General features: G+C 46.3%; 12 protein-coding genes and 1 long non-coding RNA gene across 26 annotated transcripts in view; 6 read left to right on the top strand and 7 right to left on the bottom strand.

Moving 5' to 3' along the window:
* The window catches only part of LOC1278253 (nucleolar protein 9), a 2,196-nt gene extending 1,372 nt beyond the window's left edge, over nt 1–824 (top strand). Inside the window, exon 1 of the mRNA XM_061658400.1 lies at nt 1–824. This exon is cut by the window's left edge and continues 1,372 nt beyond it. Within this exon, the coding sequence (XP_061514384.1) occupies nt 1–729 (729 nt within the window). The 3' untranslated portion in view covers nt 730–824.
* A 1,714-nt stretch (nt 825–2,538) lies between these two features.
* On the top strand, nt 2,539–15,832 carry LOC1278252 (dynein axonemal heavy chain 12). The gene is made up of 8 exons (XM_317863.4): nt 2,539–2,883; nt 2,990–4,420; nt 4,488–4,897; nt 4,970–5,150; nt 5,527–8,763; nt 8,836–9,063; nt 9,131–15,112; nt 15,185–15,832. Exons 1-8 carry the CDS (start codon nt 2,731–2,733, stop codon nt 15,377–15,379), a joined length of 11,817 nt encoding a protein of 3,938 aa, XP_317863.4. The 5' UTR covers nt 2,539–2,730; the 3' UTR covers nt 15,380–15,832.
* A 140-nt stretch (nt 15,833–15,972) lies between these two features.
* LOC1278251 (retinoid-inducible serine carboxypeptidase) lies at nt 15,973–19,581 on the top strand. Its single transcript, XM_317861.4, has 3 exons — nt 15,973–16,133; nt 18,155–18,949; nt 19,031–19,581. The coding sequence occupies exons 1-3, from the start codon at nt 16,085–16,087 to the stop codon at nt 19,507–19,509; spliced, it is 1,323 nt and encodes a 440-aa protein (XP_317861.5). The 5' UTR covers nt 15,973–16,084; the 3' UTR covers nt 19,510–19,581.
* A 145-nt stretch (nt 19,582–19,726) lies between these two features.
* On the top strand, nt 19,727–23,051 carry LOC3291333 (retinoid-inducible serine carboxypeptidase). The gene is made up of 4 exons (XM_554775.4): nt 19,727–20,003; nt 20,078–20,304; nt 20,377–20,950; nt 22,457–23,051. The coding sequence occupies exons 1-4, from the start codon at nt 19,940–19,942 to the stop codon at nt 22,960–22,962; spliced, it is 1,371 nt and encodes a 456-aa protein (XP_554775.3). The 5' UTR covers nt 19,727–19,939; the 3' UTR covers nt 22,963–23,051.
* On the bottom strand, nt 23,017–24,436 carry LOC133393630 (uncharacterized). Its single transcript, XM_061659307.1, has one exon. It carries the CDS (start codon nt 23,553–23,555, stop codon nt 23,148–23,150), a length of 408 nt encoding a protein of 135 aa, XP_061515291.1. The 5' UTR covers nt 23,556–24,436; the 3' UTR covers nt 23,017–23,147.
* Nucleotides 24,437–24,595: 159 nt separating this feature from the next.
* LOC1268428 (proteasome subunit beta type-4) lies at nt 24,596–25,976 on the top strand. 2 transcript variants are annotated; one of them, XM_306986.4, is made up of 4 exons: nt 24,596–24,775; nt 24,854–25,029; nt 25,116–25,322; nt 25,411–25,976. In XM_306986.4, the coding sequence occupies exons 2-4, from the start codon at nt 24,875–24,877 to the stop codon at nt 25,862–25,864; spliced, it is 816 nt and encodes a 271-aa protein (XP_306986.4). In that variant the 5' UTR covers nt 24,596–24,775; nt 24,854–24,874; the 3' UTR covers nt 25,865–25,976. The 2 variants fall into 2 exon arrangements, with proteins under 2 accessions (XP_306986.4, XP_061515290.1); XM_061659306.1 differs by having other exon boundaries at nt 24,683–24,775; nt 24,859–25,029.
* Nucleotides 25,977–26,059: 83 nt separating this feature from the next.
* On the bottom strand, nt 26,060–27,157 carry LOC3291335 (transmembrane protein 14A). The gene is made up of 2 exons (XM_554773.4): nt 26,952–27,157; nt 26,060–26,870 (listed from the first exon to the last, which is right to left on the bottom strand). The coding sequence occupies exons 1-2, from the start codon at nt 27,022–27,024 to the stop codon at nt 26,557–26,559; spliced, it is 387 nt and encodes a 128-aa protein (XP_554773.2). The 5' UTR covers nt 27,025–27,157; the 3' UTR covers nt 26,060–26,556.
* A 6,337-nt stretch (nt 27,158–33,494) lies between these two features.
* LOC1278248 (far upstream element-binding protein 2) lies at nt 33,495–41,638 on the bottom strand. 9 transcript variants are annotated; one of them, XM_061654716.1, is made up of 6 exons: nt 39,974–41,638; nt 36,407–37,510; nt 35,818–36,308; nt 35,664–35,743; nt 34,482–34,648; nt 33,495–33,872 (listed from the first exon to the last, which is right to left on the bottom strand). In XM_061654716.1, the coding sequence occupies exons 1-6, from the start codon at nt 40,052–40,054 to the stop codon at nt 33,552–33,554; spliced, it is 2,244 nt and encodes a 747-aa protein (XP_061510700.1). In that variant the 5' UTR covers nt 40,055–41,638; the 3' UTR covers nt 33,495–33,551. The 9 variants fall into 9 exon arrangements, with proteins under 9 accessions (XP_061510700.1, XP_061510699.1, XP_061510698.1 ...); XM_061654715.1 differs by having other exon boundaries at nt 33,495–33,887; XM_061654714.1 differs by having other exon boundaries at nt 33,495–33,887; nt 34,482–34,675.
* A 1,696-nt stretch (nt 41,639–43,334) lies between these two features.
* LOC1278247 (protein DEK) lies at nt 43,335–49,913 on the bottom strand. 4 transcript variants are annotated; one of them, XM_061654670.1, is made up of 9 exons: nt 49,768–49,913; nt 48,433–48,616; nt 47,572–48,354; nt 47,201–47,289; nt 46,960–47,112; nt 46,605–46,878; nt 45,357–45,577; nt 44,902–45,054; nt 43,335–44,821 (listed from the first exon to the last, which is right to left on the bottom strand). In XM_061654670.1, exons 1-9 carry the CDS (start codon nt 49,810–49,812, stop codon nt 44,807–44,809), a joined length of 1,917 nt encoding a protein of 638 aa, XP_061510654.1. In that variant the 5' UTR covers nt 49,813–49,913; the 3' UTR covers nt 43,335–44,806. The 4 variants fall into 4 exon arrangements, with proteins under 4 accessions (XP_061510654.1, XP_061510653.1, XP_061510656.1 ...); XM_061654669.1 differs by having other exon boundaries at nt 47,201–47,307; XM_061654672.1 differs by having other exon boundaries at nt 49,656–49,776.
* Nucleotides 49,914–50,179: 266 nt separating this feature from the next.
* LOC1278246 (flap endonuclease 1) lies at nt 50,180–51,673 on the top strand. The gene is made up of 2 exons (XM_317855.3): nt 50,180–50,390; nt 50,461–51,673. Exons 1-2 carry the CDS (start codon nt 50,309–50,311, stop codon nt 51,528–51,530), a joined length of 1,152 nt encoding a protein of 383 aa, XP_317855.2. The 5' UTR covers nt 50,180–50,308; the 3' UTR covers nt 51,531–51,673.
* LOC1278245 (integrator complex subunit 8) lies at nt 51,633–56,672 on the bottom strand. The gene is made up of 6 exons (XM_061654668.1): nt 56,458–56,672; nt 55,966–56,392; nt 54,917–55,905; nt 53,966–54,845; nt 53,402–53,864; nt 51,633–51,819 (listed from the first exon to the last, which is right to left on the bottom strand). The coding sequence occupies exons 1-6, from the start codon at nt 56,567–56,569 to the stop codon at nt 51,700–51,702; spliced, it is 2,991 nt and encodes a 996-aa protein (XP_061510652.1). The 5' UTR covers nt 56,570–56,672; the 3' UTR covers nt 51,633–51,699.
* A 212-nt stretch (nt 56,673–56,884) lies between these two features.
* Nucleotides 56,885–57,650, bottom strand: LOC133393090 (uncharacterized). Its single transcript, XR_009766000.1, has 3 exons — nt 57,490–57,650; nt 57,318–57,407; nt 56,885–57,250 (listed from the first exon to the last, which is right to left on the bottom strand). It is a non-coding gene; the product is annotated as an uncharacterized LOC133393090 (long non-coding RNA).
* Nucleotides 57,651–59,845: 2,195 nt separating this feature from the next.
* LOC1278243 (MOXD1 homolog 1) lies at nt 59,846–119,144 on the bottom strand. 2 transcript variants are annotated; one of them, XM_061658202.1, is made up of 7 exons: nt 118,976–119,144; nt 115,457–116,766; nt 66,897–67,049; nt 63,364–63,656; nt 61,072–61,750; nt 60,289–60,819; nt 59,846–60,201 (listed from the first exon to the last, which is right to left on the bottom strand). In XM_061658202.1, exons 2-7 carry the CDS (start codon nt 115,862–115,864, stop codon nt 60,013–60,015), a joined length of 2,253 nt encoding a protein of 750 aa, XP_061514186.1. In that variant the 5' UTR covers nt 115,865–116,766; nt 118,976–119,144; the 3' UTR covers nt 59,846–60,012. The 2 variants fall into 2 exon arrangements, with proteins under 2 accessions (XP_061514186.1, XP_061514187.1); XM_061658203.1 differs by having other exon boundaries at nt 119,027–119,126.
* Nucleotides 119,145–125,672: the final 6,528 nt, after the last annotated feature.

A 125,672-nucleotide genomic window follows, 5' to 3' on the forward strand; every position in this document is an offset into this window, starting at 1 on the left:
GACATGATGGATATGGTTTTTGCCGAGCTCGAGGACAGCATGGAGGATCTGCTGCAGACCGGCCACACCGGCGTGGTGCTAGCGCTGGCCAAAGCCTGCGCCCGGCTCGCCTGCCAGCAGGGAAAGTTTGTGAAAAATCTTCTCGACGCACTGCACTGCGTCGAGGTGGCACCGACCAAAATGATCAACGCCGTCCTGCACCTTCTCCCGGCCAATGTAACGCCCTCGACGGCGCCCAAAATCCACCTGCACGGCTCACTCATTCTGCAGGCCATACTGGACTTTAACAAACCGATCAAGTTCGTCACCGCGCTGCTCGAAATGCCGAACGATCGGCTGGCGGAGATACTGAGCGAACCGGCGGGCTCGTTCGTCGCGAATGCATTCGTGACCGGGCGGTTCGTGGGAGAAAAGTCACGCGAAAAGCTGGTCCGCCATCTCGAGGGCCAGTACGCGCAGCTTACGCTTTCCGTGCATGGGTCGCGCGTGGTCGAGATCATGTACGAGGCGGGCAATCCGGCGCAGCGGGAAAACATTGTGCGCGAGCTGGCCGAACAGTGCGAACGGCTGAACGGCAAACCGTGGAGCGCGAAGGTGAACAAGCGGCTGCTGGTCGATCTGTACAAGCGCAATCCGGCCCGGTGGAAGGTGGCGATCAAGAACGATGCCAAGGTGGAGAAGATGTTCGACAAGCTGGTGGGTGGGAAGAAGCGGAAAGCGGAGAGTTAGGAAGCAAATGCCACTGTTTGCATTCGAAGGAACGAGCGTTACAAGTGTTATTGTAATAAATATAATAAATAATACAATACTAGTATTTGTTGCAGTAGTTGAGTTCTGTTTTATTCCATAATTTAGTCTATTAATTACAGGTTTAAATTTGGTCTTCTAGCCTGGTTACCCTTTGCTGCAGAGTGTGTCGATAACTCTAGGTCAGCGATCGACAAAATACGGCGACTCTAAACAGTTCGTATATTTCATAAAACTTTCACATATTTTAGCTCCTGGTTTAACAATTTGGCTCTTCACGTGAAACTCTACAAACATTTTTGTAGAATTTGGCTTCTCGATCGTAAAGTTTGCCGACCGCCGCTCAGGAAGTGTATAAAGTATAAAACTAAGTCAGAATTGGAGTGACGATTAATTCGAAGAAGTCTAGAAAAAACTGGAATAACAAAGCGAGTACAATGTCGAGAGTAGTAATGGGTAATGTTGGCAAAAATCCGGAGTCTACTCCGATCCGACTCCGATAAATTCGGAATCGACTCCGGATGGTAGGTCCGCGCTGCAATATCCGGAGTCGTTCGGAATCGTCCGAATATGCCCAGAGTCGTCCGAAGTCGTCCGCAGTCGGAGTCGCCCGGAGTCGTCCAGTGTCATCCGGAGTCGTCTGGAGCCGCCCGGAGTCATTCGGAGTCACATGGAGTCCGACTTCGGGCGACTCCGAAAGACTCCGAACGACTCCGGACGACTCCGGGCAACTCCGGGCAACTCCAGACGACTCCGGACGACTCCAGACGACTCCGGGCGAATCTAGTGGTTCCATTTTACGGAGTCGCATGAAGATCATTGCATATTTGTTAGATGACCGACTCTTCTTCTATGAAACTTATAACAAAAAGCCTGCCACGTTTGTGAGCCGACATCCCAGTTATTGTATGGTAAAGTTGGCAAAACCCGGAGTCGATCCGATTATGCAGATTTTTGAACCGATGTTCGTAGGATAGTCCAGCATTACACGGAGTAATCAGGAATCGTCCGTAGTCAGAATCAGCTGGTGTCGTAGTCTTCTCGAGTCGGAGTTGGAGTCGTCCGGAGTCGGAGTCAGTCGGTATTGAAATCTTCAGGAATCATCAGAAGTCAGGAGTTGGAGTCGCTCCAAGTCGAAGTCATCAGGAGTCGGTCAGAAGTTGGAGAAGTTATGACTCGGCCGGAGTCGGAGAAAGTTGTAGTGGAGCCAGTTGACCTAGAATCAAGATCAAGATTCAGTGCCGGGCTGAGTCGGAGTCGTCTGGTGTCTGAGTCGTCAGTCTGTCTGATTCGAAGTCGACCGGAATCGGAGTCAGCCGTAATAACAATAGCAGAAATTTCCATCATGATTTTTTTCTGATGATGATGTTTTGCTTACCTATTTCACCAATGCAAGAGTTTTGATCTCGCCTTGCTTAAGGTCCAATCTCTAACGCCCTCAAGAAGCGGAATTTTTACGCCCATTAAACCACCTAGGTTCTAGGAGAGCCTCAATATAATTCAAATCAAACTGCGTCAATATGCTTTACAATCAACAGGTAAACTCCAAACCCCTATTCAAAAAGTATACAGGTTACAGGTTCATTAAACCCTTGCCAATAAAGAGGTGAAGGTTAGTGTGCCGGGATTTCTGCCCCTTCTGCTATCATTCCCACCCACGCACAACATTCCCATAGTAACGAACGAAAAAGCGTGTCTAGACAGCGGGGAGACACGCATCGCAGCAATCCCTGGCAACGGAATACCGAAAGAGAGGGAGCCCGCCAGTATGCTGGCAATCCTAGGCACCTAGGCAATCCGGCAGCGTTGTTTAACTTTCATCAACAACGCAACGGTCGTCGGTGTGGAGCTGTAGACACTGATTCGTTCCACTGTGCCATTTTCCGGCCATTTGTCGAGAAGAAGTGAGCCAAGGAGGACGTACATTACTGCGTCCGTTAGTGAGTGAATTTCAACCAAAACTGTGAACAATCCGAGGCAAAAATGAGTAAACGATTAGCGAAACTTCATAAGCCCTGCGATAAGCTGGACAAGTATGACAACGAACCGTACATGCAGAATCCGCTGCTGAAACTGTTCCTGTCCGAGGTGAAGGAGCGCCGCCATTACAGCTTCATACGTAGAAAAGCGGCTCAGGTAAGTTGTTTGAAACTGGTTTCCACATCTCCCTGGTAACCGGGCAAATGCTCCCCCGTTTTGTTTTGGACGCCACATCGCATGGCGCATGGGTCGTGTTTTGTAGGAAAAAATCAAAATTTGCCGAAGCACAACGGTCGACTTTGAGGATGTGATTCCCCGGCCCCAGTCGTACTACGCGAAGAAGCTACGTGAGCATGCACGCCGTGCACCGGTTCCGAAAATGCTCAACAAAACGGAGGAGAAGATTCTGTCGTACGTTCCCAAGCGTTTGCGCGCGCAGTATCCCGCCGTACTGTCGGCCTATATGACCGATGTGCACGCCGAGTTCGATAAGGTAATGAAGGCGTACAGCTGCCAGAAGGTGCTCAAACCTGGGCCCGACGATTACGTGCCCGAGCGGGAAAAGTTTGAATTTAAGCGCGTCGGTCGAACGGACAACTTTCGCAACTATCTCCGCAGCAAGGCGTACATCCAGAAGAATCTGTTGCTGCCGAACCCCTTCGTGCGGTGCATCGTTCATTATGCGTACACGGATTTGCCGGAGTATCTGAACGACTATGCGCGGTATCGCACCGGGGAAGAGATCACTCTGAACGAGTTGCGCGATCTGATCAAGAAGGATCTGCAAGCCGTTGGAGGGTTGATCGCCGGCCAGTGGTACCCGAAGATTGTGGCAATCTTGAAGAAGCATTACGAACGACGCACCCTTCCCAAGTCCATGTGGCCGAAGGTGCTGAACTGTGCCGGCGGGTTGATCAATCGGCAGCTGAACGAGGCGAAGCTGCGCACCATTCGGCATCTGCGCGAAACGCTGCTGAACGTGCGCCAGATCCCGCAGATGAAGATACTGGCGATCTGCGACGATGGAATCGACCTGTTTCCCAGCCTGAACGACATCTACAGCGTGTATCAGAATGCGATCGACGATGTGATGGCGGTCGCCAACCGGCTGGACTGTCTGGAAACGCTGGTCGATCCGGCCAGCTTTGAGCCGAAAAGTTCACCCTACTTGCGCGTAGGCATTGCAGAACGCTGTGTCCAGGAGGCGCACGAACAGATACAACAGGCTCTATTGATAGCCTTTCAACCTTTGGCAGAGTATCTGAGCGGGTTTCAGGCCGAGTTTGCGGGGCTGCTCTGTCCATCCACGAAAGAGGAAATGGATGAGTTTCTGTCCGAGCCGAGATCTTTCGATGACTATATAGCGAAGATTGAGGAGTTCCAGCTGTATAAGGAGAAAATCCGTGCCATGGTACAGAAGGAGTACTTCCCGATGGCGATCGTCAATCAGTCGGATGCGATCGGAAGCTTGCGCAAGATTGTTGAGCGGTATATCGATCGGATTGCGAACCATATCGCGATAGAGCATCGGCGCGAGATTCAGCGTATTTGCAAAGAGTTTGAAGAGATCAAGGAGAAGGCACTGGAGATACCAACCTCGACCGAGCAGCTGATGACGAACGGGGAGTACATGACGCGTGTCAAGACGGAAATCATTGACGAGCTGCGTGATAAAATTCAGATTACCATGCGCGTAAGGAAATCGAGGGGAAGGGGGGTGAAGTTTTCACATACCTTAACAGTCTAGCTCTTCATTTTAGATCAATGCTTATCTGGTGGAGCTTATGGAACTGCCGGCGGATCAGATTGAACTGCAGGTGGAAAGCGTCAACTGGTACTTCCGCATACAGTCCGTGTTCGAGATCAACTCGACCAACTTCGAGCAGTACAAGTTTTCGTTCGAGGAGAAGCTGCAGGAAGTTACCAAGCAGCTGAACGAAAAGATGGAAGACATGATACCGCACATTGCCATCATTAACGATATGACGGAGACGGAAAAGTTCCGCGACTACATCGTCGTGCTGCACGGGTACATCGATCAAATCTTCGTGTTCGAGGACTACGTCAAATGGATCAACAAGGAGGAGGTGCTGTTTAAGTTCCCAAAATCGCAGTATGCGGTGCTGGAAGCGATCAAATCATTTGTTGTACCGTTCTACAAGCTGATCCGGTATGATGACACAAGAGGTCATGGTTGATTGGAAGAATACCCATAGTAAACCTTTCTTTTTTTCTATTTAAGCCTATGTATGCGGTGGCTACGGTACTACAATGTATGGATGGACGGTCCGTTCGAGTACCTGGAACCTCATTTTGTCGAGTCGAAAACGGACGAATTTTTAAAGGAGTTTCAAAAAACCCAGAAGTACTACCGGAATCGCATCAAGGCGGATATGCTAGAGAATACATTGTGCAAGTTTAAGGTAAGCGCGCATCTAATGCTTTGCATTGTTATTTCATGGTTCTTGTGTAATGTTTTATGCATGAAATGAATCCCAAAAAATTGTTGGGTCTATTTTTGACCATAAAATGACATAAAACCAAACATTTTACATACTGTAATGTTAAGAAGAATGAAGAAAGTATAAAAACTGTATTAATTAACAGGATCTGTTAAGGATTATAAATTTATAATCATTCTTTATCTTTTGAAGATTCGTGATTTCTAGGAGATTCGTGATTCCTAGATCACTCACAAATATTTCATAATAAATCATGAATCTGTCCAGGCTTCAATGACTTCAGAATCCTTCATCTGAAGCTGATTTACCCAACCGCAAATGTTTTGCTTCTTCCCAGGGTCAAACGGAGGATCCTGATCCGGAGAAGCACCCCTGCCCGCTTAAACTGTGCGCCCGTATGTCGCAGTCGATCAAGGATTTCCATCTCGGAGTGTACGTGGTAAAGATCATGTGCAATCCAGCACTGAAAGACCGTCACTGGGATGAAATGTCCGAGATAGCTGGATTTGATCTGACGCCCGACGCGGGCACCACACTGCGCAAGATCATCGACTACAAGCTGGACAAGGATCTGGACAAGTTCGAGATCATCAGCATCGGTGCGAACAAGGAGCTGGCGCTGCAGCAAAGTTTGCAGGCGATGATTGCCGAATGGGAAGAGATCATGTTTAAGCTGAACCCGTTCAAGGATACGGGCATCAACATTCTAACCGGGTTGGACGAGATACAGGCCGTGCTGGACGATCACATCATGAAAACGTTGGCCATGCGTGGTTCGGCGTTCGTCAAACCGTGCGAAAAGGAGGTGAAGGAGTGGTACCAAACGCTAACGCGCGTCAACCGTACCATCGAGCAGTGGGGCAAGGTGCAGGGCAGCTGGCTCTACCTGCTGCCCATCTTTTCCTCCAAAGACATCGTCGCGCAAATGCCCAACGAGGGGCGAATGTTTCAGCAGGTCGACAAGACGTACCGCATGTACATGAAGACGGTCGAGTCGAACCGGTCCGTGATAGGGGTGGCCGCGGCCAAGGGCGTCCAGGAAGCGATGGAACAGTCGAACGAGCTGCTGGAGGAGATCACCAACGGCGTGAACGAGTACCTCGAGAAGAAGCGGCTGTTCTTTCCGCGCTTTTTCTTCCTGTCCAACGACGAGATGCTGGAGATACTGTCCGAAACGAAGGACCCGCTGCGCGTGCAGCCCCACCTAAGCAAGTGCTTCGAGGGTATCAATCGGCTGGAGTTTGACGACCGGCTGGACATTCGGTCGATGTTCAGCATCGAGAAGGAGCAGGTGCAGTTCGTCGAGCCGGTGTCGACGCTGGAGGCGCGCGGCAGCGTCGAGAAGTGGCTGTCCTGGGTGGAGGCCTCGATGCTGGAAGCGGTGCGGTCCCAAATTAGCGCCTCGTACCGGGCGTACCCGGAGAAAACCCGCTGCAAGTGGGCCCTCGACTGGCCCGGTATGGTGGTGCTGTGCGTGTCCCAGATCTATTGGGCCGCCAGCATCCACCAGTGCTTCCGGAAGCGCAACAACACGCTGATACTGGACCTGTTCGATCGCCTGCAGGTGGAGCTGATGGACGTGGTGGCGCTGATGCGCTCGAAAGACCTGTCCAATCTGCAGCGCATCACCGTCAAGGCACTGATCGTGATCGATGTGCACGCGAAGGACGTCGTGCAGGAGCTGATCAGAAATCGCGTCAGTTCGGAGAATGATTTTCAATGGTTGGCCCAGCTGCGCTACTACTGGGAGGAGGGCGGTGACGGTGAGTCGGCGGCGGCGGCCGTGACGGTGAAGATCATTAACGCGGCGGTACAGTTCGCCTGCGAGTATCTGGGCAATTCTGACCGGCTTGTTATCACTCCGCTGACCGATCGCTGCTATCGCACGCTCATGGGCGCCTACCAGCTTCACCTGAACGGGGCACCGGAAGGTCCGGCCGGCACAGGCAAGACGGAAACGACGAAAGATCTCGCCAAAGCGCTGGCCGTCCAGTGCAAGGTGTTCAACTGCTCGGACGGGCTCGACTACAAGGCGATGGGTAAGTTTTTCAAGGGTCTGGCGTCATCGGGCGCTTGGGCCTGCTTCGACGAGTTCAACCGGATCGAGCTGGAGGTGCTGTCCGTGGTCGCCCAACAGATCCTCTGCATCGTACAGGCCGTCCGCGGTGGAGTGCAAAAGTTCAACTTTGAAGGCACAGAGCTAACGCTCAACCCAGCCTGTTACGTGTGCATCACGATGAACCCGGGCTATGCGGGACGATCCGAGTTGCCGGACAACTTGAAGGTGCTGTTCCGCACCGTCGCCATGATGGTACCGGACTACGCGATGATCGGCGAGATATCGCTCTACTCTTTTGGGTTCATCAACGCACGCACACTGGCCGTCAAGATCGTCACTACGTACCGGCTCTGTTCGGAGCAGCTCTCGTCGCAAAACCACTACGACTACGGTATGCGGGCGGTCAAAACGGTGCTGCAGGCGTGCGGTAATCTCAAGAAAGCCTTCCCCGACGATGATGAGGAGATCATCCTGTTGCGCTCCCTGCTGGACGTTAATCTGCCCAAGTTTCTCGCCAAGGACATCCCGCTGTTCGAGGGCATTATATCGGATCTGTTCCCCGGCGTCGAGCTGCCTCGCGCGGACTACGCCGCACTCGAGCGAACCTTCCGTGAGGTGTGCAGTGAGTGGAACCTCCAGCCGAAAGATACCTTCCTTACGAAAGTGATCCAAACGTACGAAATGATGATCGTACGCCACGGATTCATGATGGTTGGCAAACCATTCTCCGCCAAATCGATGACACTGCGCGTACTAGCTGCCTGTCTGTCGAAGCTGAAGACTGCCCGCACTGGGAACCCTTACTTCCAGCGCGTTCAGCTCGAGGTAGTCAATCCGAAGGCAATTACGATGGGCCAGCTGTACGGTGCCTTCGATCCGATCTCCTACGAATGGACAGACGGTATCGCTTCGACGATATTCCGTGGGCACGCGATGGACACCAGTGCCGATCGGAAGTGGCTCGTGTTTGACGGCCCGGTCGATGCGGTGTGGATCGAAAACATGAACACCGTGCTGGATGACAACAAGAAGCTGTGCCTAACGTCGGGCGAGGTCATCACGATGTCTAGCGACATGTCGATGATTTTCGAGGTGATGGACCTGGAGCAGGCATCGCCCGCGACCGTATCGCGCTGTGGTATGATTTTCATGGAACCGTCCGTCATTGGGTGGGAATCGTTCGTCGAGTCGTGGATTGAGCGGTGCAACAACAGCTGGACCCATGACTGGCACGATCTGCTGATGGAGCTGTTCCGCTGGATCATACCGGACTGTTTGGAGTTCATTCGATGCCACGGTCATCAGTACCTGCATCCGGGCGACGTTAATCTGCTGATGGCGACGATGCACATCTTCGAGATGGTGATCGACGAGGCGTGCCACGAAAGTCCGGACGAGTACGGCAAGTATCTGTTTACCTGGTTCCAGGCCGCCATGATGTACGCGGTCGTGTGGGGCCTGGGCGGAGTGCTTGACATGGAGTCGAAGGTTAAGTTTGATGAGTTCTATCGAGAGGTAAGATGTAGATGGTTGGATCTGTTTACAATTTATGCTACACATTTTTGGTTCCTTCGTGTGCGAAATTAGATTTGGAAAGGAGAGCAACATCCCGTGCCGGAAGCGGTCGGTAAGATCGATGTATCAATGCCGGGCGAGGGCATGATCATCGACTACGTGTATCACTTCAAGCAGAAAGGCTCGTGGCGCTACTATCCCGACATGGTGCGGCAGATGAAGAATGAGGTCGGCTTTACCTTACTCGTGCCGACGCTCGACTCTGTGCGCTATATGCACATTCTGGACATACATGTCAAGGTAACAATGTAGTGATCACTTCAAGTTTTGTCACATCTCACACACACACCTTTGCCCTATTCTACAGAACAAAAAGCCGCTGCTGCTGGTTGGTCCAACCGGTACCGGCAAAACCTACTACATTCAAAACTACATGATGAGCAAGATGGAGCAGGAAAAGTTTCTGCCAACGTTCATCACCTTCACGACGCAGATCAGCGCGAACCAAACGCAGGACCTGATCATCTCCAAGCTGGTGAAGAAAAAGCGTGGCATCTACGGGCCGCCGGCCGGCAAGACGTGCGTCCTGTTCATCGACGACATGAACATGCCGGTGAAGGAGGTGTACGGTGCGCAGCCACCGATCGAGCTGATGCGCCAGTACTTCGACCAGGCGCACTGGTACGACCTCAAGGACACGTCGAAGGTGTACCTGAAGGACATACTGGTGATGGCGGCGTGCGGGCTGGTCGGCGGCAGCCGGCAGGACGTGTACGAGCGGTTCCTCTGCCACTTTAACATCTTCGCGATCAGCAACTTCAACGACGAAACGATGTTCAAGATCTTCTCCGCCATCCTGCTGGACGGGTACAAGAAGGGCGGCCACGCCTCGGACGTCATCAACATGGTGAACATGATCGTGAATGCAACGCTCGATACGTACCAGTTCGCCTGTGCCAAGCTGCTGCCGACGCCGGCCAAATCGCACTACATTTTCAACCTGCGCGATGTGCTGCGCGTTATTAGCGGCTGCTCGATGCTGAAGCGCGAGTCGGTCGAGAGCAAGAAGATCTTCCCGAAGCTGTGGCTGCACGAGTCGATGCGCATTTTCTACGACCGGCTGGTGAACGATGCCGACCGGATGTTTGTGTTCGACAAGCTGCTGCAGAACATGAAGACGTTCTTCAAGGAGAAACCGGAAGCACTGATGCCGGAGCTGTTCGACGAGGTCACCGGGCAGGTGCTGATGAACAGCTTGAACAACCTGATGTTTGGCAGCTACTTCGATGCGGACGCGGAGACGGAAGATCGGAAGTACGAGGAAACGCAAAACGTGGAACAGTTCCGCGATCTGGCCGGGAAGGCGCTGGTCGAGTATAATAGCTCGCAAAAGTCCAAGATGGACATTGTGCTGTTCCAGTACGCGCTGCAGCACCTGAACAAGGTGTGCCGCGTCATCTCGATGGCGGGCGGCAGCTCGCTGCTGATCGGGATGGGCGGTTCGGGACGGCAGTCGCTCACCAAGCTGGCGGCCCAGCTGTGCGGTCAATCGCTCTTTCAGCCCGAGATTACCAAGTTTTATGGCATCAATGAGTGGCGCGAAGATTTGAAGAAAGTGCTGAAGGAAGCGGGCGGTCTCGGGCATGACACGGTGTTCCTGCTGACGGAAGCACAGCTGCAGGAGGAAGCGTTCCTGCAGGATATTGACTGTCTGCTGAACTTGGGCGAGGTGCCGAACATCTTTGCGATTGACGAGAAGCAGGAAATACTGGAGATGGTACGGCTGGCGGCGCAGGGCGGCAATCGGAACCTTGACATATCGCCGCTCGAGGTGTTCCAGTTCTTTGTGAATCGCTGCAAACAGAAGCTACACATTGTGATCTGCTTCAGCCCGATCGGGGGAGCGCTGCGGACGCGCATCCGTATGTACCCGTCGCTGGTGAACTGTTGCACGATCGATTGGTTCGATGCGTGGCCAGAAGATGCACTGGAGAAGGTGGCCGACAAGTACATGAAGGAGCTGAACGTGTCGTCCGAGGTGAAGAAGTCGATCGTTGTGCTGTGCAAACATTTCCACGTCATTGCGCGGGACGTGTCGGCCCAGTTTACGACCGAGACGGGGCGCGTAACGTACATTACCTCTGCGTCTTACCTGGAGCTGATTAAATCGTTCCGCAATCTCACCCAGAAACATCAGACGGACATCATGAACAACAAGCTGCGGTATCTGGGCGGGTTGGATCGGCTCAGTGCGGCGTCCGATGCCGTGTCGAAGATGCAGATCGAGCTGAACGCACTGCAACCGACGCTGATCGTGATGGCGGAAAACTCGCGCAAGATGACGGAGGAGATCGAGAAGGAGTCGCTCGAAGCGACGGCCGCCACGGAGCAGGTGAAGAAGGACGAGGTGGTCGCGAACGTGCAGGCGGCCGAGGCGCAGATCCTCAAGGCGGACTGTGAGAAGGATCTGGCCGGTGCGATACCGATCCTGGAGGAGGCAATACAGGCGCTGAACACCCTCAAGCCGACCGACATTACGCTGGTGAAGTCGATGAAAAACCCGCCGGAAGTGGTGAAGCTCGTAATGGCCGCCGTCTGCGTGATGAAGGGCATCACGCCGGACAAGGTGGCCGATCCGGCGACGGGCAAAAAGATGCTCGACTACTGGGGCCCCAGCAAGCGGCTGCTCGGGGATCTGGCGTTCCTGCAGACGCTCAAGGACTACGACAAGGACAACATCAACCCGGACACGATGCGCAAAATTCGGAAGGACTTCATCCCGCACAAAGACTTCCAGCCGCACATCGTGGCGAAGGCGTCGAGCGCGGCCGAGGGTTTGTGCAAGTGGATCATCGCGATGGACCTGTACGACGCGGTGGCCAAGATCGTGGCGCCCAAGAAGGAGAAGCTGAAGCAGGCGGAAAAGGAGTACGCGGAGACGATGGCAATACTGAACGAGAAGCGGCTGCTGGCGGCGAACCTGGAGCGCCGGGTGGCGGAGCTGAACGACAATCTGGAGATTGCGAACCGCAAGAAGCAGGAGGTGGAGGACGAGGTGCAGCTGTGCAAGGACAAGCTGCAGCGGGCGGAAACGCTGATCGGTGGGCTGGGCGGCGAGAAGACGCGCTGGATCGCGTCGGCCGAGAACTTGCAGCGGCTGTACGACAGTCTGGCGGGCGACATACTGGTGTCCAGCGGGGTGATCGCTTACCTTGCCCCGCTGACGGCGTCGTACAGGGGCCGGTGCATCGGCGAGTGGCACGACCTGTGCGTCGCCAACAGCATTCCCTGCTCGCCCGAGTACAGCCTGCTGGAGGTGCTCGGTTCGCGCATCAAGATCCAGAACTGGAACATTGCCGGCCTGCCGACGGATGCGTTCTCCACCGAGAATGCGATCATTATGGATTGCTCGTCGCGGTACAGCTTGTTCATCGATCCGCAGCTGCAGGCGAACAAGTGGATCCGCAACATGGAGCGCAACAACCATCTGGTGGTGGTGAAGTTTTCCCAGTCCGACTACATGAAGAAGATCGAGAGCTGCATCGAGCAGGGCTACCCGGTGCTGGTGGAGAATGTGTTTGAGGAGCTGGAGGCACCGCTCGATCCGATACTGAACCGGAACACCTTCGTGCAGGGTGGCGTAGAGTACATGACGCTGGGGGAGAATGTGATCCCACTGTCGCCGAAATTCCGCCTCTATCTCACGTCGAGCCTGCGCAATCCGCACTACCTGCCGGAGGTGTACAACAAGGTGACGGTGATTAATTTTGCCCTCACGATTCAGGGTCTGGAGGATCAGCTGCTAGGGATTGTGGTGGCGAAAGAGCGACCCGATTTGCAGGAACTGCGCCAGAGCTTGATTCTGCAGGGCGCTAAAAACGTCGCCATGCTGAAGGACGTAGAGGACAAGATCCTGAAAACGCTGTCGGAGTGCAAGGGTGATATACTGGAGGACGAAAGTGCGATCAAGATTCTGGACGACTCGAAGCGCATCTCGAGCGACATTGTCAAGAAGCAGGAAGATTCGCGGGAAATTGAGCAAAAGATTGAAGCCTTCCGGCAGAGTTATCGCCCGGTCGCGGTTCATTCGTCCACCCTGTACTACTGCATCACCGAGCTGCCGAACGTGGACCCGATGTACCAGTTTTCGCTGGCCTGGTTCGTGAATCTGTACATCTACTCGATCGAGAATGCGAACCGCACGAAGGAGCTGTACCGGCGGCTCAAGTACCTGATGGATGCGGTAACGCTCAACCTCTACAACAACGTGTGCCGGTCACTGTTCGAGAAGGATAAGCTGCTGTTTTCCTTCATCCTCACCACCAAGATCATGATCTCGTGCAATCAGATCGATCCGGTCGAGTTTCGGTATCTGCTGAGCGGCGGGGAGAAGGTCGACGCCAAGCTGCCCAACCCAGACGAAAGCTGGATCACGCCAAAACTGTGGGAGGACGTGTGTCGGCTCGAGCAGCTGTCCGACTTTGCCGGATTTGTCGAAAGCTTTGCCGCCAACAGGCCAGAATGGCGTGCGTACTACGATGCGGAGGAGCCGCAGCTACTCAAACTACCTGCACCGTGGGACGAGAAGACGAATCGCTTCGAGAAGCTGATTGTGCTGAAAACGGTACGACCGGACAAGTTTGTCCTTGCCATTACGGAGTTCGTAGCGTCGGAAATGGGTCCACCGTACGTTGCGCCGCCCCCGTTCGATATAGCCCGCTCGTACGAAGATTCCAACTGTCTAACGCCGCTCATCTTCATCCTATCACCCGGGGCAGACCCGATGAATGCGCTCCTTCTGTACGCGGAAAAGATGGGCTTCGATGAGACGTTCCAGTCGATATCGCTCGGACAGGGACAGGGCCCAATAGCGCAGCGTATTATCGAGCGTGCACAGGAGGAAGGAAGCTGGGTGTGCCTGCAAAACTGTCACCTGGCCGCCTCGTGGATGCCCACGCTCGAGTATCTGTGGGAGAACATGGATCACTACAACACTACGACCTCGTTCCGGCTGTGGCTTACCAGCTACCCGTCGGAGCAGTTCCCCGCGAGCATTCTGCAGAACGGCATCAAGATGACGAACGAACCACCGACGGGATTGCAGCAGAATCTGCTCCGCTCCTACCACTCGGAGCCGATGAATGACGACGCATTCTATACGGGCTGCCCGGGCAAGGATCGAGCCTTCTCGAAGCTCCTGTTCGGTGTGTGCTTCTTCCACGCCGTCGTCCAGGAGCGGCGCAAGTTTGGCCCGCTCGGCTGGAACATTTCGTACGGGTTCAACGAGTCGGACTTCCAGATCTCGGTGCTGCAGCTGCAGCTGTTCATCAACCAGTACGAGGAGATCCCGTACGAAGCGATCACCTACCTGACCGGCGAGTGTAACTACGGTGGCCGCGTGACGGACGCATGGGATCGCCGAGCAATCGTGACGATACTGGAGGACTACGTCAACGACCGGGTGGTGAGCGATCCGAACTATCGCCTTTCCCCGCTGGCTGACTGTTACGGCATACCGCTGCGGAACGAGCACCGCGAGTACCTGGCCCACATCGCCAACAACATTCCCAACTTCCCGAGCCCGCTCGTGTACGGGCTGCACCCGAACGCGGGCATTACGCGCGACCTGACCGCAGCGCGCACCCTGATCGACTCGATGATCCTTACGCAGGGTGGCACTTCCGGGGGCAGTGACAGTGAAGTGGAGAAGCAGGTGCTAGCAACGGTGGACGAAATCTACGCCCAGCTGCCGGCCGATTTCGATCTCGAGGCGGCCAAACGGCGCTACCCGGTCGACTACAGTGAGTCGATGAACACGGTGCTGGTGCAGGAGATGGAACGGTTCAACGGGCTGTTGCGCGAGATCCGTTCGAGCTGCGTGAATCTGAAGAAGGGCATCGCGGGGCTGATCGCACTGACGCCCCTGCTGGAGGCGGTCTTTGCGGCCATCCAGCACCGGCGCATACCGGGCTCGTGGATGAAGAAGTCCTACCCCAGCCTGAAGCCGGTCGGTGCGTACGTGGTGGATTTCTGCGCCCGGCTCGCCTTTCTGCAGCGCTGGTACGACGTGGGCAAGCCGGACGTGTTCTGGCTGTCCGGGTTCTTCTTTACGCAGGCGTTCCTGACGGCCGCCATGCAGAACTATGCGCGCCGGCATCGCATCCCGATCGATATGCTGACGTACGATTTCGGCGTGCTCAGGGAGAGGAACGTCGGCAAGGCGCCGGAGGATGGTGTGCTGGTGGATGGGCTGTTTCTGGAGGGCGCCCGGTGGGATGTGCCCAACAGTCGGCTGGAGGAGCAGCTGCCCAAGATGCTGGTTGATACGATGCCCATCATGCATCTGGTTGTACGTATTTAGGGAGGATTCGTTTCCGCACTAACGTAACATTACTAATGGGGTCCTTTCGTCGTCTTCTAGCCCGCGAAAATTGTCGAACTTCAGGAAGGTTCCCGCTACAAATGTCCCGTATACAAGACGGCCGAACGGAAGGGCACACTGTCGACTACGGGACACTCAACCAACTACGTACTGCCCGTACTGCTCGGTACCAAGCTGCCCGCCAACCACTGGGTCAAACGGAGCGTGGCCCTGCTCTGTCAAACGTCCGAATAAGTCGGGGCGCATCTTACGAATTTAATACAAATTTTTAGTGTAGTGTTTCTGAACAACTTTTTTAGGATTTTTTTGGCTCCACCCAAACAACTGAAGCGAGAGACATGTAAACGGTAATTAGCGAAAGCATTTGTGAAAGTGTTTGCACCAATAAGCGCACACCCAACTAAGAGCCTTTTTATGCAAATCTTGACCCACTGCGCTGATGGTGGTTACCTGGTGCGGTGTCGTCTCAATTCCACTACCAGCAACAAACAGATAAGAGGACGGGCTGCTGCTGCTGCTGCCACCGATATTAAATTCACTCCCGCGGTAAACTCTTCCAGCAATGCCACCATGCGCCGTGTGCTCAACAATCCCTAACGTAACTGCACATGCTGCTGTGCGCCACTGATAAACGCCTCCACCTTAGAGTGACTCAAAACATCACATCAAACTAAGCCAACTTCATTTCAATAGTCCTCCCAATCGGTGCGAGATATCGGTGGAGAAGAAGCTCGCAATACACCGTGTGCGGGCACAGAGGGGCAGCCTCTATGCTCAGCTGATATGGAGGAGGTTCCCGATCTCGCCGCATGTGGCTCGTGCCGCATATAAAAGCAACCGTCAGCCGGGGTGTGTACCTGTTAGTCTCTTGCTGGCTGTATAGCGCGGGAGTATCGTGTTCCTCCGCCGTCCGGGGAATTCCAATTGCGAGTGTGCGAAATGAAGTATTCTATTGTGTTGGCGTTGGCGGTGGCCATGGTCGGAGCAGGTGAGTCAATTGTGAGAGAGAAAGAGAAAAAGATAGGGGAGGAGATTCTCCGTTCCGTTGGTGTAATTAATTAACGACCCCAGAATACCATTGGGGCAATGAAATGTGCTAATACTGCGAAGCTTAAACGGCAAAACGAAAGCTGATCCTCAAGAGACGAACTGTGCCCCTCGGTGTACAATAAGTGAAAGTGTACAAGTGTGAAACGGCTGGGTGGCGGATTGTCGTTTCAGTGTAAAATTATTATTGTGGAATTTAGTAATAAGAAAAAGTACACAAACACTTGTACGAAATGGGTAAAAACGATTGGTTAAAGTGGTCACGTGGTGGGCCGGGCCGCAAGGAATAACCACATTTCAAACACTTTAGGTTGAATTTATGTGTGTGTTTTTTTGTTGTAATGTGCAACGACTAAAGTGGGATAAGATTTCTTTTTTCACTAGTAATTGACGATGTGTAATCAGCTACTGTGACAAGCGCGCACTTGCAATAAAAGATAGCGGTGATAACGGAGAGCTACTAAACGCGATCCATTAAAGTGGAGTGCTCCACAAGATAAGGATTAAGTTCCAACAAATCAATCGACAGTTCAATGGCGATCCCCTGATGGGTCCGGCTACTGATTTTGTGATGTTGGAGCATCTTATCGAACTTATCAATAGGATTTGCGAAATGACAACGTCACACCCAAACAATGGAACCGAATGCCAAAGGGGTCATAGAGCCGAGATATTGTTTTGTTTATTCAATGCACAATGATTGAATGTTATTGCATAATTAAAGCGCAAACAGATGATAAAAAAGAAAATGGTAGTTTGAAATGCCTAGTCTAGATGTCTATAGATTAAATATAATTTATTGGAGATACTAAACACCGCATTTCACTTTCTCCTCAGAGGAAGTACAGCCAGAGGAGTCACTTTCTTCACTCTCCCCGTAACGGTCGACGTCCTCCATTCATTGCAAACGTTTTGAATAATTACTTCTACGTCTTGGCAGTAATCCACAGCCCAACTGTAGCCTAACGATAGACGAGATTGCATTCTTCACGATGCCACTTGCCATAGTTGGCTCAAGTATGCCTTTTCTCTATTCACTTCAAACGTTACTGATTCATAAAATCCTTGAAAAGCTTACTAATAGAGACGGAAAACTGGCTGGTTAAATGTACTGGGAAGTCTACTTTAGGTTGAGTTCTTGAGCCTTACTGCTAGCATATTGATCCCTTCGTTACAGGGGTATTCAGCGGTTCTTTTGGCACACCTACTCAACTCTTTGATTCTGACTATAAGCATATTATATAAAATCACATCATCAGAACACACAAACTCGGTATCAAGCGGCTCGGTGGTCCACACTTCAGAGATACGACGACTCCTATAAGGCCGGACAGAATCGAATCTCAACAGAAACATCCCTTCGTAGCAAGGACTGACATGGTACTGATAAGCCTTAGAAGCCGTATACACTGCCACGGCATGATTCCTGAGAAAAGCTCCAAGAATATTTATGCTAATCTACGGTATCATACTTAGTTCATTTTGTCCATCTTTTGGATCTGAACTACGTTTGGCAGAGGCTGTCTGTCGCACTTTTATTCATCTTGAGGTTATCCAATATTGGCAAACAACACAGAAAGCCAAAAACACAGCCATTAATCTTCCAAAATATCACTTAATTTAATGATTATCTGTACGGATAAAAGGACACTTATTTGTGTTAGACACATCCCGGTATTTGAAGACAAAAAAGGCGCAACTCGTAATGGGGAAAACAGCTGTTCTAACAACCTTATCTTTGACCACGTGACATGGCATATGGTTTAATTATAATGCACATAATTGAAACGATGAGTTTGGTTTAATGGTAAAGCGATAGTGTTTGTAAAGGTCGAATGTAGTTCGATCCCCATTAAAACCAAGAAAAAGGAACAATCAGAATTTAACACAGCAACATTTCTTAGTTACATCATATAAATACCACACTTTTCCCATCTTTCTTTTCAATTCCTCCCACCGCAGTCCCCCGCGAAGGCTTCGGTCCAGGCATGCAGGACTGGGGCTTTGCCGAGGTTCGGCCCGGTGCGCACATGTTCTGGTGGCTGTACTACACAACCGCCGACGTGCCGAATCATGCCGACCGGCCGCTCGTCATCTGGCTGCAGGGTGGTCCCGGTGCATCGTCCATGTACGGCAATTTCGAAGAGCTGGGCCCACTCACGCTCGAGCTGGAGGAGCGTAACCACACCTGGGTGCGGGACTACAACGTCCTGTTCATCGACAACCCGGTCGGTACCGGTTTCAGCTATGTGGAGGATTTCTCGCTGCTCACCAAAACGAACGGCGAAATTGCGGACGATCTGGTGGAGCTGATGAAGCAGTTCTACGACGCGCAGCCCGAGTTCCGCAACACCCCGCTGCACATCTACGCCGAAAGCTACGGAGGCAAGATGGCCCCGGAGTTTGCGTACGTGCTGGACAAGGCGATCAAGAACGGTGAGATCGAGTGCAATCTGCAGTCGGTCGGCATTGTGGCCCCGTGGGTGTCGCCCATCGATTCCGTGCTGTCTTGGGCCGAGTTCCTGCTCAACATGGGCTACGTCGATACGAAGGGTTACAATGCCATCCAGGCGTCGGCCATCGAAACGGAGCACGTGCTGAACCAGGGCCAGTGGGAGCAGGCCACCAACCTGTGGGGCATGACGGAGAACGTTATTCTGCGCGAGACGCACGGGATCGATTTCTACAACGTGCTGTTCAAGCAGGACTTTGCCGGGACGCGCTCGCAGCTGGAGCAGTTTTCGCGCGATATGCGAAGTAAGTGATGAGGAGTTGGGAGGGGTTTGACGATGTTTGAAGATATAAGTAATGTATCAATCTTGGTCCTATCTCCATCAGGTGCTATTGCATCCCGTGCCACCCGCTTGGCATCGGAGGATCGCGACCAGATCCTGCAAGATCTGATGCGCTTCGAGGTGGCGCCCGCCCTAAGCCTACCCGCCGAATCGGTCTACGGTGCGCAGAGTGGTCGCGTGTTCAACACGCTGGCCGGTGACTTTATGAAGCCCGCCATCGACGTGATGGAGCTGCTGCTGAACAACACCAGCCTCGATGTGGTGATCATTACCGGCCAGCTCGACCTAATCGTTGCCACCCCGGGCAATGTGCGGTGGATCGAGAAGATTCAGTGGAGCGGCCGCAACAACTACCTGCAATCGCCCCGCAATGCCGTCGGCCAGCACGGTGTGCTGGAGGGGTACGAGAAGAGCTACGGCAAGCTGGCTGTGTACTGGGCGCTGCGTGCCGGGCACATGGTACCCGCTGATAATCCCATCCTGATGGACCTCATCCTACAAAAGCATGTGCCGGTGCAGTGAGTCATCGAGCTGACTCACCCGGTGGACTGACACACGATCATACAATAAAGTTTTGATATTTGTATTACACAACTCATGCTCCAGAAGCACGTGTGCCTTTAATAACCCTCCAGAACGAGCCACGTGTTGTGTGAGACGAAGGTGTCTCCATAAAGGCGGTGGTGATGGTGGGGATAGATAACCTTTGCATCGGAAGTGCAGAATAATTAATCGATCGAAAGCAGATGGCGCGCAAAGATCATCATCATCTGCTGCTGCTGTCTGCGGTGACTGACATCATCTCGTGTTTGTCCGATCAGCTGAGAGATGCAGAAGGGTCGTCTGATCGATGTTATAAAGTGGCGCACCAACAAGGTTGATCATCGTAGTGTGCCTCAAATTCTTGTGTCGCTTGGTGAACATCTTCTTGTGTGCTTTGATTGTGCGTAAAATGGGTAGAGCTGTTACATGGATTGTTTGGATCACAGTAGGCAGTGAATTTCTTGCTTCCGTTGGTTAGTGACGTCTAAAAGCGTATTGTGAATGTTGTTTACTGTCTTGCTATAAACATTTCTTTGCATATTTTAAGTCGCAAACAATGGATTTGGTCGTGGGAAACAACACTGGGGCTACAGTGAGGTACGTCCGCGGGCGTACATCTTCTGGTGGCTACATCAGGCGCATACTCAACGACCCGAGACAAGACCGCTCATCATATGGCTGCAGGGTGGCCCGGGAGCATCATCAAGCGGCTACGGGAACTTTGAAGAAATTGGACCACTCGATCGAACGCTCAAGCCACGTGAAAATTCCTGGGTAGAGCACGAAAACCTTTGCCCGATTCACCTGTCAAAGTCTTTCTAAAACCGTATTTTCACGCACTTCTAGGTGAAAGATTACAACGTCCTCTTTGTCGACAGTCCCGTAGGCAGCGGGTTTAGTTACGTCGAGGATCGCTCCCTGTTGGCACGTAACACCACCACGGTGGTGAGTGATTTGGTCGCTTTTCTGAAACACTTCTATCACACCATGAGCGCCATTACGATGGCCGATTGGGAGGGAAGCGTTCCACTGTACATCGCTTCGGAAAGCTACGGCGGCCGGATTGCGGTTGAGTTTGCGTACGCATTGGCGCATGCGGTGCAAGGTGGCACGATACGCTGCAAGCTGCGAGGGCTTTTCCTGGGCAGTGCGTGGCTCTCGCCCGTGGATAGTATTGCCGCGTGGCCACAATATTTAGCCGGCCTGGGATTTGTGGATGAAGGTGGTCGTGAGCGTATCGAGCGGAAGGTAGCTGCTGTGCGCGATACAGTGAGACAGTCTGAGCGACCTGGGCTGTCGATGGAAGGGTGGCACGGATTGCAGCAGACCATCGTGCAGGAGACGGGCGGAATCAACTGCTACAATGTGCTAAAGCCAAGCAGGAAGGAGATTCAGCCGCAGGATGTTGAAAGTGATGAAGGTTGGTGAAGGATTTGGGGTTAAGAAATTTTTATATTTCTGGAGTTTTGCGTGCAACACACTCCTTCATCCATCTAACATGCTTCTTTTACCACAAATATCTTCTCTTCTTCTCTATAAAAAAAATCTATCAAGAGGTAACGCGAATTAGTTTTGTTACTTTCTGGGTATTTGTAAGGCTCTATTCGTAATCTCAATGTTTCAAAAAACTGCCTCAAGGAACGGTTCATTCCCCATCGTGGTAGACGAATCGGTTACTGCATCGGAGTATGTCCTGTATCATTTCCTGAACCGAGACTGGTCCGAAAACCATCCATTCATTAAGAAAGGTCCAGGAACTTGAATTGCAATAAGTTCATTATCAGTTCTAGGACCGATATGGATTCCGAATTGAATCTAGCACCAATAATAGTTCAATATCAGTTCCAGTACCGGTAGGGGTTCAGTATCATTTCGAAGACCGGTATTAGTTGAGGATTTCTACTAATGGTGCGAGGTTGGGATCAATTACAGGACCGATTCCAGTATCAGTTTGAAGTCAGGATATGTTCCAAGATCAGGTCAGGATATATTGGGGATCTCTATCAGGATATGAAATGGTTCGGGGACAGTTCTGGTGTAGGCTTCAGTGTCAGTTATGTTCCAGGACCTGTAGGGGTTCATAACCGGTATGGATTCTCTATAAGTTCCAGAACCAGAAAGGGTTCACTATCAGTTCCAGGGCTAATATCGATTCAAGATCAGTTCAAGACCGGGATTGGTCAGGATCTATTTCAAGCTCGGTATGGTTTCATAATCTGAGCAAGCGCTACTATCGGTTTAGAACCAGTTCCAGGGACGTGGTTTCAGGAACAGATCCAATTCCGTTATGGTATCAGAATCGATGCCAGGAACGTTATAAATTCAGGATCAGTTTTACGATACATATAAGTTTAGGATCAGTCCTAAGAACTGCTCTGAATCTGATCTTGTAAGGGTTTGTGATCAGTTCTAAAACCTGTTTGAATTCTAAATCATTTTGTCTTAATGTATCCTTTGAATTTAAGAAGCAACTGCCAATTCCGTTGTTTACACAAAAAACCTTTACTTGCTCCCTGGAGTTGTTACATACCTTCAAAATTATTTTAGGGAGCCCTGTAACCGAGCCAAAACTAACTAGTAACAGTAGATTGTAGTTCCAAAACTCTTCTACAGCAACAGCGATTGCTTTATGGCGTATGCACACGCAACACCAGCTTCGCTTGAAGCCAGCCTGCTATGATTCAAATTATCTCTGATTTATTCAGCAACCTCCCAAAACACCCCACCCCATTGGGAGGGGGGTGCTGGTTAACCCAATTTCATTCTCATTTCCAATCCCTTCGAAAGGTAATTCATTAGCACCCCCGCTCAAAACCCCCCAATACCGAACTGCGTGGAGAGCGTGATTTCATTAAACATTAAATATTCCGATTTCGATTTCTACCAACACACACACACACATACATTCGGTTTTCCTTCTCGCCAGTTCTAGTATACGGTGAAACGCTCTGGTGGTACAGTGACACCGGTCCACCGCCCCCCGAATCGCACACCAGCAGCAGCCCGCTGGAGCAGCTCATGCGTGGTCCCGTGTCGCACACGCTCGGCATCGCAGCGACGAAACGACCGCCCTGGGGCACCCAACGGACAGCCGTTTTCGATGCCCTCGGCGACGATTTTCTGCAATCGAGCGTCGGCACCGTGCAGCGGCTGCTGAACGAAACCGACCTCGAGCTGGTAGTGTACAGCGGTCAGCTCGACCTTATCGCCTGCCTGCCGGGGACACGCGGCTGGATGGATCGATTGTTCGCACACTCGCCGGCCCGCGAGCCTTTCACGACCGAGCCGAGCGGCATCATCGAGGGGTACCGGTCGCGGTACTCGGATCGCTTCACGCACTACACGGTTCTGCGGGCCGGGCACATGGTACCGGCCGACAATCCTTCCGCCATGCTACACATTCTGCACCGTCACGTTGTGGCGGACCGGTAGAGTAAAGCGCGTTAAATTTGCGTTTCGGAACGATGCAGTAAAATGCAAGCAGGATTCCAAAGGTGTGTGGCGCGCCACCAAAGCGTGAACGTGTGTACGCGTATTTATTTAAGAAACTCCTAAGAACGGAAAGAAACGTATGTACCAACGGTTAGAATATTCCTCTGCCGCATCCCCCTTATGCCCTATCCTAGCACAATCTTCCGGAGCTGGGCCCCGATCTGGTCCAGCGTGGCCTTGTCGATCCGCCGCAGCCCGAGCGTGATGACGATCTCGTCGCTCTGCTGCAGGAAGCTCATCAGATAGCGGATGGCCGCTTCCGCCTCGTCCGAGCTGGCGCCGAACGTGTGCTTGATGGTGTAGATGCGGTTCGAACCGTCGGCGCCGGCAGCTCCGCCCGGCCCGTCCCCGCTCAGATCGTTGTGGGCGTGACTGCGCACCGTGTACACGTTGGCCACCTTCTGGTGCTGGGTGATGATGAGGAAGAGCTTGTTGGCAAACCGATGGTACACGATGTCGGTCGGCTGACCCTCGATGACAATCGTCTCGATGTGATCGAATGCCGCCGGTTCGGTCGTGCTGGTGGCGGTCATGGCGATGCTGCTGCTGCTGCTGCTGCTCCTGCTGCTTGGTGTGTATGTGTGTGAGGCACTGGGTGAAGTGAAGACGACCCGGATGTAATTCGCTGATATTTCCTTTTTTGCCTTTTGTCCCCGCCCGTGGGTTGGGCCGCGGCTAATGATGTTTGTCTAAAATAAAACACAAACCCCACCACAAACCGGTAAGGTGTACACAGGCCAACGATCGATTGTTTTAGTACGACACACACACCGGTGCGCATACATAGACACACGCCCCGCTTTAGCTTGGTGCGCTGTGCCCCGGGAAATGTGTCTATCACTGTCGTTTTGGGGAGGTGGGAAATTTGAAACCGATTGGTGGGAGGGGGTTGGGCTATCGTCGCACCGCACCGGATAAACACTTCATTCCGTCGCCGCGGATACGACGAAAGGACGAAAGGACGAAACACCACCGTCCACCCGCCGGACCTTTGCAGACTCCTCCGCCTGCGGGTGTAGATTTGATAATAGCCCCGCACCGCTTCCCGGTTCGTTTTTCACGCGTACAACCGCAAAACGATGCTCCGCTCCTTCAACCGGCGTGTTTTGGAGGTCCGTTTTTCCCTGATTCCTTGAAGCGACACTCGGTTGGAATTTTCCTATTGCCACCGTGTTTGCCTTCCGACTCACAGAACCAATGCAACGAGAAAGCTTTTCCACTTTTCCTCCGTCTCACGATGACGGTGTTCGTTGCCAGTTTTTCGTAAATTCACAATGAAGTGTGGTGTGTCGGTTTTTTTTGTTGCTCGTTTTTGCCTCCTTCAGCCCCACAAACAAGCACAAACATTGCGTCGCTTCCGATGAAAACATCTGATTTGCCGGCAAGGTTAGACCACGCGCGGGCAAAAGCGCGGCTTTTCGATTTCCCGGCATATTGTCGCATAATTAGGAGTTAGTCGATGAATGTAGTTATTTTTACATACCTTATACAAATTTTGCTGCAGTGTTTGAGTGTTTTTGTAAAACTTATCACATCCTAAACAAAATAATGGATGGAATTTTCCACAGAATCACGCACTAATGTCAAGAGCGCTTCTCTCTGTGCCAAGGTGCTTAGCGACACAGCAGCGGCCCGTCCCACCTTCTCTTGTAGATATTTTGAGCGAACAATGACAGTCACGATTTCGGCTGTCATTCTTGCCGTGACAAACAAAATTCAGACTCATTCCGCGTTTGCTGTTTTTAATAAGTTGGTGAGTTGTTTTTACGTGCGAAACAATTCTATTCAAGTAAAATTAGACTTTGTGTAATAAATTTCAACCCTCCCGCAGCATAGCTAGTGCCCGTACAAGATGTATCCGATGGGAGGTAACTCGATGGCCGGGCCGTTCTGGAGCAATGGCCCCGCTCCGGGCGCGTTCTACAACTTCCCCGGCAGCACGGCCGCTGGCGGTGCGATGCAGGCGCGATCGGACACTCCCGGCGAGTTTGGCACACAGCGGTCCTAGTAAGCGTTGGACAGTGCGGAAGGTGGCTCAATACGCTCAACCCACTAACCTCAAACTACGGATTCGTTCCATTTCGCTTTTGCAGCTACCCCGTCACCACCGGCACCTCCGTCGTCGGGCTGATGTTCAAGGATGGTGTGATCATTGCGGCCGATAAGCTGATCTCGTACGGGTCGCTTGCCCGGTTCCACGACGTCGACCGGGTGTATCGCATCAACGACAAGACGGTGCTCGGTATCGGGGGCGACTTTGCCGACTTCCAGTACATCAAGCGTCACATCGACCAGAAGGTGTAAGTGTGGATGCAATCGTGTTTTTTTGTGCAACTGTTCATTTTGATTTTATGATGAATTTTGAATGCCATTTACCGCCGTCACCAGCATCGACGATCAGTGCCTGGACGATAAGAACGAGATGAAGCCACGCTCGTTCTACAACTGGCTCACGCGGGTCATGTACAACCGGCGGTCGGAATTCCAGCCGCTCTATCTCGATCTCGTCATCGGCGGCATGCAGGACGGCGAACCGTTCCTGGGGCACGTGAATCTGCGCGGCCGCTCGTACACGAGCAACGTGGTGGCGACGGGGTACGGTACCCATCTGGCGCTGCCGCTGTTGCGCGAGTGGTCGGAGAATCCGACCGCCTACCAGACCCTCGGCCAGCCGGAAGCGAACGATCTGATGAAGCGCGTGATGGAGGTGCTGTGGTACCGGGACTGCCGCAGCGACCCGAAGTACTCGCAGGCGGTCTGCACGGCGGACGGCGTCAAGGTCGATGCCGACTGTTTCGTCGCCCAGAACTGGGAGCTGGCCCACACGATCAAGGGCTACTAAGCCGGGTGTGTGTGTGTGTGTGTGGTGAAGCAGAGGGGGTTTGGAGTATAATTTACGGAAACATCTTCTAATAAAAGCAAGCGGTAAAAGGCTTTGATGCGTATTAAAATTAGTTCGATTGTTGAATGGTACTTCGTCACTTGAATGATTATTCCTAAACTTTTAACGCAAAATAACACATTCTAACACACGACATTGATATTAAACATTTATGTCAGTTTATTTGTACGATTAAAGAATAATTCAATCAAAATGGTGCCTTTACTGCACCAAAACCATCGTGCTTCGCTCAGCAATCAACTGCAGAATTAGGCTCGTGGCGCTAATAACCGTCTGTCTGATCTGTCTGTCTGAACTTTTGTTGGCAATATAATATACAATTGTTCGTACACGAATACAAAAATCAGTTCCCTGAGATTCCGATTGTACCGTTTTCAAGAATTTGGCTCCCATTAATTACAGTCTACAACGTGTGTCTCCTTAATGGCGCAATATGTGCATAACAATAAACGGCTCCACGGCGCATTATCCTGACTTTCGTTGAGGCCCAAATCAGAATAGTATGCTTTGTAGAAAAATGAATGATTTTAGAAGATGCTATTCTGCAGCAAATGCACTGGGGTCTCATTTTGATTCCAACAATCCTTCCCTACAGATGCCAGCTGGAATGATGCTTCACAGCGCTCTCTCGGTCACTCCAGCTTACGGCCATCGGTTGCAACGCTGATCGTCCCATTTACCGGTATTGGCTTCTCGTTCGACCCCGAGATGAAGCTGTCGCCGTACATAAAGATCGTCCAGACCAGGACGCACAGCGACAGCAACAGTATCAGCCCCGGTGGCATAAATGCTCTTGTTTTGTAGAACCGTATCATCATGACGACGATGAGCAGAAACAGAACTACGAACTGTACGTACGGGAACGGTTGCTGTAACGAATTGCACCATGCGCCCGCTCCGATGGCCACTCCGAACACGAGCCCGGCATAGAGGGAAGCGGTAGAGCCTGGATAGAGATAGAGAGGGAGGGAAAAAACGGGAAGAATGTATTCCGACCATATCTGTACGGAAAGCGAATCGTTCTTACCGGCACGCTTGTAGCCCACGATACCACCGATGGCGACCAATAGCGCAAACACTATTCCGACAAAATCAATCATCTTGGAATGGCACAATCGCTCGTCGTTTGGGGAAAATGCTGCCGCTTTCAAGTGGCTGTGCGTAGTTTTGTATTTTTTCCTTTTTTCTAGCAACACATTATGACAGAACTGGTCTAAATGTCGGACAGCAGTGACAGTGCGTGTATTTTGTAAACAAAAAGCAGTGCTGCCAGATACAGGAAGCTCTATGCTGCGTTACGCTAGCGTTACGCGTAACGCTTGTAGATATACTTGGCTACTCGATCGTTTTTTGTTCGCGTTTACTAGTAAAATATTTTATGATTGTGATATTTAGAGAATGGTGATGAAAAGTGATTTTAAAAATTTAAAAAAATATCCATCATAGTTCAGCATTTAGTTCGAGAGTTGCCCAGGTATGTTAAACCGTTTCATGGATAACGAATTTCTAGCACATATACTTGCCTATTCACTTTCTTAAACATACTTGAATGATAATTCTCATGGTCATCATGGGAGATATTTTTTTCCTTAGTAAATTAAAACCGACACAAAAGTTTAATTTTGTTAACGTTTATTTGTTCTTCTTGTTAGACCATACCAATTCATTCACTCACTAAAACGCACTTTTTCTCGATATATATCTACTATTTCCCTTTTGCACTTTTATTTCGATAACATTAACCAACACTTGTATTGAAGAAAACCACACACACACACACAAACACACATTTATTCCTGGTTGTAGAGTCGATGCGTTTGCTGGACAAAACAAAACTCCGCTAAAATGGTAAACACTCACCAAATGATCCAGTAGTAGCAGTAGTAAGAGCAGCAGTGTGCGGCAGGATACCACCAACAACATTTCGCATAAACTATGTATGTACTTTGCAGCGCCACTAACAACACTAACAAATAGCTCAGCTATCGATTACTTTTCGAACGAATCACACCAAATACTACCCCCAAATACCATTTTTAAGAAGATTGAGCAAATGTTTGAATGAAGAAGTACGAAGAAGCATATTTGTTCATGTAATAAATGCATAATGAAAATGTTGAGCTAGCTTACTTAAATGTTGTACATTCGTTAAATTGTTAGTTAGAAATGGTTGATGATATTGAGATTTGAAGACAGTATTGGAGTTTCATATTTGCAATAAAGATAATATGTACACAGCATAGAAATACATAATACAAAAATAGCATGTAATGGGTTTTTAAATATCGATTATTTAATATAAAAATATCCTCAGATGACAAAAATATTAATTGAATTATAATAAAATATGAAATAAAACCAGTAGAGAAGAAAAATTAAAAAAAAAAAGATAAGAAACAGGAATCATCTCCAGACCAAATCCAGTGTGTTCGATGGCTTCCTCCCATTTGGCGTCCGCCTCAGCAACAGAGTTCGTGCCTCGAAGATAACGACAAAACCCATGAATATAAAAAAGAGCAGCAAACTATTAATGGCGAATTAAAACATGAACTTTAAATAAAGAAATTTTAGGAAATGCAGCACTATAATCATACACAATTCCCCGGAGTACAAAATTTCGAACATTAGTACATCAAATAAAACTACACGGTACAAACACCATAAACTTACTTCCTTGCTTGTTTGTTTCATTAATTATACGTGTGTATGTGTCCTCTGTTAACATTACATCTAGGTTTTGTTATGTGGTTCGCGGACTATTGCGTGTGTGTTGCGATGATTCTTTTTTGTTTCACTTTTCCTTCGAGCTGCTTTTCGTTGCCACCATGCACCACCGTAGGAGTTGTAAAGATTTTTTTTATGTCGATTTTTTCTGTTTCCCTCCAAAGAAAGTAACACAACTATCGGTAAGTGTAAAAAACACGTTACGCACTACTAACGGCGCGGAGTAACGGTAACGCGTAACGTACGATATCGAAAGCTCAGAAAAGCTGTTCACGATGATCCCGTGCTACTTGGATCATCCACTTGGGAACGGGATTCATCAACACAAGTTCTTTTGTTTGCAATTGGGAGTAAACCAACGACGCTGGAGTACACACCACACCGGGTCGCTCGTCCCGTGACACCGGAATGGACCGGTAACGGAAGTGTTGGAACTGCTCCCCCCCCTCTCTCGATTCACATCGACGACGACACACACTTTCGCTGCACTGCACAGCAACACTATTGTATCCTGCCGATTGGAAGAGTGTGTGATTCTATCTAAGTTTGATAGAGCCTAATGTATTTCGCATTCTAGGCGACATACCACGCTAGCTATTATAATGAAACAATAGTAGTTCTTTACACGTGCTACTCAGAGGCAAAGGAAAAATAGTGCGCTACGTACAATAACTGCACACACAAACATACACACATTGGCAAAAGCAGGAACTGTACAGATCGGCAAAGCGTAAAGGAGGCCCTCTGGCTGGAGCGCGTGGCCACCACATGTTCGCATTTCTGTACGCAGAGGCCGCGCTCAACCATCCTTGGGGGAGGGTGGATGAATTGCTCACGGTATGTTCTTTACTCCACACGTGGCGGCTCCGCGGCCCCTAGAACTCTCCGCGGCTCCCGGTCCAGGAACTTCTAGAGCCTGTGCGCGACCGCGCGCGCGCACACACAGCACCGGTTAAAGAGTGAGGATTATTTTTTCTTTTCTTTTATTTTATTTGAATAAGTGCGTTTACTGCTCTCCCTTACTGCTTCTGCTTCTTCTCCTTTCTCTTCTTCTTTTTTCTTTACTTCGTTATGCGTTCTCTCGCTATGTTTGGCCGTTAATCGGTTCCATTATTATATTGCTACTAACGCTACACCACAAAGTAAACGTGTGTTTCTTCTGTTACCGTTTCACCGGTACAAGAGCCCTAAAACTATGCTGTGTGAGAGTGTGTTGGTGTGTTTTATTTAAATGTGGATCGTGGATTAATCATAATAATATTACTTCAAACTTCATTTTATTTCTCTTGTTGTTGTTGTTGTTGTGTGTTTTGTTGCTGTTGTTGCTGTTGTTGCTGCTGTTGGGTTGCGCTCTATATGATGCGTAATAATGCTCAGCCGCAGCGTTATCCATGCGTCTCTCCTCCCACACACACACAACACACACTAAACGTTGCCAGTAGTCCGCACAACACACAGTGGTTGTTGGTAGAGAGAGAGTGAGAGTAGAGAGAAACTGTACACACATTCACACGGCACACGCTTGTAGAATGAAGGAGCTAGTAGTAGAGCTAGATTTGTTTTTATAGGAGCTGCAATAAATGTTTCGAAAAGAGAAAAAGAAAAAAACGGATATTTTCATATAAACGGTGGTGAGAGAAGAAGTGCATGGGGGAGGGGGGGGGGGGTTTGTTGTTTGGTAGAGGGGGTTGTGGCGAACGGCGAACAAAGACAAGACAAGAGGAAGGGTCTTGTTAGCAAGTAGAAGAACACGCGAGAAAGGTAGTGAGAAGATCGCGCACTAACGGGGTGGAGAGAATTGGACAAAATGGTACAAATCAACCGATGAAAGTAAAATTTATTCAAACCAATAACTAATACGTCGTCTCTGTGTATCAATTGTATACGGTGTTAGGGTAAAATAATCATTAAAAGAAAAAAAGGAAAGTATATGTAAGTTACAGAACAAAAAGCTGATAAAATCAAATCCCACAATCGTACCCCTTCAAAAACAACGAAACACAACGTAAATATTTAGTCCAACACAGCAAATGCGTTTCGTTTTGCGCTGAAAGAATGAATATGAGAAGAAATGTCATAAACGATCATCAAAAAACTGGTATATATAAGCGAATAATAATGAAATTTTAAATGCAAAAGGAAAGGATAATATGATAAAATAAAGGGTAAAAAAGTAAATAATTTCAAATGTAGGTTCGTAATTCGTAATCATTGTCCTAAAATAGCAGCGGGGTATCAGCGGCAACTAATGCGCTAATTAAGATCGCTAGGTAAGTCAATTATATAAACTAACATATAATATATATGAGTTCATGTATGTAGCAATTTATTGGTTTTGGTAGTAAAATGTTTGGTGTTTGTTTGGTGGTGGTAACAGTATGACATTTAATAATTATTCGTAGCATAAACTACATTAGCATCACATGTGGTAATAAATCGGTGCAAATGTGAAAACATTACAATAAAAATGCATCTACGATCAATTTGATTTAAATATATATTGCACATTTATACTTAGTAAAAGGTATTGTGGGGTAAATCATTCATATAAAACAATGCTATAAAAAATCGTCGATGAAATGTATTATATCTAAAGCATTTTGTAGCACAATATCATCATCATCATCATCATCATACTCATCTGTGATCGGTGAACTTAAATTGCGATCAACAGATACATCTATTAAAAAAATATAGGACAACTCACTTCATCCCGCTAAATAGCCACCACCTAATGTGAAATAAATCAGTTCTAATGGGTTCGATATAAGAATATATATTATATGCGAGAATGGTTCGTAAATCTAATTTAGTTAAATTGCCAAATAAATATAAATATAAATATGCTTGCATTTCTACGGGTGCAAAAATTGTAGAAGTTTTTAAATACTATTGTTATAATATTATAAAAATTTATATATTACATATAAATATAATAGCACGGTATTCAATATCAAAATTGTAAAATATTATCAAAACATTTCATATTCAATCAAATCAGTCAATCAATGCTCATGTGTACAGGCGTAAATAAATAATGGGTACATACATATTGGAACGCATATTTCATATAAATAGCATGTATATAGAGTTTGATAGCAGTCAAAATTTGATCAATATTATATATTATACCCCATATTTCATAAAAGTAATAAATATAAATGCATTTTATGGATGTATCGGTACCGGTTAAACAGGTTAGTACTTTCATTCTTAAACAGTCTAAGAACAACAAGAAAAACGATGTATATATATAAATCGAATAATCAATTCATTATAAATTGGCAAACCATATAAATATATATATGTAATACGAAATATATAATACGCATTTATAGAACCATAGATATATGTATATACGAATAGAAATGTATATAATATAATAAAAAAGGCAATGGTGGTTGGCTTATGGGCGACACCGAAGTATGTAAATATTATATGTATAATAAATGGTTAATAGTCATTTAGATAAAAAGGGGTGGAAACATATTTCGCGCATAAAAGGAAAAAGGTATACATCATTAATTTACCGTGGTGTGAATATCACAATACTACGCCTTAAAAAATCATTCACTAATATCAATGAAGAGCATCATATAGTGGTGGTGAAGGGCAGGATGCTAAATGCCTCACTTCTGCAATGAGTCACAGAGAGCATAGGGTTAGAGACACATAATACATGACACAATATTGTTTAACACACCAATTGGAATAATCGGTCCGCTACCACCACGTGTGAATTGTTAATCGAATATAGAGAGATTCATCATCATAAAATCATATAGGATTTGATACTAAATGTTACCTTTTCGTGAGCTGTATTGTATTTTGGTTTAAGTAATTAGCAGTAATATGTAAGAATGCACCCAAAATTTTAAACCTGCATTTAACACTGATGTGTGTTCGCTAGCTGTGTTGCGAAGTTCGTCGAACTGTGCACTAAACTTTAGCTAAGAAAGATCTCCCAAACAATTTTAAAAAATGTCTAAAAAACACCATATGGACAAGTGTACATAGTTCATGAAACAGGAATCATTTGCCAGCAGCACATTTGCCTAACGTTCGTACCAGATAGACGAAAAGAACAAACATTTTAAATGATTGCTACACAACAAAAGAACAATGAGATGTGTACATGATGTAAAACACACGCTGATGGAACAGCAAAACAGGCGAGATATGATGTGTGTGTATCGATGGTTTAGCAAGTAACACGATGTTTTTTGTAGTGAAAGAGTATACTGCGTCGTTGTGCACCGTAAAACACAAACATGGGGAGAGAGAAATAATGTTTAGAAAATAATAACAGAAAAGAAAAGGAAAACAAAGTCTCGACTAATAAAACCAACAAAGGGATGAGCACAAATAGGAGTGGGGTGGTGGTGTAAAAGAGGAGAAAAGAATGCGAAAACCGACAACGGGGTGTGTGCTTGGCCTGGAGAAGGTTTTGCACAAGCCGCGCTTGTCCTTTCGTATCTCCCTCTCTCTCTCTCTCTCTCTCTTTGGGGGTTGTGAAGGGTGTGGTGAGGAGAAAAACTTACCCGATTCATCAAACACGATAACACCGTACTCCCATATAAATGCCGAAATTGCTGCGGCGGCTGCTGCTGCTGCTGTCGGCCATACTGGCATACTCCGTCCGTCCGTCGCGTGTGGATCCTCTCCTTTGTCTTTCGTAGTTGGATGTGTGGTGGTGTAGAGATCGCATGGTAATGTACAGAGGAGTGTATATGGAAGAGTGGGGGGCTTGGGCTGGTTGGCTGGCTGGTGGGTGGTTGTATCGGTTGTCGAGCGTTGGGGGGCAACAAGTGCGGTGAATTACACAATCTCGCATTGCTTCCTCCTATCCTTTGCTTACTTAACAGCGCGCACACACACACACACGTACACAAGCGCATCCTCTCTAATTCTTGTCCTGATTGGATGCATTCGATTGGTTCGGAGCACCGCCCGGGCCCGGATAGCCACCGCCGTACGGATAACCGGCGTATCCCGGTTGTCCACCGCCGCCACCGCCGCCGCCGCCCCCTCCCCCACCACCGCCTCCGCCGCCACCGTAGTACTGCTGGTACTGCTGGCCTCCGTAGCCGCCCGGTCCGGGCTGCTGTGGGCCACCGGCTCCGGGGCCGCCCCCGCCGCCGTACGGTCCGCCACCGGCACCAACCGGACCGCCTGGCTGGTTGGCACCGCCGGCCGCCGCTGCTGCTGCCGCTGCCGCAACGGCCTGTGCTTGCAAGACCTAATTAGTGGTGGTGTCGCATTGCAATTTGAAGATGTCGGCATCGCGCGTAGCAAATTGCCGTGAGGAAGAGAGAGAAGGAAATGGTGCGAGGGGAGGGTGTTAGGGAGGGGGGGGAGGGCAATTAGGTGGACGATTTGGGGGAACATTAACATAAAATGAAAAAAGGGCGGGAGATGAAGTGAAGAGGAAAATGAAAACAAACGGTGATTCGAGAATGGAAAATATATAGAAAATTGATTTTGCAAACCGAAAAAAAGAAAAAAATAGATTCATCGAATAGAACAGAAGGGGAAGGAAAGGGTGCGCGGCGATCAGAGACGTGAAACAGAAGAAAAATAAATTCAAAAAAAGAAGCCATTAATAAAGCGCGTCCTCTTGTAAGAATCAGTCTTAAAAACGTTCACGCAAGACGGTGGGTGAGAAGAAAAGAGACGACTCATTCTCACGATCGGCAATAATTGAGAGTTTGTGGAATGTGAGTTGATGAGAGGTGCGAATGATTTTTTTTTGTTTTGGGAAAACTTGATAGACAAACAGAGAGAGGAGCGGCAGGGAGAGTTCGTGTTTCGTTCAACAATTACAAAACATTACCTTGTTGGCCGCAATCTGCTTCTCGATCGCTTCCGCTTCCTCGATCTTGCCGATCCGCCTGTAGTACTCGGCCCACTCGGCACTGTAGTCTGCCTGGCCGCCGACCTGCTGCTGCTGCTGCGGCTGCGCCTGTTGCTGAGGTGCACCGGCTCCCGCGGCTGCCATCACTGTTTGACCTTGCACAGTTTGATTAGCTTTTTTGTTTTACAACATAATATACGATAAATAAATTCAGGGAAGGGAGGTGGAGGGGGAGTGAAATAAGGGAAATAATACAAGGGAAATGGAACGTTAAGGGGGCACAACGGAAAAATGTAACACGCGCACAGTAATCGCGCAAAACATAATTTAAAAAGTATGACAAAAAACACCAAAGAAGCAATGCACAATAAACCAAGAATTGAAGAAATGATTTCAAAACAATAGAAACCAAAAGAAGTAAAGGAAAAGTTGACAAAGTGAACAAAATATAAGGTAATAATATTGTTGCCAACGATCAGATGGAGAAGAGAAGAAATTGGTAAACAAAGTCTCGTTAATACATATAACCTTGCTTAGTAGCATCGTGTATCAGTGGTGGTGTTGGGTAAATCTGATGCAGATTCATGAATCTGAGTGAATTCAAGATTCTCGACAAATTGATGAATTTGTCTTAAAAGAGTACCATAGAGTCCAATTTCCATCGTATGACGTTCCATCGTAGTTAATTTCCCGTAAGAGGGAGTCAAGGAAGGAAATCCTGTATCTTCTTCTTGGCGTAACAACCAGCAGCCTTTTTGGCAAGTACCACGCTGCCGGTTAGTGTGTTTTGCAAAGGGAGAGATCCAATGCGAGGCTCGAACCCAAGGCGAACATGTTGTTAAATCATACTTAAGATTGATCTAAAGATTCAAGAATCCTTGGAGATGTATGAATATTTGGAGAGTTTTGAATTATTGTAGATTTATGGATCTTAACAGATTCATGAATTCTTCGAAATTAACGAATCTTTGGAGATTCAATTCGAGATTCGTATCACTCATTGCTGAAGATTCATATGAATGAATCTCAACGAAAGGTTCATGAAACTTGAAACTAGTCAGAGGGGTTTAAAGGACATTGTGCTTAGTACCTTCAGTGACAAATGTTATCGCTGGGGTGGAATGAGGAGGTGGGTGGAAATCGATTGGGAAATGAAATTACCTGCCATCGTTCCTTGAGCTGCCTGCCGTGCCTTAACCTGCTGTTCAATGATTTCCGCCTCTCGGTGCATTCCCATTTGCCTAAAAAAACGCACACACAAAGAAGCGTTAGATACGCTTCGGGCCCCATCGTAGTCTCTCCCCGTTCTACATACTTGTAATACTCGATCCACTGTTGCGAGTAATCTGCCTGCGGCTGCTGCTGCTGCTGCTGCTGTTGCTGAGCGGCCGCCGCTGCAGCCGCCGCGGCCACCGAGACCGCATTCACCTGGGCCGATTGCTGCTGCTCCCAGCCACCCTGCGACTGGTAGCCGCCCCAGCCGCCCTGCTGGTAAGGGCCACCGCCGCCGCCGCCTCCGCCACCACCTCCACCGCCTCCGCCGCCGCCACCGCCACCACCACCAGCGCCATTGTTCTGGTACTGGTTGACGGGCACGGACGAGGACCCGACGAACACCATGTTTATCTCCATGTTGATCTTGTCCTGTATCAACCGCTTCGCCTCGTCCACCTGGTGCTGCTCGCCCTTGCACGTGAACGTTTTCTCCGTCGTCTGGTTCAGCGACGCCTTGCGGTCCATCTCCGTGTGCGCGCCGGACTGCTGGTTGATCTGCTTGATCGTATCACCACCGCGTCCGATAATGATCTACAATCACACAAAGGCCACACATCCATAAAGGTTCGAACGCTGCTTTCATGGCGCGACAATGTCCTTCCCCACCCACTTCTTCTTCTTCTACTTACACCACATTTCGACACGGGCACGGTGAACGTGTACTCCAGCCGCGTCACCTGCGGGCCGTTGTAGTTGTTGTAGTTGTTATCCTGGTTCGGATTGCCGCCCATGCCACCCCGCCCGTGGCCACCACCGTCGCCACCGCCTCCGCCTCCACCTCCGCCGCGGCCACCGCCACCGCCGCCCTGCTGCTCCCGGCGCAGCACGCTGTCGATCAGGTCCTCCACCATGCGCTTGCCCTCCTCGACCTGCGCCTTCGAGCCCTGCACGATGCAGCGCCGATCGCCGGCACCGTCCCCGCGCCCCTGTATGAACTGCAGCTTGCAGCCCGACTCGCCCTGAATCTTCTTGATCATCTCGCCCCCCTTGCCGATCACCACGCCGACCGCCGCCTTCGGCACGAACACCTCCGCCTGCTCGCCCCCGTTCATGTTCTGCCGCTGCGAGTACGCGTCCTTCTCCTGGATCAGCTCGTACACCAGCTGCTTCGCCTGCTCGACCTTCGCCGGGTCGCCCGAGATGCGCAGCGGCTTCTCCATCTCCTGCCCCGGCCCGTCCTGGATGATCACCATCTTGGCGCCCGTCTTCTCCTGCAGCTGCTTGATCGTTTCGCCGCCCTTGCCAATGATCAGCCCGACCTTCGAGCCGGGTATCATCATCTCCTGGTAGGTGCCGAATCCGCCTCCGCCACCGCCACCACCGCCACCACCACCACCGCCGCCACGGCCACCGCCACCACCACCACCACCCTGACCCGGATGATTGCCGTTGTCCATGGGGCCGTGGTTTACCATCTTGCTGATCAGTTCGCGCACGCGCTGGTTCGGGTCCTGCGGTCCACCGGCACCGGGCGGAGCGTTCGGGGAGTTGTAGCTGTTCTGGTTGTTGCTGCTGTTGTTCTGCGACAGACGGGCGGCTACTGCTGCAGCTTGGGCGGCGGCTTGCATCGCAGCCTGACTCATGCCAGTGGGCGAGCTAGCATTATTGTAATCAGACTGTCCACCGAACTTTTTCAATTCTGGGCCGGAGTCGTGATCGTCGTGTGGTCTCTTCACTGGTTGGTGCGGCTGCTGCTGCTGCTGGTGACCACCCGGGTGTATCTTAGCGGCAATCTGAAACGGACGAACAAACAGAACATTATAAAGAAATGCTCTCCGTTGATTTTGTTCTGCAATCAATTCGTAGCGCTTTTTTGTGGTCCAATCTCCTATCACAACTTGCCCAAAATATCCAAAAATCCCTTTTAGCGGAACCTTGCCCCGTCGTAGTGGGTTGATGGCCACCACAGCAGCAGGGTGAGAGAGTTTTGCCCGGTTTGCCGGTATAAAATAGCAATTAACACCCTTCTGCTGGCGCGACATAATTCGTGCTCCCTATCTCTCCCTTTGGACACGCATTCTCTCTCTCTCTCTCGCTCTCGTTTATAGAAGATATGCTAATTTCGGGCAGCATTAAAACCACCAACGGCGACGGCGCGCCGTTTTCCCACCTTTCGCACATGCAATACACATCACACACACACACAAACACAGGGCGATGAGCATGTGCATGTGTGTGTCTGTGCTCTCGGTCGTCAAATGACAGACGCGTCAGACTGCTAGACAAACCGAGGGGGGGGGGGGGGGAATTGTTTCCCTCGGCGAGACCACTAACACACTGCTACAAACGGAAACCCAGCGGCAGTTGCACCACCACCATCCCCTAGTGACAGGAGGGCGGCGGACGGGCACAGTGATATAAGATAAAAAGGCCAGCGCACTGGTGTAGTAGAATTGTTTCATTGAAAATGAAGAAACATTAAAACACATCTTCAATAAAACGGACACAAAAGAGGAAAAACAAAACGGAGTTCGATACGCACGTGACAGAGTGTGCCGGGGGGATTACTATCACGCTTGCACGTCTGCCAAATAAGGGCCTACAAATTCACCGGGAAAATGTCGCCCAACACACACACGCACGCACACATACACGCTGTACAGCCGTGTGCCCCCACCTTGCCCGTCCTCAAGCTTTCACCATTTCGCTTGGTGCCATTTTATCGAGAGCACGTGCACAGGAAGGAAAATGTTTAAAATCGCTTACTGCAGCATACCCACCAAAGGGGAATAATTATTAAAAGCACCACAAGACATAATGATTGGTTTGTTTTACCCCACACTCCTTTGGCACTCCCCTTCGGCGTGTGCATGTCCCTCCTCTCTCAAGCCATGTGGCCCGGGGATTTTTTAAAGGACTTCTTGTGTTCTCTTGCGGTCATACACACTGCGCCAATCACACATCCGGCGGCGATCGAGGGGTGTGCACTCGTACTTACAAAAAAACGGGCTTTTTTTATTCTACCAATACTACAAAACCATTCCACTCACACGCAAACACACACTGAAGGGAAAATCCCCACTTATCCACCAATTTTTATTCTACTTTTTTTAGCGAATCGAATGAAATTGATCTATTTACAAAAGATTTGCAGCCTTTTTAGATATTTTTCGTTAGTATGTTGGTTCACGAAAAGCTGTGAAACTGTGTACATGAGCAAAAACGAGGAAAAGGTCGGAAAAACCGGAACAACATCGCGTGTGGATGTGTGTGCGATTTTCATGTGCCCCCTCGGCTTTCTCCTTGCCGGATGATGAAAAACACACACACACACACACACACACACACACACACACACACACACACACACACACACACACACGCACTCGCACATACCCGTCGGTGCAAAAAGAGAGAGACAGAGAGTGGCGTAAAGAGCGATTGACGCGTGTGCGTAAGAAAGAAACAGCACACTTTTCTCCCTTCCTCATGTACGGCGGTGGGACGGGGATTGGGTTGGGAAAAGCTGTTCTTTTATCGATTTTTCCACCTTCCACCTACCGTGCGCCCTCACCACCGACACCCCAAGCGGCTTCGTTGCTGCTGCTTACCCACCCGGCTTGCAAAAGAAGAATATCCACAAACAGCGGCAACAACCACAGCAGCCACCGCCAGCACACCACTAGGCACACGACTCACACACACCGAGAGCGTGAAACGTACTGGGTTCGCGCACGCACACCAACGGAACAAGGGTCGAAACGCACAGCAGCAGCAGCAGTGCATGCACACACACACGAGCGCGCGCAAAAGCGGTGCGCGCGTTGCGATGACTGTGTGCGTGCGTTCGCTGTAGCCGCCATTTTCAGACGGGGTGTGTGAAACCCGGGGTGTGCATGCGAAAAAAAGAAAAGGGTTTCTTCAAAAGAGCAAAAAGGATGCGCGACGTTCGATCAATTTGTTCAAACGTGATACATGATCTCTTACGCTATCTTACTACCGGGGGTGATTAATACTGGCTGTGCCACTACCCATTAACACATCGAAATAACAGTGTACAACACTTGGGACATTTTCCCATTTTTTCCCCCCCGAATGTGTGGTTCCCACGCGCGCACCACCGGAGCCCCCTCTTTCGGCCGGGCGTCACCTGTGCGTTTAAGTGTCGTTTTCCTTTTTTTTTATTAATCCTTCCCACCAGCAAAACTACACTTTCTTTTCCATCACCACACACACACACACACATGGCTACTCACTTGTTTGGCTCTCTGTAAAGCGGCTGCAAATGCTGACGATTGACTAAAATTTTGCGAGTTCTGGTTGGAATAATCACTCATTATTAAAAGAAATGAACCGATAAAGTAAAAACGCGCTCTCCGTCACACCGCTGCTCCTGCTGTCCGGGGGCCGGGAAGTCGACGGCAGCGGGACAACCCAGTTGGAGCGCACAATACACTACGAAACAACCCCCGGCAGGGACGACGACTGCACTGGAACCTCGCGTGCGCGCTTCACACACAAGAACGCCTCGACGCGACTACGACGACGACGGTCTTCTTCTGCTTCTGCTGCTGCTGCTGCTGCCGCCTACTGCCTACTGCACACCACAAAGGAGCTGCCGTGACGCAGGTGAGGGGAGAGCGAGCGAGAGAGAGAGAGAGTATGACGACGCGGTGTGCGTGAGCGGAGAAGGTCCTGCTTCCTCTTGCAATGCCGTTGCCCGTTCGTCGCTCCTTGCTGCTGCTCCACCTCTACACAGTTGTACTGGACCCCTTTCCGACCAAGCAGTATCCAGCATCCAGCGAAGCTTCCAACACAAATGCTTCACCCCGGCCGCGTATGCGTACGAGTGTGTGTGAGTGAGTGTATTGGTTTGACTGGCGTTGCGTTGCGTCGGTCTGCAGCCCCGTAGCTTCTCCTTCTGCGTGGATGCGTGTGTGCGTGTGTGCGTTTAGGTACGTTTGCGGTACTTGTTTCGCTGGCACTTTTCCTAACTACCGGTGGGAACTGATGCCGTTGCTTCTTCGCTGATATGAACGATTCGCTGAATTCGCTCTGTAATCTTTTAACTTTACTCAACAAACAACACACGCTTCATATCTTCACCAACATGCCTTTTTTTTCTTCTATGCCCCGGGATTAGCAGTTCGTTCTGTTCTGTTCTTGACCGCTTGCTTACGCGCAAACACACACACACAATGACACTCTCTGTCTGTTTCGTTCACTCTTTCCAAAGCAATCCAGCCTATTGTTGCTCGCTCCGTCAAATTTCCTTTTCCTCCACGGAAATTATTCTTCTTCCTTTTCTTCGCTCTCTTCGCGCAGCGGGGTGATGAGGGTTGGAGTATGGGTGGGAGGGTGGTTAACGCACAATCACGGCTGCACGGCTAGGCTGCTATTTTCCAAAAATCCGGACACCAATTTGGTACGGCGGCGCTCATCATCAGGCGATTTTTCCACCAACACACAAGCCAGCATTAGTGGGATTGGGGAGTGGTGGGGGCGGGGGAAACAGAAGTGGGCATCAACTTGGCCAGAACGGGTCCGGCGTGCACGCACACACAAACACTCACATACATACACACACACACAGGCACGCGCAAGTACGTGCCCACCACCGTTCGGTTTTCGGTGGGGCCTTTGCTTTGCTTCAATTTAACAGCACACCCCCGCACGCAGTTTCTGTGTGTGTGTTCTTCTCTCCTTCCCTCTCTGTCTCTCGCTCTTTCGTTGTACGCTTTATTGCACGCTCTCCTCCCGGTTTCCCCCAAAATGTGGCGACCAAAAATTATAAAACTAAAGAAAAAGGATCTATGATGCTACTAGGCACGGTTGGAAAGCTTTTTCCGCACATCACACAAGAGCGCACACACGTCCTCTTTCGCACGAGATCAAACGTCAAATCGCTGCGTGCTGGGTGTCGGTCGGCCAACGGGACGGTACACAGCCGGTCCCAGGTAGCAAACGCGGCGTCCCGTCCTGCACGGCTGCCGCTGGCTGACAGTCGCGGGCACACTGTTCAGCGCACCGACGTTTGACGTTTGACGTGTTGCGTGCTACGGAAAGCGCTGAATGCCTCGTTGGCCGTTGAAAAAGTTCAGCTTTTGAAGAGGGTTTGTAAAAAAGGCATAAACATTACACCATTTATTTGCAGGATTTAAATGTACTTTAAATGGTGTTCATGGGCATTTTGTCACGGAAGAAACGCATTCATTTTTTGCTGAATTGTTGACAAGCGGCGTTTAGTCCAGTTGATCGATTACTTCAAATTTGAAATTTACTATGCCTCTCGCTGAGGCGGTAGATGCACAGCTCTTCTTATTTAACCTTTACAGCTCTTATATTCCATCCTTGTTTTAAAACCGGATGAGAATGTCCAGATTGGCCCCCTTAGGGACTGCTTTTAGCGTACGAAGAGAGGTATAGATCTGAGGATCGAGGATGATGCTCAACGGAACTCAATTCAAACTTCATCAAAATGCAAACACGTGTCAAACATTTAACATCGTACTTAACGCATCGAGAACATCAAGGGATTTCAGTTAAGAACAGCTTTTGAAAGTTTGCTTTGCAATCGTGACGCTTCCTTTCGTTTAGAATAAATCCTCCTGAGCTCTAGTTGCAATTGGGCCTGCCACGCCTTCTCTGTCCTTGTCGACGGCCTAAAGCCTTTACGGGCCAGGTCGTCCGTTTCCGCTCCGTATCCTTTTGATACGATGCACGACGGTGAGGTCGCCGTACTTCTCGTACAGCTCGTTGGAGCCAAGAGTCCTTATGAGCATCATCCTCCCGAACTAAGCTCTAGCGGCTTAGATGATTTCGTCAGATTTGGACCGTATCCATGTCTCAGAGGTGTATGTGATAACCGGTACTATATAGGTGCTTTATAGTCCCAGCTTCGTCTGTCGCGACAGGTTCTTTGAGGTGATATCTCTGATTTCTCCAACAGCCAACATCCTTGCGCGCAACTATTGTCGTTGCTGACCTTTGAACCGAGATCGGTGAATTCTGGGACGACTTCCAACGTGCGTTCACCTATCTGTACGTGACGCCTACGTAGGTTTGGATTACTTATTGGCTGAGGTTCACACCATCAGTTTGGTCTTTGCCTCGTTTATCTGCAATCCGAGGCTCTCTGCCGCCTGCTCGATCCCTTGGTATGCTTCTGCTACATAGGAGAACCGCAGACCAATGATGTCTATATCATCAGCGTATGCCAGGATCTGGGTTGACTTATAGAAAATGGTTACCGTAGTCTCCACCCTCGAGTCCCGGATGACTCTCTCTAGCGCCAAGTTGAATAGACCTTTGGTGGTAACAAAAAGACCCTGAGAGTTTTCCATCCACTTTCACCTGGCAAGTGACGTTGGTCATAGTCATTCTATATAGCTTTTTTCAGTTTTTCCGGAATTCAAAAGAGCTCATAGCGCCGTACAGTTTTACCCTGATTATGCTATCATATGCAGCTTTGAAGTCGATGAAGAGACGATACGTGTTTTGTCTGTATTCTGCCATCCTCTCCAAGATCTGCCGCCGCATCGTGAAGATCCGAACAGACACAAATATCCGCAAATTGTGCTACTTGTAACGAGAGATACGGACAAGACATCATTGCCATTGCGTTTACTCAACGGTTGTTACATTTATTACAGTAATCAATTCATTCCTACAGCGTTTTCACACTTTCCAACTCTGCGTCGGTCGCCCTCGGGAAATGCAACTCGGCCAAAGAGGAGAAGTTTTCTAATTCAAATGCACTGAAGCGTGCCTTGGTGTGTATGTGGGTGTGTGTTGTATGTGTTTGTGTAGGTTATACAAACTAAAAAAAAATATGTGCCCATTCCTCAAGTTTTGTTTCGAATTTTGTCATTATCTAAAAAACCGTCATCTTCGTCCCTTCTATGTACTTTTTTCTCTCTCGTTTCTTTGTGTGAAGAAGGGTTGTTTAATGTGGGGAAGAGGTGTGCCCGGGAGCGTATTTCCCTTTTTCTGCTTAGTCCGTAACATGCCCTCTCTTGTATTAAAGCCCTTAATTAAACTCTTATGTTTGCCGAAACGTTTGATTTTTTCCTCACGCAAGGACATTACACACACCACAACCAACCACCTTCTTCCTTCGTCGGATGCATTTGACCTCTCTCTCTCTCTCTCTCTCTCTTTCTGTTTGCATTTTTTGCGTATTTTAAGTGCGAAAACTACTCTGCCGGCTATAGAAAAAGGCTACCTAATTGATGTCGCGCTCTCCACTTCCTTCCGTCTGCTTTTTTCCGCTTTACCTGTTTCTACTCTGTGTCATATATAGTAAATCTGCATAATAATTAATCGTCACTCAATCAATACGTGTGTCCATTTCTGTGTGAAAGTGTGTATGTTTTGTTTCGTGTGCATTAATAGAAGGGACCACCCGCGATCATCCTTCCGGATGCAGGTTATTTTTCCTCGACTAATTCCTTTATCCCGTCAAATGTTGTGTGTAGTGTGTATGCTTTTCAAACCATAATTCATTTCTCTTTCACTCCACCTATTACTCGAATACTCGCTAAGCTACATTCAACATCGCACACACACACACGCACGCCCCACTGCTCTCTTGTTCATTTCACCCTCTACTCTCCCTCGCTATGTGGGTGTGTGTGCCCGTGCTGCAGTGTCCCTAAATAGAGTTGTATTTGTTTTTGTTTGTGTCCCTCCTTTTGCTCTAGATAATATTTTGTATCTTGTTTTTTTCTCTTGTTTCTTTAATCTGTTTTTCATTTATGTATATATATCTAAACGACAATATGCTGCTGCTGCTGCTGCCTCTTGCTCATATGATCGTATGAATCGGTCATCCCCTGTACATGCCATTCCTACGTAAATCTTTCCCTGTGCACGTTTCTTCCTTTTCCGCATGTTTGCAGAAGAAAGGAACAAACCGCTCGGGGCAACTTTTCTCTTGCGTTTCACCTTCCCAACCTTCTACTAGATGCAATCTGCATCATATATCCGGGTGTCGCTTTGTTATGATAACCATTTAAAGAAGAAAATACATACGACGTATGTGTGTGTGTGTGCGCACGTCCCCAAACTGTGTGCGGCGCCTGAAGTCTTTACGTCGATATAAGCTGTAAAAAAAACGGGCAAAATGGTTTAATTTATGCAAATTATTTGATTAATGCTTTCCACGTGATCGCACGACACTTACAGATTTGACTGTTGCCTTGATGAAATCCTTTTTATGCGACAGATCGTGCTCCGGATACTTGGCGTACACCTTCTTGCACACGGTTTTCATCGTGATCTCTTCCAGGTTCGCTTCCTCCAGGATCTCTTTCAGGTATTCTTTGATATCATCCTCCTGCGCATATATGTATGTGTACAAGAGTTAAAATCTTCTTCTTCTTTGGCTCAACAACCGAAGTCGGTCAAGGCCTGCCTGTACCCACTTGTGGGCTTTGGCTTTCAGTGACTAATTGATTCCCCCCCATAGCAGGATAGTCAGTCCTACGTATGGCGGCGCGGTCTATTTGGGGATTGAACCCATGACGGGCATGTTGTTAAGTCGTACGAGTTGACGACTGTACTACGAGACCGGCTTTCAACAAGAGTTAAAATAGTGCCTCCAAAAGACCCGCAAATACCCAAAAAGGCAACACTTACGCTCGGTGGTGCAGCCGTATCGGATTCCTTTTCCTGCTTGGCCTTCTTGACTAATGGCTTCTCGTCCTCCGATTCGTTGTCATCCATCTCAGGCTCCTCATCGTCCTCCTCCTCCTCCTCGTCCTCTTCCTCGTCCTCTTCGCCGGACGAGCTGCGTCCACGGCCCCGTCGCGACTTCTTGGCGCTGCTTACTGCTGCCGCCCGTTTCGGCTGTCCTCGTCCTGTACGGGAAAGAGTGAAAGAAACATTCACAAACTTTCTAGAAACGATCCGTGCTGGTGATGTGCTCTTTTGTGATGCGTTATTATAACATTGTTATATAGTCCGATTCCGACTTCGGCGAAATCCGAGTCACTAGTTCTGCCCGAAATCGGAGTCGTCCGAAGTCGTCCGAAGTCGTCCGGAGTAACCCGGAGTCGAAGTCTTTTGAAGTCGGCCGGAGTCGTCCGGAGTCACCAGAAGTCTTTCGGAGTCGCAGTCGTTTGGTGTTGTTCGAAGTCGTCCGGAGTCGTCAGAAGTCGTTGGGAGGCATCCGAAGTTATCCCGAGTCGTTCGAAGTTTTCCGAATACGCCAGGAATCATCCGGAGTGACACGGATTCGTTCGGAGTCGCCTAGAGTCACCCGGAGTAACCCGGAGGAGTCGAAGACTTTCGGAATCGGAGTCTTTCGGAGTCGGAGTCTATCGGAGTCGGAGTCTTTTGGAGTCGGAGTCTTTCGGAGTCGGAGTCTTTCGGAGTCGGCCGGAGTCGTCCGGAGTCACCAGAAGTCGTTCGGAGTCGTCCGGAGATATCCGGAGTCGTTTGGAGTCGTCCGAAATCGTCCGGAGTCGTTCGGAGTTGTCCCGAGTCGTTCGGGGTCTTCCGAAGTCGCCAGGAGTCGTCCGGAGTCACCTGGAGTCGATCGGAGTCGAAGTCGTCCGGAGTCGTTCGGAGCCTTCCGAGGTCGCCAGGAGTTGTTCGGAATTGTCCGGAAAGTCGTACGGAGTCGTTTGGGATCGGAGTCGTCGGGAATCGGCAAGAGTAAGCCTTCGAAAAAAACGACTCTAACCGATTCCGGACGACTCCGGACGACTCTGGACGATTCTAGACAATTTCGAACTACTCCGGATAATGCTGGGCCTACCTTCCGGAGTCTATTTCAAAATTATCGGAGTCGGATCGTAGTCGACTCCAGATTTTTGCCTCCTTTACCACTGTCACTAATCCGTACACAAAAAAATAAAGTGAAGAAGAAAACGGTTGTCTTACCACCCTTTGCCGCCGCACTCGCATTCTTGCTCTTATTGTTGGCTACGGCAGCTGCCGCGCGGCCACCCGCCTTCGCAACCGATTTCCGCTTCGGCCGATCACTGTCCTCACTGTCGACCTCTTCCTCCTCCTCTTCCGACTCTTCCTCTTCGCTTTCAGTTTCTGCTTTTCGCTTGCGGCCCCGGCCCCGCTGCGACTGTCGGGCGGCGACGGCAGCAGCACTGGGACGGCCTCGGCCACGTGCCGGTGTGGTCTTCTTTTTTCGTCGATCATCCTTCGTTTCGATTATGAAAAGATTAAGGTTCGATTATTAATAGATCGAAAAGCACACCCCGGGGTTAAGCGGATTTTGTACCTCGCTGAAATCGTCGTCGCTTTGACTTTCCTCCGATTCATCGTCGCTGTACCGCTTGCGTACGTTCCGTGCCGAGGTTCGACTGCCGCGCGTCGGTGCGCGGGACGATCTTCGCTTGCCCGCATCGGAATCTGACCCGGCCGAGGGATTATACTGAAATAGCAGAGCCGCGCAAACCCGCCAAAGGGACATTAGCATTTTTTTAACGAGCTTTTTCGACCGCACACCACACAACACTTACATCCGATCCACTGTCCGATCCTCGACGGGCACGACGGCCGCGGCCCACCTTGACGGTTTCCTCTTCTTCCTCCTCTGAGGAGGAGTAATCTACGTATAAGGAATTGTCTAGAGTGATTATCAAGGCAGAAAACGGAAGAGTAAAAGTAAACAAAAAACTTGAGCTACACCAAAAGAGATACAAAACGGAAAGCAAAGCTTGACTGCATGCACTAATTGGTGTTTAAATAAAATGGGTTAAATAATGAAAAAGTACTAATAGGAGTAGTTTAGTACGAAAAAAATTAAACCTATGAAAAGGGAATAAAGTTTCCATCTCCAAGGAAGAAACGTAAATTTACTGCCACCACCCCTTCTTCTCCCAACACGCACCTTGGTAACCACGACCGGCCGTCGATCGCTTCGGACGGCCGCTGGACGACTTGGCGTTATCCCTGCCACGGCCGGCCGGTGCTGCAGCCGACGCACCACTGCCACGCTTTGCCGGCGTTTTCTTCTTTGGTGCCTCCTCCTCCTCCTCGCTCATCTCCTCCTCCTCGTTCTCCTCATCCTCCTCCTCTTCCTCCTCCTCGCCCATCTCGTCGTCGGGCAGCTCCTCGTCGCCATCCGGCCGCAGCAAGAAGGTGCAGATCCGCCCGGCTAGCTCCTCCTTGCTGCCCTTCTTCTCCAGCGCCAGTATCTCCGCCAGCTGGCCCAGCTTCTTCACGTCCAGCTTTTCGGTGGCCGACACGCGCTTCCGGTACGCGTCCGAGTCCGCGCCGAACTCGAACCCGTCGAACTTGCGCAGGTTGCGCCGCAGCACCATCGGCTTGGCCGGCCCCTCGTACAGTATCGTGTGCAGCGTCTGCAGGTCGTCCACCTTCGCCTTGGTAATGTTGGCATCGATCAGCGCGATCGTGCCGAGGCTTTTGCCGGCCGCGGCCTGTTCCTTCCCACCGTCCGCCCCGTCCTCGGTACCGCCATCGGACGGCGACTTTTTGGCGCCATTGCGACCATTCTTGCCCTTGGCGTCCGCCGGTTCCGGCGCGGCCTTTGTCGGCGGTGCCGGTTTGTCTGCGCTGCCATTGTCCCGGCCGGGTGCGCCACCGTCCGCCTTGCTAGCGTCCCCGTCGTCGGTGGTCGGGGTTTTACCGTCGGGTTTCGATTTTTCCTCACCTGCAGGAAAGGAGCAAGGAAATTAGTAATGGCCTACCAAATCCTTCCGATATGGTCACTTTAAAACAACAATATTACCACTCTTCTCGTCCGCTTTCTTGGGTGGCGCTTTTGTATCACCACCGGCCGGCTCGGTCGATGGCGGTTTCTTATCAGCGGCTGCGGCGGCGGCGGATCCAGTGCTATCGGCTTTGTTGGCACCACCGTCCACAGGTGCCGCCGGCGACTTCACGGTGCCCTTGTCGTCCTCACGTTCTTCTGGCTAATCGCCGACCGCAACCAAAGCGATTCGATGCAATTGCAGGAATCAGATAAAATGAAAGGAAAAAGAAAATCTCATCAATACATCGCCCATGATCGTAGCAAACCATGGAAAAAGCGGAAGCCAACCACTAAAACTGTTCCTAAAAATAGAAAATGACCCAATGAGACGAAATTCCAAGTTCCAGTGTGGATGCATGGAGCAATATGTAGTTTGGCCGATCCGGTCGATTACTTAATCATACACACACACACAGTCACAGGGGTGTCACAGTGCTCCCCTCGCCGGGACACCGACCGGCTGGAAAAGTGGGCACATCTGAAAGCCATTTGACATACATTCGGAACGCATACACCCCGTCGCCATACACAACCGGGCGGTTTGCGATGCATTTGCAAGTGTTTTTTTGGGGGAGGAGGAATGTGCAACCATCACCATCGTCGCCATCATCGGCCTGGCAGCGTAAAACACTGTGACACGGAAACACTTGCCACTCAACCACTCGTTGTTCATCCCCCGCCCTCTTTTCTAACCCGTTTGCTGTTTTCTCCAGATGGAAAAACAACGGTTCACCACTATTTTACAGCCTCTGTGTACCTCCCGTCGCGTGAGCTTGTGTGTATGTGTGCGTGTGTGTGTGTGTGTGTGGCTGTGTGTTTCGATGCACACACGCTAATAAATAGTTGCGCTCTCGCTGCCCTTCCTCCTGCCGCTACCCACACACACACACGCACACTTCTAGTGCCACACATACCGCGCGCTGCGCTTGCTTTCGTATGAACGCGGCAAACTAGGTACCAACAGCACACCACACACAGAGAGGCAAGGGGAGACACACATTGCGAGAAAACAAACACACAACGCCATTAGGAGAAAACGAGAAGCGCACAGCCGAGGCACGAACAGGCGACGCGATTGCACGGGCGCGAGAGCGAGACAGGGCGAGGACAGATCGAGAGTTTGATGCGTTGGGAGCGGCGGAAAAGTTGTACACGAAACGGAACAAATCCGGAAAAGCACCGAAACTGTGATGCACTACCATTTTCCCTCGCCTGGACGGATGGGCCGGAAAATGGCTGCAAACGATCGGCGGTGCGGTTCGCTACCGTTTGCGCCACAGCCCGGGACGGAAACGCCACGATAACACGTACCATTTTTGTTAATTTCTTCTCCTCATCGGCGGCGTTTGCCGACATGTTTTAGCAAACTCAAGGTAAATAAGGGACGGGTTGGTTCGTGGCCGCACTTTTTGCTCCCTGTGCGCCATCTTGGCTTGGACCGGCCGGTGTGACAGCCGTGGTATGGTGGCGCGGTCGCAAAGGTTGCGTCATTCGAACATGAGGAGCGATTTTGTTTCGAAAATTTCAAAATTCAATGCAATAAACATGCAAGCAAATGTGATCAAATGGCAGCATGTTAAAAAAGAGTTAAATTATAAAATCTGTGCACAATTGAAGTCCTTTTGTAACCATATCATGTGAAAAGAAATCAATTAAAAATATTGCTTTTAACCAACGGCTTTCATTTTCCAACTTTCGAACGAGATCTGTCAGTGTGACGAACTGTCAACATGCTTGTTTGTGTACGGCGTGTTTCGGCGCGCGCGAAACTTCACGTACGTTCCCGTACGCTCCATCGTTATTGTTTCTGTGTTTTTTCTGTGCAGCTTTTGGAACAAACGCGAACGGCACCATGGGAATTAAGGGACTTTCACAGCTGATCGCCGATATCGCCCCGTTTGCGGTGAAGGAAGGCGAAATTAAACAATTCTTCGGTAAGCTACGCCGACCCGCTCGGCTCTGGTGGTTTGTGTTGTCACTTCAATCATCCTCTTTTTTCCGTAGGAAGAAAAGTCGCAATCGATGCATCGATGTGTCTGTACCAGTTCCTGATTGCCGTGCGGGCCGAGGGTGCCCAGCTGACGTCGGTGGACGGCGAGACGACGTCCCACCTGATGGGCACGTTCTACCGCACCATCCGGCTGCTCGAGAACGGCATCAAGCCGGTGTACGTGTTCGACGGCAAGCCGCCGGACCTGAAGTCGGGCGAGCTGAACAAGCGGGCCGAGCGGCGCGAGGAGGCCCAGAAAGCGCTGGACAAAGCGACCGAAGCCGGTGCGACGGAGGATATCGAGAAGTTCAACCGTCGGCTCGTGAAGGTGACGAAACACCACGCCAACGAAGCGAAGGAGCTACTGCGGCTCATGGGCGTTCCGTACGTGGAAGCGCCGTGCGAAGCGGAAGCCCAATGCGCCGCCCTGGTGCGCGCGGGCAAGGTGTACGCGACGGCCACCGAGGACATGGATGCGCTCACGTTCGGTTCGAACATCCTGCTGCGGCATCTTACCTTCAGCGAGGCGCGCAAGATGCCGGTGCAGGAGTTTGCGTACGAAAAGGTGCTGAAGGGGTTCGAGCTGACGCAGGACGAGTTCATCGATCTGTGCATACTGCTCGGGTGCGACTACTGCGACACGATCCGGGGCATCGGGCCGAAGAAAGCGATCGAGCTGATCAACAAGCACCGCTCGATCGAGAAGATACTGGAGCATCTGGACCGGCAGAAGTACATCGTGCCGGAGGGCTGGAACTATGAGCAGGCGCGCAAGCTGTTCAAGGAGCCGGAGGTGCAGGACGCGGACACGATCGAGCTCAAGTGGAGCGAACCGGACGAGGAGGGGCTGGTGAAGTTCCTGTGCGGCGACCGGCAGTTCAACGAGGATCGCATACGCTCGGGCGCGAAGAAGATACTGAAGACGAAAAACACCGCCACCCAGGGCAGGTTGGATTCCTTCTTCAAGGTGCTGCCGTCGACCGGTACGCCCAAGCGAAAGGTGGACGAAAAAAAGCCGCTGGCCGGGTCGTCGGCAAAGAAGGCCAAAACTGGCGGCGCGACGAGGGGCAGAAAGCCAAAGTAAATGCTTAATCCTACTTACCGATAGTTTTTTGGGACTGATTGCTATTATTTGTACTACGTAAGACACCTTCTTTCTAAATCCTCAACTGCGCGAATTGTTCGATTAATCTTAAAAATAAACATTATACTTCTATATAAATACAATCACGTTTTCCGCTCGTTTCCCGTACTCAGCACATGTACTGTTTCGCAAGGGAGCGAAGGAAGCGGTTCTTCCGAACGGCGGCCGCCTCACGCTTGATTTCGTCGTTGTTGTTTGCGTTCAGTTCCAGCTGGCCAATGAAAGAGACCTGAAATTACAAGAGAATAACGAATTACTTTTTTTTTAAATGAAACGGTTTAACAAACATTCTAATTTTATCTTTTAATTTTACTGACAAGAAGCCTCCTCTTTTCATTGCGTTCTACTTTAAATCAGAAGAGCAGTGCTTGAAATTCCGCAACCTTTCATGATAAGATAATTTCTACAGCCCACTATGTAGTGAGGATTAAAGTTGGCCTCCGGAATCGATTCTGGAAGATAGGTCCGTTCAGCATTATTCGGAGTCGTTCGGAATCGTCCGAAGTCGTCCGGAGTCGTTCGGAATAGTTTTGAGTCGTCGGAATAGTTGAGAGTTGGAATCATCCCGAGTCGTCCGAAGTCGTCCAGAGTCGTCCAGAGTCGTCCAGAGTCATTCGGAATAGTTTGGAGTCGTCCGGAATCGTCCAGAGTCGTCCAGAGTCGTTCTGAATCGTCCGGAGTCGTTCAAAAACGGAGTCATCCGAAGTCCTTTGGAGTTGGAAGGAGTCGTTGGGAGTTGGAGTCATCCGGAGTCGTTCGGAATCGTTCGGAGCCATTCGGAGTTGTCGGAGTCGTCCGGAGTCGTCCGGAGTCGATCAGAGTCGTCCAGAGTCGTCCAGAATCGTTCTGAATCGTCCGGAGTCGTTCAAAAACGAAGTCTTCCGGAGCCGTTCAGAGTCCTTCGGAGTTATCCGGGGTCATTCGGAGTTGGCCGGAGTCGTTGGGAGTTGGAGTCATCCAGATTCGTTCGGAATCGTTCGGAGCCGTTCGGAGTTGTCGGAGTAGTCCGGAGTCGTCCGGAGTCGTCTAGAGTCGTCCAGAGTCGTCCGGAGTCGTTCTGAATCGTCCGGAGTCGTTCAAAAACGAAGTCTTCCGGAGCCGTTCGGAGTCCTTCGGAGTTATCCGGGGTCATTCGGAGTTGGCCGGAGTCGTTGGGAGTTGGAGTCATCCAGATTCGTTCGGAATCGTTCGGAGCCGTTCGGAGTTGTCGGAGTAGTCCGGAGTCGTCCGGAGTCGTCTAGAGTCGTCCAGAGTCGTCCGGAGTCGTTCTGAATCGTCCGGAGTCGTTCAAAAACGGAGTCATCCGGAGCCGTCCGGAGTCTTTCGGAGTTATCCAGAGTCCTTCGGAGTTGGCCGGAGTCGTTGGGAGTTGGAGTCATCCGGAGTCGTTCGGAATCGTTCGGAGCCGTTCGGAGTTGTCGGAGTCGTCCGGAGTTGGCCGGAGTCAAACTTGGAAACAAAGACCGAGTATACGAAGTGCACGCGCAAAGTGAAAGACAAACTAACACAACAAAATAAATGCCGGATCACAAGCACACTACACCGGACGGCTCCTAATGACTCCGGACGATTCCGGACGACTTTGGAAGACTCCGAACGACTCCGAACGACTGCGGACGACCCCAAACCATTCCAAACGATTCCAGACGACTCCGACTCCGGGCAGACCTAATGGTTTGAATTTTGCCGGAATCGGAATCGGACTAACAATAGCCAGAGTCAGATCAGAGGCGTGGGTGCACTCCAAAGAGCACATCACTGCTACGAGTGTGTCCCGCTCAGTACGATCAAAAGCCCCATACCCCACTTACCGCTTGCAGTCGCCGCTTGTGCTCACCCTTCTTGTAGTGCCAGTTGACAATGAACTCGAGCAGCGTCGGGTCCCAGATGCAGCTGTAGTACGAATCCATCGCATCCGAGTAGCTGGCCGACTTTTCGCTGATGCTCTTAAACGCGAGCCCATAGTCCGTCTCGTCAAAGAACTGGCAGAGCACGGCGGCCTGCACGAAGCACCCCAGATTGGTGCTGCACTTCACCATGCGCCGGATCAGAAAGTCGTCCACCAGCGGGCGCTGTAGATGGACGGTACAGTACTCGGTGCCGGAGATTAGTGCCGTCACGTAGTAGCGCATGGCGGCTTCGAAATTGTTCGCGACAAACTCGACGTCCCCCTTCAGCTTCAGCCAGGGTATGTTGTTCGGATAGTAGCGAAGGGCTTGATTGAGCAGCAGGTTCAGTGCCTCGATGACGAGCTTCACGTTGTAGATGGAAGTGCTGAGTAAAAGAGAGGGTAATAGAGAGAGCGAGAGAGCGAGAGAGCGATCGAGTTAAGTAACCATGGGAAAGAGTTGGCAAAAAAGCGCCCCAATGCTCACTTGTTCACGTTCGATGGCCAGAGGAACATGTACTCGGCGTTCATTTCCGCGTTCGCTTCGTCGCGCAAGATGTTGTGCAGCTTCGCCAGCAGCGACAGCAGTATCGAGATGACCAGCGGTTCCCGCAGCTTGCCAATGAGCATCACCAGCGGACCGTCGGGCGGTAGCTGCCGTTGCCGCGAGCCGGGCGGATTGAGAAACATCGGCAGTATCATTTCCCACGCCTCGCGGTTCGTTTTTTTCGTGCCCTTAAACTTCTCAATGTCCAGAAAGGCCTGCGTAATGGCCGAACACAGCTCGATCCCGGGGAAGCGCTTGTCGACCGGCACGAGCAGCGCGTTCCATTCGTTCAGGTTCAGCAGCAGGGCGGCACAGTGGTCGAGCAGTTTGGCGTGCGGCATCAGTTCGTTGCCGCCGCCGGCCGCCGCCGCATTCAGGCACTGCTTGCAGTTGCGCACGAGCTGCGCCTGGTCGACCGGTTTGCGGGGCCACTCGTCGAGCACCTGCTGGATCTGTACAAGCAACCCTTCCCAGGACACCATCTTGCCGAGCTTTGCGATCAGCGGATTGCCCGCCAACTCGGGCCGCTGCGTTTCATTTTTCAGCACAGTCAGCAGCGTGATGGCAGTGGCGTACTCTTTCCGGGCGGTCAGTTCCCTTGCCTTCCCGATAAGGATGTACGCAAAGTCCTGCAGGAAACCGCGCTGCAGGGGAATTAACACCTGCTCCAGTGGGTACGGGATCGTCCAGCTGGGATTGATCGTAAACAGTGGTTTCGAGGGGTTCGTTCCGGCAATCTTCACCAGCAGCTTGCGGACCGCGTTTGCCGAGGTGCAGGAGATAAGCTGACGTTCAAGCTGGCCAACCTCGAGACGGGGATCTGAAGAAAAGAAACCACAAATCAATCATCTTACATAACAAATACATACCAAGCATGACGCTTTAACTTACTCTTTGTCTCCGGTATCACCCAATCGCTCTGCAGCGCAACACCTCCCAGCTGCGTTTCCGGCTGCGTATGCTGGGCGCGAAAGTCTTTCAGCTCCTGCAGCGACACCACCTTCGAGTAGCTTTGCACGTACGCCTCGAAGGCGGGCCCCAGCTCGCCCCCGTACAGGGTGATGATTTTGTAAAAGTATCGCTTCAACAGCCCCCGCTCCTCCAGCGAGAACTGCTCGTACTGCTCGTCCGCATACTGGAACAGCGATTCGATCAGCTTCGGCTGCTGGTTTTTGTACTTCTGCAGCGCCACGTTGCAGCTTAGTATGTTCTCACCGTCCATCACGTACCGGATGATGTTGAGCGCAACCACGGCCAGCTCCAGCTCCTTCTGCTCGATCGGGTTGCCGTCGGTGCTGCCGATCGCGTTGTACCCTTCGATGTTGAGCTCGAGCAGCTTGCGCTGCGTCATCGGTATTTCCTTGCGCAGGTTGTCCTCCTTCAGTATCATCACGATGTCGGAGTAGTGGTTGAGGATCGATTCGTGCAGCCGCTGCAGCAGCCCGTCCGGTTCGCCGGTGACACCGCACGCCAGCAGGTAGCCCTGCAGCACTTCCGCGCTCACGGTGCAGTAGGCCGGCGGCAGTCCGGTCCGGCCAATCTCCTCCCGCTGCCACTGGGCATAGTTGTCCTTGCACAGCAGCACATTCTGCCGGGCCAGCTCGTACTTCTGCACGTACAGGTAGTACTGGCAGAGGTCGTAATGCAGCTGGGCCCGCAGTTCGCACGGTTTAATCGCGATCGCCGCATCGAACCGTTGCTGCGTATGCTCGCTGTTGGAATCGAGCGGCACAAAGGATTCGTACGTGAGGACGCGAAACGTTTGCGGCTCCATCAGCACCTGGTTGAGGTAGTCGATGCTGAGCTGGGTGATGGGCTCGAGCGCCGGAATGGATGATTCGTCCCGCAGCACAAACGTGGTCAGGTCGGGAACGGCGGGGCTGTAACAAAGGGAAGAGATACAATCATTTCCCGGCGGTAAAATAACACGCTCTACGTACCCGTGGTTGGATTTGATGTTCTTGATAACGGCCGCACGCAGTACCTGCGCCCGCAGCACCCACCGATGGTACAGCGTAAGCGCAAAGTTGAACGAATGCCGTGACCCATCCGTACCGATCAGGGCCGGATCCTGGAGCAGCGACGACGGCAGCGCCACCATTTTGCCCGCCGTTATGCTGCACAGATCGGCCAGCAGCTGTATCTGCAGCGAGACGGAAAGCGTTCGCTCCAGCTTGTCTAGGTCCCAGCGCATGAAGGCTGCCACCTTTAGGGCGAGAATTTTCAGCGCCAGCTGCTTCTTGGTGTACTTCAGTCCATCCGACCGGTGCGCCCCGTCCGGGTCGGGTGCCGTCAGATCGGGCGGATGCGTTTGACCTTCCGGTGCTTTGGCGAGAAACTGGGTTATAAAGTCCGTGGGGGAGGGATCTACAAAACACGATGCTATTATTGTTGTGCTTGAAGGGGAAAAAAACAGACTGTATATAACGCACCAGGGTTCGCTTTGTTGAGATGTTTGGCTAGCAGCGAAGGTTTTAGCAAAAACTCGAACCACAAGATGGTTTCCTCCGACAGCGGAACTGTTCTCGGTTTGAGTAAATCCATCCTTTGCACACTTTTACACCTTTGATCGTATTTATTCGGTAATTTTGGTTGGGAATGCACGACGCGCGATGAAAACAAACACCGGCAGAGATTGTTTTGATGCCATGCCCGAACTGTCAAAGGTGCGTGAGCTGTCAGCTGTCACACAGGGTGATCAGGGTGAAAATTCGTTGAAATTAGAAAACCGTCTGCCTTTTGTTTGCAACTACGAAAATTTTCGACGAAATTACCGGCCTTAACCTTACTTCCAGCAGATGAATGGGGCTTCCCTTTTCCGTTTCTCCAAAAGCCCAACCATAAATCAAACGTTTTGAGTTACGTTTTCTAAATGTGCTTTATTTGCTGTACGCCACCCTTAATTATTCCTCGTCTTTTTTAAAGCTAGGATAATGATCTTTCAAAAACTGTTTCAAAAATCGCCGCTGCTGCTGCACCTCCATGAGCGGTGGCAGCAATTCCTTCCGATCTTCGTGCAGAACCTCCCAGACCTCCGGGGGACAACGTACGCCGTAGCGTGTCCGGATCAGGGTTTTAAGCACATGTAGCCGGAGCAGCTCACTTTCCACATATAATACAACGGCACGTGCACTCGCCTGTTGAGGATTTACGTCGGATGCCTCCACGCTCGACTCCAGGATCATGGCCCGGACCCTTTCCAGCCGTTCCGATATACCATACATTCTGGAAGTTGGCAAACATGCTATCATTTAGCGAGGTTAAGCTTCGTCGGAGTGCTTACTGATCTTACCCTAAAGAGTGATTTCCTTGCGCTGATTACGAACGAAGTAATGGCCGATCTCAACGACCAGCAGCGGTGTTGCGTTTTCCTTGAAAGCAGCTATGTATTTACAACAATAGCAAAGGTTTGGGAAGAGTTAAAATTGTCCTCATCAGCAAATATCGAACAACTCACAACTTACTTTCAATGAAATGAAAACAATCCGTGCTGAGGATGTGCTGTGTTCCAGGAACGCAACCAAGTTCAACCGTACTGAATAGCTGAAGCCTACCGAATGAAGACGATTGATAGTTTTGAAGCTTGCTCGCTCTATCGGACACAAACTTAGTCGGCGCTCTAGCAGCAATCGAACACGACATCCGACACGAACAAACCCATATAATCATATGGAGGTGCACTGTGCAAACAAACAAACAAGACAAACATGTCAAATCCCATACATTTTTCATGTTCGATGTCGTGTTCGATTGGTGCTAGAGCGCCGGGTTAGAGAGCGGTACTTGTTCCGACGCAATGCGTTGCGATTTTGCCAAAATGTATGGGATTTGACAGACGCATGCGTTAACGACGCACGACGCAGCGTCAAAGTAGAAAAATTTCTATTTCGACGCACGTCGTGATGCGTCTGTCAAAATGGTTTAACCATATCGGGTGAAAATCGATATTTTTTCACGTTACATTGTTTCGAGCGCAATTGGACGTGTAATTGGACTACTAAATAATTTTATTAACAAAACAAAATTAATGTAGAGAAAGTAATTTCGTAATTGCTGCAAAACAGATGTGTGTGGGTCAGTATGCAATATGCAATAAAAAAGCGAAAACATGCTTTGCACTGTTTTGAGCAGAACTGGAAATGATTTTACAGTTGTAATTTAACATTATAATCACTTCAAAACCTATAAATAAGAGGCATTATCGAAACAAGTACCAAGCCCTTAGCCAGCACAATTCAGCATCTTGCGTAGTTGCTTTTTCAAATTATGCTAAAAGCACATACAAATCGGTTTCATCGTAGCTTTTGCTTAATAGTGGGGCAATAAAAAAGAGTAGTACGAAAGAGACAGCATTGCGCGGAAATATTACATTACAAGTGACATACGCAAACAAGTATTTGATTTATTGATTTTTAGCTTTATTTTACATCGAGTTTCTTAATTTTTTACCACAGCTACACTACATTTGAGTTCGGGTCTTAAAACTGTAAACATTACTACATCGTTTATCTTACAATAGCTTGTACGCATTGTGGTTGGAACTAGCTTCAGTATCGCACTACTGATCCATTAAGTAGTAACATTAAAGTCCTGCCTATTCGTGGCCGCTTGTCGTTTACCTATGCGCCGCCTTCCCACCTATCGTACCTTCGTAGCAGGTGTGTGCGTGCGCGCTTTAATTAATATCTAACGATACACCTAACGATCGGCAGCTTCTCACTCGGTGAGTATCTGTCGAGAAACATATCGAAAGACACACTACTGTCTAGCTTAATATCCTTTGCTAACGTATCGAGCTTTTGCCCTGTTTTGCGTGAGAGCGATTGTGATGACGATTTTAAACTTTGGCATTTCTAATCCCGTCCTGGCCCGCACTGCTCAATTCGTCTAACTTGAGCCAACCTTAACCAAAAAGTTCTAATCTTAAGGGAGCCTTTCTTTTCTTTCTGAATGGGCATGTGTTTTAAAATGTACAAACGACTTCCTGTTATCTCTGCCCGGGACTATACATGAAGACTCTTTTTAGCATTAGGAAAGAATTGCCCCTGGACTTACATTGAAGCTGCTTTTTTTGCGGGTCCAAAGAATGCGTGAATCAACCTTATTGTTTGCTGTTCAGAGAAACAGGTTCGTTCAGTTTTATCGCCCAACATTCAATCAATGGTTGGCCCCCGTCGCCAGAAGCCTATAGCGAAATGACTTTCATCGCTCGAGATTAGTTTCGCGCTTGAGATTTTCCCCTTACAGCCGAAACGTTCTCGATAGCAGCAGACCAATGTGTCTGGGTTAGAAAGCAGCGGAATAATACTAACGATAGCATAATAACGCCCATCACACAATAGAGCTAAGTAAATAAATTAGAGAAAATTATGGTAGTCGAGCTTGCTAAAACTACATTCTTGCGGCAGAATGTGGGAAAATGCGGGTAGAACTTGGTGACCGACCCGAGGACAGGGGGAGCGCAATTTTGGACGCCTTGATTTATACTTTCCCTCCGTTCGCTCTGTTGTGCAGAGAGAAAGAGAGAGAGAGAGAGAGAGCGGTAAGGGGGAAGAATCTAATCACCCCAATAAGCGCTTTGAAAGGTAGTGCAATAAATAAAAGTAAGTATAAGTATTTAGCCGGTCTCGTAGTACAGTCGTCAACTCGTACGACTTAACAACATGCCCGTCATGGGTTCGATCCCCAAATAGACCGTGCCGCCATACGTAGGATTGACTATCCTGCTATGGGGGGAAATCAATTAGTCACTGAAAGCCAAATCCCACTAGTGGTACAGGCAGGCCTTGACCGACAACGGTTGTTGAGCCAAAGAAGAAGAAGAAGTATAAGTAACAGTGTGCCGGTCGCGGGACCGCATTCAACAAGCAACCCCCTCTGCTCTTCGTTGAGAGCGATTTCCCGTCAGAAGTCGCAGGGAGTCAGATTTTCCACGAAACGCAACTTTCACCCCCAAGTCGTTGGTGATGGATGGTGGATGGTAGGTGCTAATGGTAGTCGCCCGTACAAAACCGTCGATACAGTATTAATAGGAAGAGCACGAGCAGCTTCGTGCTGGACATCTGTTTGGTCGCGGCGGAGGTGTGGTCCGCAAACTCCATGAACAGATGGTACGGGCATTGGCTCGGTGCCTTCACGAACGTGTCAAAGACGGGATACTTAAATATTTCCGACGCCTGCGAAAGGGAGTAAAAGGAGCGTGTATTAGAGATGGTGTGTTGTTTGGCATGAAAGCTTCGTTTTTTTCCGTGCGTAATACTTACCACAGAAATAGAATCGCTCGAAACGCGACAGAACGTCATGTGCTTCCCGGTCAGGATGCTCTGCTCGACGCGCCTCGTAAACAGTGGCTCCGACCAGGGCAGCTGGTTCAGGTGCGACAGGAAGGTGCGGTCGTGAAACTCGACCGGATCGGATATGATCAGCTTGTTCAGTATCGATTCCTTGTACAGCACGTCCTCCTCGTCAATGACGCTGTAGTCTTTCGCATTCTGCAGCGCCTTGATTGCGAGCTGGTTCTGCTCGTCGTCGACGTCACCGCCGGGTGCGAAGTTGGGAAACACGGTCGTCGGCAGCAGGTCCAGTATGTTGCCATTGTACAGGAACAGATTCTCCACGTCGGTCATGTTCATTGCGTAGAACTGAAACACGCCGAACGTTTCGAAGAACTCTTTCACCGGCGTCATGCTGTAGCAGCCGGCTAGTTCGATTTTCGGATAGTAGGTGATGAACGACAGGCACATCTCCTGCTTGGTCGAGTAGCCACCGAGCGTGGGCCGTCGTCGACCGACAGTCTGGCAGAACCGGGGGGACAAGAAAGGTTACATTATTGTTTAATTTATTACATTCTGGGGGATGATGATGATGAGTAAGGCGTTGAAAAGCTCTTAACAGTATGCTTTTGCAATGCGGGTTGCATACTGTTTGGCGCACTTTTATCGTTTTTTGGTTTTAAAAAACTCCAAACGTACGTTTAGAATGCTTTTATTCTAAAATAAATTGTTTAAAAAAATCACCCATAGCGGCATGTGCCACGGTTTGCTTACCTCGTAGGCACAATCGGTAATGAGATAGTCTCCCGGCAGTACGCTCGTTTCGTTTTCCAGCTGGCGGACCTGCTGGAAGTTATGGTTGTAGTTGTCGTCCTCCACGATCCGTGGCAGCTCCTTGCCGTCCCGCACATGCCGCAGCTTCATCTTTCTGCCCGCCACGTGCGAGTGCAGTGCGGCCGACACGATGTTAATGCCCTCGGCCGGAAAGACCGCCCCGGTGCAGGACGGACCGCAGATGCCGACGTTGCGGTACAGCTTCTGGCCGGGCGGAATCATCTGCGTGTCGGACACGGACACGCCGGATATCATCATGCCGGCGTCATGCTTGCGCACGTGGCGCGTATAGTGGATACGAAAGCCGGAATGGTCCAGCACGCGCTTGGCGCGCGGATTGTCGTAGTGCACCTCGAGCATGTAATATTTCGGCGCGCCCTTATCGCCCCCGATCGGGATGCCGATGTGCTCGGGCAGGAACTGGCCCGATGCACCGACGCCCCAGGTAGCGATCGGTGTGATACACGAGTCCCAGTCGCGGGGCGTCAGGAGATTGCTGTTGCAGACCGCCCCGCTGCTCTTTACCCACACGTCCCAGGAGTTCGGGTCGGAACCGGGGTACGAGTTGGTGGAACACTCGAACAGTGTCATGTGGTGAACCAGTGGCTGTTTCGTGGAGCTGCAAAAGAACAAAAGGTGGGGAGATTAAATTATAGATTAAAAAAAGGACTTTCGGGATGAGGCCTAGGATGGTTTTAGGCGAAGGATAAAGATGAGGCCTTTCCGATGAAAGTTGGTCGTGCGTCTCTACAACAACGACTTGTATGTAGATACGGAGACGAGGTAATCTAGTCCAGAGTTCTATGTATTTCGTTGCACATGGCAGCCACACAATGAGCTGGGTGTGATGGGAGACATCAATCAAAATGCTAAAATATGACCTTCATTTACAAGCACCGGAACAAAGCACGAGTCCTATTTCAATCCAGGCGAATCCCATTCAACTACCTGGTACGAGAATAGCTAATTAAGCTCACACGGATATGATGGGTTGATTAATTTAAATTATACTGTCCTATTCCTGCCCGTTTGGATGCCTGATTTGATGATCTGTGGGGCACACGCTGGTGGCAGTAATTCAATTCCCTATCCAGGACATCCAAATTTCAAACGGCATTGCATTTTGCGAACCCCAGAATACGCTACAATGCATTGTTTTTTTGCGCAAAAATGTGACACGTTCGATGATAATGTTTCATAATGAGCTTGGCCGTGCCTATCAATCATCAGGAGAGCCAAATATTTGCCCCCGTATGAGAGATTGTTTAGTCATTATCTGGAAAATCTAATCCATTCAAAATGGATGAATTATTCATTTCATAATAGTGATATGTGATAGTGTCTCCCGTTTTGTGATCAATCATTAAATGCCCCCGGCGTGGCATTGTGCTACTTCCACAAAAGTGCTCCACAATGATTTAAAGCCATCGATAAGGCAGTGAAGTAGAAATGTCGTGATAATGTGACCTCAAACAAGGTTCAGAAATCTCTTCGGGCCAGATTTAGCTGACCGAAAGAAAAGGTTCGAAATAGACTTTGCATCGCCCCACGGACGGTTAGATACGCGCACGAGACCTGGAAAGCACTCATCCGTGGCGAGTTGCATGCGCAAAATTGGCGGAGAAACAACCGACCGATCGACCAGCCCGGGACGGTCTTTGGGGGAATTAGGCAAAAAACCGGCTCCGCAGATAACATCTTTACCGGCCGGCCACAGTCTCTCTGCAGGTGACAGCAGGAAGTATTAGCCAGAGGTTCCCTGGGACTGTTTTGTCCATTCGCTCCTTCCTCCCTCCAGGTAAACAAAGAATGTGGAAGAAACGTGCGATCAAAACGAATGATACCTTTGCCACACAAAAGCGGACGACCTTCTCCCCTCATCGGTTAATAAGGGTCTATCTTTTGCTCTCAAAAAAATTAATTCCAAAAGCCTAGAGCCTCAAGCCGTAGGCAAATCTTGGGGACATCTTACACTCTTTCCGTACCACACACCTGCCGGGTTTTTTGTTGATTTACTGCTTAATTTAGTGGAAACGGTTATGCAAATCTATCTCTGTAGACATTGCGGATAGAACAGGTACACTCCGGCAGGCGAAGAAAGACAAGTGCGTAGCAACATTTGAAACATATCCTACTGTGATGAACTCCAAAAATGGATGCCCAACGAACTGTGCACTAATCTGGTAGCATACAGTTATCCGTTCCGTTCTACCAGCAACATTCTTTCCTTACCTTTCCTTCGTCAGCAGTGCCTCGTAACCGATGATGTGATGCTTCTCGCGCAGTGTCGGTGCCTTCAGTATCTTGCACCAGTACAGCGTATCCATGCTCGTATCGATGGACACGTTCTTCACCGTCACGTCCCATTGCCGCAGGTCGTCCCGTTGCAATGCATCCGCCGGTCGGCGAAACATTGGACCGAGAAAGTGGATCGACCGGGCGCCACGGTTACCGCTGTGCCCCTTTAGACTGCCGGCTACCGGGTCCCGGTCACCGTACGACCACAGGATCTTCATCGTATCGGACTGTGGAAATATGGAAAAAAAGATATGGTGGGAAAGATTAATTTACGACCCGAATCGAGAATCACGGTAGAGAGGAAAGAAGTGTCACCGAGTAGAAGGACGTGTGACAAAACCATTCGTTCGCTCGAGAGTGAGTGTTAGTGTAGGAGTTGGAGTTTGAAGTTGTCAAATTCATTGAAGAATGCATTTGACAAGGATTGAGTAAGTTTCAAATGAATTTTGATACAATCGATTGGAATTCTTGGTACTACAACACGTTGATAGTTGGATCACCTGGAATGGTAGTTACTATGGTGCTTACAGGGTTTTCCAAGTCAGTTTCGAATGTAAACATTGTTATTCACCGCATTCAAGATGTTTTTCAACAGCTGTCAATTTGGTGTGCTTGCTTCATAATGAAATTTCAGTTTCAACACATGATTTTCAACACATAACAAAGAACTTTTAGGCGCAATCCAGCTTGAGGCGTGTGAAAAATCATGCTGAAGAAATTATAAATTATGATGATGAAAATGAAATATCAGTTTGATGTGGATTAACATATTGCACGTAGTGATTACCAATGTCTACATTCGAAAGTGACTTGGAAAACCCTGTAAGCACCATAGTTTTGTTCTTTTAGAGCAACAGCTTTAGAGGAAACAATCCACTAGAAAGTTAGAGAGGATGTAGTAAACGGATCCTATTGCAAAGAACGTAAAATGCAGTATGTATTTACTGTTCGTTGCTTTAGTTAAGATACTCCGACAATATCACAGATTCGAGGGTAGTACATAGTTTTGAATGTCACGCACAAATGTACCCAAGCATGAAAGGAGAGATTTGCTTGAAGAAGTTGTGCACCACTTCCCACATGAGGCAAGTTCCGATGATAAGATTCTTAAAGCATATAAGAAAATCATACCGTGCACTCAGTAACATGACTAGATAAGTATGAAGATCCTTTTTCCCTCTGGGGGGTTTTGTATCCTTGATTGGATTCCATCTCAAAAGTGTGCTTCAGTTGAGAAGGGGGTTGCAATTTATTATGGACTAATAACATATGTATGTGTACTTATGGTAGCGAATCTGTTCAATCTCTTATTAATCCCGATCTCTCGCTTGAAGCTTATGTTTTTTAATTCAAAAACTTGTACAACAATCTTGCATATTACTTTCTATGTTGTCGGTTAAAACCCTATCTTCCGAAGGCATTTTCGGTTCGGAGCTAAAACTTTCCGAACGCAAGTAACCCATCTCAAACACCTCTACAAACCGATAAAGATCGTACCTTTGTCAACCTGTTGCCCTTAACGCGCTGAATAAATTATTGTGACTTTTACCCTGACCACAAATTTACCGAACATCTTTTTTGTTGTTTGCGCTTACGCTTTTTCTTTTCCATTTTCAAAAGCTGTTCGAGTGTTTAAGGAACTGTTGTGGAGAAGTAGAGGAGAAGTAAACCGCGAGAGAGTAAAAATATATACGCGATAAGTTTATAATTGAGGTGAATGAAATGGAAAACTTTTAATTTTCTCTGTTTGCCTGTTTGTTGGCGTTGCTTTTCCGCCTTGATGCTCTGGTCTGCTTAATGGGGAAAGTTTTACACCACTGTTTTAATATTGTAACGCCGACCCGCTCCTTCCGACGATGATTATGATGATGGCGGATTTTTTCATAAACCTATCCCTGATCGCGGCCATCCGCCAATAAGGGATGATAAGGAATGCTAAAAATAACATTACGATGTTACACAAAAAAACGAAAGCAGCCTTTTGAAATAGTTGAGAATAGCTGTTAGAAATTTGCTGTGGCGATTTGTGATAATTATAAAGCATTTGAAAGAGATATAAGAAATAAGAGAAAGAGCAGCGGCAACAAATTTGTGGCGAAAATTTTTAAAGCGTCTACAATCTGGAACTATTTATCTCGTCTAGGTTATCGTTCTAGGAAACAGCTTCGTGGTATAAGCGAATACCCACAAGAGCTTCCCTGTTCGCTATAAATTTAAAATCGATTGTAACGGCTGGATGCAGTGGGACTAGATTTGGCACATTCATGCGCTAGAATCACGTGTAGGCATATTTTTTTATTCCGTCTTAGATAAAACACTTTCGACGTGACAAAGAGTACAATTTTATCTGGAGAGTGTGCCTGTTTGGCTGGAACAAAAAGGGTTGGACGCAAAAAATTTGAAAAAAAATCATTCATTTTCAGTATCTTTGCTTGATTTTCGTGTAGCAAGTTTTTTCCACACTATAATCCACAAAGAAAAAACTCCAAAGATACCATAGACCTGACACATTGGCGTTTTTTCTCTAGAGGGTCCAAACTGTCCAAACTGCTCCATGTTCGCTTAACTGCTCTACTGATACTGCATGTACTGTTTTCAGCTTGCTGAGTGTAGCAGGCGTATGTGCCTTGCCGCCTGTTACAGACGTCGAACGACGTACACAAGAGTTTTGTGATAGTGGCTGAACAGGAGAAAAAAGGTCAAACATAAATGACAGTTTTGTTTGACATGAATAGGAAAAAACTGGACTAGCAAATATGAAGCGATACAAATAAATGGATGTGTGCAACAGAGTGCATGACACTGTACCGGTTACTAGGACGATAATATGGTCGTGTTAAGAATGATAGGAAAAGAAAATGGAAGCCCTTGTTGACGATTCGTTTTATGATGAATGAGTGCAAATTTTGCAAAAATGTCAGGCGTAAAAATGTAAAAATATTGTGTTTACTTGGAACAGCATTTGAATACAAATTTTTGTAGTTTGTGCAATCAAAGATGATGTAAAAGATTAAAATAAAAAAAGTGCTTTAGATACTATAAAAACTATACTAATTTTTCTAGTGAATTGTATTGAGCGCCCAAAAGAATCTAAAATATTTGTTTTGATGCTTTTGATATTTGTTCATCGCTTGCAAGGTTTTAAAGCGCATTTAAATTGACATTAAGATCAGTACAGGGTACAGCATACATTTAGGCGCTTAGCTTAACAATAGAGCTTATGATTGATGAGGTTGATGGACCGACAGAATGGGGTTTGATGGTTTGACAGAATGGGATATGCTTTCCCATTCCATAGGCAGTGTATTATTTCAAACAATAGAAAATAAATGAATGAATTAGATTATCGGATTTAAAAGCGTCAATAAATTACATACATTTAGGCGCATTTATAACAAACATCGAAAAAATGTTATCAAACTATAGAAGTTAAATGAGTGAAAAGCTAATTTCTACAAAATACTTACACCAATGATTACATCGTGAGGATCACACGTCTCAAGTGCCCGCCGGAAGGTAACGCTAGTGTGCGTTAGGTTCTGGAATCCACTCTCGATGTGATAGTTTTGCGTATCGTCCTGTACCGGCATGTGATGATTGTCTTTCGAACCATGGCAATCCTGCAAAAGAAAAGAAAGAAATATTGGTTTACAACGGTGATATTTATGTTGGTTGGCTATGGATGGAGAGAAAAAAAAAGATAAAATTATACATTTTTAATCTCTTGGAGGAGCAGAACACAGTATGGCCAAATTTATGAATCCCAATTAATATCACTTGTTAAGCCATTTCGGTAAATTTTCCTTCCTTATTTAACCTTCGAACTTGGGAGCTTAACGCATCACAGCCTAATGTATACCACCTCTCCCCCGAGTAAAGTATGTTTCAACCGGAAAGGCAAGGGTTCGAAAAACAAACAAAACCCTTCGGAAATGGTGCATGTGCTTACATTAAAGCGCTGTGAGTCTTAGAAAATCTTGCGCTTGCCACTAAATGGATGACTGTAAAGGGAGGAGGGAGTTTCCTGCTCCGTCATAAAGCTCCCGGAAATATGAAGCATTTCCGGTTCCGGGTCATTGGAAGCGATTTGCTAACCGGATCCTTCCCCCTCACTGTCCTGGATCCTGTACCGTAATTAATTAGCAAACCAAATGAAGGCACTATACACCTCCCGAGAGACAGTCCGGAACTGGGCAGGTTTTCCTGTACCTGTAATTAGCTTCATATTTACTGTTCACCTCCAGCGACGGTGGTTGTGCGTGTGTACATTAGGTTTCGGTGAAATGGCGGTTTCGTGGAAAATCGAAGAAAAAGTGAAAAATCGACGAAGCTAAAGCTTCCTTTTAAAGAGCACACACTTCATGCTTTACTATCCCTCTTTTTTATCCTTGTTTCCTCTCTGCTCAGATATATTGACACCATTTTCTCAAGTTCAATGTCTAATTTCTGTACCGTGCAAAACGAAGCTTGAAAAGTGTCCGGGCGCTTCTTTTCAGACGCGGGCAATCCACTTTCAAGGAAATCTTTTCCCCCATTGTACCGTGCGCGATCGTGCCCGAGAGCAGGATTTTCTATTTTCGCCCGGTAGAGACGTAATGGTACAATTTTTCCGATCGATAGCAGCGCAGCAGTAGAAAGTTTTCCAATAATTTTAGCAGCGCGTCAGCACTGCTGAACACGGGGATGTGCTGGAATTTCCCTAACTGACTAGGAAAGCTTTAAAGTTTTCCTGTTTCTGGGAATTTCTTTTCATTCACCACATCCGAAACAAATAGCCGCCAGCGTGGGGAAGAAATTTTTATATGTTTTTTTAAATTTGTTTCAAAAGTTTAACAACTTTTACTGTGGAAATGTCTGAAAGAAACCAGTAGTAAATTTAAATTTATTTATTAAACTTTGTTGTTTATACATAAAAAAAAACATTCTTGTGCTACGAGCATGAAAATTAAAATTATAAATTTGAATGTTTTTCGGTATGATGTCCATAAATACATTGCTTATTTTCTGACAACTTCCTACACGTAGGCAGTATACTTCTTCTCGCTTTCTACTCACTCCGCCCAGTTTGTAGCGTAAATATATATTTACGCTACTTTATGATGCACTTGTGAGGATATGAGATGTGGAAAACTTTGATCATTTTAGGCAACACCAAAACATAGGCCGAAACAGCGCACAGCACGTGGTCGGAAACCAAACTTTTAGCGTTTGGACACACGCGTTCCGCGTTCCGTTTCAACAAGTGTGAAAAAACAAAATGTGCCAAGTCTTTGCTATCGGCAGCCGCACGATTCTTAGAATGACGCTTTTCTTGGCATTGTATTTTTGCTTTTCTTTCCAGTCGGCACGCTAAAACTTTCTCCGCCAAAGAAGCGGGACTTGAGGCGGAAAAATAAATTTGTCTACCATAAAATATTCGAACAAAAAATAAAAACTAACATAAAAAAAGCAAGAAAGCAAGAACCAGCCCAGTCAAGCGAGTAGCAAAACCGCAGGACCGCTTCGCGTTCTGCGCTAGACAACTTCCTGGTTCCCTATTTTTACCGGTTTTGGTGGGTTTTTCGGTTTTCTCGTCTACCTATGGAGTGTGCGACGACTACGACGGTAGCACATTTTCCTCCGTATGAAAACAGCAAATCGATGCGGTAAGGAGGAAGAGTTTATTCTGTTTATTCGACTTTGCTGCTATTTTTAGACCTCTATCGCTATTTTATGATAAGCAAACTCACGTGTATACTAAATACTGCAGCAAAGCTTACAACAAAATTTGCCCGACTAAATCAACTATCTCAGTCATAGTTAAACCAGCTGTCACATCCTTTTTAAAGCATCCGTAAAAGCGAGCAAACACAGATCGAGTGTGTTTTAGTTTTGCCTGATACGGTAGTGAACGTGGGGAAAACCTTTCCGCTGATCGTCAAATATTCATTGTTCTGCATTCCGCTGGCTGTCCTTTATCCGAAAGGTACTGCTATGCTAGGTTGAGAGCTTTTCTGGGTGTAATGGAAACTACTGTTTCAACTTTGACGCGTTTCTGTTTCTGGAATATTTTGATCGAGCAAAGTCGTCGGAATCGACAATGGCGATGGAGAATTTGCTATGAAGTACAAAAGTGGCGTATGTGCATTATTTATATACATCAATTATAGATCGAGCTCGTAACGTGAATCAGGACGTTTTGCGGTACTTCCAAAGAATTTGAAAATATGTTTAATATTCGGAGAATTTTTAAAGCCCCACTTTGCGTTAAAGTTTAAAGTTTGCCCACTTTGCGTTAAATTTCACTACTTGTACTAAAACTAGTTTATTGGCTCTAAGTAATCGTTACCTTATAAACATTAAGGTAAAAGGCTTGCAAAGCGCCTAAAGGTATGCAAAATGAAGATGTAAAACAGTTGGAGTAGAAATTTCTAACAAACAATTTAAATGAATTTTCTTAATTAAACTCATTCAAGTGGATTAAAATAGCAATAAACAACCATTTTAAGCACTCTCGTCCTCAAATAATTTCTACTTTATAACTCCGGTGAGAGGTAAAAATCATAATAAATCATGATTTTGTATACATTTAGGCGTATCGAAATTTTAACATTTTCCGCGTAAACCAACGTGCAATTACAAAAAAGCACAGTTACCATCCTAGTGCATTTTGTATTTTTCTTTTCAATCCTTAAAACAGTATCCCAACAAATATTTGCACCGCGTATTTGTACATGCCTGCTCGATTCAATGAAATGGAGCGTAAAATATGAAGCAGCGGTACACATGAACACACACCCCGATGCTAACGTGCAAAATTGCCGAATTCAATTATAATTTAACAACATTCTGTACTTTGGTAGTTGATGCAGATTTTTGTTTTGTTTTAATCCTTTGCTTCCTGTTTCGCTGTTACTAATTTTAAACGGTTCGTTTCGGTAGCGAAAGGATTATGGGCAATAATTGCGAAACTCAATCCACACAGTTTGGGGTGCAATAATCTGCAATCGAGCAAATTGAATTCGATACCGGGGCGGCAGTTTGATGGGATCGGTTTTGTGAGGAAACATATAGTAACGCGGTAGTACTCAAGTGGGGTGTGTATTGATATAAGCATGCTGTAATATGGCCATGTGAAAATGTTAATTTGTACATTTTCGGGGTAGAAGGATAGCACACAGTTCTTTATTGTGATTGTGAAACGCATACAGTAGAAGCGAGCAAAATACACCAAAGCTCCAATTATCAGCCCGTGTTCTTATCGAGCAAAATGATTGTCTATCTTTACGACCGGACGAGATACACAACCAACCCGGATTGATTCATTTCATCTAACTTTTCTCCATTTGCCGGTCCGGATTTGGCGCTACATTTTCCATTTGCTCTTCTTGCTATTCGTGAAATATTATATCCACCAGCTCGACAAACTCTTTCTCGTACTCCTGATACACAACCACCGAAAAAAGGGATACCATTACCCGAAAACACTCGGCCCCGTTTCGCGCGGTGATAGTAGTTTGAAAAACAAATTAAGCCAACGCTGAAGCGAAAAGGAAGAAATCTGGCATATTCTACCAACAATCATCAATTTTGTGGCTGCGGTTTCCACTGCAATGCTCTCTCTCCTCCATCGCATTTCCAATCAATCGCCTATCCTTTCTTTGGACTATTCGCAATCGAACTTGGTGTGTGTGTTTGGCGGATTGGCGGCGCTTTTGGCTGTTCGAGAACCCAAGGTCAGAAGCTGCAGGGAGTGAGATACTGCTTTTACGAACATAAATAACTAAACTTACAGTTTACGGCAGAAGAAGAGGAAGCTTACATAGCGGGTGGTGTACGGAATTACGGTACTAAAAAGGGAAAACTACCCCGGAAGTGGGAAAGTTTCACTAATGGAGATATTTTCCCAAATCAGTGTGCCGGTGGGTTTACAACACTTTTCACCAGATCTCCCATTAGGGCATCGATTTCACGACACTTTAGGATGCTGTATCTAGCGAATGGGTTTAAAGTTCGGTTCCTTTTCCATTCCTTTCGTGTCGCTTTATGCCCCTATACTTGAGAGGGTGATTTTTCTACGGTGCGGTACCAAACCCGACGCCACGACACCCATCACTAGTGGAATATGCTTTAAAACCATACAGCTTATGGGTAAGTGGTAGCGCCCAGAAAGAAAGTTTGCAAAAGTTAATTTTGATCCTGTGCTCCCCCGAGCGCCCGAGCTTGCTAATGGTTGGAGAGTGCAAAAGTCGGTGAAATTTATTGAATCATAATCATAAGCACGACATAATTGATTGTCGGTCCTCAGTTCATCATCCCACTTTGGAGGAGGTGCAGAAAGTTCGCTTGAAAGCGTCAGTTAATATAAATGGCTGAGGTCATGGTTGGAATGGTTTTGCATCCTAGGTTAGTAACACTTCAACTTAAATAGCATTTTTATTGTTATTTTACACACATTCTCCTTTGCGTTTAATGAATGTTGCAAAGTTTTTTGCAAAAAGAGCAAACAGCTACGCGTCACGATATAGTTTTAAAATATTCATCATCCCTTTCCTTCATTTTGTGTGTTCCTTCCTATCCTATCACCTTATTTACGATGCATTAGCAAGCCAACGAAACTGGTTAGGAATTACACCCGACCCAAGCCACCACACCACTCGAACGATGATCCATTCAAACACGCACCATAAAAGCACAGCACCGGAGCGCAGCAACCAACATCATCCGTTTCATTCGTTTGGCACTAATATACATGGGCTAATCTGATCGGATCTTCGTGTTAGTGAAGAGTGAGCAATTAAAAGTTTACCTAACCATGTGGACGAATAGCAGGAGGAAGTTTACGGATTAAGCGAAACACGCAATGAAAGGAGCTGGACATGAAAGAACTATTGATCGGGTCTCTGGTGAATGCTGCTTGGCGTTGCAGCACACACGGGAAGGAACAAGTTTTGCACCTGCAGTTGGCGATGGATGCACTTTTTTGGGGAGATTTTCATTCATCGTTCTGGTCTGATGGTTCGGCCGAGGTTGGATATAAGCTATTGTAGCACGATGGCCAGTTATGGAGTTAAATTAAATGGTTTTTAATAGAGAGTTCTTAATTCACTCAAAAACTTGCATACCGATATAAGAACGAATATTAAAAGGTCAGTGTAAAGAATTGTTTAAACATATGCTCTTGTAAATATAATTTTGTTAAGCGGGTTGCATACTTTAGAGCGTATATCACACACTTAAATAAATTGCAAAAAAGATAAATACGTAGAAACATGCCACAGAAGCTTTTTGAATGTATTTTTGGCATAATACCAATAAAACAGTCCTCATTCTATACGGCATACAACACCAAAATGATAATGCGATCGTTTGACCCACCTCCTTGCTCGTTGTACATTTCCTATAGCTATTTTTTCTTACGACGAGTTAGCTAGCTACGAGAGCACGTCAGGAAACAAATTAAAATAAAATACATTCATTTATCCGTAGTGCGCGCCGGAGTAAGCTCCGCGGTAATTGATGACAGCAGAGCAGCAGCAACCAGGCACGCTCGAGGCGAGCGAATGTCTTGCACCAAATGTGCAGAAGCAGCTCGCCAAAATTGCATGCCTTAAATGCGTCCTCCAAAATATTGCCCTGCGGCCAAAAAAAAGCAAGAAACCAGCATCGTGGGCCAAGAGCAATTTTGTACAAAAGCTGCCCGGAAAGATGATTGCTGATTGCTTGATTGTTGTTCTTTCGGTCCGAATTTCGGTGGCCCAACGGTTCGCGTGTAAGCGGGAGATGACGAAACAGACGAGAAGAGCATCGAGCAAAGAACTTGAAAAAACGAAGTCAAGCAATCAGGCAGCAGGAAAATGTGCAACTTGCGTGCACCTAAACGCATCGTTCTTCGTCGTTTCGCTGAAGGTAGCCACCTTCAGGTGGCACCGGCAGCGCCACAGAACGTGTCCGAATCGAATGAATGGATGGGCAAAGATTGTAATAAGTTTTTGAAATCTTCAACGAAATCAGCAATTTTCTTGCACCTTCCAATTTCAGCAGGCGATGATGCTGGTTGCAGTTTTCTACCTACGCCACCAGAGCAAACTGTAGTGGAAGTTTGCAGAAGGTTTTGAAAACATTAAATGCGAACGCAGGAGCAAGGTTAGCTTTTTCATGCATTACACCAAAATAAAAAAAAACGTACTACAATATAACATCCCTACAACTGTACTAAAATACTATGCGCCTAAAGGTATGCTTTTTAAGTATAAAATTGTAAAAGCGCGTTTATAAACCATTAAACTCACTTTTCAGATAAACAAGTAAATCTTGCCGTTCTTAGACCATACCAGCAGCTATAGCGTTTGAGTTACAATTTTCCCCACGAGTGAATAAAGCCCCGCCGTTTCATCAACCAAATGTAACGATGTTGTGATGAAGCATAAAATTCAACTTCAAACTCTTCCGTAACTGGTTTCTGGTGTACCGATACAATGAAAACCAAAGTTTTCAGTTCACCATCAGTGAGCATCATCCAGGGGGCTTCTTATCAGCAGCGACCGAGAGAGCGAGGAAAGTATGAAGTCTGCTGTATGATAAAATCAACAGCAGAACCGCTCTCCACTAGCCTCGCGAATGATAAATGTTTGCTTATTTTTAACAGTGCTGTGCTATTGCTTTTCAACTAGTTTTCCTCTTCCTTTGCTGTGCGTTGTAATGTTGGTGATTGCTTTGAAAAGAAAAAAAAAACAAAAATGCACACAATTTCTCTGTAGTTTCTTGCATTTTGTTTTGCCTCTACCACAACCCATAAATTAAATCTCAGTCTCAATCGTTTCCGGTTTCCCCGCAGGAAAAATGAGCATCCCTAGGGAAGCACACCGACCGCCGACACGGCCAGCGTAGAAACATTGTGCCACACTACCAACCGAAGGACAGTTGCCTGGTTTCTTTGCCGATGGCTGAATGGCTGATGGCAAAAAGGCATATTTACATTATCATTATCATACTTTTGCAGTCGGGAAAGATATTTGGAGCGTTTGGTTGTTGGACTTTTATTTCCCTTTTTCTTTCTATCGTCACACTTACTGACGATGAAGTTCAAGGAACGAACGCGGGCCAGCTGGACGGAGGCAAGGCTTACGAGGATTGTGGTTGGGATATTTGGTATTTGAAAAACGAGAAGAAATAATAGGATGATAAATGGTGAAAGCAGCGAGTGGGAGCGGGAAGGGAGCCTTCGAGTTTTATTTCATTTTGCAGTGATCCATCGTTGCTGTGGCATCGCGTGGAAGGATATCTTCGCCACTGACCCGGAAATGATGAAAGAGGGAAAAAGGAGAGACTGTGTTTCCCTTACAATCGCAAAAGAATTATGTTCCGTGTTTTTAAAGCGCTGCTGACACAAAACAGGAGCTGTGCTTCAACAATCAATCTTCAGAACCTTAATTACATTGAAATGGACAGTTGATTGGGCCAATAATTATAATTAGGAGTGCACGGGCCCAAAAAAAAGCTTCACCAATTCAACTGATTATCTATTAATTTTTCATGAACAGTTTTGTGCACATCTTTATCGTAAACCCTTTTTTTGCTTATCGTGCCCTAAAATCTAAACAAGGGACGGTCGATTTCTCCCCCCCCCCCCCTAACCCGATCAATATCGATTTTTTACCGTAACGTTCGTCCCCACTGTTTTCCAAATGAATTTTACACCACACTCCGGGGACGGCCGAGAGGATGCTTGCCGTCTGTTGGCTGAGGATGCGCTGACGCTGCCCAATCCGCTGACCGTTTCATTGCGTTGAGAAACCTTGTCAGGCCCAAAAAATGCCATATCCACTGGGATTACTATCGGATTACCATCCCCAAAATGGTGGAAAAAGGGCATCGACAAATTTTGTGCGGCGTACAAAACAATGTGGAAACAACTAACACCCAGACGCACAGCAAAAAACGGATCGTTGAAACATAACGAAAACGAACCGACATTGATTAGTAATTGAAACCCGCACCCGGTAGTGAGGGAGCTGAAAGCACACGCAAGGATCGGAAACGATGCTGTAAAACTATTATTTCTGCCATTGGTTAGAAGTTGGCATTGGGTCGGGCGTGGTAATGGTGTGTGGACGGTATCGTAACAGAAATTGAAATTATAGTAAATTGCCATTTTATGAGGCTTTGATTTCGGTGAATGGTTTTACGATTTGGTTTTTATTGGATAATAGAGCAATAGAAATGCTAGAAAACAAAAACAACGGCGACAGATGTTTTTAGTACATTTAGTGCGCCTAAATGTATGCATTAGTCGAGACAAAATAGGCCAACGGTGTTAAATTATACCACTAAAAAGCACAATTTTTAGATTTATTCTAAAACAATTTGCAATTTTGAAAATAATGTATTGGTTGTTTTCCAATTACTTAGCAAGGGTAGTGAATTATGCATCAATGTTTCTAAGTAGCTTATGAGGCCAATAATGGGCAACATGTTTAGCGTAAGTAGTTTTAACAGCCGTCCATTTTAAATGCCCGATCAATCCAATTAAAATAAAATCCTATTAATGTCAAACACAAATCAATGCCGGCAAGCAAAGAACGCACTGACTTTATTAGAAACTCCATTAGTCCATTACATTTACAAATTGATCTACCTCAAGCACCCAGCGGTAGTAGCCCATCAGCAAGTACAAAAAAGTTATAAAGCAGGATTGCTAACCAGGAGGAGCACAGGACTCCCCCGGGAAGCCGTTAATTGCACACAACAGGACCGAAGAAACCTCCCGACACACTGCTGTATTGCCATGTGCTAAAACGCATGCTCCAGCTCGCAGCAGTTGCTTCCAGTTGCGAAAAGGTTATTTTAAAAATCCATCCCAGGCTGCCCCGCCCAGTCTTCCTGTGACTATTAGCTGGGAGACTTCATTTTCACCAAACTTTATGCTCCACTCCGCGCCACTTTATGGCGCATATGTTTCCGGTTTTACTCCAGTTTTAGTCCAGTGCGCTTCATCCATCCATCGTCTTTCATGTGCTGGGTTGAAGGTTTACGACGCTTTTTCGAAAACATATCGCGCGGTTGATGAATTGGCGAATGGCGAACGGTGTAGAAAAAGGGGAGCCAGCTTCCACTCAAAATGCGCCCGTTACGCCCGTACACACATATCTCATTTATTTGTGACCGTGTAGTATTTTTATTCTCCCTTTGCGCTGTTTCCTTGATTTAGCTTCTACACTCGACGGGAAGCTGACTCGTTTTTTCCCTGCACAGGACAGGGGAAGCGGTAGCTGGATATAAAATAACTGGCAGAACAGTGCTGCTTCTCTGCTGAGCCCTTACTGGAACTGGCAGGTTATTATTTTTCGCTTTTCTTGCTTCAAGAACCCTTTTGGAAAGGATGGTGCAGGCACGGATGTGCACGTGAGCTTAAATGCCGCGGAAGCGCGCAGAAGAGGCGCAAAGTAGCACATGCGAGCGTGAGAGAGCGTATGTGCTATTTGGCAATTGTTTCTGCTCAAGATCAATCAAATGCCCCGAATTGCAAATAAATGCCATGTACAGCGAAATGTGCGCTCGTTGACTGAGGAAATGAAAGGCTGACGTAATGAGAAAGGAGAATGCGAGATGAAAATAATTATTTGCTTTAAATAGTATTTCTTTAGCAAAACAAAAAAACTAAACTTTCTTCTGAAGCTTCAAACTCCCAACCAGCAAAACCGAAGCTATTGGAAAACTTTCCTGTGTGCCAAAGCGAGAGAGCATGTCTTTTTCTCTAGATTTTGGACGGCACAACGCCGATCGTGTGGCCTATGAACGAAAAACGGGAGAAGGGGAAACCGATATCCTTCGAGTGACACACACGCATGCATCTGCATGCGTATTCCGCTGAACCGAGACTACACATCTCTCTCGATCTCCCATGATTTTTCTGCTATCGCGCTCATCCGGGTGTTAGGCATCCTCAGTCTGTCCAGAACTTTCACTGTGGAAGGATGTGTTGGAGTGATGTGTGATTTCTTGTGCCACGTACTTTGCTCGTTTACGTTTTGTGCCGTGTTCCTTCTTCTTCAATTATGGAATGATTTATCCTTGTAAATTTCTAAGGTAAGTTTCTTATCCTCGTGTGTACTTCAATGGATACATTCAACTAACGCTTGTCGTCTAAAAAGTTACAGTGCACGCGCATGTTAATCGACGGTTGCCAACACCCAACCAGCAAAACCGAAGCTATTGGAAAACTTTCCTGTGTGCCAAAGCGAGAGAGCATGTCTTTTTCTCTAGATTTTGGACGGCACAACGCCGATCGTGTGGCCTATGAACGAAAAACGGGAGAAGGGGAAACCGATATCCTTCGAGTGACACACACGCATGCATCTGCATGCGTATTCCGCTGAACCGAGACTACACATCTCTCTCGATCTCCCATGATTTTTCTGCTATCGCGCTCATCCGGGTGTTAGGCATCCTCAGTCTGTCCAGAACTTTCACTGTGGAAGGATGTGTTGGAGTGATGTGTGATTTCTTGTGCCACGTACTTTGCTCGTTTACGTTTTGTGCCGTGTTCCTTCTTCTTCAATTATGGAATGATTTATCCTTGTAAATTTCTAAGGTAAGTTTCTTATCCTCGTGTGTACTTCAATGGATACATTCAACTAACGCTTGTCGTCTAAAAAGTTACAGTGCACGCGCATGTTAATCGACGGTTGCCAACATCCAGCAAAACGATCGACAGAAGGAAAACGGTGTCCGGTTTTAAAATATAAAGGTAAGCGTTTCTATAATCCTATGTGCAAAATATTGTTTAGTTTGTTATAAAAACATGGATTAATTATTGGTTAATTTTCATCAACAGGATTTCATTACAGCTCTTTCGTAGAAGAGCGCACTTCAAGGACGCCTAGGATACGGCTAAACATGCGCAGCACCAGTCCGTGACGTCATTTCCAGACAGGCGCCGGCTGAACACGCGCAGCACCAGTCGAGGATGTCCTAGCGCAGAGGGTAGAAGGAAGAACGAGAGGAAGGGTAACAGAAAGCAACCGCAGCATTTGGAAGGGGTGAAGCATCCTGCCGTATACAGAGTGTGAGTGTGCCAAAACGCATGTGGAAAGAGTAACACCAATAAATAGCATGCGAAAGTGTGCATAAAGCAAAAAGAAAAAGCGTCACTACTACAACCAGCAATCCGAAAATATAAGGGGAGGGATAAATACAAATGTATGCGTAAGCAGGACCAACAATCCAAGCATTTGAATGTGTGCGTCGGTTTGTGCCGTGCTGAAAGTTTTTACTTTAGCTGCTGCTAGTGTAAAAACTTAAGGAAAGCTTAAAGTAAAAATTTTTTACACGGGGCGCCTTCGGAAATTGTTGGCTGGGCTAGTGATGGAAAAAAAGAAGTTTTTGTCGGAATTGAATCGATTCCGGAATCGGTTCCGGAGTCAACTCCGGAATCTGCTCCGGTGTCAACTTCGGAATCGGTTCCGGAGTCAACTCCGAAATCGGCTCCGGATTCGGCTCCGCAATCGACTCCGGAATCGACTCCGGAATCGGTTCCGGAATCGATTCCGGAATCGGAAACGGCTCCGGAATTGATTCCAAACACAAAAGGTCGGAATCGGAGCTCTCACCACTAATTCAGAAACATGCTGCCATCTGTCGGAAAACTACGAAATCAATGTCATGCTGTTGATTGCCTTTTATTTCTCTGAGATTTTTTATTGTTGTTTCAAAACTTTCATATGAAACGTTTTTGTTTTACTGTTAAATTGAAAATGCTACTACAATTAAATGCTAACTTCCCAGAACCGTTACATACAAAGCATTGATCGTGGCACAACAGTGCCAACAGCAAGTTCAAAGGTTGTACATTTGCATTTATTTTTAGTAAAATAATTGAGCACACTCGTGAGCGTGGTATACGTGGAAAACATGAAACGCGTCGGATGATGCGAAAGACTTATTATTGGAATTTATCAAAAAACAAGCACACGCAGCCTCTCCGTTTGAAGAGTGTACACAAATCCAGGAAAAGGAACAGATTATGCTACGCGAATACAACAGCTCGTAACGAACTGCAGAAAGGCATTTATTTGTTTTTAAAACCAAACATAAACATCCATGTAGAGGGTGAGTATGTCCAGAGATGCGCTTTTTAATTATATTTCCCAAGTCCCATGCTATCCATCACAATACCTTAACACGTCCCGGATGGACAACAAGAGACGCAAGTTCATTGATCATCGTCTTCTTCAGAAGCAAATTTTGGACATTAATCTTTTTTCCCGTATCCGCATCCTTTGACCGGGTTGCGTTTGTTGTGGCAGGGCCGTGTGATATGTCCGTGAGTTCATACGACCATTTCGGGCCTCTCTCTCTATCCCATTTGCTGGACCTGCCGCTGGGCCGAAAATGGAAAAGAAAACATTTGCCCCTGCAAACCTTTCCCTCCCCTCCGTCAAAACTTGTCAATTTTCTACCACGGTATCATCGATCAAACTTTCTGATAACGGTTCATTCGTGAAACTTCCCTCCAAACAGATGTAACGCTCTACTCGGGGTTACATGCTCGATTTCGGGGATTTTTTTCTTCTTCGCCCAGTCCCACTCGAAAAGAGGATGCTCGAAATTATTAAACGCTCCCGTTTTAGTCCTCGGGGTGAAAGTTAGTGGTCCTTGCTGCTGCTCGAGCACCCCGGGCCCGCACCGGCTCTCGTTTCAATAACAGGTTCACCCAGGCATCCCTTTCTGTTTATATTATCATTTTCATTCCATGCCCGTGCATATAAAACATTCCAAAAGTGTAGCTTTTACATCGGCAGAACACTTGCGAAAAGGGACTAAGGTAACATGCAGTAAAACAAAAGCTACACAAAAAACAAAATACGTAAGGACTCTCCTGTCTCCTCAAGGGAAGCGCGTTGCAGTGCAAAATTCATATTAACCGTTACTTGAAGTAAAAGCACCCTGGCGAAGCTCGGGCCGGTTGCTTTCGGGTGGTTTAATATATTAATTAAAGCATACCGATGCGCACCGTGGGGAGTACCTTCAATCGCCATTCCTTGCCATTCCTTGCCATGGGTGTGCGCGGCCGGTGGGTTTTCGACAATGACCGGTTCATGGTTGGCAAGGTTTGACCTAAAAGCCATAAATGGACACCAAGGAGTCAGGTGAAAAACAGAATAGCGAGAGGGAAAGAAAAAAAACCGGGTCCCAAATTCCAGCGGTATTCTGAAAGCCATAGGACGAGTTGATGCTCGAGTGCTTAACGATCATTGCCTTGACGGTGATGCACAGAGCAGGATATAATTATGGCACGATAAGAGAGTTCTTTGGCAGCAATAACGAACTGAACAGAGTGGAAGCAGAGTGCGTGTGTAGTATCGCTGCGCTTTGGGGAATGTGAATTTATTATACGAAACGAGCACAATAATACTTTTAATGATGAGTTGCATATGCATGAATAATATTTAATAGACACTTATATATTTTTTGTAAAGCAATTGTCTAGCAAACCCATTCCTTCAGGATAAAAAAGCAAATGTCTTGAATTTGACTGTAATTTTACTGCAGTAATTTAATAACGGAGATCTGTCGATAAAATGACCATGTCAAAGGGGAAGAGACCGTTCCGAAACCATACAGTTATGATTCTGGGAATATCTAGTAAATTGCCATTACAGTAAAGATATCCCAGACAGCTTCAAAGCTTTCCATCTAAATATAAGCCAACATATAACAGTTTCGTTAAATATAACGTTAGATAGTAGATAAATTGTTGAAAAAATTTGCCAACAGATAACAGTTTCGTATAAAATATAACTGTTTTCGGCTACAAGCGTCACATTGGTCAAGACTAGGACGAGTAATCAATGACAAAGTGTGTAAATATCAAAATCCAAATGCTTCAACAAAAGAATAAACCAGTAATAATGTATATTCGTATTGATATTAAACACATAATTAACAAATGAATTATTATGTAGATATATCATGTTTACTTAAAGCCCAGAGCTGAGTCAATGGGTAATGTTTGTATAGAAAGAAATGTACTATGCTGTCCAAAAAATCAATGAATAAGATCCGTAGATTGTGGATTATGGTATAATTTCTAAATTGTTGCATCTAGAAATTCCCCCCAAACCTTAGCCCATAAATCAATGATAGCTAGAACGCATGTCATGTAACAAAAGGATCACTTACAACCCCACTCGCTTACTTGCGGTCACACATGTCAGGGAATTAAAATGAAGAAAAGCCGCGACTTATCGGCGAACAAGTTGTTATCAAACATCCGCTAGATAATTGCCGACTGGGAGGGGGAAAGTATTGAATCCCTGAAAGATTCTGATTTTCACAAAGCAAACACCTACATCATTCTTAGCAAGAAACCCCGTACCATCTTTATTCACTATGCTCCACACCTGGGCTTGCTTTCGGATCGATAGTTTTAGCAACAGCAAACACACAGGACACAGGACAAACGCCGGTTGGTTCCCTATCGATATACACGTCAACCACGTGGGGAGTAGTAAACGGGAAACAGGTTTGAAATTGAGTTTGACAAACCTCATGGGAAGTGGTGGAACCTAGTAGAAGGAAAATATTCACACAGCCAGCATTGGAAAAGGGAAATAGCAAATCAATGCAATCGGCAACCGGGTAATCAAATTGCACTGCCCGTGACACTGACATGCAGTGAAAGCAGCCATTTAAAGTGCTCCAATGAGAGGTATGTGTGTGTGTGTGCTCTCCAGGGAGGCGGAAAACTGGTGTGGAAAACAACAACCGCTGATTGATCCCAACCTGAGTGTAATCGAATGATCTTTTCCGGATTGGCTCTACACGATCCTGATTAGGTTAGAGCGGTGGTTGAAAGCTTGTTTTGTCGAAATGTCGGAATTCTGAAACTAAAACTGCTGCTGCGACCGGAAGTACCGGTGGAGTAGCATTGTGGTCATGCTAGGGTAGGAAAGGATTATTTTTACAGCAATGAATTTACTGTCATTTATTGACAGTTTGCTATAGAATTTATTGCATCACAGCTAAGTCTACATTAATCCATATTTCCGCTTAAGTTCTGATCCTCTCTTTTCGTGTGCTTTGTGAAAACGATGTGGCAAATGTCATCAAACAAACTCATACACACATTGCGATGGACATTCTTCGCTGACAATAAGTTTACATCTTTTTCCCCGTTGCTGACGTACTTCACCGCTACTGCGAATCAAATGTAATTTTTAGATTTTACGTCTCAATCCCAACACTTCTGCGAATCACGCAAATTACCTCATCCAGGATTCAGGGGCTTCCCCAGCCTTGCTCGCTCGCGACATGTGGCACACAAAACTGAAGCCATTCTATGTCTTTATTTTTTCTCGGAACGGATACAAATCAAAACGCTTTGCCGCTGTACATCGTCATCGGTGTTGCTGCTGCTGCTGCTGCCCAAAAGTGATGATTCACTTCCGGGAGAAACGGAACCATCTATTTTGCGAACCTTGAGAAGACAAAGACTGTTGAAGTGCGTAAAAAAACACACACACACACACTCGTCGTTAACATACAGTGGGTGACATCTAGCACTGCCAGCTTGTCAGAGGGATGCTTGGAGTGCCTGACACTGGGGCTGGCTGAATGTAGTGGATTTTTATCGGATACGTGACATTCGCACGGTCGTCGTTGGTGGCGTTATGACGCAAAACGGCGCACACGGATTGGAATTGTTTTTCGCGCGAACGAATCCTTGCGCTCTTTGCCGAGTGGGCTAAAATCACGGTACGGAAATGAATTCAATCATCGGGATTTTGTCGGAAGGAAGTTAACACGTGAGTGAGGATATATTTTGCACAACCCATCCAGCTCGGACATGACAATTCCCGAGTCACTTGTTGGGCTGTGAGTGATGTGTTAGTATCGGGATTTTGTTTTGTGTTAGTCTGAAAAGGCAAACCGGAACATTTCCATTGGTCCACCACAGAATAGCTGAAACCGCACAAGTTAGGCTGAGCTATTTTTAAATGATCTTCTGCATTTTCTGTATACCACAAACTAATAGTGATTTCTGGAAAGCTCCAAGAACCGTTTCGAATGAATTTAAACGAAGCGCATCCCATTCACGAAAGAAGCCTTATTTTGAGGTTAAGCATAAACTACCAGCAGTCGCCTTAGCTATGTCGATGTACACACATTCATTACAGCAACGTTTGGCTCTCACATGTGGTCCTCCAACAGACTGCCAGACCGTGAACTTCCCCCCCAAACGCTCAGCTGCAACTTCCGCTACGGCCAAAAGCAACTGTCTCCGGTCCCAGACTCCTCCTGCTATCCCGGGGAGGCATGCAACCGCAAAACCTTCGCAACGCAATGTGAAAGAACATTCTTTTACCTCTGAGAGTGGGCCGGGAGGGTAGATGTTTAAAAATCCTCTTGAGTAGCTTCCCATCTCTTATGTGTCCCACCCACATTGCCAGCCTCTCTTCCCGTGCCCTCCACAGCATGGTCCCGCGGTCGTTATGGTGCGCCTGGGGGAAACACTGCATGAAAGTGCCCGCGCCTCCAAGCGTACTTCCGGTTAGTGCTGAATGGTGCTTTTGTTTGCAAAATCGTTTGCACCGTTTTCCCACTGTATGCGAGATAAAAAAAAAACAAACTTTTTGCAGAAGCGAGAACGACAGTAAAACAAAACGTAAACCACACGGTTGTGGAGTAGGGGCACCCACCCGGTTGTGATAGTTGAGTGTTATTTGCGGAGTGCCATCATTATGGAACCGTCACGTACGGTGGCTTATTACAATGGAGAGCTGTGGCGACGACTGTAGCAGCACAAGTAGTGTTCGCACCATAGGGTAAAGATTTGATGCAAAATGCTAAAATTTACACCGTGAAACTCGAACCCAGATATCCGACGAAAACCCCCTTTGCTTATCAATTTGAGTTAAGGCAGGCCAGTATGCACAGTACAGTCCAGTATGTACAGGAGGACATCTATGGCCGTGAACAATCAATGCGAACGCTTTCATTTGTGCCGCTTCTTCTCTGGCTTCACATGCACGTCCATGGACGCGTCCTCTTTCATTAAAGTCTCTGGATTAGAGTGTTCCCACGCCCGGGTCGGTGGTGTTAAGAGTTGCGATACCGATGCTTGGGTTCCTGTTTAATGACACATTTTTGTTGCTTCGTTTACGGTCGACAGACGCATTAAAGCGAGCGCACCCACGCCCGATAAAACCGTTTTGAACGAGTGGAACGGTGGCTTCCAAGGGGGTTGTTGATACGCCGCCTCCATTTCCAGGCTGATGTCCCTCTCAATTAAACCGCAATCACAATAAAACATTCGCCAATTGCTTCGATTTCCTGCGAATGTTGTCGTAACCGCCGCGGGGCAACAGGGCGAGCAACGATGGTGTGGTAACCGGCCGGGTATTTGATAACGGAAATATGCTCCCGTAAACAGCTCGTTTTGCTGACACTGAAATTGTTTCGATTTTCGATCAAATTTGGTTCACCCAAGCGGTACCCCCGATGGTGGTTAAAAACACGACAATCACCTGCGGCAAATTTTGGGCAATCTGAAGGTGACAAATATTGAGTGCGGTTGGAAACATTTCAAAGGAAGCAGAAATGGTTGTGCCAACCATTGAGAGCGCTCAGGGGCTATCCATAAATTGTGCAACGCTTGCAGTGGGAGGTTTTGAGCTTGTTACGTGGTTTACAGAATGGGGTTTTTTTAGCGTTACGTTGAACAACCCTAGGCCGAGGCCAGACACATCGAAAACCTTCCCAATGTCAACAACAAAATAGTTCAAATTATTCATCACAAATTTTTAAAATTTCAATACAATTATGGTTAAATTGTTTGTTTTGCGATGTAGAACAAAGGTTGGTTTTCGTGTGGATTTTGCTGCGCCAATGGGTTGAATGAAATTGGCGGACGGTAAAAAATAAGCGTTACGAAGTGCTACGAAGCGTTACATTTAATATTTAAAATCTGTAAACGGTGGTTTGTCTATGTATCTGGATCCTATAATATGAATCCAAGTGGCATTTGTCTAAATTTTTAACCATGATATGCTCAAATGGTGCTCTAATATAATAAACCATGTATAAAGCGTCAAAATTTCGTTTGTGCGTGCCAATGACTTTCTTCTATTGGATGATGGCGTTCAATTCGTTTTAGGTTCATTTGCTTCATATTTGGCGTCGATTTTAAAGGGCTTGTTCTAAAAGTCCCTTAAACTGTTTAAGATGCCAGTATGCCAAATAGCTCAAACCCCCGATTTTAGAACTCAAAATTGTCAATTGGGAAGGAAGGTGAAATTTCTCATTTTTTGCGTTACGTAATTTATGAATAGCCTTTTAAAATCAAAGAACCAAGTGACCAATGCGAAAAAGTGCTAAATAATTCAAAGTAATCAACTGTCAACTATTTGCAACACATTTACAACAGAAGACACTTAAAAAACCAATACATTATCCAAATTATTGATTTACAGTAAAACATTACATTAATCTCTCAATTAGTTACTCGTTCTGTGAAAAACTTTAAACATTTGCAGCATACCGGCCCGGTACCTATTCCGACCAGTTGTCGGGTGATTTATAGCAGATGCTTCATACCGGGTGCCATGCCCTTGAAGATGGAGGGGACAATTTATTATCCTGTCACTGTTGCTCCGCGACATCGGTGCTCCCCTGTGTTTGGGGCAGGTCGAAGTCTGATTTGGCAGTTGTTGGTATGAAAAGAAGAATCACGACATCTGTAGCTTTTCAACAGCTTCATGTGAAGGCGTGTGTGTGTGCTCTATTTTCCATCATCGCCAACTTCCACCATCTTCTGTTTTGCCGTCCGTCTAATGATCGGAGAGGAAATTTCCTGCCAAAGGTGTTCCCCCGTGGCCGGAAGTGTATCATCATGTTTCGCAGGATGGGGTATTTCGGGTCGTAGTTCTACATGTGTTACATGACGTGAAGGTTGCAAAGATGGAAAAGCCTTAGGAGTGTACAGGCCGGCCGGAGCAAATTGTTTCCGGTGCAAAAGTTTACGTGACAGGAAGGATATCGATTGTTTGGCAAAGAATTAGTGCGTTGTAAAGCGTGCCTTCGAGCAAGCGACCCACTGGCGTTGTGATGGAGCGAGAAACAACGGGCATTGCAGACCAGGAGGTAATTTGCAACCTTGAACCAGGTTTCGCTTATTTATCGCTTCGATAATCACATCCCAAGATGGTACCACCACCCTCGATGCTGTACACACAGCGCCATCTGGCGGAGATGCCACAGACGTCTAGACGTCTTCCAGTTACTTTTGCGCAGGGAGTTGTGTACACTTCAATTAACATCAGGGTGGTCGAATTGCTGATGCTTCATCCGTGCTCTTCTGAAGCTACAATCAAGTTTTTCAAACAAATAAAGGGAGATGAAGCATCGTGTCGATGATTGTTAGGTTCATTTTACATCTTCAGTGACTGTATTACCTGCCAACGGATATCAAAGTTGAATAAGCCTAGCCCATCGTTTGTACAAATGAGTTTCACATTTACCATTGGATACGCAGTTTAAAGTTTACCTGTTACCGATCTAAAGCGTACTGCCACTGCATACAAACGACCCAGCAAGTATGCAAGACTACTCGTTGTGCATTCTGGTCGCATCGCGTTCTACCGTTTGTTCGCTCATTAGCAAACACGCTGCATGGTTGGATTGCTGCTAACCTTTGACATTGAGCGCTTACCCTTTCTTCGGTTCAGCAACAACGTCAATGCACTTAGAATCTCACGAGCCCCGAGAACCGACGGGTAATTGTCTCACGGACGGGTGCTAATGAGAGACAGTTACCACCACCACCTTTCCAAGTGTCACAAAGCGCATTTCCACACTTGTTTCACCCGGTTTTGTGGCCCGGAATACGGGCCCACGCTTTGCTCATTTTACGGCCTGCGAAATGTTTCGTCTGTGATTTGCTCCATCTCTGTAAAGTAGAGGAACTAAATGTAATGACGCAGCTTTGCTAAAGCGCTTTTTGGAGACAATCCCCTCCCTGCCACTGTTCAGAGATGCGTGCGGCCGCGGCAGCTCCTTTTTCACTGCCCGCCATAGACAGGTGAGCGGATGCTCCTTCGGTAATGGCCAGGTGCCACCATGTTGCCCGACTGCCGTGCACACTTGCTCACCACGCCGGTTCGGTCGTCCGGGACTCGTTAATTTTAATTTCTTTCAGCACCTTTTCCCCACGACCATCGGTCGAGCGCTACACGTTCATGTTGATTAAATGCCATAGCTCGAGCCAACAAATGGAATAGGCAGGCAGGCAGGGAGGTTTTAGTGTGAAGTTGCGTGCACAGAATATCAATGAAGTGGTGGCATGCGGAAAGAACAACCAGCGGTAGAAGTGGTATCATACGCCAGCCCCCCCAGCAGCAAGAACAACCGCCAACGTAACGCGCAGGTGAGAGAAATGAAGCTTACCCGTCCGGTCGGGGCAGTTGGCATCCGATCTGAAGACATTATTCCTGCAAATACCTCGTCGCTTACATCAATCACTTGCGGTGCGCAATGGAGATGAACGACGGTCGACTCTTGAGGCTACGCACTACACTTGGAAGGAATCAGGGTCATTGTGTAACACATACCCGGCAACAGCAAAGCTGCTGAAATATTCAAAAGAAAAACCGAAAACTAAACCACAAGCAAGAACATTCCTTGAGATATAGCTCGTAAGGTACCGCTCGATGTAGCACAAAACTTGCACTCGCAGCAGGCCCGGCAGTGTTGCAGTGGCAAAAACGAAACCACAACCCTTCAAGAAGCTGCATCTGGACACGTACGAAAGCTTCAGCAGCAATTGGTGGAATGTGGCCGCTTCCGCTCGTCCCAGTACCGGGCCGGTGGCGCCAGTGCCAGTGCCGTGCATCGATCCGTGCAGAAAGAAATGAAACGTAAAAACAACAACTGCTCGTCGCTGACGTTGGTTTTGCGCAAAAAGTAGCCGGTACGAGCAGCTCGTGAGCGACGACACTGCTGCTAGCGGTGCGTTCCTTACTGGTTGCAGTCCTCAAGTGGTGAGATTTTAAACAAACTCCCGCGAAGAAGAGGAACGACCAACGTTTGCCCGCTCCAGAGCAGAAAGAGCAGCCAATCCAAACCTACCAACACCCCCCGTGGGAGGTCTAGCAAGTGAAATTTATTCGTCGCATTTTATCGTGTGCCGGACGGGGGCTTTTTTGTGTACCAGAGGAATGTAACTAAGGGTACTGAGGAGTCAGGATATTTGACTTGTTATTGGATGAAAACATGTTTCCTTCGTGTGGAGCGTTTCGCAACGGGTCGAGGTTTAGTGTCAACAAATGCAATCGGAATCGGTTCAGGCTTGGGTGGAACTTTAATGTACCCCGCTAAGCCAGCTGGAAAGGACATGGGTACTCTACAAATGTAATGACTTTATCAGATCGATAGGGACACGATGAGGAGAGTTCTGCAGTTGTCACACTCAGTATTACGGCACTATGATGACTATGATAGTGTGGAAGAATAATTTAGAGCTACTCGAGTTAATGCTTCATCAACTTCCACACATTGAAACCACCTACAGTTTATTACCCCAGAATCATTCTGAATTAGAAAACTTCTTCGTGTGTGTGTGTTTGTGACACTTTTCTACTGTTAATAAACGGCAACAGAGCTTTACAAGGTTGATCACACACCTCCTAAAAATACAATAAAAAGGTTTATTATGTTAAGTTGATTTCACAGTTCTGAGAATATTGCATATCCTGAGATCCCGGTGCTAATGCTCTCTCCACCACATACATTCCGTTTGATATGTAAATGACCTACAATTTAAGTATGAACCTTCCAAACTCAAAACTAATCACACTCAACTTTTGACATAGTTGCACTGCACACTACGCACTGAATGTACCACTTGGATGAAAAGAGAGTTAGTTAGTTTCGATTGAACCCTAACTCCCAGCTACCCAGTAACATGACCACTGCAGACAACAGAACAAGTGCACACTATACCAGTGTTCCATATGTGTAGCTTACCACTCTAATCAAATATGACCGTGTTAGGTTCGGTGGAATTTCTCGCAAGGATATGTTTTACGGACCTCGTAATCATAGTGTTCACACGTCACACTGTCTCAGGGACGAGAGGAAACACACGAGCAAAGTGGTGACTTTCGAAGAGCTTGTGAGAATGAAAAGGGAGGAGGAAAAAAACTTTGCAACACAACTGGTCAGTTACATCATGGTACGGTACCGGCCATGGACAAAAGGGAAACATGTCGGAAGATAAAGTTTCCGACTTTGACGTCAGCCCGCAGAGAGACGCGTGTGATAAGGCGTGCGTGTTGGCCGACGATGATAGAGTGCTTTAATATTTTTCATCTGTTTTTGTCCCATTTATATAATAGTTACTATTTTCCGTTCCCGCCCGAAGCTAACTTTCTGGAGTGAGCCTGCGAAGGAGATATAAATGGAGCATTTCATAAGGCAGAAGGGAGCCTTAGGCAGTAACAATTAATGCGAATGAAAGATAACTGACTCCGTTTACTTATCATGATCGCTGTTTGAAAGTGAGTGAGACACACGGGCAAGGAGAGTGGAAATTTCCGTAGCCAGCTGCAGACAAGTCTCACCACAGCATGATTGCGTGGAAGTAGGTTTGTATCCAAGGTCTGGGGCACGGCCCTTCATGAAGGGAAGAGATCTAGCTCGACCATTCTTCTAAAAAGGATGGCGAAGAAAATCACTTAAGGGATTAGAAGAAGTTTGCTACAACCAAAATAGAGGTTTGGGTCTTTTCAGTGGGGGAAATCTGCCTTCAAGGAATAACAGAATGGGGGGATTGATAATTATTTGCGATAGATAAGAGCATTTATGCTGCTCGAAATAACCCCATAATGGCGCAATTCGGCAGCAAAGGAACGAAATTGTGTTCTGAAAGTGATAATCAAATGAAAATTCTGTTGGTGAAAATACTTGTTGGAAATAGCTTGGCAGAGTGTTTCGGTTCAATTTGTTATGGGAGAAAGAATTTTTAATCTCGAAGAGAACCCATTTTGTCACACTTTACCAAAGACAGCACGTATCGGTTCAACACAGAGCATTGACACACAACTCTACGCAGCCGAGACCGTTCGATCGATGAAGGCATTTAGATTCCTGGTAAGACGACCACAACGTTTTGACCACGTTCAATTCGTTCGCCAGACGGTTGCGTCTAATGATGTTGCTTTGTTTACTGGCGAGAAAACAGCACAACACAGCCACCCACACCTATTTTCTAGCCTATTCGACAAGACTGATACCGACCCGCCGTCAGCTCGTTTCGAGCGGAGTGGGGAGCGTTTTCTCGGGGGGCCAATTTGTGCGTTGATTAGATTTTTCCCATATTTCCCCCGTCGACTGGGGGTCGACGAGATGGCGCTGCTGACGGCGAGATTTTGCAAGCTCCAATCCAATAATCGTCTATTTACGAGCAGGGAATGGATTTTGAATTTTAAATAAAACCATCTCGATGGCTGTGGATGGAATTTTGCATCGGATAGCTTGTTTGAGTCATCCTGAAGGATTTGATACTTCAATAGACGCTTTGCAGTTTTTTTACACGTTTGTTTTAGAACCCCTCACACCAGGTACGCGCGTTGGATTACTGCCGTTGGAACTTACCTAGAGAAAGGAGGGAAGAAAGAAAAAAGAAAACCAAAGCAGAGTGTTAGTAAAATATAAATACATCAATAGCGGCAGAATGGTGGAAGGAATACGGGAGCTGAATTACAATTAAATCAGACTAGAAGTTTAGTATTCATCGTGTACACTTTCTTCATGTCTTGGCTTTTTTCTCTGTACTGTTTGTAACGATTAGTGGAATAAAGGGCAATGCTTAAAACAATAATGGATCTATTTCGTAGAACTTCGAGTTCTGGTACATACAGCCATTCGTTAGCGTTATTCATTAAATCCATTTAAAACAGATGTTGAGCACGTATAGCTCAACATATCACCAGACATATCTGTATCTTGCGTTCTGTGTACAGATGTGGCCACTGGCAATTGATTGAAGTCGATGTTCGCTTCGTCCATGGAACCTATCTGGATACAGTATCATAGTAGAAGCATAATTAGAAAAGCCACCCCATCTCGTCGAGAAACATCTGTGATCATGTTAAAGTATGCGCGAGACGCAAACAGTAAACAATCGCAGTGTATTTCACAAATGTTGCATTCCTATCCGGTCTTTAATTTGAGAGTTTTTCTGTTTTTGCACGGGGAACTCTGCACCATCTTCGTCCGTAATAAATTCCCGCTTATCGGCGAATGCCATCGTCTCGTGTGGGAAATCGTTATGCATGTAATTTGATACTTATTTCAACAAAACATTCGTTATTTGCAAGAGTTGCACGAGAGAAAAGAAGCAAAGCATCACATCCAGGAAGACAAAAAAAAGGTTCGATTTAGAACGGATAATGATACATCTTTCCAAGGGGACAGGCGGTCGCAATGCAGTTGCTGGACAGCATTCGAATTGGTCTGTGTGAAGAATGCAGAGAATAACAGCGAGAGAAACAACGAATGAAGCAATAAACATATCTAACCGATGATCGTCCACCAAAAACTTCGATCGGATGGCGAGGCGTATCATTCGCGAACGGGGAAGATCCTAAAAGCGATAATCGAACTTCTTCCAAGGTTTTTTTTTTTATTCTGTTGGATCCTTCTTTCCAGACCGTCGTCACTTCAAAATGCTTACCAGCGAAACGGGTTTTTGGAGGGAATCGGATAACGACACTCACGGTCAAACGATTGGATTCGCAAATACGCACACGGAGAGCCCGTGGGTCCTCTTGGTTGTACGGTTTGTATTACCACCGCCAGTTTTACTTTTGATTTCCGCTGCAGGTGGAATTCGCGCACTGCGGCTGGCTTTTACGAACGGTCACCGTTCGCCCGGGCGGTTTTGCAAGATTCTCATCCTCACCCAAGCGGATATTAAACGCCAACCTCCAAGACTTTTGCCTTAGGAAATACGCTAACAGGCACAGTGGCTACAAATGTACCGTGGAAACAGAATTGGGTACGAGTTGGTCTAGCTCCTTTGAACCTTGAGTCAGTGTCGTGTTCTTCCAGACATTCTTGTTGGAGAAATAGTTCACGATGAAAAATCTCGCAAAAAACCTGAACATAAAAAGCGTCCTAGACAAACAGAGGAATATGTGAGTGCGTGAGTATGTGTGCGTGTGTGTGTCTGGTTGGAGAAACCAAAAATAAAAAAGACGATTCCCCAAGCAGATGCGAATAAAACGTGCACCACTGGAGGGAATCACCTTTTAAGACCTGTGAGGACTAGCCATAAAAAAAGGATGCATACCTTTGGGGGGAACTTGGAGCGATAAAAATCGCTCTTTTGCGCTTCTGACTTCTACAGAGATTGTATCCAAATTCCAGGCAACGCTTTGTTCTTTGCACTCACCCTCTACGGCTTACACAATGGAGAAGAGCACGTTAGGACGCGCTGAATTATGATTCTCACGGCAAGACGGTAGAGTTGATTCCTCTTCGAGAGCAGTCTTACCTAGCTTAAATTGTGTATATTAATCAAATTTCACGTTTAGCATTTTTATAGCAAAATAAAATAAAAAGTTTCATTCAATTCAATTACGAAAGCAGCACATATCTTAGAAGTGACTTTATATCTTCGAGAAATTCTCGATCTCGTCCATCTATTTACTATCCAAGCAAGTTTGTGAAATTTACAAGAAATTCGAGGCGTATTAATTGGATCAATTTCGAAAGCAGATTATTTACGACGAAAGTTTCAAGTGTACGTTAACCATTTTTCCAAGGCACTGCCGGGTTCGGTGGCTTCTGCAGTGGGGCACAGGTGAACGAAAGCGACATTTATGGTACAGAACGGATGGAAGAGCTATCGCCGAGCAAGGTTCAAACATTCTGTCCTAAAGTAGCAATTAACGGCAGAAGGCAATTACGGGTGGCTCCCAACGAATAGGCACAGTGAGCATCTTCCCGAACAGGTCGAAACAAAATTAGCTACTCCAGGAAATCCCACGCCTTCCTCAGGGCGGGAGCGCCAAGGTGAGGAGAGTATTTTAATTTTCAGCTGAAACATCACTCATTTACCAGTGAGCCGGGGGGAGGGGGGGGGGAGGCGTAGGGCGAGCTATTTTGACGGCTGCGGGGTAATTATGAAAGAGGAAGGAGAAGACTTAATTTGTGTCCTTCCTGCAGGGATTCTCGAGCTCACCTTCAGTACCAGAAAATTGCGAAATCTTCTATTGTTGGCACAAATTTTATCAGAATCTCTAACTACTACAAAGCAGTGGTTGGATATTGGGAGAAGCCTGCCTCCTGTTGATGTGGGGGGACTAACGAGTCGTTGATTAAAGACTTCGGCGGTGGAAAAACATTAACAATTGATGCTTTCTAGCTTATTTCCAAATCAGCAGTACACTGCTGGCCTTACCCTTTCATCTTGCAACAATGCTGAAAACCATGAGCGCTGCTATGATAATAACATCATTATAAGGATTTTGGCAATTTTTGAATTTGCGACCAAATTAAACAGAAACGCAGCAGAACGCGTTCGCCACGGAAGACCCATAAAAGCAACGGGTCCTACCGTTCGATTGAAAGACGTTCCAGCAAACACTTGCCTTTGATCAGGACGGCGAAACGTTGCACGAATGAAATCAATTGCTTCGCAGGAAACGGAACCGGGTAACGATTGTCGTTATGACGCGCCCATCGTTTCCGTTCAGGTCGCATGGTGTTAAATGTGCGATTAATTTGTTATTGGTAAAAATACTTTTTCTTCCTTGAACATCATCATCATCAATATTGGTACTTCCAATATGCCCAATCATGTCAAGTACCCGTGCGCGGCTTGGTAGGTGTTACACAATAAGGACCTGCTCGCTCAATGACGTTTGCGAAATGACTATTTTGATTAATGCGCGTTGATCGTTTCATGCGTTCGTTTTTGGCCGTTATCTGAACAGAGCTTTCTTTGTGCTCTAGTATCATTTGGAGGGTGTCTTTAATGTAGAATGAACAGAGCAATAGCAAAATCGCACAAAAAAAAATCGCAATCATGACTATTGCCAGGCTTTTTTTCGCTTGTCGCTGTCAAAATTGAACGTAAAAATAAAATAAAAATCCACGAAAACTTACGCTGGTCATTGTGATGGTTCACAGAATTGTCTGAACCCGGTGGCAGACACGGCAAAAAGGTGAATAGACTGGATGCATAAATAAAACCACTCCACTGAGATTTGATTGTGATTGTCTGGTGGCATGGAATGTAGAATAGAAAATAGAAATAAAACAGTTCGAACGTTCGAAGTCCATTAAAATATGTAGATTAATGGTTTTTGTTGTTCCTACAAAAAACCCCTGCTTTCTGTACGTTTCATCTTGCATCATTGCAGGGACACAGCACAGTTGTTGGAATGGAATGGAAAGTCATGTGTTGTCAGTACTCATTGGTTCAAATGGTATTAGGTCGTCATCAATTTAAGAAAATCAATACCATGAAGTACTTGTTCAAAATTTTGTAAGATAAATCCATGACAGGCGGCACTCTCATAGGAAGGTAAGAGGACCCACTTTTCGATACGTTACGCAATTTGAGACCGTTCAACGTAATGGTCACCGAGATTACGTTTGGATTGACCCATATTACAAAAAAAAAATCCAATCAATTGGGGCAAAAACTGCTAAGCTTTTACCGGACATTAACGTTACGGCAGGACGGGGAGTTCCTGCTTGTCGTCACGCACTTGTTGAAGTACCGGGCGCCGGGTGCTGAAAGTGTTTGGTCGATAGTTCCGCGAAAAATCCTATTTTTTTTGGCCCACGTTACATGTACGCACACAATCCTAATGCCACATGACATGTGAGCATAGGCAGAGCGCATTCTCGGAAGAGCTTGATGAAGATCCCATCTCGGGTACAGCTTTTAAAAACCTCAGTACATACAGAAGAGCAAAAAACAAAGACCTGCTAGAAAAGGTCACCGGTACATCTCAAACGTTAAAGAGCCTTTTTCGGAACTACTTTAACGGGAGGAAGTTGAGCCTGTGGAGCGTAAATGGGCGATTTGTGTCGATCTCCGTTCGGGAAACATTATTGGAACCAGCAGGATTGATTATATTAATAGAAGGTGAACAGTGTGGCTGTGCCTGACAGGGAGCACAAAAGGCGAACAGCAGCACAGAATATGCTATCAAAGACTTCGCGGGACGCAGTGGCTGTAGCTCTAATCGGTGGTCCATTTCCTGGCGCATGCAATACCGGCGGCGCCATCACACCCTACATCCATCCACTTATTCTTCTTCCATGTATTGATTTTGTGTGTGCGTGATAAACGATGACAGTGGCATAATTTCGCCGATTATTGTTTTCCTTCGCGCAGAAAGTAAAAGCATTTCCTGGTATTGTTTATCTGCCGTGTTAGACAGGACTGAGCGAACCCAGCCGTGTTTCATCAGCAAGCTTGTTTGGCAATATGTGGCCCCTCTCTCTCTCTCGTAGTTCATTTCCAAGATCTTTGCAATATATTGTGTTACTTTCCGAAAACATAAATCAGCCAGGGGAGGTTCCGAGTTGAGGTTCCGCAAAGGGTAAAGTTGAAGAAACCACAAATAGATTGCAGAAGTTTTATCTCCGTCGTGTTGTTCTTGGAATTGAGCTGATAATAGTTTGGAGCTGTAAAAGCAGGTTTAATTACTTACGGCGACAAAGAATGCTGCAGTTCCATAACGTTGAGAGAGAAGACTAGAATACATCAACGTGGCGCGGCTAGCAACAACGTTACTCAGAACGTCAACTGGTGCGAAAGTTCACCAAATAGTAGTGAAGTTATTGATGTTCGCAAAGCATCCGAAAGCCCCAAAGGATACTACAACACAAAGGAATGTTAAGAACCAACGTTTCTGCAACATATCTGGTGCGTACCTTGGGGGTGATTTAGTATTCCTGGAAGTAGGAGCGTTTCGCCTGGCAGCAGTGCAGAGAGATAACGATGCGCACTAGTTAAACTGAGGTAGTATAAAAGTCCGCAGCGCTTTGCATTTATCCACCTGAGTGTGAACTTGAAGTATTATGGGATTTTGCTTACGATATAGGTGATTGCACTCGTTCCAAAATTCGCGTCCATCGCTGGTTGCTAGAGCTGAACGGAGTTAGAATGTAGGTACGGTGCAGCTTTGTACCATAGATCATCCCGCATAGTTCTGTAGAATGCGATACCAATCTAACCAACAGGACCTCTCGCGCCCGTTGGCTTCCGGGATACCCTTTGAGTATTGGTGAAATTCCGTCTATGAAATTTAGACATACTTTTTGAATGTTCCCTCGTATACATAAGCCTAGCCGGACTGGGTCCCTGGACAGTTGGAGCGATGCGTATTAGCGCAACATGACACGAGGAACATTCTGATTCGCTGTGAGGTAGGTCGCTTGTAGTAGGGGAAAGCGGGGCAAAATGGGCATGTTAAGCAGTTTACTGAATATTCCATTGAATATGCCACAAAACACAATTATTCATGCATTATTGTATGCCTCCACTATTTATCTATGGATTAAAATTGCCACATAGAATGAAAACAACTTAAAATCATGAAAAAAGTGTAAAATAAAAGTTGATGTTTTACGAGAAGCTATTTTGACACGCGGGGTAAAATGGGCATAGCCCTGGGGCAAAATGGGCATATGTAAACAAACTGTGAAACGTCAGAACACTGGGGTAAAATGGGCCACAACAACTGCGCTTAGGTAATGGTCTATGCTTTTGCGCACCGTTTCGTGAATTGTATTTTCGTTCTATCTTTTGTTTTGCTGGTCAGGAAAGCCCTTAAAATTCTTCCAAAAATATGTTATCAAAATTAAAACAGTTTTTACACGTTTAAATCTACAAAATCGATTCTTTTGAAGCTGTGTCTGTTATCATTATTGAGGCGACAAATACAACACCATAGCCTCACCAAACGCCATTTGTCAAAAGTATCTGCCCATTTTGCCCCAAGCGTAACTGCCCATTTTGCCCCACGTGCAGCATTTTTGTATTTTTTGTTATATTATTAAAAATACGCATTCAATCGCCTTGCTTTCTTCAGACAAATTGTATAGAAATATCATATCTTTAAAAATATACCATGAAAAACTTCAACGCATCCCTGTGACACTGGGTTAAGCTTATTTTCGAAGTGACAAACATTACATCAATATGCTACTAAACCTTATTTTGCACTTTTCTTGGTTATTTGTTGTGTTAGGGTTATGTTAGGGTTATGGTGTTCATAAAACACTCTAATGAATACATTTTGAGCATTGGAAAGTAGCTTTGTAGTCAAATAATGCTTAAATAAAGGGTGCCCATTTTGCCCCACATGCCCATTTTGCCCCGCTTTCCCCTACTTAGCGTGCCCATCGCACGGTTCGTTGACGGTATCGTAGTGGACTAGTAAAATCAGTAGAGTAAAAGCATAGTAAACGCTTCAAACGTGTTGGGATTAGCTACTCCAAAAGCAAGATGTACAGTTTCCCTCGTCAGATTACAACATCCCGAGGGGGGGGGGGGGGGGTGTGTGTGGGTGCGGAAGAGTCGAATGTGTTATAACACTTAAACCTCTTGCTAACGAGCTCCTGCACTACTCTCTAAGCTAGTATCGATTAGCAACAAAGTAGAACCATTGTTTTACAGCATCATAAGAAATAAAGCTACACAAGCTCTACCGAGATAAGGATTGAGTATTCCTGCTTAGCAAATGTTCCATACCGTACGATCGTATGTGATGTGAAAGTTTCGTTACGATGAAAAATGACAAGCGAATAAAACTTAAGAGAAAAAACCCAAACACACACACACATGAGCGCGTTGACATCGTCCATCGACCGGTACCGGCGCGCACGGTCATGTGATTTCAGCAATTGGGATGATTTATTAACGAAACGATGGTGACCGAAAAGTTGTCCTGAAGTCCAAAATCCCAGCAAGAGGCACGAAGCGATTTTTTGTCTTTCCATTCCGGTGACTGTCGACGGCACAAATCATCGTTACATCGTCAGCGAGGCGGATGAAAAAGTGTCCCTACAATTGGAACCGTCATTGAACTAGACCCGCCACAGACAGCGGAGGGATGAATGTTTGTAAAAACGCTGAAGCTGGAAAGACGATTCCAGAACTAAAAAATTAAAGCCTGTCGTTGGACAGAAAGCTACAAGAGAGGTTATTTATGATGAGCAACATATTGATTTTTCTTGACGGCTTGTAGTGTGTTTTTTTTTTTTGTATTATTTCTTAAATAATTTTGAACCATTAATGCTTAAAAGAAGCTTCTGGCACTAATGCCAGGATGTCTCATTTGATTTATGCAACATTCCGGGCACAATCTTTTACCACTTTCGAATCGATTCCCACATTCCCAGGAAACCGTACATGCAAATGTTCGCCTTTGCGTTTTGTTACCTTTCGTTCTAGGAAGCTGTACTACACGTTACGGTACAACAGATGCAAGAATTTGTGGCTGGTCGTCGGCGCATGTGGTGCCGCATGCAAATGGAAACTGGATGGAAACTATTTCATTCTGAAAATCGATCCCATGGGGGCTTGAGCATATGCAGCATTACTACCACTCCCGGAGAGTGAGGTAAAAATTCAATCTACCGCGTAAGCGTATGCAAATGCGTATGAATGAGAAACGCGCCAGTGGCGTGTATGGACGGTGTGCGGCATGATTGAGATTTTTGTAGCACATATTTTCGTTATTCAATGAGGTAAAAGCGAAACATGATGAGTGCAAATACGGAAAACGGGGAAATAATGCTGCAAGCTTTACACAGTTGCGGGTGTGAGTGAGTGTAGCAATCTGACATGTTTTAGTACATACATTAGAGCGTAATTTATGTGAAATGGAAGAATAATCAATTTTTAAAAGCATTGCATGACGTAACGAGTTGATGTTGAGGACATATGTCAGAGGAATGTCAACGACAATACTAAATACAATCAATAATAAGGATTGTAAATTCATCTTGTTATGTTGTCATATTTATGACATATTGTGACACGTTAATGATACGTATTGGTTTTTTTAAATACTTCAACATTATCCTTGTCTGTCTGGAAATATCCTACTAGCAAGTTACACGGGAGGAACGGGAGAGTATGAGATACTTCCTCTTTGTGTTTAAACTTTCCGTTAGCACACCCAGATCACATCCCCTTAAATCCTTCTCGTTTAACATTGATTAAAACTGTGCCTTCCCAAAAAAAAATCCAAAACATTAACCATACCCAATGCATATACACTTTCGCTTTTCGCCATTTTAACCATCGGAACTCGTGTCGCTGTTCATACACCGGAGGCGCCGTATATGCAAATTCCTCTGCATTCATCATCCTTTGTTGCGGATTAGCTGCGGCAGGTTTGCGTGGGTGGGTGCAGCCCTCCCACCCCACCACATCCAAAGCACCTAAAGGCCTGCATAATCGGATTTGTCGAGCATTTTTCACCGATGGGACAGTCATTATGTGACACAGCAGAGATCGGGGGGAGCGTCGTGCGTTGCGGCGGAAAACACACCACTCGGCGCCGGAATTCGTTAGCGCATCAATCATTCAGATGAAGCCCTGTGATTACTATTTTCCTCTACACGCGGGCGGATGATTTCGTATTATATTGATGCTCAAAAACAAGAGAACAAAGAGCAGCGCGGTGCACAAACTTAAAGGAAAACAGGGTTTTTTTTCTTACTAAGTTTAGGAAAATTTCGACATTCCAAAAACGTCGGCAGATGTGAAGAGAACTGTTGAACGATGGTTCCAGTTAAACGAATCAAATTTTCGGTAAAAAGGTAAAGCTTGTGTCATATCAGTTTTTGTGTCCCAAAAACAAACATGTGAAGCTTTTCCCCGTTGTTCGTACAGCTGTTTGTGTTCCGGGAAAAGTCAAGCCTTAATGCTCAGCCCCCTCCCGCCCAATACATCCTCCCAACTACCGACATCTCGTCGGATGGATGGATTTACATTCTCGAGTGATTGAGCTTCATTAAGAGGAAGACATAATCAAGCTTCCAGTTTGTGCCCGATCTACCCTACCACAGCACCCAACGAGCGAGCGCCGGGAAACAATGTTTATGATCCCCTCTGAAGCGTGACGTTATCCTTGGAAACACTGCATGTTGAGCGCAAGCAAGTCCTTGGAAGGCAAACGATATGGCACGATATTTTTCACGCTCGGGCAGACTCGTTCAATACGCACCAGGCGATGATGATGGTGGCTTGTGTGTGTGTTCTTATTTCCATCCGGATCAGGATCAGCGCGTTTGTTTCGGCAAAAGTTTTTGGTACGTACTGAAGCCTGGAGTCAAAAACTGCGCATCAAGAAAGGAAAGTAAGCCAAAACATTGAAGACTTTCGTCCCAAAAACTGGGCAGGATATGGTTTGGGCGATTTAGAAGTACGTGAGTGTCACTTAATCATGCCTAGATGGAGAATGCTGGCAAACAGTTTGAAGGGATTTATTTATCTCATTGCCTATGGAGAGCGACATGTGAACAGTCTAATATTTTCTAAATGATGGACAAGGTTACACAATGTAAATGAAGGGGAAAATTCAATGATGCTTTTTAAAATAAATATGAATATATCCCTAAAAATTTGTGTAAAAAATAACTAATACTAAATATTCAACAGCTTATTGTCAAATGAGCAAGAAATCAATGAGTTCAACGTAAGTTAAAAAAAGAAAAGAAAATAGTACACTTAAAAGTAGTTTAAAAGAGAGCTTCGTATATTAACACTCGTATTTTTAACTGTAAGATTCTACTTCTATCTATGCAATGATACTAGTAATGATCATCCATAATGAAGAACCTTCCAGACAACAAGACATAAACAAGTGTAATAAAAAGGTAACTAATTTAGCTTATTAAGTATGATAAAATTGGTTAAAGTCCCATTTAATCTGTGGTGATCTTGGGTTTGACATCCCTGATTTGCGCGACGAAACACTCAATCGAGTTCGACACCTCAGCGCGAACAGTATAAATATAAGCGAATTTTAGTTTGTAAGAGGACTCTGAAAAATACACTTGATCAAAGCAGAACGCTCGGACACATTCCATCACTTGCTCCACTGAAAGAAATAAAATACGCAGAATCGTACATTGGTGACCCCGACGTGATCGCCTGGAGCTCGACACAAACGTTCTGAGTTCGGCGAAATTTCAGTGCGGAAGTGATAAAACGGTCGAGTATAACGGAGCACATACATTACGTTTTTGTTTGACTCCAGTGACATTCAAGTGCACTAGTGCGAAACGCCGAAAGATAGCAAACTAGAATGGTTTGACTATCACGTGAGTTCGGCATGCTACTTTTGTGCAGTGTCTATTGCTTGTGCCAGTGTCCATTCAAAGATCCACACTAACAGCCTTCAAACCATTAGAAGAAAGGCTCTCGCAACAACGGTTATCCAAACAGCCACCGTGCACATAACGTCTACCCGTGAGTGCACAAACGCAACGGTGCAGAATATAACGCTCCGCAATCGTTCGTGACTTTTCCGAATCGATGTGCAAAGCTGTGCGTGGTAGAGTGCGCAAAGGATTTACTGTTATTGTGTGTGTATGCGTGTGACGTTACGTCTGTTCAAACGTTGCCACAAAGCGTTCGCGTGTATAGCACTACTCAATGTTACATAGTGAGTGCAGTAACACGAGTTCATCAGAGAGCGGTTCGTTAAAAAAAAAATCATTTAACTGATTTTATCTGTGAAGACACTTTTGCACTGCGATCATCATACACCAAAAGTGTAAAAAAAGCAACAGTGTTTCCCATCAATGTCCCTTTTCCACCCAAGTATCCACCGGGTGTCGAGATTTTTCACGGACAACATACTGCAAAAGTGAGGAAATTTTCATCGATGCAGTCATCAGTTGCAGCCAACGCAAATTTCATCCCATCGTGAGTTTCGTGTCACATCACAAAATTGCAACCACCGAAGCAAACCTTACGGGTGACAACATCAACGACAGAACGAGTGAGAGAGAAGGAGACAATCATCGCAGTATTCTTCCCGTGACGCACGCAGCAGCGCATCTGAAACCGTGTTCCCGTGCGCCCCCCTCGCACCCCCTCTCCGCAGCAGCATCGACTCATCGGCACGCGCCAGCGTTGATCCATTGTCTTCTGCGAGTGTTCTTTGATGAAGAACAGAATTCAGCGAATCGACGTCAACAGGCAAAATCGGTGAGCGCGTTCCATTGTTATCGTTTTTTTTCTTCTTTGTTTCGTTTTGCGTTCAATTTCGTTTGGAAATTCGGAGTATAGGTTCAGATCGAACATACGTTTAGTAACAATAGCCTGATTACAGAGAAAAATGTTTCAACCAGAACAAACATTATCCCGTACGCCGATGAAGAGCTCAGAGCCCATCGAGATTCCAGCTACAACACCAAAAATCCCCCCTCGCTCCATAGAAAAGGTTTCCGCAAAACTTCCATGCTTTTGGGATGATTCCCCGGCTGCCTGGTTTGCTGCAGCCGAGGCTGAATTTGAGATAGCCGGAATTACACAAGAAAGAACTCGGTATTCGTATTTGGTCAGCACACTTCCAAAGGAAATTCTTCGAAAGGTCATGGATTTAATAACAAAACCCGCGGAAGATCTGCCCTACACAACGCTAAAAAAACAGCTAATAGAACGCCTCACAATCAGTGAGGAACAAAGATTATCACAATTGCTTTACCACGTTGAAATAGGGGACAGAAGTCCATCCGACTTTTACAGATACATGGTCCAACTCGCTGGCAATTCTGAAAACCTTTCTTTAGAACTCGTACGAAAACTTTGGCTTGCACGGCTTCCTAAAACAATAGAAGTATCGTTAATCGCAATTGACACGCGTGACGTAAACGAACTTCTCCGAATTGCAGACAGGCTTTGGGAGGTCACACAATCGGGTAGTATTTTTTCAGTCAACAGAAATGATCATAAACAACAACAACTCAATAGCCCGAGCGAGAATGAACTGCTTCGTAAAGAAATCGGGGAATTAAGGGAGATGGTAAAAAAATTGTCGCTTGCTTCACAAAATAATACACGAGGACGACAGCGCAGTCGCAACCGGGGACAAGGCGGCAGCCGATCGCGGACACCGTCGAACGCGAGAAAATATGAACATTGTTGGTATCATTTCCGATACGGAGCGGCGGCAAACAATTGCATCCCACCGTGTAAATTCAAAGATAACCAATTGGCATCACAGAATCCATCAACATCAAAAAACTAATAAACTCGACGGTATTGACGGACTACCCTAGAGTATTATCAGGCTCCTCTCCTCGTCTTTTTATTCATGACGATTTAAGTAAATACACATTTTTGATAGATACCGGAGCTGACGTGTCCGTCATTCCAAACAATTTGGTGGGGCGAGTTGCAAAACCCGAACAACAAGTGCTAGAAGCAGCAAATGGTAGTGCCATCACAACATATGGTACAAAGCTACTTCAAGTAAGCCTTGGACTTCGGAGAGTATTTAACCACACTTTTACAATAGCATCGGTCAATCGCCCAATCATTGGAGCAGATTTTTTAAATAAGCATGAACTACTTGTCGATCTCAAGTCTCGTCGCTTGATCGATCCAATGACCAGCCTAACAACAAAAGCTAAAATTGCTTTAGTAGATACTCCCACTCCAAAGCAATTTGTAATAGAATCTAACATATTTGGTAACATTATAAAACAATATCCTTCATTGACAGAACCTCCAAATTACAATAACCCTGTTCATCATACAGTTGTTCATCATATAGAAACAAAAGGCACTTTGCCGTTTTCAAAACCACGTCGTTTAGATCCTCAGAAGCAGAAAATAGCACAGGCAGAATTCCAGCACATGCTGGAATTAGGAATTTGCCGTGTGTCTTCCTCTTCCGCTTCATCGCCACTTCACATGGTTCCAAAATCGGACCAAGATTGGAGGCCATGCGGTGACTATCGACGTTTGAATGCAATTACTGTGCCCGATAGATACCCAGTGCCACACGTTCAAGATTTCACGATGAATTTAAATGGCTGTACATATTTTTCGAAATTAGACATCACTCGTGCGTACCATGTAATCCCTGTTGCCCAGGAAGATGTATACAAAACCGCCATAACAACCCCATTTGGACTGTTTGAATTTCTTAGAATGCCGTTTGGTCTGAGAAACGCAAGTCAAACTTTCCAGCGGTTCATGAACAATATTTTTCAAGATCTCGACTTTATTTTCGTATATATTGACGACATTCTAATAGCTAGCAAATCACAAGATGAGCACACCTCACATTTGCATGAGGTATTCAAACGTCTAGCCAAACACGATATCAAGGTCAAACTTTCTAAATGCGTTTTGGGAGTTCCGTCAATAGAATTTTTGAGCCACACCATCTCAGCCGAAGGAATTACGCCTTGTGCAGAAAAAGTACAGGTAATACAATCATTTCCAACGCCTAACAATTTAAAACAAGTGCAACGAATAGTAGGAATGATCAACTATTACCATCGTTTTCTACCAAAAGTTTCTGATAAACTCAAACCATTACACAATTTAATAGCTGAACTAAGCAACAAAAAAACTAAACCACAATTCATCTGGTCTGCAGAATGTGAGCAAGCGCTTCAGCAAGTGAAGCATGATCTTAGCAATGCTACAATGCTAGCTCACCCTAAACCAAACGCGGTATATTCACTCACAACAGACGCATCTAATTTTGCAGTGGGTGCGGTCCTACAGCAACACAACAATGGACAGTGGGAACCATTAGCTTTCTTTTCAAAAACAATGACACCCACAGAGCAAAGGTATTCCACTTTTGACAGGGAATTATTGGCAATAGTTCTTGGCATAAAACATTTTCGATATTTCCTCGAAGGTAGGTCTTTTACAGTTTTCACTGACCACAAACCTTTAACAACAGCTCTGACATCCAAAGCAGAAAAATCTCCTCGACAGGATAGGCATCTTGACTTCATATCTCAATTTACCGCCGACATTCAATACATTTCCGGTGACAGTAATGTGGTCGCGGATACTTTATCAAGGATCGGTGAGGCAAACTCAATAACCGATATCACCAAAAGCACGTTCCAAGAACACCAAAAAAGTGATAAACAACTTAAAATACTACTTAAAAGTTCTGATCAGGATAATAGTTCAAAATTTCAGCTACGAAAAATAAAAACAGCTGACACAGAATTATTCTACGAAACATCCACTGGCAAAAACAGATTATATGTCCCTGAACTTTTAAGAAAAGCCACATTTGAAAATATTCACAAACTATCACATCCCGGTATTCGAGCATCAAGAAAATTAGTTTCTGAAAGATTTTTCTGGCCTTCTATGAACGGAGATGTTGCAAATTGGACCAAAGCTTGCAACAATTGTCAAAAATCAAAAGTGGTTCGTCACACTCGTTCTACCCTTGACACTATTCCAATACCGAAAGGCCGATTCGATCACATCCATATGGATATTGTCGGTCCTTTGCCTCCTTCAGAGGAAAAACAATATATACTCACTATTGTGGATCGCTTTACCCGTTGGCCTGAATGTTTTCCCATAACAGATATTGCGGCAACAACCATAGCAAAGGTATTTGTTGAACAATACATTTCACGATTTGGTTGTCCTATTACTATCACAACAGATCGAGGAAAGCAATTTGAATCTAGATTATTTAAAGAACTTACACAACTTTTGGGAACCCATCACATAAAAACTACCGCGTACCACCCGCAAGCTAATGGGATGGTGGAACGTTTCCATCGTCATTTGAAAGGAGCAATAAAAGCCTGCGAGGACCCCGTACGCTGGATTAAATATTTACCACTAATTCTTCTCAGTATACGCACATCATATAAAAACGACCTTAAAGGAACTCCTGCGGAAATGGTGTACGGCCAAAACCTACGATTACCATTCGAGTTTTTCACATCTTTCAATACAAATCCCACAGAAGATATTTCTGATTTTATACGAAATTTGAAAAAGGCATTCCAACACGTACAACCAGTAGCTCCTAAATGGAAAGACAATACAAAGCCATATATCCCGAAAAGCTTGGAAGATTGCAAACAGGTTTATGTCCGCGTGGACAGAGTAAAGACAGGGTTACAACCACCATATGAAGGTCCTTATGACATCATTCGCAAATGCAGAAAATTCTTTGTCATCAGAATTAAAGATAAAAACGAATCAGTATCCATAGACAGGCTTAAACCAGCATTTGTAACAGAAGAATTTGAACAACAAATCCCATGCAAACCCAAAAAACGCGTCCACTTCAATTTTTAATCATGACTCCGTCACTGGTGGGGGGTCCTGTGGTGATCTTGGGTTTGACATCCCTGATTTGCGCGACGAAACACTCAATCGAGTTCGACACCTCAGCGCGAACAGTATAAATATAAGCGAATTTTAGTTTGTAAGAGGACTCTGAAAAATACACTTGATCAAAGCAGAACGCTCGGACACATTCCATCACTTGCTCCACTGAAAGAAATAAAATACGCAGAATCGTACAAATCTGAAGTGCAATAATAAATTACCAAATCAGGCAATCGCATTATGCACACTAACTAGGCCCTGGGGAAGGTAATAATTATTTTAAACATCACCCAACAACCCACAATAAAAAAAACCGTTGCTTCGGTTATAAATCAAACCATTTATCCGCCATTCTTGTGAAATCATTTCCCATGAACAAAATATACCTAAAAAACAAGTCTAGTTTACTTTCAAAATCTGGAAAAATCCCAGTTTTTCGTACGCACACGCCGTCCCGGACGATTCGAAAACAAACTTACCGAGCGGAACTAACTCCCAAGACCATAAACTGCCTCTCTTACTCTTGGGGTTTGATGTTTTCTTTCCCCCTTCGATTAACATCCGGTCAGCATAAAGGGAGAGGATAGCGTGAGGCGACACAACGAGAAGTGTTGGCAGGCTGCGTTATCTGACCAAGCTCTCCAAGCAGAATGACGGACGGAAGAAAGGTTTAGATTAGCACGGGAAGCTGCTCGCAGACCTCGAAGCAGAATCAAAGTAAATCGAGAACACCCTTTTTCGAAAAAGTAAAAAGAAACAACACACAAAACTAGCAAACCTTACCGTGCCGTTCCATTCGGACCCCGGAGTCCGAGGTTTTAATTTTAAGCCTTCACAAAACGGTTTGCAATAAACTGTCCTACTGCAGGATGGAGATTCGATAGATTGCCGAGGATGGATGGTAAAAGGGCAATAATGAGTGGGGCTATAAATTTTCGCGTCCAGTGTTTTTGTTATCGTTTCCCTTCACTCTCCTTCTTCTCGCTATTTTTGGAACGTTCTGGACAAGCTGGACGATTGTTTCTTTTTTTCCGCTGTATGTTGAGAATCTGTTTTATCATGTTCCCCGTTGATTGGTTTTATATTTGGACACTTCCAACCAACAGGTTTGCACAAGATGAGAGATAATTTAAAATCGGATAATTAGGGCTGTTTATCTTGGTGAAGCGTGGATCCATATACCCGTGGTTGCGTGGCTCGAACGATAAGCTGTGTTTGATTTGAGTTAATGGTATCATTTGGCTTTTAAGTAATCGCAATAATTCACAGGCTGGCAAATAACAAGCCAGCAGAAAATGTGCATGGCGCCCCGGCGCATTTCTTTTAATTGCTTTGAGGCTTTAATCACAACAACACCTCCACTGCTGACAGTTGAGAGCAAATTGAACGAAACTTTAATGAAATTGAAGCGATTACACAGCCCCCCGGCGTTTGCTGTTGACGGTTGGTAGTTGTCACGTCATTAACCCCACCGCAGACCAAATTTAAACCCGCCGCTGTGGGTTTAATGGCTCACTTCATCTTACAAATCTCTCCCCTCGATGATCATGGGGACACAACACCGAGCATACATGGATTTTAAATGACAAATAAAAAACACCTGTGCATCATCGGAAAAATGGTTTCTTCCTGTTTCGGGTTTCACAATTGGCAGTTAACTTTAATGTTCTATTCCATATGCAAAACAACACCTGCAACAAGAGACAAGAGCGGATAAAGCATTTTTATGTCCCACCCAGAAGTGACTCAAACACTGACTCCAATATTTGTTCCTGTTTTGGCGGCTGCTAAATAAATGAATGAGAATATTAAATTTGAGAACGTATAGCTACTTTAGCGTGAGAAAAAGCGTCCGACAGGGTTGGTAATTCATTCCAGATGCCGAGCTTTTGCCTGACACTGCTTGACGTTTCGTTGGACCGGGTCGCGAGTCGTGTGTGGTTATGGACAAAACGGGGGACGAGGTATAGGGTAGCATATTTCCCCACTGCTTGCTTACGTATGCATCACACGGGCACCGAGGCACGATGGCATAATTTCACTGGCTGTACGTTTCTCCACAGAAATCTGTGATGGAGAGGAGGAAGCAGCTACAACAAAACCAGAAAAAAGCCCACAATGAAGCCTTCTGTTTGCGGTACAGTGACTCTCCCCCATCGAGGGGGAGTAGAAGAATGCTTTGCTCAATTCCTTGTGGCTTCTTGTCTTGGCTGTTTGTGTTTTTTGTTTTTTGCTTAGCTTTTTTCACCTAGAATTCCTTTCCCGATAACTCACCCAGTTTGCCGTAATTCCAAGAGAGCCAAGGCTCTAGGTACGCATGTAGAGGTGCAGATTCGGGAATCAATTATTAATGTCGTTGACTGCCAACCAAGGGCACTGGCAAGGCACGCACGCACACGGGTAACTGAATCATTTGTGCTTGTTTTTCTTGTGTTTTTTGGGTAAATGATTATCAACATACACGTCCGAGGGAGCAAAAGCCAATTATGGTGCCTGCAGTCGGTAGGCAATTTTCGGCTCCGGAGCTATGGTGGAGATCGTTTTATGCAGATTGTGGATAAATGGTAAGCAGCTAAGCCCAACATCTCTGCATTATTTGGCGTCTTGCGGCAGGACCATCTTCTGTCACAATGTAATTCAAGTTGGTAGACTATGTTATAGGCAAAGACTGAAGTGGTTGAGATGAAAAAATTGCTAGAGTTTGGGATGGCGATAGAACTTCTCGACAGATGACGCCAAAACGACATCGTGAGCGATTGTTTTTCGACCTCAGAGTGTAGAGATTCAAGAGACAAAGCGGAATAACCAACAAATACAAATAAAAAGTGTGGTTACGACCAGTGAAACATATCCAATTCAATTATCCAATTGATTCCCACTAAAGCCTATTAGAAGATGCATTAATATTCCTCTCACCATCGAATCAGGCACTCTATCTGTGTGGTTGCCGACAGTGTAATGTATCAGGAGGAGTTGGGCTTTCCATCGCGCTCTCCCTTCCAGCAAAGAAAAGAAAAAAAAAACAGGTAGCTATCATTGCGGTAGCTCTCTTCGAAAAATCAAAATTCCTTAACTCACTCCAGTGGGCACAGTTACCGATGGTCTTGTAGAGCCCCATTCACTAAAAAAACAATGCCCTTTCCTTCATACCAACGGTAAGCTAAGAGTCTTCAAAGATGTTGCTGTTTACGCTTCTCGCCCGGGAGCTTCTTTTTTGGGGGTTGCTTAGTATTCAAGAAGCGCTACCGATTAAGAAGGTGCTGCTTTTACCGCCTCGCAAGCGCTAAGTAGCCTGCAGCAAAGCCACTCACGGTACTCGAGCTGTCTGTCCCGCTGCTTGCTTGCTTGCTTGCGGTTCTGCGCGGGGTTGCGGGTTTTTTGACGATTTGCTGCGAATTTCCAAGCACCTTTCACGGATTTTGAAGCACAAAACCAAGAAGTGGGTGTCTTCTATCCCGTAAGCAGACACGGGCTAAATCTGGAATTCCTGAACAGGTAATTTTATTTTCCATTCCTGCAAGGAAGCGAATTCCTCCAAGCTTCTTCGGGGTGCGCTGTAGCTCTGTGTGTTGGAAGCTTTAACCACGTGACAGTGTGGGAAGGACAGGCGAAAAATGTTACCAAGAAAAGGAAGCTATTCTTGTGAATTAAGTTAGGCGATTAAATTAATGCTTACGTTTCGTCGTACGTTCTGAAAGGAAAGGAATGCTTTGTTGGCGTAGAATTCATCTCAGGTTAATGCAGTCCACATGAAGTAGTATTAAAACCCATTACCTGCTTTCATTAAAGTGCATAATATTGACAGCGTCTGATAAGCTTTGCAGTAGACACAGCTATCTGTAAAAATCAACGACACTTTTTTTTCGTAGAATTGTATGCACTTCTTTCAGTTGTGCTTCAATTTCAGCTGTAGCTTTTTATGTGCTTCAAACCAAACAATAACGTCGAACAAAAAACCATCAAGTCAATCAATCCGATAGCATAAGCCCAATCCAATCAATGCGCCATCGCCCAAACGGCAGCGAACAATCAAAGGTCATATCAGCAGGAACCAAAGGCTGCGACTGAAACTGTTTGACAATGGTGATGATGGTTCCGGGGAAAAGTTTTTTTTTTTGGGCAGGCAAAATAGGAGTCAAAGGCACGGAAACGGACATGGATGATTTGGGGACAGGATCGATATGTACATTTAAAAAATGACGATGGATAAAGCGGCCCCTCACTCGGCTGAGTGGTTCACATGCTGCGAAATATCGATTAACTTCGTTCGCCACTGGACGAAATGTGGTTTGGCAGGCTGCACTGCTTTTTTGTTGTGAGAAATGTGTTTACATGTGGTACGAAAGGCCGTTTGTTTCATAATTAAATTTTCTATTCACAAATTAACTTTATGATCAGATAAATTGAAACTCTAATTCCAAAGATTGATAAGGACATATCAAAACCTTCAGTGCACATCAATACTGACTATATGATATTACATACAATTTATAGCATTGGATGCTCTTTGATCAAGAGAGTCATAAGGTGAACAGCAACAACGACAGCTGCATTGCAAAACTTTACCAACCAACATATGATACTTCCTTTTTTTTAAGTTTCCAAACTGTGTTCCGGAGTTGTATCATCCAATGGGGAGGGGGTAGTAAACAATTTACCTGTTCTTTGTTTACCATCTTGAATTTTCTTTCTCAACACTCACACACACACACACGCATACACAGCCGGAAAGGTGTCTCTATACAGATCTTGTGCCCTGCTGTCATTCCTCACACAGCAGATGGAAAGTTTTGCGAAGCCGAAAAAAGGACACAGTTGCGCGCTACTTCCAGCAACAAGCAAGAGAGATGCGCTCGTTGATGTGGCGGCGCACCCCGGTAGAGGTACACACAGCGTAGATGGAGCAACGACGACGTGCCACCAAGAAGTCTTCCGCTCCCGGTACATTTCATCGTTCACAAAAATTTACGTACAGTACCCAACCCACCCCACAGCGCAAGGGCCCGTAAGCTGTTACGCATGGCTTTTACTTCCAGGCTCTCTCTCTCTCTACTACTGCACACGCATCAAGAGGTATCCGGTGTGGATCAACCGTTTTGCAGCTGCCGCGCGCGGTAAAGCAAACCGCAAAACGAGCCCCGCAAAGCAGCAAGAGGAACAACCATAGAATAAACAGCGACCCCGTAAATAAGAGGCAAACGTGCATGACACGACGGATGGCGCGGACGAAGTGCACGAAGGAAAGATGTGTAAAGTGGCGCGCGTAAAGGTACGCAAATGTCTTTGAAAAGCGGGCAGAAGGGGGAACGGAGCCAAAAACGCTACGCAGCGGTGGCTTCCGAACAGCTGCCTTTTTTTCTTCTTCTTTTTCTTCTTTTCCCCTTTTTGTTAAGGTTTATTAATGAGCGTCAAGTGGGATGGATCCGGTGTGTCAGCTGCGGTGGGGTTGGAAACGGTTTCTTTTAAAATATTCCGATTGTTTCAAAACCAGCGCTTCATTATTAGTTAACGTAACTTTGCATTGTGATAGGCAATTAGAGAGAGCGAGAGAGACAACCTCAAGAGTTGAAACATTGAATTTTAAAATCCTGGAGGTTTACATATATAAACAAAAGACAAAGCAAATAAATGAATAAACTTACACAATAAATGTGTTAGAATCAAAATAAATTAATAAATGGGCCACAATCTGTACAAGTTATCCACTCTGCCAGGTTTTATTGCCTTTTTTAATTGTGAACCGGTCAAAACAAATCGTTGATCGTTCTAAAGAGCGTAGTAACACCGGCTGCCGGCAGGTATTATATTTAATATCTGGCCACACGGCATCAATTTTCCGACTGCCTCACTGGCCGGCCTCACTTGAAAGCCCCCCGCACGGTTCCACTTGAGTACCGCGACCGGAACCGGAATCACGAGCCGCGACCGGGTCGCCGCGTGGCTCGTTCCGCGCTCGTGGGCACTGTGACGAAATTGATTGCATTTCGGTGCGGAGATGCGGAGAAAGATGTAACGAACTAATTAAACTACACCCGATGCTCTCAAAGCGGCGCAACAAAGCAGTGTAGAGCGGGTGAACGGGTAAAGAAGAAGAAAAAAAAAGCTGAAAGCTGGTAAGAACATAAACACGCTGACTGAAGATGTGAAGAGCTTTAGGCAAGAGAGCGCGTGCAAAAGAGGAACGCTGGAGGTTGGAAATAATCATAAATGTTGCGCCGATTTTCGTTTCTATTTCGAGTAGTCAGTCGTTTGTCCGAGACGGTTATTACAGCCAAGGCTATCTAGTGGTGTTGAGCTTTTTGTTGGAGGAGGCTTGATAAGAATCGCACAGAGAGAATTCAATTTCGAGCCTCAATTTGTAAGAATGCGGAGAAGGTCACATTGAATAAAGAATATGGAAGTTATTAAGCTAGAATGCAGTAAACTAAGAAGAAATCTTGGATATGCGAAGAAAAAACATTAGAGTACAGAAAACTTATTATGGAGATAGTTATAACACACAACACACGTAAGAAACAAACAAAAAAGTTATATAAAAGTTAGTACGACAAATGAACAGCACAAGGGTATCAGATGCCCTTCAAACGAGCAACCGTTTCAACCCTTTACGCCCATCAAAAGGTTCATAGAAAGACGCACAGAAAGATCAACAGAGACGAAGAAACTCATCGCAAGAATATCATTCTACTACTCAACCACAATAGAAGAACGCGTCGATCTTTGCAATAGAGAAAGAAAGCCCAAGCAATAGAAAAATCAATGTCTGCTGCTCGCCTGGATAATTCTCTGGAAGCGATTGTTTGATTTCCAGCACTCCCGGGGCCTGGCACTCTGAAAGGTCGACAAGCCATCGGTGACCCACTGTTGCAAGGGAGACATAATGCAAACGCACCGAAAACCGATACGAAGCCAACGGTTCGTCCGGTTCGTCCGGTCGGAAGGAACGGTGTGGTGGCGCCGGCAGTAGGGGGAATTTAATTTACAAATCCCGGAAAGAGCCGTCACATTTACGCAGCCAATAGATCCTTCTTCCGGGATTGAAGGATGCGGGGAGGATAGGGACATACGACGAAACCGGGCGAAAGATTACCCGTTTTATAACACAGCATTCTTGTGTCCTTTTTCTTTCTCTTCCGGTGGTGGTGGTGATAAGATCAGAGTATTCTGTGATAGTGGTCATTTCATGGTTCCTGGACTTTACTTTCCTTTCGAGAGTTTCAAAGCATAATACAGGGTTTCACACTTTATCTCAAGACCGCGGGACCTCTTCCCGAATCTGTCTTAGCCAAAGCCAAGACTGCGGTATGATGCTTGAAAACGTTGATGATACCTGAATTCATCGGATGCAATGCTGAATCTGCGGCACATTTCTCGAAACACACTGGTCCGCGCCGAGGACATGCGGCCGAATATTTTTTTACACGGATAACCTTTGTGTACATCTATGTACTGAAAACAGTAAATTATTTTTTAGTGTTTTTACCAGAAAAAATTATTTAAACAGTTCAAACTACTTTCTTAACACTTGTAAATATTTTAATAAAACAAATATGCATTCACTCATTTTATTAAATTGTCTTTTTTGGTAAAAACACGAAAAAATAATTCACTGTTTTCAGTACACTGATGTACACAAAGGTTATCCGTGTAAAAAAATATTCGGCCGCATGTCCTCGGCGCGGACCAGTGTGTTTCGAGAAATGTGCCGCAGATTCAGCATTGCATCAACGTTTTCAGGTATCATCAACGATTTCAAGCATCATACCGCAATCTTGGCTTTGGCTAAGACAGATTCGGGAAGGGGTCCCGCGGTCTTGAGATAAAGTGTGAAACCCTGTATCGTTTCCTGTGTGTTTCCCGAGTGTGACTGTTGTCCAGTTTGGATGATTTTTTTGTATATGTGAAAGCATTTTAGCATGCGCTATGGCACTGGAAGAAGTCAATTTCAATGGTTCGTAAGATGTGAGATTCGAGAGCATGCCAAAGTTTCTTGAAGTCACCTGTGACCAGGCATTGGAGTCGATGCTTAAAGTTGGAATCTTTGTTTTTGCAGTGTGCTATTGGATGCTTTTTTATCCTGAGATTCGTGTTTGATCAATTAGCGTCATTAGTGTAGCTCAAGGCACGAGTTCGAGGTAAGAAACATTGAATCTTTCATTAGGTTTAGAATTCCAATTTTCCAGATCAAATATTTCAAGACATCCAATATCAGAAGCGGATGTGAAATATATGAAATTCCTATCCAACGGACAGGTTGTTCGGTTATAGAAAGGAAACCTTGATACATTGGCCCAATGCATCCCATATAGGGATTTCAGCTGGATCTGCCATATCTGCAGAGAATAATTAGTGCCAAATTTCCAGGAATGTCTTTAGGTACTATCGATTTTTAATCCAATGTTGCATTCGTGCCTTAGACAACATTTTGCCGTGTAGATGTCTTCCCTGTCTCGACACCAATGTTTAGGAAAAAACAAGTTCCGTAAAAAGGTAACAATAAATCGCATTCGATTGGTCTTTTTGAGGGTCGCAAAATCCCTAGGGCTTTAAATTCCTCCTAAAAATAGCTGGAATACCAAATTCTTTGCAAAACACATACAACCGGGATAAAAGGATATTGGGTAAACCGAAATAAGAACAAAGATACATGAAATAACTTACCAGCACGTTCGGTTTCCCGGTGCGATCGTCGACCCACACCAGCACCAGATCCGACCCGGCCATATGCTCCGACCGGTGGGAAAAGCCGAGCCCCATAAAGCCGCGCGTGTTGGCGGTCGCCGTGAACACGATGTCCTTCTGGTCGATGTGCCAGTCGAGCGTGTACAGCCCGTTCGGGTCCATCGCTTCCGAGCGCGTCCAGCGATGATGGACTGGTTCGATCTTCGACGGCACTGTCGCTGCCAGCCCCATCCCGTGGACTGCTGGCAGCGTCAGCAGCATCGTCGACAGCAGCAGCAGCAGTCTGGCGGGTGGTGCCGCCGCCGCCGCCAGCCACCCTGACGGTTGCTTATAATTAGCTAATGGACCGTAGCACGGTTCGCGAGCCTTTCGAACGCAAAGTGCCATTATGATTGGGGCAGGAGCTTTATTCGCAAATTCCGGCCAGGGCAGGGTTTGCCGATTTATATCTTCCTTTGTTTTACACACTTTATTTTAGCAATTGGATACTTTTTTCACACACATTCAACGGCACAGTGCAGAAGAGGCAGCATGGCATTGATATTGGTATCGGATGAGGACTTAGTCTCCTCCTGTTTCTCACAAAAGGGCTAAAAGCGATCACTAGTAAGCTGATTCTTTCCGCACAACGCCGGATGATATAGAGGAAGCTTAGAGGTTGTACCTTTTCCCTCTTCTCACACTGCACACTTCCAATCGATCACTTGGCACAATTACACACACACAAACACACGCACACATACACGGTTCGTCTTCGTTTCGCAGCCTTTCCAGTAGCATCAACTAGCGCTCAAAACAAAGATCGAATTATTGGGCAAGGGATAATAATCAAGCACTTATTTGCTTTAATTATACCATCAACAATAATTTACACTCTACCGAAACTTCGCTTCACTGAACCACACTCCGAGGGCCGTTTTGGGGAGTGAAAAAACGCGAAAAAATAGACACACACACACACGCGAGCAGCATCCACGCAACTAGAAGAACAGCCTCCCTAGATTGCTCCCCGCGGGGGGGTTTTTGCTGGGAAGAATTTGTTGTAATTCCTTACACCCGGCCAGGCACCCAGCAATCACTGTTTCTTCCCTTTTGTTTTACGCAGCTCCAGTGCCGAAGGTGAAGCGAATAATATAATCACAAACGGCAGCAGCAGCAGCAGCAGCGGGCGGAAAACAGCGCGGGTGCCGAATTATTCACTTATCGATCGTGGGGGCCCCGCTTAATTAGGCTTATCTTGGGGGCCGTAAAGCTCGATCGTGGCTAGATCGAAAAACCCTCACCCCCACCTGCGGATTAAAGCGAAAGAAAGACGTTAAAATAGAATAGATAGGAATCGAATTAGAAATTCAGGCCACCAGGTTGGTGTGTCTGTGTGTGTGTGTGTGCGTGCGCGTGTTTTTGTTTTATTCCCACACGGAAGGGAATGGGTATGCAAATTATTAATTTTTCTGCGTCTTTTCGTCCTCCACATCTTCTCGCCCTCCCCTCCTCCTTTGTTGAGCATTTTAAATCGAGTTTCTTCATCGCCCGGTTCATCTCATGGGTTCATTCGAATTAGAAAAAAATTGTTTCTACCCCAGCAGGACATGGCAGTATGCTGAAGCGTTCCAATACGATGGAGCGATTACACAGCGAAAGGGATCGAAAGTTGCTTCGATTCCAGCTGATAGGAAGCGGTCGTTGACGCGCTTTGATGGATAGCTGTGTCATTTCGGTGAAGGAGAAGCGGCTTTAGCGGCTTCAGCTTCTTAATCTCTATAATCACCTACACACCACGATTATGTCGTTTTGCTTGCACTGTTTTTTTTTGTTGCGAATCGTTCACACACACACGCGCGAGGGCGCGTTAACCCATTACAGGGTTTTCCAATTGAGTATAGACTAGCAGCATACTTTTTTTGAATAGTCGCAATAGATTCTTGACTAGCATCCTCTATTTTTGATTACGAGCAGTGGATTATTGACTAGGAGCAATTGATTTCAGCAGACCGGTTGCTGGCGCGGAGTGTTCAGATTGTTTTTAGAGGTTATCGGTAGGAAATCTAAAGCAAATTCGGTAATTTTCATTAAAAACAACTTTTTATTCACTCATAAATTTTATTAAATTCCAATTTTATGGTTGAACAGTCAATACTTAGAAAAATATTTGATTTTTGGTTAGAAAAACTGAGTTTTAGTGTGTTCAATTGTAAACCGATATTCGATCGAAAATCGATAGAACTACATCTGGTCACTCTGGAAAACTTGCTTAATCTAGCTTTTGGTTAGGTTATGCCTGTGGGTTAACTACTGCATATTTCAATTCAGCCGTTAAGTGCTTTTGTGTTGTATTGTGCATTCATAAAATCAAAACAATAGCACCAAAAACCTATCAGATAAAATATATCTTATTTTGTGGATGATATATAGCAGTAAAACAATCGCTTTTAGCTAATGAGCGGATGATATTAAATATGATCCACAGATTATTATTCAAGTCGATCTGTCACACCGGGTATTATAAACACGACGCTCTTAGGCTGTCATGCAGGGACCTGCTGAAATCAATTGCTCCTAGTCAATAATCCACTGCTCGTAATCAAAAATAGAGGATGCTAGTCAAGAATCTATTGCGACTATTCAAAAAAAGTATGCGGCTAGTCTAAACTCAATTGGAAAACCCTGTATAGCGGACCATTGCCAAAATGCTAATGGGATCTTCCGTTCCTTCGGGGCAGGGCCACCGTGTGTCTGTTTTGTCGTTTTACTTTGCTTGGCCCCTCTATAGTGCCCGCGCGCGGAGGTCCCGAAAAAACCGTGGGAACTGAAACTTGTTGCGAATTTTTGCCTTCCACACACACACACACGCCAATCTTCTCACCCGTCCCACACGGTCTTATTCTCTTTTGTCCGCGAATCAGTGTCCCGATCTTCGCCCATTTCTCTCCCCCACCCGGGGGACACGACACACACTCGGGCGCGACAAAGGCGCTGCAAAAAAAAAAAAATTTGGCCAGCAGTGGAGTTTCGCGATGTTTTCGTTTTTGTTTTCGCATCCCGTCCTCGCTGGATACGTTTCTGCACTATGTCGCTTGCATAAAGCCGCGGCTGCAAGCGAGAACGGAGGAGGATAAACAGAAAACTAAAATAAGCAGCAAGCAGCAGCAGCAGCAGGTCGCGGCGACGGCGACCAACATACACTTGGTTCGGCCTGGTCAGGCGGGGGCACAGGGATCGTCGAGCAAAATCACAACACGGAACAGGCAGCCAGAAACAGCACCAACAAAAAGCCGGCTTTATGACCCCCAGACACACACACACACACACACACGCACACACCGTACCGGGTGAGTAATAGCTATCGTAAAACGTTTTTTTTACTGCAAAAAGAAAAACACAACACCGCGCGCGTATCATTCTCGTGCTGGCTCAGTGTGGGAGAAGCGCGAGCAGATCGATACACCGTGAGAATGACAGCGGGGGTAATAAAATGCACATCGCTCAAAATTCACCAACCTATTTCGCGCGAAGTTGACTGGAACTACAACAACAAAAAACTACACTCACTCGTTCACCGTTGAAAAGGACGCGCGCGAACAAACCGTGTATAGAGCGACGCACTTCGCTAGAACGCACCTCTTGCGAGCTTGCCGGGTACCGAGGCTTTGCTGTAGGCTGCGTGCGCTGGGCCTGCTTTGACCCCTACAGTCGCGCGGTGCCTGCTGCACATCTGCGCGAACGGTACGGGCACACGCACACCACTGTAGCCGGCGTAATGTTTTGCCTTCCTGCTTGCTTTCGCTCTTTCGCTCTCTTTTTGCCACACGCGTTTTCTGCTCTGCTTCGCACCCGTTCCGCAGTGTGTTCGTTCTTTCGGTTGCGGAGGGAACGGGGGAGAGGATTTTTTGTTCTTTCCCGCATGCTTTGGCCCTATCTTCTGTTCGGTGTGCCGTAAATTTCGAGGGCTCGTGGATAACAGTCCTCAACCAGAAGAACAGCCGTGTACAAAACAAACGCAGCACTGGAGATGTATTTTTTTAAATATTAATATAGTAAACAAATTGTTTTTGTAAATGAATGTTTTCTATCGAAAATTTAACAATCAGCGTGAAATTGTGGGTTTTGTTAATTTTTTTTTTATTGATTTCGGCTTGGTAACATTCATTTATTCAACAATTGTTTACAGTCCTTTCTAGATAATTTCCTGTAATGCAACCCATAAATTTAAATAATTCTTATCTTAAGGGAATGGAATAGAATATTTGATTGTAAAAAAGAGAAAACTATGATTTATTTTTACAACCTTTCAAAGCAAATTGTTCTCAAAAGTAATAAAAAAAAAATCAAACAACAGATTTTTTTCTCATGCTTAAACTGACAAATATGAAAAAGCATGAACCGGAAAAAGCATGAAAAAAGAAAACAAAAAAAAATATAGAAAAATTTTATTATTGATGAAAAAGAGTGGAAAAAGAAATGTTAATGAGTTCAACCAATTTTTTTAATAAGATGTTTTCAATTTATCGTGTTTAACATAGATAAACTGACAAAAAACTTTTATTTTTATATTTTTTGATTAATTAAATAATTTCTACCTTTTCATAATACAATCTACTGTTAGATAAATTATGCACACTTTGCACCAGCTAACATCTTTTTCTCGAGTGTCAATCGCCTTTCCCGCTTTTTGGGGGTCTAAACGTGCACCACCGGCAGCATTTAACGAGAAGCTGCTCAAAAACTGCGGGACAACATCATATTTACCTTCTGGTGCGTATGTGACCCATCATGGTGCGGCACACACACAGCCAAACACAGCTGAACGGTACCAAAAACGAGGCAGTGACGGGAAGAGAAAGAAAGAACAAGGAAAGAAAACACTCAAAGCAGAAGGATACCATTTCCTTCTGCAGGCATCGCAGGACAGTGTGGTTGAGGTCCCTTTTCGCACAAGCGCAGGGAAGGTAAAGGAAAGCAAGAAGAGTGTGCAGCATAGGAAGCGAAGATGCATCACCAGATGCGCTACGTCCCCTGTTCGATACGAGAGTGTCCCTGTGTCTGGGGTCGAAGAATTCTGAATCCTCAAGAACCGAATAGATCAGACGAAGAACACGAAATAGGGTGCAGGAAAAGAAAGCATTGATTTGGGAAGTGATCTGAAGTGATCGCGCACTCTATTAGAATAAAGCTGCTGATTGTAGAGTCTGTGGTAATTAGGGTAATATGGAGTGTGTGGTTAATGTTGTGCATGAGCAGCTTGCAGCTTATAGCTAGGAAGATTATGTAAAGTATCGTTTGTGAGCTCAACGCTCGATAAACTCTATTTTTCATATTACACGCTCCATCCGTAGCGCCACGGGAAGCAACACATTTTTGCAACAAATTACGCTCAATTCATCCTTGCAAGGACACAGCTGTGTGTTGGTGCGGCGACGGGCACACAATTATTCAATCCAAGCAGACCGGGGAAAACTGCAAGACAATCGTTTGTCATTGTCCAAGTTGCTCGTTGCCCTGCGTACGACCACACAGATTGGAAAGGAATGCATCAGCCGGGCAGCGACGTTGAAGTGGGTGCTTACAATGTTGCTGAATTATACTTTCCTGACGCAGATCTCATTCGTTTGTCCAGAATTTGCATCCACTAATAGTCTACCATTTGTTGTGATACATTCTAAATGAATGCTATTCCAGCGAAAGCGGCAGGGTTTGAGTGGAAGGCAACACTTTTCTCTCTTACCAGAGAAATATTCATCCTAATCATATCGTTGGTCCTTCGAGCCGGATCGTTGCGGTAACAGGTATTCATCGCTATCGAGCGAAACTTCTCGAAAAGTGCAGAACAAAACAAAAACACTGGCAAAAAAACAACTGAACGTCGCATCATTCGGTCGCCTAACGCGTGTGCCTCGCTTTACCATTTGCTCGGTCGAAAATTCGTTAACCGCGATCTGAGGGTAAAAATTGAGCAGCGTGGCAGGGCCTGCGGTTACAGCGAAGCATGCACGGAAAGGTGAACCGATAACGGAAAAGGGGCGACAATCTAAAGCCAGGTGCGTTTTGCTGTTTTGCGATCGTACTTTCACACACAAACATACTTCGACAGCTCACACATACATAGGCGAGCGGTATTTTGGTGCGTGAAAATTATGCTTCTGGAAATAGCGATGCGGTTTGGGAAGAGAAAGAACGGAACGAAATCCGGAACTGGAGCAGATAAAGGGGTGAAGTACAAAAAAACTGCCAGAAATAAATTTGGGACAATTCAATACTCTACAATTGGTTATTTAATATGTTTAAACTGGTAAATTTCTGCGATGGCAATGCTGGGTTAGAATTTTTCTCTAAGTATCACTTTCAAAACTAGACGACGCTTTATAGAAAATAGTCTAAAAAAATCCTTGCAGGTAATTTATATTTACGAGTGCTATGTAAACAAACGATGATCTGGAACATAATTCAAAATTATGTTTGCTGTAGAAAAACCGGAGTACATTTGTGCGCCCCGGAATTATAAATACTTCCGCGAACCGAAAATCCTTTTATAATGAATAGTTTCTACCTACCGCGCATGCAGTGAGTAAAGGTTCTTACCGGTCCGGAGTAAAAGCTCTAACACTGTTAATGAGAGCTTTGATTTTCAATCTGTATTCCTGGAAATAAATCAATTTTAATTTTTCTGTCTCGGTGGTTTAACATCAACTCTTTTTTATGTGTTTTTTTATTCTCGTAAATTCAAATCTCACCGTCTGGCTGCGTACGTGATTAGATGATGGATCTCGAGCAGTATGCAGCCAGTGTCTTAATAAACCACACAATTGCCTACCTTCAGGCGTGATTTTTCTTGTAGAGCATCTAAAAAGTTTGTTTGGTTGACATGCTGAAAAGAAATTCACATATGAAGTAATGAATTAAGACACACAAAAACAAAAATAAATTAAACCCAGCATTAAGATAAATCACGTTTTTATTTCATCCTTTCAATTCACACGCCCGTGCGACACTGTTTCTTGAATATCTCTACTTTGCTTAAATACTTCTGTTATTCATTACACTAAAGGACTGCTTACAAATTATCGCAATTCCACTGCCCAGTTGTAAATAGTACATTATTTCTAAAAGGAGAACGAAAACATTCGCTAGAACTGCTCCTGCCTCCTGGTTGACGTGACTGTAAAAGGTTCTGCTTTGCTCCTTTGCGCCAGAGAGCATTGGTAGGGAACGCCTCCGAACAACAAACTGTACAAACTGCTTATCATTTTTTTTAAATTACCCTTTTCCCACTTCCCGAACAAGGAGGCATTCGTTTTGTTTGGTTTTACATTAAAGATTTCTTTAGTTTTTTTAAACACTTTTTTATCTATTTACTTTCAACAGCACTGATGAGAAACGCATTCGGATTAGCCTTTTTGGGGGGGCGTGATTTCGAATTTGCGTTCATTTTACGTTGTGTTTTTTACATACTTTTTTCGTTTAAAGGGGTTTGTCAATTTCTTACACACACATTGGCTTTATTTGATTTTCGTTACATCTAAGCGGTTCTAGGTGTGCGATGTAAGTAAGGGATTAGTGTCAGCTTTCGTTCCTAGCAGCGGCTTACCATTAAGCGTGGAGATGCGCAATAAAAAAAAAAACCAAAACTCCATGTGAACTTGCTCCCAAAAGCATCGTATTTGTACAGCGGTACCGGATTCCTATCGACTTAGCGTACGCATCTAAAGCATTCCGTGGGTGGTGATGTTTGGTGAAGGTGGGCGAGGACATAAATAAATTTGCCTATATTTAGCTTAATTAACACTTTTACCGTTCTTCTGCACAAGAACCCATATTTTATGCTTAGGATGGAAGATGCCATTACCCCATTTGCGCTACTCCTCGCACACTCAGTAATTGAATCAATTTTTTTTTTTTTTGGCAAAATTTACACAAATGTTTCTATGTTACAGACTCTTTTGCCTGTGGCTGTGGCCATCAGACGTGCTTATTTACACGGTAACGACAAACCCTATGGGTGGGCACGTGTTTACCATTCGCTGCAAATCACTTGGCGTGTAAGCTTGATTTGATTTACGACGCCCACCGACGAGCAATCCGGTACGATTTGGAGCTTTTCATCGAACTCGAAATCATTTCCATTAAGCGAGTGCATTGTTCGAACGGTACTGCTGTTGGAGGTTTTCTTACCGACGTGGGTCGGTTTTGCGTTGGCTGGTGATTGCTGCAAAATAGGGGCAGACAAATCACCTACAACAAGGGATGAACAGTTGCGGTGATTGCAATTTGAAGTTATGAAGAATTGGCGAAAAACAAAACGCAAATAATACCGAATATAACAAATGAAAGGAAACCAAAGCACATCGAAAACAAACAACCGAACTGGGTACTGTTCCGGTGTTATACGTACAAGAATATAAATGATTTCTATTCGAAGAAGTTCAAAGCACCTGAAATTGACAGTGTTGATGAATGCTTGGAAACAATTCCAATATTGTCAATCCATTTCTATTTGTATGAATGCAAGTAGAAGTTTTTCTAGTTTACTAGAAAGCTTAAAAAAGGTTGAGCGAGAGTTCGAAAGAAATGTCATATGCTTCGAAAAGACAAGTAGATCCACTGCTTTAATAGTTAAAGCGCAACGAAGTAAAGAGAGTTTTGTACACGGAACACGAATAACGTACAATTTTTCAGACGAGATACATGTAAGGATTCTTCTCGTACATTTGCCGCACATATTGCTCTCGAAATTCAATAAATCTTGCTTATCGATTCCGACGAACTTTTGTGCGCCAGGATGAAGGGATTTTCATTCGAAAGAAATGGCAAATTGTGGCAGGAATAAAGCTCTTTTAGCAGATTCACTTCAAAGGAGCGAAGGTTAGGTAAGCAGTCCCATGGTAGATAGCGTAGCGGGATGAGATTTACCAAACAATTCAGGGTATGATTCAAATTGTTATGAAAATGGGATAGTAAACCTGTGGGAGAGTATGTTTGGTGATATTTTAAAATAAATTCCGGACATGGACGTACTGTGCATGTAAGAGGAGTCATGGCTTGTAGTTGAAGATCGATATATTAAAACTGTATGATGTACATGAGCTTAATGAATGGTTCAATAATTCAAGCTCTTTTAGAATACGTAATTTCCTCGCCTTAATAGCATGTGTTTATTAATTTTTACTCTGTTTTATATTCTGTTTAAGTTTAGGAGATAAATAACAAAAATAAATTATAATAAAAAAGGAATAAGAAAGTCTACGAAAGCAATAAACTAATCAACTGCCGTTCTGTACCATAATATACCCCAAGTATTTGCTTCGAATATGAAAGAGAGGACTAAACGCCTTGCGATATGCAATTGGCGTAACAAAATGACTGTTTTTTACATTCTTGACACGATTTGACGCTTGTTCTAGCTTTTAGTTCGTGTGTTTGTTTGATATTTTTTTGTTTGATATCTTTTCTTTTGAATACATTATTTGAACGGCTGTAATAGTATAGTAATTGCAAGCTGAAAATCTACCACATACAAATCGTCACATCTCCCAATGAAGGCGCACGTACTTTTTTTTATCAAACGACATCTTCATGCAGCATCTCTCCATGCTTTAGTCAGCAGAATGTGACAGGCGCATGAATAATTGAAACTGGATGATTTTCACATTATTGAACATGATTCTGTGATTAGATTTTGATTTGCTAAAAACAAATTTGACAAAACGTGCCACCGGACGCTGCTCTGCGCTTTCTACGCTCTGCGTACCATCTCGTACCCCTGAATCCCAGCTAAAACAGCTCAAAAGAGCAAGCTAAAAGTTCTCCACTGCCACCGGAGAAAGGGCATGAAAAATTCATGACTGAATCATTTCTTCAATCGCGTGGAACGCAGCATCGTGTTGGTGCGTTTTGGCTGCCCTCAATGGTTTTGGCATCGCCACATCCACATCCCACGAGCGTATTTTGCTGCGCACCGAATGTGGGTTTGACATTTTATTTTGTTTCGTTGGATCTGTGGCTGACGCTCGCGACCAACTGAAATGTCAGAGCTTTTGGCAACATTGTTTTTTTTGGTTCAAACTGGTACAGTACGAGGTGGTTTAATTAGTTTTCATCACATAAAAAGAATGCTCATTGACAACATATTTCTTTCCCATGTGTACTTTGGAGCCGCTATTTGGAGGCCAATTTATACTCTTCAGATGCAAAACAATGTCAT

This window comes from Anopheles gambiae, chromosome 3 (assembly GCF_943734735.2).
Source record: "Anopheles gambiae chromosome 3, idAnoGambNW_F1_1, whole genome shotgun sequence".
Taxonomy (NCBI): domain Eukaryota; kingdom Metazoa; phylum Arthropoda; class Insecta; order Diptera; family Culicidae; genus Anopheles; species Anopheles gambiae.

Bases quoted from the DNA above. Each gene is read 5' to 3' on its own strand.
- LOC1268428 (XM_306986.4), top strand. From the start codon at position 24,875: ATGTATCCGATGGGAGGTAACTCGATGGCCGGGCCGTTCTGGAGCAAT. The intron at 25,030-25,115 runs GTAAGCGTTGGA...TCGCTTTTGCAG, and splicing joins TTTGGCACACAGCGGTCCTA to CTACCCCGTCACCACCGGCA. The intron at 25,323-25,410 runs GTAAGTGTGGAT...CGCCGTCACCAG, and splicing joins CGTCACATCGACCAGAAGGT to CATCGACGATCAGTGCCTGG.
- LOC1278252 (XM_317863.4), top strand. From the start codon at position 2,731: ATGAGTAAACGATTAGCGAAACTTCATAAGCCCTGCGATAAGCTGGAC. The intron at 2,884-2,989 runs GTAAGTTGTTTG...CGTGTTTTGTAG, and splicing joins TACGTAGAAAAGCGGCTCAG to GAAAAAATCAAAATTTGCCG. The intron at 8,764-8,835 runs GTAAGATGTAGA...GTGCGAAATTAG, and splicing joins TTGATGAGTTCTATCGAGAG to ATTTGGAAAGGAGAGCAACA.
- LOC1278246 (XM_317855.3), top strand. From the start codon at position 50,309: ATGGGAATTAAGGGACTTTCACAGCTGATCGCCGATATCGCCCCGTTT. The intron at 50,391-50,460 runs GTAAGCTACGCC...TTTTTTCCGTAG, and splicing joins CGAAATTAAACAATTCTTCG to GAAGAAAAGTCGCAATCGAT.
- LOC1278248 (XM_061654714.1), bottom strand. From the start codon at position 40,054: ATGAGTGATTATTCCAACCAGAACTCGCAAAATTTTAGTCAATCGTCA. The intron at 35,744-35,817 runs GTATGTAGAACG...GCGTTTTTTTAG, and splicing joins CAGTGGATCGAGTATTACAA to GCAAATGGGAATGCACCGAG. The intron at 33,888-34,481 runs GTAATGTTTTGT...ACCACTAATTAG, and splicing joins AGCAGATTGCGGCCAACAAG to GTCTTGCAAGCACAGGCCGT.
- LOC133393630 (XM_061659307.1), bottom strand. From the start codon at position 23,555: ATGACCGCCACCAGCACGACCGAACCGGCGGCATTCGATCACATCGAG.
- LOC1278247 (XM_061654669.1), bottom strand. From the start codon at position 49,812: ATGTCGGCAAACGCCGCCGATGAGGAGAAGAAATTAACAAAAATG. The intron at 48,617-49,767 runs GTACGTGTTATC...GTCGGCGATTAG, and splicing joins AGAAGAAATTAACAAAAATG to CCAGAAGAACGTGAGGACGA. The intron at 45,055-45,356 runs GTAAGTGTTGCC...ATATATGCGCAG, and splicing joins ATACGGCTGCACCACCGAGC to GAGGATGATATCAAAGAATA.
- LOC1278251 (XM_317861.4), top strand. From the start codon at position 16,085: ATGAAGTATTCTATTGTGTTGGCGTTGGCGGTGGCCATGGTCGGAGCA. The intron at 16,134-18,154 runs GTGAGTCAATTG...CTCCCACCGCAG, and splicing joins GGTGGCCATGGTCGGAGCAG to TCCCCCGCGAAGGCTTCGGT. The intron at 18,950-19,030 runs GTAAGTGATGAG...TATCTCCATCAG, and splicing joins GTTTTCGCGCGATATGCGAA to GTGCTATTGCATCCCGTGCC.
- LOC1278243 (XM_061658202.1), bottom strand. From the start codon at position 115,864: ATGGCACTTTGCGTTCGAAAGGCTCGCGAACCGTGCTACGGTCCATTA. The intron at 61,751-63,363 runs GTAAGGAAAGAA...GTTCTTTTGCAG, and splicing joins GCACTGCTGACGAAGGAAAG to CTCCACGAAACAGCCACTGG. The intron at 60,202-60,288 runs GTAAGTATTACG...TCCCTTTCGCAG, and splicing joins CGAGCGATTCTATTTCTGTG to GCGTCGGAAATATTTAAGTA.
- LOC3291333 (XM_554775.4), top strand. From the start codon at position 19,940: ATGGGTAGAGCTGTTACATGGATTGTTTGGATCACAGTAGGCAGTGAA. The intron at 20,305-20,376 runs GTAGAGCACGAA...ACGCACTTCTAG, and splicing joins AGCCACGTGAAAATTCCTGG to GTGAAAGATTACAACGTCCT. The intron at 20,951-22,456 runs GTTGGTGAAGGA...CCTTCTCGCCAG, and splicing joins GGATGTTGAAAGTGATGAAG to TTCTAGTATACGGTGAAACG.
- LOC3291335 (XM_554773.4), bottom strand. From the start codon at position 27,024: ATGATTGATTTTGTCGGAATAGTGTTTGCGCTATTGGTCGCCATCGGT. The intron at 26,871-26,951 runs GTAAGAACGATT...ATCTCTATCCAG, and splicing joins CGTGGGCTACAAGCGTGCCG to GCTCTACCGCTTCCCTCTAT.
- LOC1278245 (XM_061654668.1), bottom strand. From the start codon at position 56,569: ATGGATTTACTCAAACCGAGAACAGTTCCGCTGTCGGAGGAAACCATC. The intron at 54,846-54,916 runs GTAAGTTAAAGC...TCTTTTCTTCAG, and splicing joins GGTGATACCGGAGACAAAGA to ATCCCCGTCTCGAGGTTGGC. The intron at 51,820-53,401 runs GTAAGTGGGGTA...TTGTAATTTCAG, and splicing joins ACAAGCGGCGACTGCAAGCG to GTCTCTTTCATTGGCCAGCT.